Source organism: Acomys russatus, chromosome 26 (genome assembly GCF_903995435.1).
Source record: "Acomys russatus chromosome 26, mAcoRus1.1, whole genome shotgun sequence".
NCBI lineage: Eukaryota > Metazoa > Chordata > Mammalia > Rodentia > Muridae > Acomys > Acomys russatus.
The window spans coordinates 11,956,181-12,100,359 of record NC_067162.1 but is presented as its reverse complement, the minus strand read 5'-3'; the positions used below and the strand labels follow the sequence as shown (position 1 = coordinate 12,100,359).

Here is a 144,179-nt window from a genome sequence, read left to right as displayed (position 1 = left end):
GTTGGACTCATTGGGATATTTTTTTACAAAGTACATAAAAGTGGTGTGGAGCTTTGGAGCTAGGAGAGGAGAGCCAGGGTAGGTACGATCAAAATATAGTGTATAAATGGATGAGCATTGCAAAGAACAAGGAAATATTCTTTGATTTTTTTTTTTTTTTTTTTTTTTACTATATAAAAAAATTTTCCTGAAATTCAAATATTTACTTACTTCCCAAAATCAACTATTTCCTCCCTTCTTCTGCAGCCCTTCGGAGTGAATCAGCCTGGACCTTATATCATGTACACAACAGTAGATGCAAATGGATACCTGAAAAATGGCTCAGGTAAGGCCAGTGGGATGTCCACAGCAATAAGTCATGTCACCTTCTTTCAATATATTGGCAAGGCAGGCTGCTGTCAAAATCATCATGAGTCACAACTATGAATAAAATTTATTTTATTGCACTGTTTCTCTAGACATACACAAATTTCAAGAGCTATCAGGATGAAGATATTAACATTTATTTCTTCATTTATTACAATTGTGATGAACCAAATCCAGTGTCCTTATTTTTCAGCTGAACTAGCAGAAATTGAGAAGAAACTTGAGTTATCTTAAAAATTGAAATGGTGAATTATGTAAATTAAGCTCATTTTAGGAGAAGTAAAAGCAGGAATCCAAGTAATACAACCTAAACAAGTCCTGTATTTTCAAATGTGGCATAAGAGGTCTAAGATTTAGAGAGAGGTTTCTGTATATTTTTATAAAAGTATAATTTACCTGTACATTGCAACAAACATGGAGAAATTCAGCTAAGACAAAAGGAAGCCAACTAAAGGGTATGTGCAGTGTGACTGCTGCCTGAGACGCCTTCCACATTGCAGGGCCTGTAACTCCCTGCATAAAGAACAAACCCTAGCCTACTGTGCCTCCCTGAGAGCCCTAGAGCCTCGCCATGAGGAAGTGTACACAGGCTTGCTATAATGACCATAAAGGACGTGTCAGTATATAATGACATCATAAATTCAACTACTACAATGAGTCTATTTTGTAGCTAATTATAGACATGTAAGAATTCATCATGGTGTGCGTGGTAGTGCATGCCTGTAATGTCAGCATTCAGGAGGCAGAGGCAGACGAGGGGATCTGTGACTTCCTGTATCTGAATGGACACCTCTCTCCCTGGATTTGGGAAATCTGTTATCACTGTACTGAAAAACAGTTTCTCCCGTTAAAGCATAGCAAGGCTTAGAGGGTAGGGTGGCCATGACTTGAAGATGTTTTCCATGCCATTAACATGAAATTCTCTTTTATGCCTGAGTCATGGGTTTGGTCTTTCAGAGTTTCCCATGGATCCTGAATGTTCCACTCATAGTTTCTTATCTTTGCTATTGTGTAAATGTTCATCCCTTCTACCTTGAAGCTCGTGTCTGCTTTGTGGCTTAGGTCCTGACTCTGGGCATTCCTTCTCTGTCTCCATAATACTGGTCACACTCCTGAGCAATCCTTTGTAATGACAGGTCACATATGTTGATCCAGGGAGTGGGCAGTATTCACGGGCCAGTCATAGCACCGGTCTGGCTATGAACACTGCCACCCCTGGGAAGTCCTTTAAGATGTTAGGAATGCCACTTGAAACCTGTCTGTTGCCATACAAACTCTAGCGCCAACTGGGTTTCCGCCTTGCTGAATACTGTGTGCAGTGGTAATTCAGAGTTTCTCCTGCGTGGTCCAGAGGTGTGCTCCCCAGGCACAGGCTCCCTAGGGTAGACACCAGATGTTTTTCCTTGCTCTGCTTTGTAAAGCTTCCTATTTTACTTAGCTATTAGGCTAGAAATTTAGGGGCATTACTCACCTTTCTACTGCTGTTGTCCAGTTTTACCCAGTGTATTCCTTGAAGCAAGCTATGCCTGTTTGTCACCTCCAATTTTCCAAAACAACACTTCAGACTAATTTCTAGTAAAATAATTACAATCAATATAGAGTCTGATGCTGAAAGAACAACTGTCACATGACAGCTTGGGAGTGGGCAGTGAGAAGAGGAATATTACTCATATGTCCAGGAGTCTCTGCTAGCAATATGTTATTATCTACACTCTTGTAATAATTTCTCTACTATGTACGTATGTTTAGTGTGAGAAAATCTGATCACATCTCACACTGCTCAGTAACACTGCTGTATATTCCCTGTTGTTGTAGTAGTTCAGGAAGTGACTGTTGTCAATATACCATGCAAAGCAACGATGTGCTACAGTAAAGGTTGAAACTCATAGACATAATGACATATAGAACTGCCTGAAAATAGGAAGCATTCATACAAGTAAGCATGAGAGTATTCTTGCCTGTGATTAATTATAAGTAATACAATATAAAGAATCGTTTCTCATAAACAGAACTTAAATGAAGTGCAGTGGGGTAATATAGGCACAAAACTAGTCCTTTATCTTAAATTTGTTAGAAACATAGAATTACAGTTACATGAAGTAATCCAATAAATTTAAAAACACTTCAAATAAGGGAAGTTACTAACTGAATTGTATTATTGTGTGACTCACAGGCATCTGAGATTTCACGCTGACTGTACCTGAAGCAGACTGTGTGTTTTACTCTTACTCCTTGTGCATTACAAATGTCACAGTAAACATACAGTTCAATACCAACAACAGAATCAGAGGCAAAGCAAACATCATAGTACAGGCTTGTTCACTGTGCCTATATAGCACGTGCCCATAGCTCCCAGCCTAGCCTATGTCCTGACCAAATCATGGATCTGTGTTTTCTCATGTTCCCACAGCCTCTGGACCAGGTCACTGTAAAAGTTGCCATTTAATCTCCAATATCAGAGATTAACATTCAGGATATTCAAATATCCTAACAACTTAGTTGTGGGAATTAATCTTTCTAATGCAAATCTCTATTCATATCTGAGTGCATTCCTCTTGACTGAGAATTGAACCCCAAATTCCTTCCCCCCTCCCCCCGTCCCTTTCTGTTCCCTTTATGCATCCTACATGTGTCCGTCTTGCTTTCTGGTATATCTAGTCCATCCCCACGCCCCAGGCCCTTTTTCATCTTTCTACTCCCCATCACTTCTCCATCCCTTTGCCTCAACACTCCTAAGTCTGAAAATAGCTAGCCTCACTCCCAAACTGGAAATAAACTCCACCAAATGTTCACAGAACTTTATCTAATACATGGATGGCAGAAATCTCACAAGGCTTCAACTCTAGATGAAGAACGGCAGGTAATTAATGACTGCTGAGACAGGATGGGCCCCTAATTATTCAGTAAATGAACCCAGCAGGGGTGTGTGTGTATATGTGTGTGTGTGTGTGTGTGTGTGTGTGTGTGTTCGTTCTTAGGTTATTGAGAGACTTTTATTGCTACTTCGGTCTCATTGATTGTTCTGGATCTGTTTCAGTTGTTTATAATCTCAAGATTTAATTGTGGAAGTCATTTATATCTGTGTTAGTCAAGGTTCTCCAGAATGGATGTATTTATTCTATCAATTCTGTTCCATATGTATGGGATTTATTAGAATGACTTACAGGCTATGGTCCAGCTAGTCCAACAGTGCTTGTCTACCAACAGAAAGTCCAAAAATCCAGTAGTTGATCCGTCCATGAGGCTGGATGTCCCAGCTGGTCTTCAGTACACACCAGAATCCCAAAGAAGTGTGATGTAATTCCAGTGAAGGAATGGACTTGCCAAAAAGAGCAAGCAGAGTGAACGCTCCCTTCTTCCTTTCCTTTATAAAGGCTGCCAGCAGGTGTGGTCCAGATTAAAAGTGGATCTTCCCACTTCAAGTAACTTATTTTTTAAAAAAATCCTTCACAGGTGTACCCAAGTGCTTCAGTTTTAGTTAATTCTAGATGTGGTCAAGTTGACAACCAAAAAAAAAAAAAAAAAAAAAAAAAAACCATCACAATGTCTAAAATTTTATCCATTTCTTCTAAACACTTTTTGTGCAGTATAAATTTTCAGCATATTTCCTAATGATTCTCTGGAATTATTAGAATCCATAGTCACCTGGCTCTGCCTTGTTTTATCTCTAATTTTAATTTGGGTCTTTGACAAGTTTACCCAAGGTTTTCAAAATCATCATCACTGATACTCATATCAGTTCTATGTTATTCTTTATGTCTCTGTTTCACTAATTCTGTTTATAATTCTGTGCCATGTAGTGCTTCTATGTTGTTTTAATTTCCTAAGCCTTTACAGTGCATCTTTAGGTGGAGATCTAATTTTTTTAAATGTAAACTCATAACTATAAACTTTCTCCTTTGACCTATCTTAGCGCTCTCTCTCTCTCTCTCTCTCTCTCTCTCCTTCTCTCTCTCTCTCTCTCTCTCTCTCTCTCTCTCTCTCTCTCTCTCAGGTTTATTTGATTCGGTGGTGGTGGTATTAATTTATTCCCTAATTTCTTCAACAACCCACTGGTCATCCAGAAGTGTAGGTTTTGTAGTTTTTCTTGATACTGGTTTCTGATTTTATTGCACTATTAACTGATAAAATAAGAGTATTTTGAGCCTTCCATTTTTGGTAAGATTTGGTTTGTAGTCTATAATGTCATTTATTTTAAAGATAGTTGGAGAGATGCTGAGAATGTTTAGTTTATGTCTCATATAAAGTGTGTGTCTCTCTGTCTCTCTCTCTCTCTGTGTGTGTGTGTGTGTGTGTGTGTGTGTGTGTGTGTGTGTGTGTGTGTGTGAACTATATATACACTATAGCTTAATTCGGAGACCTCTTTGCTGAATTTTACTTTGGATGTGGGTGGCAAATGTAATGAGGTAAGAAAGAAATCAGAGTCACCCACTGTCATTGTATCTGACATTAACTGTACATTAGTGTTTATGAAACTGAGAGGCCCCATGTTTGGTGCATATATAGTTATAATTATCTCTTCATGATGAGTTGTTTTTTCTCTTTATAATGATATAGTGTTGTCTTTGTATTTTCTACTTTTGCTTTGATCAGAACAGCAGGGACAGCATGTTTCTGGCCTCCTTTCCCTTAACAGATTGATTCCAAGCCTTTGGCCCTTGGTCTTTTGGCATCTTTTTTTTTTTTTTTAAGATTTATTTACCTATTATTTTGTATATAGTGTTCTACCTGCACATACACCTTCAGGCCAGAAGAGGGTATCAGATCACATTAGCGATGTTGTGAGCCACCTGGGAACTGAACACAGGACCTCTGGAATAGCAGGTAGTGCTCTTAACCTCTGAGCCATCTCTCCAGCCCCTCTTTTGGCATCTTTATCAGTGAGGTGTTGTGCTGGTTCTTTAGTCCAGTCTGTCAATTGTCTTTTTATTGCTGAATTGAGGTGAATAATAATTTAAAGTTATTGATAGTTTGGTTGGCTGTTTGTCTGATTAGATTGTTCTATAATTTTTTCCTATTAGTGTCAGAAGTTGAGCAAGATTCTTCTCTGGTTATTTATATTTGGGGTTTTACATACCTATGTCTAAACAATTTTTTTTTTCGTCTTGATTTGGAAATTTTTCTTCTGTCATTTCATTAAATACATTCTCTGTGTTGTCAGTACTCAGCTCTCTCATATACTCTTAGGTTTGGTTTTTTGATCCAAGGGTTCTTGGGCACTGTAGTCATGCTTGTCACTGTTTTGTTTTTCTTTGTTGCTGCTGCTGCTGCTGCTGCTGCTGCTGCTGCTGCTTCCTCCTCCTTTTCCTCCTCCCCTCTTTGATTGCTGACCTCACATTCAGCAAAGGAAGATAGCCTGGACTTCCAATCGTTCTGCCTCCACTTCCCAAGTGCTGGGATTAGGGGCATGAGTTTTATTGTGGCACTAGGGGTTGAATGTAGGGCTTTGAGCCTGCTGGAAAAGGACTTTGCCATTTGACCTACATCCCCAGCCCCCAGTGTTTTTGTGTTTGTTTCTTTGTATTATCATAGTGGGAAGAAAATGCACCAATCAAAAAGAAACAGGCTAAGATGATTTCATTATGATTGTCTGTCTCCTCTTTCAGGTCATGGATCATTTTTACAGGAAAAAAATTGAAGTCTTCCCCTGGCCTCTTTCCTATTTCAGTATCTTGAGTTCCATAATTGGAGGAGTCATATTCCCTTGCTTCTTTCTAGAATTCTAGTCACTGCAGGTGTTGGGTTGGTTTGGACATCTCAATTGGGAAGTGTTTTGTTGTTTTGTTTTGTTTGTTGTTGTTGTTTTGTTTTCCAAGACAAGGTTTCTCTGTGTAGCCCTGGCTGTCCTGCACTCACTCTGTAGACCAGGCTGGCCTTGAACTCACAGTGATCTGTCTGCCTCTGCCTCCCAAGTGCTAGGATTACAGGTGTGCGCCACCACTGCCTGGCTGGAGGGTTCTCCTTGAGCAACCTACTCACGAATACTAAGTCTGTGGTGTCAGCAGACAAGAAGAAAACAAGCTGCCTTCAGAAGCAGCTTCTGCGTCCCCTCCTGCTGCCAGCGAGCACAGCATTACAGCCATGTATGGCTTGCTGCTCTGCATCACCCAACTCCATCTTTGCTCCATTGGTGAGGCTTCCTTTCTCTTTCCTTGTGTATCCTCAGGTTCTTTTAAAATCAAGTCTTAGTTTTTCTGGCTCCTTCACCAACTCATGAGGAGACATTCTAGTCCACAATGTTACACAGAAGTCTTAATTTCTTATTTTAGAGGTGATTTATATAAATTAGAAACAAATACATATATTTCATAACTTGATTTCAATGATTCTATTTGTGGGTAGAGTCCAGCTTTTTAAAATGATACTTTTTGTTTCGTACAGCTGTACAATGTATCTTGCTATCTAACTCCTAATTTACCACAGGGACTCTCCATCTCCCTCCCAACTGCTGTCCTGTTTTATGTTACTAATGAGCTCCTGAGTCCAGTCACAGCTGCCCATATGGACAGCCTGCAAGTGGCCATGTCCTCAAGGAGGGTGCTTTTCCTTTCCTCAGCAGCCATCAGCTGCTAATAGTTCCTCCCCTAGGAGTGAGACTTGAGAGCCTCATCCATATAGACTCTTGGCTGACTTAATCTTGTGTAGGTAACCACAGCTGCTAAGGGTGGATGTGTGCAACAGCCACGTCATGTTTAGAAGTCAGCATTCCACAGCTCTCCTCCCCATCCACCAATTCTTGCATGCTTTTGTTCCCTCTTCTTTGATGTTCTCTAAGCCTTGAGTTGGGGGATGTTGGTACAGATAACCCTTGCACAACTGGACACTCCCAGTTATTTTTCTCAGCATTCTAACAGTTGTGAATCAGAGCACTCTGTGATTATAAACATTAATATTTAGAAGGCAGCTTAACAGCATGACCAGTTAGCAAAACAATAATAGTAGATTCCACTCTCGGGCCTGTGCCTTTCCTAGTCATGGACTTTTGACCATGTTTAGTACCAGGCATGAATTCCACCTCCTGCCCAATCAGCAGGCAGTTGGTTACTCCTGCAGCTTCGTGCTATTGTTGCACCAGAGGACACATCGTGCCAGGCAGATCAGTATTGATGTGTACAGGGTCCAGCACAGGCTATAGCCACTGATGTCTTTTCTTCCCTGGCAGTCTGTGTAATACTTTTTTGTACTATGTATGTTACCCATTACTGAGAGTATTTAAGTTGGTTTAAAGCTGGTTTCTCTATATCCTGCATCCATAGTGAGTGGAGTCTTAGTAATGAGTTATTACTATCTAGTTATGGTGGGTGGGTAGCCAAGAGCAGTAGCAGGAGCTTCTCTATTCTGGGTGCCACCCTGACCACTAACCTGTAGGCAGGTATCCTGTGCCTAACAGTGGGATTTTCATCTAATAACTCATATCTCCTAGAAGCAGTGTTGTTCACCTATGTAGAATGCATCTGCTATTTATTACTTATTTTTTAGTTAGCTTGCAAACTAGTGGATTTCTTTAAGACGTCTTCATATATCTTGAGTTGTAGGTAATGCACACCCTACTCTCTCTCCTCCCCAATCCACCCATCCCCATTAAAGATATTGATTGGGTTTGGGGACTGGGGGTGGTTTGTTTGTTTTGTTTTGTTTGAGACAGTCTCGCTGTGTAGATCGCGCTAGTCTGTGCCTCCTGAGTGCTGGAGGTGTATGGCTCCACACCCAACCCCATTGAACATTTAGCCCAAGTTCTCTCATGTCACCTGTGCTCTGCTATCCACTCTATGAATTCTTCTTGGGTTGGAGATCTTAAGTTTCCGTACAGCTTTCCATGGACACTTTGCTGTGATTACGCCACCCCATCGTTTCCCTGCTCCCCATCCCAGCCCTACTCTATCTTACCTGCATTTCACTATCCCCCTCCCTTAATGCACCCATCCCCAGTGGCCTATCTGGTTTCCTGGCTTCTACATGTACTCTAGGTTAAGCATATAAAACAAAAAGACCAGAAGATGGGATAAGGGAGAGAACATGTGCGGCTGTCTTCCGGTACCTGGGCGACCACACTCACTGTTTCCAGGTCACTCATTCACCCTCAGATTTCATGTTTTCCTTTTTCTTTATCCATTCATCAGTTGATGAGAGCATCTTGGTTAGTTCTGTTTCCTGTTCTGTTTGGTGTCTTTTGCCTCCTCTGTGTGTTGTCTTGGGGCAGGTTCTAAGTATGCGGCTTCAGCTGGCCTGAACTTCCATGTAGATCAGGCTGGCCTGAAACTCAGAGACTGGCCTGCCCTGCCTTCCTAGCACTGGGAGTAAAGTTGCCACTCTGGGTCTTTGCCTGCTTTTTAACTGATGTCAGCATCACTTAATGTTCAGGATTTTTTATTGGAGATTAGCAAATACTTCTCAGAGTAAAAATTTTCTCTTTCAAAGGAGCAGAAAACATTGGATAGGCATATGTGTCCTTCTTATCTGTTTTAAAAAGAAGTTACAGAGCCGGGCGCACGTCTTTAATCCCAGCACTCAGGAGGCAGAGGCAGGCGGATCGCTGTGAGTTCGAGGCCAGCCTGGTCTACAAAGTGAGTCCAGGATGGCCAAGACTACACAGAGAAACCCTGTCTCGAAAAACCAAAAAAAAAAAAAAAGTTACTTTTTTCAAGCCCAGGCCATACCAGAGGTAAACCAGTTGTGTTAAGTGAAAATTCCTGAGTTTATAAAGTCTTTCAGGGAAAAATAATTCAGTGTTCTTTTGACCTAAATTAAACATATCCACAAAGAGATTAACATACCAAGAAATACAATTTTTTGGAGACTTTCCATCCATCAATATATTTTCCCTTTCTTCTTTTCCTTCCATTTATGTCAACATTGTTTCAATTTTGCATCTTAATATTTCAAAGAATTTACAAGTATGTGTCATATCTAGAACTATATGATTGGTCACATCTAAATGGCAGGCTTTAATGGCTTTCTGTACTCAAAACAGTGTAGAAATTGTTCAAATGTATCTCCTGTACAGCCTTGGTACTTATTTTAACAATATAAACAGCTTAAAAGATAACCAGTTAATATTGCCTTTCAATATGGTGTCCTGGAGAATAAGAACAAATCAAGTCTAAAAACTTAATTTTTGCTTACACAGTATGTACTTGAACTGTTTTATAAATTCAGGCTCTAATTCAGTCTTTGAAAAACATAGTCATTTGAATTCTGGTAGATCAGCAATTCTTAACCGATGGGTCACAAGCCGTTTGGAGGTGAAAGGACCCTTTCACAGGGTTGTATATCAGGTATTGCATATCAGATATTCATTATAGATTGTACAAAATTACGAGTTCTTCCAATTTTCTAATTTATTTTAAGTTAAATTTTAATTGCATCATTTCCTCCCTCCTGTTCTTCCCTCCAACCCCTCCCATGCTCTTCTTTTTTAATTATTATTGTTTAAATAAGAATGACACCCTCCCTCCCCCAGGCTCAAATATTTTAATATTTGGTAGTTCTTGGAACTGTTTGAGAAAGATGAGGAGGTGTGGCCTTGTTGAAGGAGATGTGTCACTAGGGGTGGGCTGTGAGGTTCCAAAAGACTCATATCACTCCCAGTGTGCTCTCAGTCTTCTGCTTATGGATCAGGTGTGAGCTTTCAACTGTTCCTAACACCGTGCTTTTGGTCTGCCATCATGGACTCTACCTCTCTGAAACTATAAGCCCAAATAAACACTTTTTTTCTAAGTTTCCTTGGACATGGTATTTTATCACAATAGAAAAGTAACTAAAATATATTCTTACTTATATGGAGAAATAGAAACCAACATATAATTGCAACATGCTAATTCCATTTAATGTCATTTATATGTGGGGGTTTGTTTTATTTTGTTGTTGTTGTTTTAGGGCTAACCAGTTGATGTTGGATAACCAGTTGGGGGGGGGGGCTCAACTGTGGGGATGACTAATTCTTCCTCTCTCAGGAGCCATTGATTGCCTGTAGCTCGTCATCTGAGGATGGCCTCCTGAGATATTCCCCATCCATGCTGGCATGTCAATTGGTGTTTACTGGTTTAGGAAAGTGGCAGTAGTGAGTTTTCCTCTAAGAACCATGACCTCACTACCCAAAGGTATTTGGCTAGGTCTAGAGTACCAGACATGATTTCCTTCTTGCTGGATGGCCCCTAAGTCCAATTAGACAGTTATTGGTTACTGTGAAGATACAAGTGCCACTATTGCTTCTTAGGGTATCTTCGCATGCTGGTCATTATTTGATTCATAGTTGTCACAGCTAGGAAGGACTATGGGTTTCTTTCCACCCCTGGCAGCTTGCATAGCACCTTCTAGTCATAGGGAGGAGGTTTTGGGGTTACATACAGCTCAATTCCTCCAACACCTGTGTCCAAAGTGCATGATGTCTTCAGCAATAGAGACTTATCTTCAAATTCTGAGAGGAAAACCAAGGACACCTGTATTGCTTTTTAATCTATTGGACACCCTTGACCAACAATTCAAAAGGTTTCTTATGCTCTGAGACTCCTGTAGAGAGCACTAATACCCCAAGTGATACCTATCTCTCTATATCTATCTCTCTATCTCTCCCTCTCTCCCTCCCTCTCTCTCTCTCCCCCTCTCTCCCTCTCTCTCTCCCTCCCTCTCTCTCTCCCTCCCTCTCTCTCTCCCTCCCTCTCTCTCTCCCTCCCCCTTTCTCTCTCTCCCTTTCTCAACCCCCTATGTACTATATGTAATTTTCAGTAAATATAAAATAATGTGATTCTCTGTGACTATTTTAAACATCTCACCCTTCTCCATCCATTTTTCTAATTTCCTCCATGTTTCATCATGAATACTTTATCTTTAGGTAGAGTATATTTACTTCTATTAACGTGCTATAAAATGGTATTGTATTTTTCTGCTGTTCCGCTTACATATTTTATTTGGAATATATTACAAGTCTTAGTCCTGATACATTTATTCACTTAAGAGCTACATGTTCATAAATGACAAGACCAGGCCTATTCTAAGCTGTTAGAATATAGAAGTGAATAGAACAAACTAAAATGCTCTTGTGGAAATCCTGAGAATGGAATGTAAGCAGTAAGGCTAAGAAGCAGTTATCTAATGATGTGCAGGTGTTGGGAAAAGTGAACCAAAAAATGAGGGATAGATACTGCCAAAGTAAGGCAGACATGAGTCATTTATGTGCAATAATCAGATTGGGCCTTCCTGAGACAGTATCATTTAAATAGAGACTCAAAGAAGGTAAAGGAGTTTGACACATAATTATATTTGGAAGAACATTTCAGGCAAAGAAAAAAGCCTCTTAAGTGTAAGGATTCCTTGAATGCCCAAGGAACAGTACAGGCCTTCTGTGTTGGAGCACAGTGAATGGGGGCAGGTATGAAACTGAAATCAAAGGCAAGTGTGGGTGGGAGTGTAAACTAGATGGCATAGCTTATGCTCTGAGTAAAATAATGCAAAACAGTACATTCAAGGGACAGAACTCTTACAGCAGGAAATGGATATTAAAGTTATTTCAGCAAAAGAGTGGTGATTTGAACAACATAGCAGCAGTGGAGGCAGAAACAAGCTCTTGGATTTGAGTGTGATGTAAATGATAGATTCTTATTTTGTTCCTTAGTCAACTGAATATAGACGGTGCACCGTAGAGAGCACTGTAACTGTAGGGTTACTGGCATGACAAAAAGCAAAGAGAAAAGTTGCAGTAATTTGAAATGGAACAAGTATGTAATGTAAACTCAGGGATTCTGGTTTGCAGTAGTCTGTATTCTGATGTCAACGTCAATGACGAATTACACTCTGAGGTGTTAGGAGCTGGCCTATGTCACTGGGGCCACAGGTAAATCTAGGGTCCTTTGTGTGTCACTGCAGTCAAAAGGGATTACCAGATGTTCTTATGACCAATGAAAATTGGGGGGGGGGGGAGCCGGGTGTGGTGGCACACGCCTTTAATCCCAGCACTTGGGAGGCAGAGGCAGGCGGATCATTGTGAGTTCAAGGCCAGCCTGGTCTAGAAAGCAAGTCCAGGACAGCCAAGGCTACACAGAGAAACGCTGTCTCAAAAAAAAAAAAAAAACAACAACAACAACAACAACAAAAACAGAAAGAAAGGAAAATGGAAAAAATCTTCAACTAAATTTTGTGGGGAAAAAATACATTTTTAAAATTCATTATTAAGCCAATACAAAACTTCATATAATATGTTTTACATGTTCTTTCTGAGAATTCAAGGTCTCTAGCCACTACTTTGCATGACTGATTCACAGGAAGAAAATAAAAGAATCACAAGAATAAAAAGTTGTTTATTTGAAAAGTTCAATAAAGCTGACCACTATTTAACTAGACAGGATAAGCAAAAGTCATAGAAGAAAGCCAAGCACAGGACCATCATCTGTAGCCCCTGCTACTCACTTGCGCCCAAGAATTTGAGGCCCGCATGGACAATTCGGGGAGATCTTGACTCAGAACAACAAGAGGAAGAGGGAAGGAGAATAAAGTAGGTGAGGAGAAGAAAGAAGATCAGAATGAGCGTTCCCACTGAGTTCACAGAATTACACATAGGGAATGCTGTGGCAACTGTAACAAGCTAGACTAGACACTTCCTAGAAATTCAGGATGCCCAGAGTGATGGCTACTGTTTACAACTGGCATGTGTTCCAGAGGCTCATGTGTCAAGGACCAATCCCCACCCCGTGGGGCTGTTGGAAAGGAGACTTGGTGGGAGGTTCTAGGACACTGTGGGGCACATCCTCAGAGAGGACCAGGCCTCTTCCCAGCTCTTCCTCTTCCCTAGCATAGAGTGCACAGCTTCCCACAGATACCCCAGTGCGATGCACTGCCTGCAAATAGGTCCACAAGCAGTGATGCTAGACAGCTGTAGATCTGGGCTCTCTGAAACTGTGAGCTGAAATAAATCTTATGTCACTCAAGTTGGTTATCTAATGTGTTTATTATAGTAATGGGAAGATAGTACACTGATCAAAAAGAAACAGGCATATCAGATATGTTGTGGTACATCTGTAATACCAACACTTGGGAAGCTGGCGTAATTCAATAATACATATTGAGACCATCATTCCAAACAACTTGCCTTTAATCCCAGCACTTAGAACATAGGAGATGGGTCTCTGGGTCTGAGTCTGAGTTCTAGGGCAGCCAGGCCTACATAGTAAAACCTTTTCTTTAAAAAGGAGGAGGAAGAGAAAGAATAGATAAGTCTCAATAGTACAAGAGATTGAATGAGTAATTTTAAAAATCTTGTTTGTCCTCCTCCCAATAAATACATATACTAATGAACAATAAAAACATAAGCAAGTACCAAATTACTTCATTAGTGAATTTAACTATTTAAATAAGAATTAGTGCCACTGCTACTCACACATCTTAGCACATTCTATATGGCCAACATTATGGCCATGCCCAGCACAAGACACCACACGGAAAATATTAGAGAACGGATTTTGTCAAATCTTCAGCAAAATACTAGCAAGTCAAATCCAACAGCATAAAAGGACTTTCCAGAATGGGTGAGTAGGATATGGTCAAGAATGCAAACGCTGCTCAGTATAAGAAAATGTGTCAGTGCAATGAGCAGCAGTAATAAGAGAACAAACATTTCCGATAAGAGAATGAGCTTTTCGCCTTCATGCTAGCCCCAGCCTGTGTCACTGAGGGAGGGCTGCTTTTGGCTCACAGTTTGAGGGCAACACTCCATCATGATGAGAACCACATCTCTCAGCTGTGGTGGTGAGAGCGTGAGGAGCTAGCACACCATACCCAGTCAGAGCAGAGAGAGAGGAGGAGGGTGCTGTTTGCTTTTCTCTTTTTTTTTTTTTTTTTTTCCAGCCGATGGCTCCAGCGTTGAATAGTGGTGCTCACAGTCTGGGTGGTCTTCCCTCCTCAGTTAAACCTCTGTCTAGAAACACCCTCCCATTCACACCTCCGGGTTATCTTGGAGGACATTTCCAAAGAGAGCTGACTGCGGCAGCACTGTCCCCATGAACGAATAAAGAGGAAAGAAGGAAGCCAGCCGGGCTGCAGTGACTTGCAAACGAAACTAGCCATTTCATGTGGCACAGCACTGCAGTGGACTGTCCTTCAGCCGCAAGCACAGCTATGCTCTTATTTCCTTAAGTGGTTTTGTCACAGCAAAAGCAATACCAAAAGCAGTCACTAAACAAACAACAGAAACGGTAAAAACAACTAACATTGGGGTGGAGGGCACACACCAAAAAAGAAAATGTGCCTAAGGGGCCAAATAGACACTATAAATCAACTATCTCTGTAGTCAAAGTCTTAAAAGAAACTAGAGTCAAGGAAATCTAGTAAGTTAAAAAGTATAAATAAGTACAACCATTTTTAAATAAAATAGAAATAGGGCTGCAACTCGGTAATAGTGAACTCCCCTAGCATACCTGAGTCCTTCAGTTCAGTCCTCAGACCTACCAAGAAGAAAATCAAGTAGAAATTATGTAGTTGGAAAGTACAGGATTTGAAAACATTAATAGACAGCTCTGTGATGTAATTGAGCTAGCAAAATAATCTGGACACTAGAATATACACCAATTGCAAGTATCCAGTACTTAAATAAGCAAAGTGACCATCTCAGAGACCCATGGCAGCACCAGCAAGCATACCAACATATTGATAATTGGAATTTTGGGATGAAAAAGCAAGGAAAGAAAAGCAGAAATAATGTGTAAGTCATTGCGGAAGCCACCCAAATTTTATGACATGTTAATATGCACATCTAAAAAGATCAGCAGACCTCAAATCAAAGGCCCATGTCAGGCTTATCAACTCTCAAGAAATATGCTTGAAAACAGCAAAAGAGAAGTGAGCCATCACACCATGTTTAGGCAAGAAGGCAGTGGACAGTACATTATACATTCTGAAAGGGAAACTGCCAGTCAATGACTAACAACACTGTCCTTCACACATAAATGCTCAGCTAAATCAACCAGGATTAATCACACTAGCAGAACTCCTGAACACTAAATAGATGCCCATTAATACTGAGCTGTGGTTACTAGACAGCAACTTAAATCCATACAAATCAGATCAACAGTTACACTAAAGCAAATCTCTGTATGAATGTTGAATTAGATTAGTATTAATCCAAACTAATTTTTTCTGTGCTGTTAATTGAAATACCCAGGGCAATCACTAAGATAGTGGCACTCAAAATATATTAAAAACAAACAGTGGCGTGCTGGAGATATGGCTCAGTGATTAAAAGCACTTATTCTTGCAAAGGATCCAAGTTCGATTCCCAGCACCCACATGGTAGCTCACAGTGTCTATAACTACAGTGCCTGGAGATCTGACACTATCTTTTGACCTATGTGGACACAAACATAAATTCTGTTATTAGTAATTATTTTAAAAGTAAGTGAAAGAAGCACTCCACCAAAAGATTGTGTCAGACTGTAACAAAATTATTATGTCTATAGGAGATTCTCTAGACATTAAAAGACAGTAAGTGTTACTAGGAATGATGAAAAGGTAAGACCGAAGAAACCTTAAGAGAGCGATGCCCCATTCCCTCGGGGGTGGAGGGCGGTTGTATAGGTTGCTGTTTGCTTGCCTGATCTACAAATGTTTATTCTCATCAGGAGGCGGTCATAAGTCATTATTGGTCTTATACAGAGAAAAAATTAGGGGAAACACAGGAACATCTCTCTTTGCCTTTATCTTGCAAATGTAGGCAAGGAGATGGGAGCTGAAAGGAAAGAGAGAGAGAGATTTAGGAACATAGAGGGAGGACAGAACAAAAGCTAGATGATTGAACCTTCTCCTTAACTCAAGGCCTTAATTGCTACTTATAGTGAAGGTTACGTCTAAGTCATTGCTATAGAATTTAATATATTGATACAAAACATGGGCATGTCAAATACTTGGCATATTTTAACACAAGAATATATATCCTGTCTAACAGATAGATATGACTCTATCGCTATATGAGGTAAAATAGTTGAATAAGGTCTTCAAAAGCCTCAGAGACACACAGAATATGGCATTTAAAGTTGGTCTTACAATCCTAAATTTCTTCGACAACAAGACAAGTTAACTCCTGACAACACCCAGCCGACCTCAAAGAAGATGATGAGCATCAAAGAGCCTCCTTATGGACATGGCTTCAAAGGTGGCAAAATAACCACTGGGCAAAATGTCCTCGTTCCGCCACTAACCGAATCTGCCTAAAAATGGGCAACTTAGATGCAGGCAGAGTCAATGGCCGCACTCTGCCAAGTCAGGGTAAGCAAGTCCTCAATAGTTCCTGCCCTGCGAACAAGTCTGGCAGAAATATTAGGCCAGAAAGCTGAAGATTAGGCTCCAATGTTATAAAGTGTATTGGGGACTGGTCAGGAGGTAAACTGTCTTAAGTCAATTTGTACATTTTGGAAACTGCTAACCCACTGCTGATTCACTCAGGAATTTAAGTTTTATTCCTTCTCAAGTCTCAGAGGAGCATTGAAGACAATCTAGTTCTATTACCAAGTTTAGCTGGTTAGGGGACAAGATCGTTTTAGATCAAGATAAAGAAGTTAAGCTATTAGAGTTGAGATAGGATAGATATTGAATCTCATTCGGAAATCTAGACCCAACAAGACAGGAAAGACACTTTCTTCAAACGAGATGAATGCAGATGGCCAAGTCACTATGAATGTAACATATATAGAACTCATTATTCTCATGATTGTCACATGGGTCTCCGTGCTGAATGTAGTTTGTCTTATACATGTGTAATAAAATAAAAGTATATATTTAAAAAAAGAAAGGAAAAGGTAAGTCCAGGGTCTGGTGAGATGACTCAGTGCATAAAAGTACTTGCTGCCAAGCCCAACAACCTAACTGAACCCTAGAACGCACATGACTGCTGCAGGTGGTCCTGTGAACCTAATGGCAAGCATTGACACACATAACACCGATGGTGATGGTGATGGTGATGGTGATGATGATAGATAATATTTTTTTCAATGTGAGTCCACACGAAGATACAGCAACTCTACATACGTATGCACTTAACAACAGAGCCACAAAATTAATGCAGAATAGAAGTAGGAGGTGGGTAACTCAACAATAAATGACTGGAGCCAGGCAGAGTCACATGTCACATTTGCCCGTGGTCCCCCTGCTCCAGAAGCTACGGTGGAAGATCATGTGAGCCCTGAAGTTCCAATGTAACAATAGTGACATATTGAGATTCACTGATTGACAAATGATTGATTGATTGATTGATTGATTGATGACTGACTGGCAAGGACTTTAATACTTGTCTTTCAAAATTGGTCACACAACTAACTAAGCAGTTAATCAATTAAAGATGTAAATACCTAACAGAAATGCATAGAACACTGCACCTAGAATATGCAATGTTTCTCCAGTACACATAGAGCATTTTCCCAGATAGGCCATGTACTGTCATGGAACAAAACTCAATAAAGCTAAAAGGACTGAAATCATAACAAATGTGTCCTCTAACCACATTAAAAACCAGTAGGAGGGAGCCTTCAGTGTGGCTTAGTATTCAACAGCACTTGATGCTTCTGCAGAAGGCCAGGGTTTGGTTCCCAGCACCCACATTAGGCAGCTCGCAGCCTCCTGTTACTTCAGTTCCAGGGGATCTGACACCTTATTTTGGCCCCTGAAAGCATCCATATGCATGTGGTATACATATGTACACTCAGCCACAGGCACGGATGCGTAAAATAAGTAAACACTTTTTAAATCATTAAGAACATTTTAGAAATATGTAAATACATGAAAATAAACAACACGCTCCAACTAAATAATTGAAGAAAAAATCAAAGAAATTAGAAAATACACTGAAGTAAATGTGAACAGAAAAAAATACAACTTATCAAAATCCTTAGAATGCAGCTAAAATCTGACAGGAAAATGTACTGCTCCAAATGCCTGCAATTTGATCACTTCTCCTAGGTGGGGTGGCCTTGTGGGCACACTGAGGAAGGGGATGCAGATTATACAGATAAGACCTGATAGGCTGTGGTCAGACAGTGAGGGAAGAGAGCCGCTCCACCCCTGTCAGAGGTCTAGGGGAGGGGACTAGGGCAGAATAGGGAGGGAGGATGGGAACTGGATATAATATGAATAAATTATTATAAGTAAAATAAGAAAAAAATAAAAACAAGGGTAGGAATACAGTTCCGCTGGGAGCTATATGTTCAGCATGGTGTGCCATGCATGGGCCCGGGCTTCATGCCTAGCACCTCTGAAGCCTGTTCAGTGGCTTATACAGCTAGTCCCAGAACTCTGTAGGTGGAAGCAGGAAGTGCGAGATAATCCTGACTGCATAGGGAGTTCTGTACCAGCCTGCTCTAGAGACCCACTGGAAATCACTGTCTGAAATGAGCATTGTAATCTCTCACCTTGAGAAACGTGGGAAACATAAAGGGACTGTGCCTACGCAGAAGACAGGAAACAACCGTGTAGAGAGTGCAGAGAAGCGGCACGCCAAAGGGGGGTTTTCAGACATGTTAAAACTAGCAAGCCTTTAGCTACACTGATCAGGAAAGGACAAAGGTCCAGACTGACACAAGAGACAACTACTACATTTACAGAAATAAGAAGATACACGGATGAGCAGCAGGTACTGGAAAGAAGTTGAGCATCATTTGTTAATAAGGAATGCAGGTTAAACTGATGAAAGGCTGCTCCCAGCCATCAAAACGGTGACTGGAAGTGTTCTAGGACATGGAAGTTTTTGAATTTCATATAATTGCTTTCATGAGTATGAAATGGAACAGATTTTTTACACAACACTTAATTGATATATCGTGATTTAACTGTACATATTGTTGGATACAACATGACGTTTCGGTGCCTTTGTATAATGTATAGTGATAAGACTGAGGTGACGGGCATGTCTAACACTGCGGACAGTTAGGACTTCTTCATGCTGGGGACAGCAAAGAGCGTCTCTGTTGCCTATTTTGGAATAGGCAGTTATCAGCCATATTCTTAGCTATATAATCTAGTAAATACAAAAAAATTTTAGACAAAAGTGAAGTTACCCAAAAGCCCATTAATGAAATTAATTAATAAAACAAAATGTAGTATATATCATGCTCTTTGTCAGTTGATGCAGTACAGAAACACGCTGTAGCATGAGCCATGATAGCGTGTGATGTGAAAGAAGCCAGTTACCCAGGCCACACACTGCATAACTGTATCATATGGGCTCTTGAGAATAGGCAGACTCCTAGAGAAGGCAGGAGGCAAATCAGAGGAACTGCCTGCAACTGCAAGTGCAGCCCTGCTGGCAAGAGCACCAGCTTTGGGTATTGAGTTTTTCAAGTGATTAAAATATTATAAAATTCCACTGAGGTACTCACTGAGGTAAACTCTTAGGATATTCTCAAAACCATTTCACTAAATCTTATAAATGTATATTATTTACAGTACGGGAATTGTATCTCAAAACAGTTTTTGTAAGCCGTTAACTATTAATATTATTTAACTGAATGTTCATTTCACATTTTCTACCTGAATTTAACATTTTATGATTTTAAGATTTGGTGAGTGTTTCCAAAAGTGTTTTTGTTTGTTTGATTGATTGATTGATTGACTGATTGTCTTCATAAATCTAGCTGGACAGCTCAGCCAGTCAGCACACTTAGCTCTTCAGCTACCTTACAATGTACTCGGATTAGGCCGAAGTGCCAATTTCCTGGACCATCTTTTTGTTGGTATTCCCCGTCCATCTGGAGAGAAGGCAAGTAAACATTTTGTTTGTTGACAGTCTGCTTCAATACCACTGAAACATTTAAATCCAACCATTTGAATACAGTTTAATTTCAATGTGAATTCAGATATTTAATAGCCTTTATAATTGAAAAACTGACTCATAGCAACCGGTCTAAGCTTATCTTCAAGTGTACCATGATTTGATAATAGTTTTTCCATTTCTTTCTCATTAAACTTCATGGCTTCTTATCCTTTTATGTGCTATTTCTTAATACTTTTTATTACTCAACAGCATAATATGTGTCAACATAGAATTAGCATTATTGTACTTACACATATATACATAAGATACATAGAATAGTGTCATTTGTTTGTCCATCTTCCGGCTTGAATTTTAGCTCCTCCAATCAGTACTTACATGTAGCATTTTGAATAATGTCTGTAAAAATTACCCATTGTTTGTTGAGTGAATGAATTCACAACACACAAATATAATCCTCCTTACCTTTCAAAATCTCAAAATACTTGAGAGTTTGGGGTTTATTTTTCCTTTCTTCAATATTTAAACTAATTTTTATATGTATTGTCTTTTAAGTGTTCTTAATTTCTTTTTTCAGTCTATAAGAAAACAAGAGTGGACAGCCATCATCCCAAACTCCCAGCTGATCGTCATTCCGTACCCTCACGATGTCCCTCGGAGGTAACAATAAGCCCCTTCCGTGCTTGAACTTAATTTAGTAGATATCCAGGCATGCTTTGATAAACTCTCATAGTTACTGCCTGCCCTGTTCCCCTGAGTGCCCAACACTTAATTTACTTAGTCAATTTCAGATTATTAAACAGACTTACCCTGGTGTTTCATAAGGAATAAATTCATTCTTATTAGGACAAAGAACAGCTTAATTAGTAATTTATACATACTGTATTTGTTTAATTTTCACTAGTTGTAATTACTAGGTTGTGTTTTTGTTTTTGTGTTTTGCAGTGCAGGTAGTTGAGCCCATTGCTGCGTGCACGCCAGGCAAGCCTTCTACCAGGAGCTACTCTCCTTGCTCTAGTCTGTTTTGTTATGACAATTTTACATAGCCTGCATCCCACAGAACACTAGAACAGTGCTTGCCGTCTCATGAGCTGACGGTGTCCACCTTTTTCTGTCTTTAGTCATTAAAGCCTGTTATTGTGAAAGCCTTTACCCCATGAAAGCTAATAAATGTTATAAACTAGGTTTACCCACCCTGCTAGACAACTAAGTGGCCAACACATTACTGCATATATAAGATGACACTAATAAAAATAGTTATTTCCTGAATGAGGGTTGGATTGGATTGAGGTTTCATTTTGTTTTTGTGATAGAGTCTCACCATGTTGCCTAGACTCATCTGAAACTCCAGGGCTCCAGAAATTCCCCCCACTTCAGCCTCCTGAGTACCTGGAACTACCATGCCTGGCCCTGGTTCCTTTTTTTTTTTTCTATTTGTTTGTTGTTATGATCCAGTGTTGTATGTTTTCTCCACCTTGCGTTGAGAACAAACTATAAAACCTGAATGAGGAGCAGAGAAGCTCTAGGGCTACAGTACTGAATAGAGTGTGGTGCAACCACACCCGTGTGGGGCAGGGGAGGAGAAGGAGAATGCAGAGATACATAGCATGGTTTCTTTAAAAGAAAATATGTGTGTGTTCATGTATGCATATCTCTGACAGATTATATGAGAAATCTCATGGGTAGGCACCTGAAGATTGATGTTTTATTTTCTTTTAACCAAAATGGCAAATATCCTCATCTTTGAAAAAAAAATCTATTTTTAAGAAAATATAACTAAAAAACCCTGAAAAGTAGTTTTAGAGGCTGAAGAGATAGGTCCATGGTAAAGAGTGTTTGCTGCTCCTGCAGGGACCTGAGTTTAGTCCCCAGCACTCACCGCAGGTGACTCAACCACCTGCAACCCCAACTACAGGGGATCAGAGTCCCTCTTCTGGACTCTGTAGGCACTCGTATGTACAGTGTGTGTGTGTGTGTGTGTGTAGCATGCGTGCACACATGAACACATACACACCCACAGAATAAACAAGTAAAAAGAGTGTATGGCTTCTTAAAAGCTGGTCTTATTCTGAGCATAGTGGCTCACGTCTGTAACCTCAAGAGGCTGAGGCAGGAGGATGGCAACCTCAATAATACATCGTGCTGTAAAGCAAGACCCTGTCTCAAAAAACAGCAAAGGAGTTTTGTTTTCTATTGTAAGGTACTTAACAATACTCACTTTCTTAAGGTTTATTCATCTGAATTTCTGAAAAGTTCTGCCATAGCTTTCTTTCATAATCAGAACAATTTTTTCATGTTTCTTTTGCTCTTTCCAAAGAAATGTCCTTTTCAAATTTATGTACATAATAAAAACCCTAATTGATTTTTGTTTGAGATGTATTCTGAGATTTACTGACTTAAAGACTAACATATGGATCAATAAATTTTAATTATGTCAAAATAAATCAATACCTACTTGCTGTTCATTAGAATGATCTTGCCCTTGTTAATCTTTTAAAATGAGAACACAGTCCTTTCCTGTTTCCGAGGAGAACAAGAAGCTCTGTGTGCACAACTGCCCACAGTTAGCAATAAAGACCCAGCTTAGGCCTTGCAGTGCTTGTAGGTGCTGCGTTGTGTGTAGTGTTTTAAGAGAGACCTAATTATGCTGATGGTGTTGTCTGTATATTGACATTAACAGAGAGGCAAAGTGACTTTAGAAGCCTCAACATACAAGTTATTGTAGTAATTTAGAACATCCACTATAACACACAAGTGGTACGGGTTCTACACAGCCAACAGTGAACCCCACTCAGACACATGATTTAGTTACACTGCATGTGTGGGCAGCAGTCAAAAGCTAAGACACTGTAGTCTCAGTGAGAGCACATGGCCCGTTAGAGTTGAAGGTTTCAAACTCAACAGATCAAATCTTTGACTGTCTAAAGTACTATTGGTAAGTTAATTCTGAAGATAAAACTCAAAAATAAATGCATATTAACTATCTCATCAACAATTCTACTTCAGGGAGATGTGAGTATACTTCAGTTGTAAAGTGTTGACCCTGCACACATGAGGCCATGGGTTTAATCCCCAAAACCATACATGAAAAAGAAAATTGTAGTTCAGTCTTAAGAAAACCATGAACATTTTAGGATCATCAATATTCTTCAAATTACCTAAATTTAATTGCTTTTTTTTTAGATGAAGGAATGAAGGAATGGCTTAACAAATGAACTTTCATAAGCTGCTTTGCTTTCTGATTCCAATTCAACCTTGCTATTATGCTAAATTTACTATTTTAATGGTTCTGTTTTTATCTGCAGCTGGAGTGCCAAATTGTATCTTACACCAAGTAACATCGTCCTCCTGACTGCGGTAGCACTCATTGGGGTCTGCATTTTCATCTTGGCAATAATTGCCATTTTACATTGGCAGGAAAAGGTTTGTTTTTCAGTGAAAACTTTGGTTAATTTATTATTGTACTGTGTTGCTCTTCAAAACTGAGGAGCTGGGATATAACTCAGTGTTTGAGGGCACAGGTTCAATCCCTAGCTCCACACAAAGAAGAAAAGGAAATAATATCAAATACCGAGCCAGTAGGCTTCAACAGTGCCCTCCAGAAAGGCTTCTGTGTCACAAAGGAGTGCGGTTCCCCCTCCCTTGAGCTGCCATGCCTACCAGAATCATGTTTTGCTAACTAAAATTACTATTTTCTCTATCTTGGCTACTCTTTTAACTTAATGAAAAGAAAAACATGTTGATTAGTCTAATATTAGTAAATTTGTCACTCAGAAGATCACTCAACATAATAACCAAAAATTATATATTCAATTAATTTCAAGATTGTAGAATGGTTCCATACTTTATCTAAAAGCAACATACTCCAAAATACTCTCTATCCCTCGGCCTGTGAAAGGAAGTTAAGTTCCTCATCTTATCAGGGGATGTGACTGTGGCATGAATGTGGGAATACAGCAGCTGTGGGGCAGTGGCTACACCCTGCCTGCTGCGCCATGTGCACACTAGCCCCTGCCACTCTGGTTCCTCTGTCTCTGTAGCCAGCTTTTCCACCTCTGCTGGCTGCTGCTGTTTTTTTGCTTCTCCATTTCCAGTTCCTATCAAGATTACTTAGCTCAAAGCCGATATTCTAAAGCTTCTTCTCTCCCCTTTCTTATTCACCTGCAATATTAGTCAGCCACTTACTGATTCTTACCTTCCTGAGAACCGCTGTGGCTGACTCCTCTGCCTTCCTACCGGCACTTCTGTACTTCAGCCCTTCAGGATCTAAGGTCCTGGCTGGCCTCTGACTTCAGCCTCTCCACCTCCTAGTGCAGTAGACCCACTACACTCACCATGGAATGAGCCTTAATCGCGTCCCCCTCCTACTCCCTCAGGTGACTAGCCACTGTCTTAAGAACATGTAAGTGTTCCTCACCCAGGCCTCATGCTCCTTCCATGTCACTCCACCATATGCCCTGCTGTCTTGCGTCCTCCATTTCCTTGCATATGTCCCACCCCCTTCCACACCCAGCAGGCTTCCTCGTGCTGAAACTCCCAGCATGAAACGAATGCCCCTTCTTCCATTTCCATCACTATTTTCAAAGCCCTTTCCTCACTCAGCCCAAAAGCAAGCTCTCAAAAGTAACATCGTCAGGGCCAGTCCTAATACACAGTACGCTCTGCTTCTTTGTCCTTTCTAGGCTTCAGATTCTTGAAGAACAAAATCTAAAATGCTTTTTAATCCCTCTATCTTACTTGGAGGAGACAGCCAATAGATATCTGCTAAATCAATAGGTTAACTAAAAAATAATCATCTTGTATAATTAGTTTGGTCTGTTGCCATCAGTGTTAAAAGTGTATGTGTGTGTATGATTTTCAAATTCAATTAATATGTCCTTAAGTATAAAATAGCTACTGGATCTATGAAAATATTTTATATTATTACATTATAAAAATCATACCTGTTATGTATATTACAGGAGTCTTAATATTTTCTTGCACTTAAACCACTCTAAAATTCTCTTTCAGAAAGCAGACGACAGAGAAAAACGACAAGAAGCGCACCGGTTTCATTTTGATGCCATGTGACTTCGCTTTAAGTAGTACAGATTGGAACTCACTTGATTAGTGAAACACTAAATTTTGACTTCTGGTAAAAAAAAATAATAATAATAATGGATGTGAGATATTTATAAATTATGCCTTCCTTGTCAGTTATTGGAAAATACTAAAATAAATATTGCCTGAATATCTCATAAGGTCTTTTCTACGCACTTTGTATGTAATAGTTTAGGTTCTTTATTCAGCAGTACTGGACATTTTTGTTCCTTTGTGGAATGTGTTGCATGTACTCTGGTGTATTTGTAGATATAATTTTATTAGAATAATGATGGTGGAAAGATATACAAATAAAAACTATTTAAATAAGCTGGGGCAGGAGCATTGTTCCACCTGAATTGATCTTGCTTTTTATCTTTAAAATGCATACTTTCACAAATATATGGTAGATAAAGTTATTAAACTAACACTTACCACAGCAGACCAGAGCTCTCACGAATGGCACAGAATGAGACTAATTAGCCTGACTTTGCAATGACAGTGGGACAGATTGCCTCAGATCCCTGGCCCACAGCCACTGTTTCTTAGCCTCTCTGCACACCTGCTCTGTTTGTATGATGGCTAACTGCCTGCTCACCTGGGTATCATGAACATTAAGTTGTATGATGGTCATGATGTGCTTAGCTCAGGGCCTAAGCACGCATGCACGTTCACCAAGCAGCAGTTCTCATTCCTGCTACCTTAGGGGACTCTGCTTCTCTACTATAGGTAATTATCAAAATATATAGAATTAACAGTTAACATAGACATAAGGGCATACTCTTTGGAAAACTTAAATTATTGGTAGTATATATCTTATAAAAATAATTTGTTCAACTAATTATAATATTATCCAAGAGTAAATGTGTCCTAAAAACTTGTTTAATAATGGAAAGCATGTGACCTCCTGTAAGAAAGCTGACACAGGCAGACTCTGGAGGTGCAGAAGTGCCATCACAGTTCTGTTCTCAAAAGCCTGGAAAAATCTATCTCGTTTCTAGTCGGACCTCAGATTTTATATTGTGAACTTTACATTGCCGAAATTTACTTTAAAATTATTTAAATCTACAGTTCAGGAGAGAGGTTATAAAAGTATTAGCAAAGCTAACAGTATTCTGATTATTAAGACATGCTGTGGCTGTAAAATAATAAAATGTCTCTGAAACAGTTTTGTTCATGTTATTTCCTTCATTTCAGTTGACTGAAGGGCATGTGTTCATTTTTCTTTCTATCTAAGCATGTTAATATGTCTTCTTAATAAATAGCCCTTACTGAATGAAAGCACTGTGGCGAGCGTTTGAATAATGGTTTTGGAGCTTTAGAGGATAACAAGTATAAATCACAATGGGTGAGGACAGAGATGAGCGCCTGGCTGGCACCTCTGTGAGGCACGGACAGGACTCAAGCTCACTGAGTGGGTCAACCCACACTTTCACAAAGATAATTAAGCTTAGTGTTTGGCACTTGGAACCAGAATCTATAAGGAATAGTGTCATAGATAAAATGTTAGTGACAGTTAAGATATATTCAGTAACAACATTTCTGTATTAACAAAGTCAATATTGTTATCATTTAGTGGATATAGTGGGTTTTTTTTAAAAGTGTCACTACACTGAGATTCAACAGAGATCTTTGTGTTAATTTTACATGCTGTGTTGGAGGGAACAGACGTAACTGCCTTCAGACCCCACCCCAACTTGTGACCTTTAGTCAGTCACTTCATGCCAAGCTTTGATTTTGCCATCAGTCAAAAACAAGGATAATGAGAAACATGTGAATAATGTCTCCTAGAGCCAAGAGCAGCAGCGCGCGCGTGCAGAAAGCGCTGGGAATATGCAGCTGCTTCCCTTCCCCCTGGTCCCCAGCACAGTAGCCAACCATGACTCCCGTGATCCTTGCACTGATGCTATGTCAGTGGTCCTCCAACTTTGAGGAAGGACATGTGATTAAGATTTACAATCAGGCTGGAGGGATGACTTAGTGGTTAGGAGCACTGGCTTCCGTTCCAGAAACCCAGGTTCAGTCCCCAGCACCACATGGTGGCTCACAACCATCTGCAACTCCAGTTCCGGGGGATCCTACCCCTGTCCTGATCTCCACGGGCACCAGGTACAAATGTGGTGCATGGACATACTCGAGAGCAAAACACTCATGTACGTAAGTTAGACTTAACAGTCACTTGGAAAATATTGATAGCACATTGCCAAAGCAGTGTTGATTTGGATTAGCCCTCACGCATCTCATTCTTAAAAATACCTAAAAATTCAATGGAAATTCAAAAGATAAACTATGTCCCAGAGACCTTAGTGGTAAAACAATCCTTGTCATCTGGCTGTTCACTTTTCTCATTATTTTTTAAGCTAGTAAAATAGGTAACAGGCAAGGAGATGTTCTTCATCAACAACTGCCCATAACGGGAAGGCATGAGATTGGAGTGCGCCTCCTCTCCTGCCCTGTCCACAGCAAGGACAGAGGCCAGACTTTATCCCCAAATGCCATCAGTTAGATCCAAAGCCTCTATCAAAAAAAAAAAAAAAAAAAAAAGAGCTAAGAAACAATGTGGAATGTTGTGAATTGAAAAAGCACAACAGAAACTGTACATTTTAAAAATGTCTTTTAAAGGATAGTTTTATATCAATAAATTTAGAAGTTTATACAAAATTGATTCTTAGGAAAATATCACTAAAATGAACTCCAAAAGAAAAATATAGAATATTCCTTGTAGTTGATTCTGAGGTGTCATGGTGAGGCCCTCTACCAGGGAAGTGAGAAGATGTCAAAAGATGAGTGAGTTGTGTGCAACTTGAGACTAGAAGAGGAAGAGCAGCAAGAAGGGAGCGTGAACCGAGGGAGCCGACTAAGGACAAAGCATACACACACACACACACACACACACACACACACACACACACACACACACACACACACACACACACACACAGGAAGCTGCCATAATGCAACCCAATACTGTCCTACCTTGGAAATAAATTCTTAAAAACACAGGACTTACGATTTTGATGTCTGAAAGTACCAACAACATTCTACTCTCCGCCTTATCTAAGGAGCTCACACTCATCCAAGTGTGCTGGTCGCTTCCTGATTGTTTGCAGGGTGGAGCGCAGGCAGCTCGGCCCTCCCTAAGGGACTCCTGGCAGTGGATGCCAGCTGGGGGAGGGACCACATTGTGTCCAGAGTTTAGCCACTACAAACTTGCTGTGCTTCTATACATAATCCTCACCATGCTGAAATACACAACCCAAATTAAAAATGTGTTACCAAGAAAGGAAAAAGATATGAAGAAGAAGAGGCACTAATGGAAAGGAGAGAGAGGTCAAAGGAAGCAGGAGGGGAACAAGAGAGGGCTTTAGGGGTGGAAAATGATCCAATGCATTGCGTTCCTGTAAAAAACTACCAAAATCCTAAGTGTGCATAAGCTAAATATATAAGGCAAAAACTGACAGACCCAGAAGGGAAAACAGATAACTGTACAATTTAAATCCATAGCATTAACATTTCTCTGTAGTTACTGATTTTAAAAAAAAAATAAATAAAGCAGTAAAAATAAATGGGTGGATGGATGGATGGATGGGTGGATGGATGGATGGATGGATGGATGGGTGGATGACTGGCAAATGTGAAAGCTGGGTGGTAGGGATGGCTCCAAAGGTACTTCCCACACAAACCTGGAAACTAGAGTCCAACCCCAGAGCCCACAAAAAGGTGGATGGAGAAGCTGGCTCTACAAAATTATCCTCTGGTTTCCACATGTGCACTATGGCACATGCACAATCATACACACATACCACATGCAGACGATAATAACTGCCTTTGAAAATCAATCTAAACTAACAGATATGTATACAATATTCTATGTAAAAATAGAAAATATTATTAGAACATACATCAATGAAATACAAAGGTGAATCATTCTTTAAAAATCAGTAAACTGGAAAATATGGTCAACCTAGTCAGGAAAAATGACAGAGGAGGTGAATCACCATAATAATGAAAGAAAAAGAAGAAAACACTGCTAGTCCTACAGACTGTAAATGAGAAACAAGAGAGGACTAGGAATAAATCAGTAACTTAGCTGATTTGCTCTTTGAAAGATAAGTTACTAAGTCATCCAAAGAAATCAATACTTCCTAATTGTGATTTTAGGTTTAAAAGAAAACTTTACAAAGGAAACAGAGAATTATCTCCCTGGTACACATGTAAGAAAGAAGTGCTGCTTTATACATCTCTTTGGGAGTAATAGGAAAGAAGACGTGAAACCCTATTAGAGGCCAGTAAATCTCGATATGAAGCTAGTATAGATATTATGAGAAAGTAAAACTTCAGGTTTTTATCCCTCATCACACACACACACACACACACACACACACACACACACACACACACACACACACATTTCAATAAACAATAGAAATAGTATCCAGAAATAGATTAAAAGATAAGGTCAAGCCAAGGTCTCATCCTAGAAATGCTAGACTGGCTCAGCATTAGGAAAATAAACACAGTTGATTCATCATATTGATGAAAACTTTTAAAAAGCCTTTCAATGAATAAAGCCGTTCCTAATTTTTATAACAATCTAAAAAAATTCCTTTTAATAAAGCCATGCATTTAAAGATCTCCAGCTAACACAATGTGAGGAGCAATGGTCTCCACTAAGATTAGGAACAACCTAAGTAGGTTTACTCATTATTTTCAAAACAGCGCTGCAAGTCTTAACCAGTGTTAATAAGCTGAGGGAAAAAACGGCAACACACAAATTGTGATGTAATTACATTCCGTTGTAATGGAAAAAGTAAAATTGTCTTGGTCGGTATGTAGTTCAGTAATAGGGCATTTTCCTAACATGGGTGAGGTCTTCAGTTTGTCTCAGATATGCACAAACATATATACATAAAGTGAGGTACAGAGGCAGAGTTCTTAGAAATCATACTGGCTAGTTTTCTGTGTCAACTAGACACAAGCTGAAGTCTTCAGAGAGAAAGCCTCGGCTGAGGAAATGCCTCCATGAGACTTCTGTAAGACATTCGCTCAGTTAATGATCAACAGGAGAGAGCACAACCCGTGGTGGGTGGTGCCATCCTGAGATGGTGGTCCTGGGTTCTGTAAGAAAGCAAGCTGAGCAGGCCACTAAGCAGCATCCCTTCAAGACCTCTTCATCAGCTCCTGCTTCCAGAATTCTGCCATGTTTGAGTTCCTGTCCTGACTTCCTTCAATGATGAACAATCTGATGGAAATTTAAGCCAAATAAGCCTTTCCTCCCAATTTGATTTTTGGTCATGGTGTTTCATCACAGCAATAGAAACCCTAACTAAGACAGAAATAAGAAAAATTATAAATTTTATTTCATCAAAATTAAAAATGTTTGTTTGCCAAAGATTCTTTCAAAAGAAGGAATAGACAAGATAAATAGGCAAATAAAATATTTGTGAGTCACAATTCTAACAGTGGACTGGTATCCAAAATGTAGAACATTCAGATCTCAAAAATATTGAAATATAAACAATATAAAAATAGCTGAGCTTATTAATGAGTAAGACTGCCTTAGCAAGCCCGTCCTCACCGTTCCTTATGTGCACAGCTGTCTTTGCTGACCCTCTCCATCAAACCCTATATAATCCATATCAGCGCCCCTTCTCGGAGGCTTAAGAGATGGCACAGCAACTATGGGGGCTTGCTTCACAAACAGGACTGGGGTCTGGACCCCAGCATGCATGTAAAACTGAGCTCCAGACACCAAAGCTTTGGGTTCAGAAAGAAATCCTGCCCCAAAGGAACAGGCAGAGTGTCACAGAGGAAGGCATTCCACATTCTCCACTAAACACACACACATAAACACGCGCGTGCGCGCATACACACACACACACACACACACACACACACACACACACAGTCTCTCTCTCTCTCTCTCTCTCTCTCTCTCTCTCTCTCTCTCTCTCTCTCTCTCTCTCTCTCTCTGTGTGTGTGTGTGTGTGTGTCTGTGTGTGTGTGTGTCTCCCTCCCTCCCCCCATACACAGACAAAAAATAAAACATTTTGTAATACAAACTTTGAAAAACTAAGGGACTAGGGACATGGGAATGATTTTAAATTCCAAGCACCCACATAAAAAGACATAGCTAGGAACAGCAGGCTGGTTCAGCAGGCAGAGGTCGGCACCAAGGCCAGAAGCCTGCGTCTGATCTCCAGAACCCACACGATGAAAGGAGGAAACCCATCCCTACAAGTTGTCCTCTGATCTCCGCATGCACATTGTGACATGCACACATAAGTGCACACAGACACACAAATATCATTTGAAAAGTTGGGATAGAGGGCTGGAGAGATAGGCGCAGTTTAGAGTGCCGGCTTCTTTTCCAGAGGATCAGCGTTCAATCCTCGGAACCGGCATGGTAGCTTTTAAGTGTCTATGACTCCAGTTCAAGGGATCCCTGTGCCCTTTACTGGTCTTCATGACCACTGAAAACACATGATGCCCACACATACATACAGCCAAAAACTCATAAACATAAAATACTTCTTAATTTTTGGGGGTTGGGGAAGTGGTTTCGAGACAGGGTCTCTCTGTGTAGCCTTGGCTGTCCTGAACTCACTTCGTAGACCAGTCTGGCCTCGAACTCACAGCAATCCACCTGCCTCTGCCTCCCAAATGCTGGCATTAAAGGCATGCATCACCATTGCCTGGCCTAATATAAATTTTTAAAAGTGTGGCTAGGCATGGCTGCACATACCTGTAACCCCAGAAGTGGAGGCCAGAGACAGATCCTGGAAGCTCTCTGGCCATCCAGTCCAGCCGAAGCCACTTCCAGCTTCTCTGTCAGTAACAGAGGCTGTCTCAAGGCAAAAAGTCAAAATAATGGAGTCCCTGCCCTGGCTTCTACACAGTGTGCATATGCACGCTTGTGCATGAACCTCACACAGAAAACACACGCATGAGAATGCACACATGCACCGAGACTTGGGAGAGTTTGGGTGGGCATGGTTGAAATATTTAGTCGTTTTGATATTTTTTCTCTATTTTTTTAATTTATTCACATTATATCTCAATTGTAATGCCCTCACTCTTATCTTCCTGTTCCCAACTTCCCTCCCTCTTCTGCCCTACTCCCCTCCCCTAGACTGCTCATGGGCAGGGTCCTCCTCCCCAACTGTCTATCATCTACCGCAGCCTCTAAGGTCTCATCTGGGTAGCGTGCTTCCCCTTCCTCTGTGTTTCCACAGAGCCTCTCAGCCAAGTGGCAGCGATCAAATCGCAGACGCCAGAGGTTACGTCAGAGGCAGGGCCTACTTCCCCCTCCCCATGTGGAGGATGAGCTGTCCATCGGCTACATCTGAACAGGGGTCTAGGTTCTCTGCTTGCAATGTCCTTGGTTGGTGCATCAGTTTGTGCAGCCCCCACCCACCCCACCCTGGGTCCAGATCCCAGCATCCTTGGTAGTCTCCTTGTGGAGCTGTTGTTTTGATTTTTGAGACAGCCTCACTAAATAGCATACAGGCATCTGGACTATTCTGTGCAGCAGCACTGGTTAGTTTGTGAGGTTTTCATTCATTGGTTGGTTGGACGGTCGGTTGGTTTTTGTTGTTGTTTGTCAACATGACTCAGGATCATCTGAGAAGCTGAAACATCAACTGAGAAGATACCTCCATCAGTGTGGCCAGGAAAGTCTATGGGCCATTTTCTTAATGATAGATGTAGGAGGGCCCAGCCCACAGTGAGGTTGTGTCACCCCTGGGCAGGTGGTCCAAACTGAGAATCCAGGGGAGCAAGCCAGTAAGCTGCATTCCTCCTTGGCCTCTGCATCCCTCCATGGTCTCTATATCCATTCCTGCCTCCAGGTTCCTGCCTTGAGTCCCTGCCTCCAGGTTCCTGCCTCCAGGTTCCTGCCTCCAGGTTCCTGCCTTGAGTCCCTGCCTCCAGGTTCCTGCCTCCAGGTTCCTGCCTTGAGTTCCTGTGCTGCCTTCCCTATAAGAACAACAAGACTCTTTCCTGCTCAAGTTGCTTTAGGTTGTTGGTGTTTATCACAGCAGTAGAAATCCTAAGACAACAGCCCATCAGCCCGGCTTTTAACTTTCCAGTCATCCTACCTAGGCCTCCCAAACGCTAAGACTTGTTTTTTTAAAAAAAAAAAAAATCAAGTACACACCAAAAAAATAATAATCAAGAATCTAAGGATAGGCCGGGTGTGGTGGCGCACGTCTTTAATCCCAGCACTCAGGAGGCAGACGCAGGCAGATCTCTGTGAGTTTGAGGCCAGGCTGGTCTAAAAAGTGAGTCCAGGACAACCAGGGCTACACAGAGAAACCCTGTCTTGAAAACAAAACAAAATCTAAGGATAAATGTGACATAATATGTACCATATCTCTGTGGAGTAATTTATAAAACTATGAATAAAAATCTTATAATAAAAATCTTAAAGAAATCCATACCCTAGTTATAAAAATCAAAATTATAGTTACCAAATTCTTCCCAACTCTGCTCAGACCCCATGCATATCATAACCACTGTCATTATTGTTGTTACTCCTGGAACTGTTTTTTTTGTTTTGTTTTGTTTTGTTTTGTTTTGTTTTGAAGACAGGGTCTCTCTGTGTAGACCAGGATGGCCTCAAACTCCAGGAATCACCACCTGTCTCTGCCTCCCAAGTGCTGGGATTAAAGGTATACGCCACCATACTGGGACCAGCTATTTCTAAAATGGATTCAGAAATACAAACGGCCAAGATATTTCTGAAAAAGAGCAAGGGCTAGTCCTACCGTATATCCAGTTATAGTGGTTAATAACGTGGATCTGGAGTCACTCAAAGATTCACCATGACCACAAATAGATTTTTATGAAAGAGGCTTTTTATTTAGCTACTGGTGTCCATTGTGGGGCCAAAACTATATCTAAGAGCCCTAGACATGTCATCCAAAGACTTATGAAGGCAAAGACCACATGATTACATGTATTCTGTCTACATGTGGACAGGGTCTAGTTTTAACACAAACTTTTACAGTTGTCTTTGTCATCTTTTTAACAAAGTAAACAAATTTGACTACAAAAGCAAAAATAACAGTCTTATGATCTACTCTCTTGCTTTAAAAAAAAAAAAAGCAAATTTTTACAAGATTGGTCTATTGAATTGATCTAAAAATAGTCTTAAACATCTAAATATGTAGGGGGCTCAGGTACAGCCTATACAAGTTAGGGGCTTACATGTTATAGACATCTTTTGCTTTTTCATCTCTCAAGCATAGCAGGTCTAAAATTTAAATGTAATGTCAACCATCAGGCTGGTAAACAGAATAGGTGGAAAGTTTTACCAGTAAATGAGGTTAAGATAAGTTACATGTAGACTAAAAATAATACCCCTAATCCCAGAAATATCAATTCCAGGAGTACTGGAAGAGTGGTGTGTAAATTTGTAAGCTTTTAGATCTTTGGGGCTTGTAGTGTTTTTGTTTGGTTTGGTTTGGTTCAGTTTGGTTTGGTTTGGTTCTTTTTGTTTTTGTTTTTGTTTGGAATTGGCTTAGTTGTTCTTTTTGTATGTGTATGGATGTTCTGCTTGCACATATGTCTGTGTACCACAGGCATGTGGTGCCTGCTGAGGCCAGAGAAAGGAATCAGATCCCCTGGAACTGGCATTATGGATGACTGTGAGCTGCCATGTGGGTGCTGGGAATTGAACCTGGGTTGTTAGGAAGAGCAACCAGTGGTATTAACCACAGAGGCATTGCTCCAGCCTTTGGGTTACTATTTTAGACAGTTGCCAGCCTGGCTTTGAACTCTTGATCTTCTTGTTGGTGTTACCATACTCAGCTAGCATTTACTGCTTAATACAAATAACTTAATGATCCCGGAGAATCTGGGTTCCGAGTCAAAAAAGGCAGTACTCAGCCAGGTACACTGGGAGGCAGGAGAAACCAAAACTCAAAGCCTGTGAGCTACACAGCAAGGCCGCTGGCTCAAATCAGCAGCAACCAAAACAAGGAGAGCGCTGATCAGTAAGGCATGGTCCCTGTGCTGAACACAGGAGCATTAACAGCCTGGGTTCATCACAGGTTCTTTATAAAAAAGAATGAAGCCACAAAGTGAGGACAAATATTTTCAACGTGTACAACTGGCTAGGACCCAAAATATAGAAAATGGTTTTTAAGGAAAAGTATATAACAATTTAAAAATGAGCAAAAAGATTGACAGTCCTATAGCTGACAAGAAGCAATCGCTGGTGGGGATGCGGGGCAAGGAGTCTTGAGCTCTCTGAGGGCTTCGCCAGTCATACAACCACTTTGTAGGCAACCGCCACTTCCACCTTTGTTAAAAGTTTTCTGAAATTCAAATCTCTGTCCTCCTCTAAAGAGATGAACTCTGGGACACACAGCATGCCTCACTGCCCTACCCCCAGCAGTTTGGGGCATTGAACCCAAGTATTCCAGGCAAATGCTTCTATCACTGGAACTTCAACCACAGCCCTGAATAGATCCGGTGCCCTCTTCTGGTCCCCATGGGTACCAGGCACACATGTGATGCATGTACTTTTTAAGTTATGCTTTAAGGCTCGAATATAATGCAGTGATACAGTGCTTTCCTGGCATGCATGTGCCCCTGGGTTACATCCTCACTATAGACATTGACAAGGGGAGACAAGAGAAGAAAAGGAGGAGGGGGCAGAAGGAGGAGGAAAAAGAAAGGAGGAGGAAAAAGAAAGGAGGAGGAAGAGGAGGAGGAGGAGGAAGAGGAGGAGGAGGAGGAGGAGGAGGAGGAGGAGGAGGAGGAGGAGAAGAAGAAGAAGAAGAAGAAGAAGAAGAAGAAGAAGAAGAAGAAGAAGAAGAAGAAGAAGAAATGCTTAAAGCCAGATATGGTGGTGCATGCCTATCATCCCAGCACTTGGGAAGAAGGCTGAGCCAAAAAAAAAAAAAAAAAAAAAAAAGCTGCAAGTTTGAGGCTAGCCTGGGCTATGCAGTGAGCTCCAGCTACCATCCAAGGCTACATAGGACTGTCTCAATTTTTTTTTCTATTTTTAATGCTATAGTTACAAAACTGAGAGTGTGCTTCAGTGGTAGATAGAACCCTTCTATCTCAGGGCATGCTCAGGGCCCTGAATTCAACTCACAGAGTCGCAAAAGAAAGAAAGGGAAGGAAGGGCAGGGGGATGCAGAAAAAAGAAAGAAAGAACATAATTTCATATTACAAGGATAAATGAGCTGTTTATATCAGTCAACAATCACTTTAAATACGAAGTAAACAAACATTTTTAAATGGGATTTTTAGCTTTCAAGAGATAAATACCATTTGTGTTAGCAATTTTATTCTAATGAATATAACTTGAGTCTTTCTTAGTCTTTCACAAAGAAGTGAAAGTAACTGCTGACCAGAAATCTTCCTTATAATTTGAAACTTTCCTGATAAAGTTACAGGATAAAAATTATTATCACAGGAGGAAACACTTCTTTAAAAGCTTTCTTAATTTGAGATTTTATTAAGCAAAAATTTTAAAACAAGCTTCACTGACAGCTTGACCAAAAGAACTACTCTTGATCCCCTAGCTGTGACTGTTCTTTGGTGTTGTTAACAGAGGAGCAATTTGGATTCATGTATCTTACAGTCTAAATTGTATGCCACCAACCTACAAATTAGTATGTTGAAGCCCTAACATCGTATTTGAAGACAGGGTCTCTAAAGAGGTAATTATTATTAAATAAGATCATACGGTTGGTCCCTTTAACTAATCAACTATAACAAGAGGAAGAGGTGTGAAAAATATAGAGTAAAAACCATATACAGAGGGCAAGTCTTGAGTCAGGAAAGAGACCCAAAACAAAAGTCAAACCTGTTAGCACCTTTCTCTCAGTCTTCCTGCCTCCAAGACACCTATGGCATGGGATCCTAACCTCCCCAAAGCTTTTAAAAAAACATTTGTAATTTCCTCTTTTCTTCCCTAAACCTGTTCTGACCACAGCTGCACAACAGTGGAATCTTCTCTCACTGAGATCCTATATAGCTGCGGTTTTTCTCTACACTTCACCACTACAATGGCCATACTAGCACACAACTGAAGGGAAGGTTGAGATACTATTGATACAGATAGATTTTCTGTATATCGGTTTGGTGAATTATAAATCCCTTTATATTCCTTAGTTGTGTTTCTGTATCAGTCAGCTTGGGCTGCCGTGAAATACTGTAGACTAAGTGGTTAAACAGTGGCCTGTATTTTCCCACAGAGCTGGAGGCAGGAGTCCCAGGTCAAGGCACCTGCCAATCCAGCCTCTTATGAGGACTCTCTTGTTGGCTTGCAAATGACTGTCTTGCCCTCCCATGGCCTCCCCTTTGAGAACAACCTTTCTTTGCTCTTACAGGGATACTAGTTTTGTCACTTCAGAGTCCCGCGTCAATCAATCTTCAGTAGGTCCCCATCTCAAAATGCATGCACACTTGAGGCTAGGGGTTTAACTTAATGAATTTTAGGGACCATATGCATTTTTTCACTAACAGGATCTAACCATCGCAACCTGTCTTTATAGACTATTATTTAATAAACTGTTGGAGCTCCCAAACTACACACAAAGAAACCACAAAATCCACTAGGTACATAAACGTTCAGATAAAAGTCTGCTGCTTCCATCTCAATCCTCCTGCCTCAACCGCCCAAGTGCCGGGGTTACAGGCATGTCCCATTATGCCTGCTAATTTTTTAATGACTCGTTTCATTATTAAATAAATGGCATACGACTTGGTTTTGTTTGTTTTTGAGACAGAGTCTATGTAGCCTAGGCTTTCCTAAAACGCACCATGGAGACCAGGCTGACTTGAACTCACAGAAATCAACCTGCCTCTGCTGGAATTCAAGATGTCTGCCACCAAACCCAGTGCAGACAGCACTATTAAAATGCTACATGTGCCTCGGTGAGAGAAAACGAAATCTAAACTAGAGAAGTGATGCTGCGGGGATCTTCAGAGTCTAGCCATGAAACTACAAACGTAGAATTCTCAGTCACACCCCATCCCGAAACTGGCAGGTAATTGTGGGAACAGAATGGGTGCTACTGGGTGGTCTTCCCAGGAAATAATAACTCAGGTACTGAGAAGGCAACCTGCTTTCCGTTCAACTTACCTTACACATGGCCGTCAGGTAGTCTCAGCCATGATCTATTCCTTACCACATTCCTTGACAACTTTACCACACCACACCTAGAAGGCAGGTGGCTTAGGGCTGGGGTGGGGCGTGGCACCAAGTTAGCATTCTCCACTGAAGTCTATTCCCAAGCCATCAGACAGGAGAAATCTTTCTAAGCTTCTACCAACAAGCTACTATTAGTAGAAGCTACAAAGCAAAGTGAGTGCTTGGCATCTACTTTTTTAACTCCTGTGGTTTCTCTAATCTACCCCCCCCCCTTTTTTTTTTACCCCCTCTCTCTACTCAGCCACCAGATGAATCGTCAACACACAACTCCGTGACTCCATTGATTCCCTTGGCCTAGGAATCTAAATACAAACTTCTACACAAACATCCAAGCGAGTGTCCGCATATAGGGGCATGTCCCATGAAAGTCTTCACTTACCAGGAAAGTGGGGTAGAGGTGAGGACATCCTATTGGGATTCTAGGTGAGAGAAGCATGGGAGAATGGGGAAATAGAAGGATCCAGAGGGTCCTAGAAACCTACAAGAACATTGTGATGGGCAGATCTGAGCCCAGGGGTGCTGCTCAAACTATGGCACCAACAAAGGACAATACGTGCAGTAAACATCAAACCCCTACCCAGATCCAGCCAATGGACAGGACATTCTCCACAGTTGAGTGGAAAGTGGGGACTGACTTTCACACGAACTCTGGTGCCCCATATTTGACCACGTCCCCTGGATGGGGAGGCCTGGTGGCACTCAGAGGAAGGATAGCAGGCTACCAAGAAGAGACTTGATACCCTATGAGCATATACAGGGGGAGGAAATCCCTCTCAGTCACAGTCCTAGGGGATGGGAATAGGGTGAAAGCGGGAGGGAGGGAGGAATGGGAGGATACAACGGATGGGATAACAATTGAGATGTAATATGAATATTATTAAAAAAAAATCCAAGCAAGTCCTGTGAACCCTCCCTCCAAATCCTGAGGATTCAGCATTGGAGGGTTCAGCCAATCATGAAGCAAACAACCTTCCTTCCCTAACTGTCTGTATTGAGGAGGTACAGATTCTCCCCCTAACCAATGCAGTAATTACAACTTACATAGCATTTGCGTTGTGCTCAATATTAGAATTAATCTAGTGAGGATTGAAAGCCTAAGAGAGGATGAGTGTGTAGCTTACACGCTCACAGTTTCCTATGAAGGACTTGACATGTGCTAGCTGGGGATAAGGGACAGGTGTCCTAAAACCAATGGATGCTCTCATACTTAAAGTCCACATTATTTTTCATCTTTAGTTCCAGAAAACAACGCTTGTCCCAAATTCAGTGCTCACACTCGCTCTCCTACCTAACACAATCTCTCCTCTTCACTTGCCATCCAAAGCTTTCCATTCTTTTCTCCCCCTCTCTTTCCTGGAGCATTCTCTGATGACATCACACATGCTGGGTTGTTGTTGTTGTTGTGTTTTTCTTCAGTCAACCGCTATGCATTATCGATCCAGAAACTCAAAGGGTTTCCCAATTCTTTGTCCACTGTTACCCAGAACTTATCCTGAATTATTACTGTCTCCACTTACCATTATCCCATTTGTGGGAAAGGTTCCAAGATGCTTTATTCGTTTGTTCTTGGGTGCAGTTTTAATTTAACTGCGGTAATCACCCTAGAACCCCAAATCACACATCTCTCATAACCACTGAAGCACACAGCAAAGGGCGAGACAACTTTATGCTAATTGGTGTGCATCCTTTTTTATTTATAAACTTGTAAGTTGCTTCTACTTTTGTGCTTTTCTTAGAGAGAGCCAAGAAAAGCAAGAACTTGACACCCTTGGAATATTTTGTTCAGTTGCGGCACTCAGTTCTAACTTAGCTATAATTTGCTAGATGAACGAACATCTATATATCAGGTCGATTGCGGCAGGGCCTTTGTATTGGTTTTCTCCCCAACACCAGTCATTGTTATGTGCACATAGCTCATTCCGATGAATATGCGATGTGTGAAATATGTAGCCTGCTTGCATTCAAGTAGTTTCTATTTCAATACGATGGAGCTTAGGGAGCTCTGCCAGCAAGGCAATTTCAAAGCACAAGTGCTGGAGGAAAACGGGACAGTGCACAAGCCATTCAGTTGTTTAGAGATGTGGAATTCTTTTCCAGTGGCGCCCAGCAGTCCGTCTATCTGTCTGTGCTTTGGGGTGGCCTTGGGGTAACCCACCCTCTGGATTCAGTTCTGCCTCCGGTCTTAAGTGCAGCTAGGACACAAAGTTTCACTTCTCTGGCCGGTGGGCGGAGCCTCCAGCTTTGTGTGGTGGTGGGGACTTAAAAGTAATGATTCCTCAAGCGTCGCTGCGCCTGGCAGCTCTTAGAGAAGTGTCAGTAACTGCAAGGAACCGTTACTGCTGGTCCAGTAAACTCACAGGGGCACATCCAGGGGTCCCCGCGGAGGTCTCCCCTCCACCGAGATCAGCGAGCCTGAGCAGACCGTTTTCAAGCACCTGGGCTTAGAGGTCCTCAGAGAGGGGACTTGGAAAGATGCGACCCCGGGAGGGAGGCCTCGAGGAGCCACCGGCAGGGAGGGGCCGCCGGGCCGCGCGCGAGGCCCCCGGTGGCGGCGGAGTGGGTGGGGCGGGGCTGCGCGTGCGCAGTGGGCGCGCGGCCGGCACGCGGCGCTGCGCTCCCCGCTTAAATGAGCCGGGGCTCCCGGCGCGCGCCACTTCAAGGGAGCCCGCGGCGGGAGCGGCCACCGCCGGCTTGCCTCAGCGCGCCGGGGAGGCGGCGGCGGCCGTCGGGGAGCCGCTGCGCCCGCTGCACGGAGGCGGCGGCGTCCGGCGATGGGGACCGAGCGGAGCCGCCGAGCCGAGCCGTGACCGCCGCGCCGCCGCCGCCGCCTCGGGCGCTCTCGGAGCGCCAACCCTGAGGACCATGGCCCTGGAGCAGCTCTGCGCGGTCCTCAAAGGTAAGCGCGGGAGCCGGCGTGAAGGGCGCCCCCTTGCGGACCACGCCACGCGCCGCTCCGCCGCCGCCGCCTTCGCGCCCTTTGTCTGGCCCAGGCCGCCCACCGCCGCTGCGAGCGAGCTCTAAGGGGAGCGGAGGCCGGGGGATGCCGGCCACTCTGCGCAAAGTGCACGGAGCCAAGGCCGGCGGTCCCCGGTGGCCGCCGCAGAAAGTGATCGCGCGCGCGCGCACACACACACACACACACACACACACACACGCACCACCCCAGCCCCAACTCCGACGCGGTGCAGCTGCTTCCGAGGAGCCCCGCGATGCCCGCGCCTCCGGCCGGTCCCACCTGCTGCGGCCGGGAGGCTGCGGCACCACTGCGGGCTCCGGGCTGCGCGCGGCGGCCGCACGCACCCCACCCGCCCCGCGACGCCTTCCCCGGATCGCGGGATCCTGCTGCCTGGGAGTCCTGGGCGGAGGACGACAGCGGTATTCAGCAGCCGGCCGGCCGGCCGACAGCACAAAGCTCGGAAAGCCACTCGGCGGGGCGGCTGCCCCTCCGCGGAGGTATTATTTCGGATAAATATTCCTAGATCGTTTACACTGAGAGGCAAAGTTTATTCCGGAGCTCGTCCTGGATTGATCCTTTTCTAAATCTCAAGGAAAAAGCACCGCCATTCAGTAAATGACTATCTTTTCCCCTAATTGACTTAGTTGCAAATGGAATGTATCCGAATGCTTCTCTTTAAACCCCTCTTATATTGAGAGAGACGTTAAGACGATGTTAAATACTGGCATGTATAGTTTTAGCACTGAGTCTTAATATTTGCACAGTTACAAATGTTGGTGTTTTCCTGGTCCATGCTGACACTATTTTCAATTTTTGTTTTACTAGAAAGTTCAATAGAACTTTACTTTTCATTGTTCCTTAACTAATGACTTTTTAGACAAACTTCATAATTGGGCAGATATTCACAAATTCTTAATTAACATTACAGCCATAATTTTTAAATATTTACCCACCCAACTATATGTATCAATACTTGTATGTTCAGATTGTGCCAAAATAACCAATAAACTTCCAGCCAGTGAATGTTTCCGTTAACCCATAAATTCTTAGTAAGTCCTTTATTATAAAAAAAAATCAAAATTCTGTAGCTACTTGCAATTACTGGTTTCTGTAGTTATTTCCTTGGAAATTAGCATTTCGTTTCACTCTTTCATCATAAATGCACAGCTGGATTTCTGCTGCCTAGGGGGAATTTTCTTCATTCTAATTGTGAACCCACCATGGTAGGGTTGCCAGCATCATAATGAGAAATCCATCTGAGAGCGGCCCCATCACCCGACCCCGCAAGAAGTCGCTGGCATGGTGCACAGCCTCACCTTTACCTGGAGACCTGGACCAAGCTGAGCTGGATAGGGCAAGCTCCCTGGGTACTCAAGGAATTGCAGCTCGCCTGCCTGCGCCTTTTCAGTGGGTACACACTGCCCTCTCTGGCCAACGCCGATGATTGCACCTATCCGAAAAAGATTCTGTGCCGATGGCAGAGCTCCAGTGAAAACAGTGTAGTATCTGGCTTTTTATTATTTTTTTCAAATATTATTCAACCTGAACTATTTTTGCATGCTGATGTATTTTTGCAGCTTGAGATAAATTGTGTTGTTGTGGGCTTACTAGGAAGAGAACAGTCTATTTTTAATTCTAATATACCGTGCTTTGTAAGCATTAGAATTTGGTCTAGAAAGACTTTTAAAAAAATGTTTAACAGAATTTGAACCTGAGAAGGTGGTCTGGAGGCTGAAAGAAAAGGGAGGTTGGGTTTTACTGCACATATTAAGTCTTTTGCTTTTTAAATCAAATGCATATATTTCCTACCTAAAATAATAATATTTAAAATGTACTTTAAGACAACTACTCTTTTCCAGTGCTGCTATTCATTTGTGTTCCAGGGCATGAAAAAGCGCCCTGTAAGTGTCTTATAAGTGAATGTTCCCACATCAAGAGGTTCTTCTCTTCAGTAGCCTTTTAACATTTGTATAATTTACGGCTGCTACTTACTCAGATCCTTGTTTTCGAATATAATGGTTTTCAGTTAAGTAAAAGCCAGAAATGACTGTGAGGTTTTGAGTGGAAAGTTATTTTTAAAATTGTCATCGTGTGCATGCATGTGCGTGTGTGTGCGCGCGCACGCGTGTGCATATGAGGTGGCATACATGTGGAGGTCAAGACATGTGGGAAATTGGTCTTAGGGACTGAACTCAGACTGTCAGGTTTGGCAGCGAGTGCTTTTACCAACTATGACATCTTGCCAGTCCCGATTTTATTTTTAAATAAATAAATATTCTTTTTCTAGTTTGCGGCAATTAGGACAAAAGAGTAATTCTGTTAGGTAATTGAAGCCTTTCTAATATTAGTGAAAGTGAATACACTTCCCTTCTGTTTGTGGTAGCTAGGCATTATAATCCTACGAAAATCTTACACTGAAATTATGAATCAATTGTTTCTTCTCAAATACTGCACATTTGCTTCAGAGAAATTCTCTTAGACGCGTTGACATCCAAAGCTATATAATCTGAGGTTAAGCTTACGACATATGAAGCTCAACTGTGCCTTAGCCTTATGTATTTAAAAGTCTTGTCTGAACTGAGTATTACCTTACTCTTAGACTTCATCAAGGAAAGATACAGGAAGCTATCCCTTTAACAGGTAAGCTTCTTCTTAATACAGCCTTCCTTAAACTTGGCTGTCAGAAAGAGAGAGAGATTGGGAAAAAATGTTTAATTATCAATTGAAAATTTATATCAAACAATGGTTTTATTATAATAAATCTTGAACTAGAAGCCGATTTACATTTTTAAACCACAGTGTTCCTTAAGGAGGAGAGACTGTGTACATTACAAAGCCAGCTTAAATCAAAGCCACTTTCGTCCTTTGGGAATAAGGTAGGAAAATAATTGACTATAAATTTAACAACTATTTTTCAAACAATATTTCACATTTTATAGGTGTTACCTGTTCGCCATAATCTATCACCTTCCTATTTATTCTTCTTCAGAATAATTATTGATGTTTTTAATGTGTTTCTGAAGTACTTTAAGGTTGAGTTAGGAAGGAGGCTCTTAAGGGGTAATCTAACCTTGAGTCCTAAAGTGTCCTTAATAGCAGAGGCAACAACAAGCCCAGAACAGCAGTCAGGAGCAGGAGGGTTGCTGTAACTGCGGTGGAGGCCACCCACTTTTCAGCATGTTCAGCATACTTCTTACCAAATGACAAAGTACCATACACTAATTTGAAAGTTTAATTCTGTTCTGGTTAAACTAGGTTGGCTCAAGTATGCATTGAGTAATATATTAGAAATCACCCTGGTGATAGCAGTCATTCTTTCAGATGTGGCTTGTTCACATGAACATTTGATGGCAGTTTCTTTAGATGTGGAGGGTTGACTCCTTTAATCAAGATGCATACGTACAAAACTGCCCTCAGAGCACTCACTAGCATCATTGTGTCCATGGAGCAGGAAAGAGGAAACACTCCAGCTGCAGTCACTTTCTTACAAATGTGCCTGGATCCGCATCTACAGGCTGCAGTGATGTAACGCCTACCAACCATCTCAATCCTCCGCTAAGAATATATGAGATTTTAGTTTGGGAATTTGTGTGTGTGTGTGTGCTTTGGAATATAGTTGTTTTTTTTTTTCAAGCCATCATTCTGTCATCTTGTGTTAAATTTAACAAACCTAGTTTGCTGCCTAGATGCTGACAACAGGAATACCTAGAAAGAGACGTGTTTAGTTGCTAGCAAGGATACGTTGAGCTAGGTTGATAAACCAAGAGTAGTATCTGGCGTCTGACCAGAAGGAAGGGGAAAGACTGCTCTCTTCATAGCCTCTGATTTATGCTCAAATAAAAAGCTGGGCTGTGTACGTGCTACTTTTTAAGTGAAGTGTGAATCTATCGACCAGTACAGCTCTTTCAGTGCTGTGGGCAATCAGATTCCTGCTTAGTCACTTCGAGTATTCATCTAATTTGTATGGAGTGCTATTATGGGCCAGGCCAATCTTCCAGGCAGTGAAGATACGCCAGTGAACTAGGCAAACATAGCCTTTCTTTTTAGTAAGAAGAAACTAAATAAGCACACATACACGCGTGGAAAAAAAAACGAGACGCTATATATAATGGGGACAATTGAGCAAGACGATAAAAAGAACAGAGAGAGCTTCTTTAGAAACTGGAGAAGGCTCACAAAATCAGAAGGAGTCAGCCATGCCGCGACTGGTTTGAGACAGACAACATGGGTTAGTCCCTGAGACGGGAGATTTAAGTTTGGGACACTGAAGTAATGAGAAGGCTGATAGGTGGCAATCAGGTGATGGGAGAAGTAATCAGGTGTCAGATTGCACTGGGCCTCAGAAGAGCACGGCTGGTGGCTTTAATTTACGTAAAACGGGAGTCTTTTGGAAGGTTTTATGAAAAGCTATGGTGTGATCTGAATTACACTTTGAAAAGATAATTGGCTGCTTTATGCACAGTAGTCCACAGAGGACTATAGCATAAACTTCAGATTGTCACCAGATAGCTCTTCTTCAGTAATTCACTGAGTTTTAGTTAAAAATACAGTTATAATAAAAATTGTTCTCAGATTCTCTTAGGGTTATGTATGGTCATGTGATTGTCTCTAGCTGGTAGATATAAAATGTGTGCATCTTAAGGAAACTGCTACTTTGTTATTTATAGTAAAGTTTACAATAATTTTAGATTCTGGGCAAGTTTGTTTTGTTTAAGGAAGAGGGATATTCTGTGCCATGTCTTCCTGCATGCTGAGTATGATGCGGGCATGGTAATACAGAAGTTGTAATGGCTAGCAATCTAATATTTACTTACATTGAGTCATGAGTGCCTTTGGAAGTGGCCTTCACTTTGCTTTGACTGTTTATCTCAGTGTTTGTTTCATGTCAGAAATATGATAGGAGCTTGCTTAAAGAGTTTTGGTATTTCTGATTTTTCTACAGGCAGAAAGATTCATAGCAAGCATGGATAGTCAGAAACAATGAGAAATGTTTGTAGGGGGCATAAGGAAAGAGTTAAGCAAGTCACCCAATCAACATTACAGAACCAGTTCAGCCCACCACTGCCTCATCTGTTATTGGCCCAGACTTGTCTCTGTCAGTATCAAAGAAGAAGAAAAGCAACCTCTCTGTTTCTTTCAGGAAACTATACTCACCCTAATGCAGTGGTCCTCACAGTATGGCGTCAGGTCCAGCAGCACCAGCATCAGTAGGTGATTGGTTGATACAGACTCCTGAATCCTACTCTATACCTCTAGATAGCTAAAAGTAAACCCCATTCACCCATCACTGTCTAATCTGATAACCTTAGAGGTGACTGGTGCACACTGAACTTTGAAAAATACTGTCTTACTAGTTCCTTTTCTCAAATCTGCAGGTAGGACCTGCACATTTTTAAAACCATAACATATTACCAGATGTAACATCCAAAAAGTTGTGCCACTCTACAATCCAATGGTGGAATATAATATATCCTTTCTAATAGTTTTAGCAGTCATAGTCATAGGGGAGGGGAGAAAGGGGAAAATGGGAGGGAGGGAGGAATAGGAGGATACAAGGGATGGGATAACCATTGAGATATAATAAGAATAAATTAATAAAATAAAATAGTCTTAGCAACACCTAGGTGTGCTTCCTAAAAAGCTAATTATTGTAGAAGCAGCCCAGTAAGATAACAGAACTTAAATTCAAAGTGGATCTCGTAACCATTTGTTGCAGGTATAGGGTGCTCATCTTTATTCTATGCTTAGAAGAACCACATGCTGGGTTTTTTTGGTCCTTGCCTGAGTATGTTGCTATTACAACTGCCAAGATAGATAGCTGTTGAGATGGCTCAGTGGTTAAGAGCACTTGTTCTTGCAGAGACTTGGGTTCAGTTTCTGGCACCAATATGGTGGCTCACAAACATCTGCATATCCAGGGGATCTGATGAAGACACCAAGCACACACGTAGTACACATACATGCATGAAGGCAAAACACACATAAAGTAAGTAATTTTTAAAAAGATAACCCCTAAAATCATTCTTGGTTTTGCTTGCCAGGACTAACCAATTAACTGTGACTGAAAACAAGTTTAAAACCAGCCAGTCAAGCCTAGCACTGCCTTCATGCTGCCATTCTTCATCTGTGTTTTGTTTTGAAGGCAGGATTTCTCTGAAGCCTTGGCTGTCCTGGACTCACGCTACAGACCAGGCTAGCCGCGAACTCACAGAGATCCACCTGCCTCTGCCTCCCGAGTGCTGAGATTACAGACATGCACCTCCACACCTGGCTGGCAGTCATCATCTATTCAGGACTAGAGCCAAAGCTTTGTCTCTACCACTCAGCTCTGTCTTTGTTCTTTTAAATTGTACCAAAGGCTGCTCTTTCCTCCGTTTGCAAAATATTGAAATGCAACCCCCTTCTAGGTTTAAAATCTTTTTTAGCAAATTTGTATTGACATTCAATAGTAGCAGAATTGCGATCCAAAGGGTTCTCCCAGTTGTCATACAGTATTCTGGACCAACACATGTGCAAAACAAGACCACATACGTTCAGCTGTCTCCTCAGCTGGACCAAGCATGCTGGGCATGTCCCTCTTGTTTTCGTATCTTCTCTGGTTCATGCAGAGGTCTCCATTGTGTGCACACAGGATGGGTAAGCCAGGGTTTAAGCCCTCTGCTGGCCAGTCACCTGTAGCCACTCCAGCTTATGTCATGACTAAAAGTTATATCCAGAAAAGCAGTTGGTTAGGTCTCTGGATCTAGATAACCCACAGGAACTGAAACTTTTCTATTTGTACGCCCAGCAAAAATAAATAAATAAATAAATAAATAAATAGTAAACTTAAGCACTGAGAAGCATTTTAATGCATTTAAGTATAACAAGTCTTACAGACCTAACAAGATTCCACTGCTGCTTGTCTCAGAATAATTTCAAACCAAAGCTCAACAAGTTTAACAAAGAAACCAACACCACCACGGTTAAAACCTTGAATGCTACTAAGGCAGATAAACCCACCATTGATTGCTTCTACTTGACAACAGTCTACATTTTTTTCCAGCCACCTCCTTTCTACTTTCCACTCCCCTCTTCACACATCCCTTTATTCCCCAGGATATTTTTTTTTTTTTCATTTTCCTCCTCTGATATCCCACTCCTTTGCACAGTCATTGAAGACTTTTTCTTTTTGGTACCCTTTAAAAATTTGGATAACTAGAAGCATATTGCAGACATGCTTTGTACTAACTTGTATGTTCAGCAATTGTCCAAAATTCCCTAGCCCCCCGAACTGATATTTCTGAATTCCAAATACACTTTACCACCTCTTATTTGTAGGAAATGGACAAGCTCCGGAGTAGAAGCTAGCTGCCTAAGAAGACTTTAAGCTAGTAAGAACCTGAGATTTGATAATTCACAGGGAAAAGAAGAAGTGGGGAAGCAGCTTTAAGACCTTCCCAGAAAGCCATATAGCACTGAACCCTTAATATTTGGAACACACCTTTTGTCGAAACTTAGAAGTTAAGGAATTGTAAAGAGACTGTAATCTTGTTTAACTTAATCTTTACTTAGATTCAGAAGCCATCAACAAACACCCTGGTCAAACAACAGGATTTCAACAGGGCAGCAAAACACCCCTATGAAACATCCTCTTTTAACCAACCAAAATTCTATTGAAGAGGTTAAGAAGCATAAAACCACTCAAGCCTTTTCTAGGAGAAAACAAATCAAATTAAGGACCCTCCAGTTAAAAACTCCCAATGGCCTCCACATCTCAGTTAAAAGACCTGGTTTTGACATTCTGTTCATTTGGGTTCTGTAAACTGACTATTTTACCATCAATTGCCTCAAAATACAAACAGTTGAACCCTGATAATACTGCTTCACTCATCTTCAAGCAAAACTAGGGATGTTTCATGGTCAATTTCCTTATTTAAAACCAACTGACTAGGGAAAATAAATATTAATATTGGAAAGGAAATAGTATGGTGGTTTGAATATAAACCAGGGCTGATGGGATGGCTCAGTGAGTACTGTGCTTGCCATATATGGTACAGTGAATTATACCTGTAATCCTGGCACTGGAAAGGCTGAGACAGTGGGATCACTGGGGCTTGCTGGCCAGCCAGTCTAATTGAGCGACCTTTCAGAAAGTAAGGTACACAACTCATTTATTGATAAGCTATACCATTGAAGAAAATGCTGTCCCCCTCCCTCAGCATCCTTTAACTGCTCACAGTCTCTCAGGAAGAGGTGTGTCTTTATGAACCCTTTCCCCATGCATGATGAAACAGTGGTGGGCCCAGTCTTGTGCAGATCACCACAGCTGTGGTGAGTTCATGAGTGGCCGTGTCCAGAAGACTGTTTCACAGTACTCCTTCCTAACCTCAGGCTCTCCTGTTCTTCGCACCTCCTTTTCTATGGTGTTCCTGAAGCCTTAGAGGGGGTGCTATCGGTGTCCTGTTTAGACACAGACGTTCCACAGTCACTTATTTCCCACAGTTTGGCCAGTTGTGAGTCTCTGCACTAATGAGTTGCTGCATTCATGACCACCCACTTCACATGAAGCTTCTCTAAAGGCTGCGAGCAGCACTGAGCTATGGGTGTAGACAGGCGCGTTCAGAAGGTTTAACACAACAACCCCTACTCATGCTTTCACAAGCAACAGTAATTAACCTCATTCCCCACCCCCAAAAAATAGAGGACATTTTTTAAAAAGACATCACAGTACGAGGAGGCTTATTAAGAGAACTAGGGTTTCAGCACTGTGGTATATATGAGTGTGCGAGAGTAACAACCTAAAATTCAGTTTATACACATATGAAGTTATCGAAGAGTTATACACACCATATTTTCTGGCATATAAGATGACTTTTTAATCCCGAAAAATCTGTGCCGAAGTCGGGGTCATCTTAGGCCACCGGGTACTTAGTTGCAGCTTGCTTCCCCTTGCTTCATAAGTCCGGTGCATATAGTGAGGAGTGCTGTGACAAATTCCTCGCTCTTTGCAGGGAGGAGCAAGCTGCACACATCTTCCTGTACCTCGGGAAGGAGGAGAGCGTGAGCATGGATTGGCTCTCCACCAGAACCCGCCCACTTGACTCAGAGGGCTGCACATCTTCAAGTTGAGTGTGGAGTGTGCCTTAAAGGGACTGTGTGGGCTGGCACTGGCTGTCTGCTGGCATTTAATTAAAGCGCTTGATTGTCTGTGCCCTGCCTGCAAATAGACACATTGCCTGCTGCCCAGGGTGTGCATTGGAAGAGGGGTAGCCTTATACGGAGGTATATTCCAAACTCTTTATTTTAACTGTAAAAGTTGGGGGTTGTCTTATAAGCCCAGTTGTCGTGTGTGTGTGTGTGTGTGTGTGTGTGTGTGTGCGCGCGCGCATATGAGTGAGAAAGACACCTGGCATCATGCACTTACACAAAAATAAATTGTACTCCTACACACAAACACACATACAAACACAAATTTATGTTATGGCACTCGTGAGAGGTAACTGAATAATAAAGTGTCTTATTTAGGTTTTTATTGCAGTGAAAGTACACCATGACCACAGCAAGGAAATGTTTTCCTTATAAAGCATTTCCTTATAAAGAAAAACATTTAATTGAGGCCGGCTTACAGTTTCAGAGGTTTAGTTTATTATCACCATGGCAGGAAACATGACCACATGTAGGCAGATATGGTGCTAGAAAAAGAGCAGAGGGTTCTACATCTTGATCTGCAGGCAGCGAGAAGAGACTGTGCTACACTGGGCATAGCTTGAATATCTAAGACCTCAAAGCCCGCCTCCACAGTGACGTACTTCCTCCAACAAGGTCACACCTCCTAGTAGTGCCACTCCCTGTGGCCAGGCATTCACACACGAGTCTATGGGGACCATTCCTACTCAAAGCATTAACTTTACCAGTGAGTGATTGTTTACTAGGCTTATTCTGAATGAGCTATGGAGAAAATAGGACGTGAGTAGTGCCTGGTTGAAGGAAGGAGGCCACTGGGGTTGGCCTTTCAGGGGTATATCCTATCTTAGCCCCTTCCTCTGTTTCTTCTGCTGCCTCTCTGCTGTGAGGTGAGCAACTCAACCACACCGTCTGTACTATTCCATGCACCAGTCCAAAAGCAATGGACCAGTCTACCCATGGACTGAAGTCATTGAAACCATGATCCATAAGAAATCTTTCTTTTTTCCTCAGGTATTTGTCAAAAAATCTGACTTCTGAAGCTAATTAGATCTCTGTTTGACATAGTGTCCTAGTTACTATTCTACTTCCTTGAAGAGATAACATGACCAAGGCAACTTATAGAAGGAATCCTTTAATTGGGGACCTCCTTAACAGTGTCAGAGGGTTAGCCCATGATCATTGTGATGGGCACTGTGGGATCAGGCAGGCAGGCATGGTGCTAGAGCAGTAGCTGGGCCTTAATTCTGATCCACAAGCTCCAGGCAAGAGAGGAAGCAAGACTGAGCCTGGTGTATGTTTGGAAACTTCACAGCCCACCTCTTGTGACATCATTCCTCCAGCAAGGTCACACTTCCTAATCCTTCCTAAACAGGCCAGCAACTGGAAACCAAACATTTACGAAATATGAGCCTGTGGGAGCTATTCTCGCTCAAACCACAACACACAGCAGATTCTGGTCCTTATTAACTTTCATGTCTCTTCCCTAGAGTTCCATGTTTCTTCAGATGAGATTCTTCCAAATCTTAACACTTTTCTCTCTAGTAATGCTCCCTCTTGGAACGTCACTATGCAGCTTACTGATTGCTAAAACCCCGTGCACCTTTAGGGAGTGTTTTTATGGACACATAATCAAACTCTTTCTTCCCAGAGAAACAGTACTATAATTAATCCCACCAGGAAGCCATGTTCTTGTACCACCATACCTGCCTACATGGCAGTAATTGACCAAGAATCTCTGGACCCATTCCAACACTAATGTTGGTCATGACCCTTCAGCACCTTCAGTTAAAATTTAGATGGATCCTAACAAATTTATCTCATGTTGAACAGCAGCCATTAAGTCTCTTGGTGGCATACAACTCATAATAGATGACTTCGCACATAAGGAATGTGTTCCCTCTACCTGCTCTTGGAGGATTTTTATCCTCCCTGTACACTAACCTAATAGAAAAAGATGCGAGATTTCTTCAAGATCTGATGGCTGTTAAGAAAATAGTTATTTCTCAACAGCCAGTGATTTCTGGCCTTCATACTTTGTTGTCCAGTGTTTCCTCTGAGAAGCTGTTGGCTTCTGTGCTGCTTTTTTATTTGTGTTAGCATAAGCTTATTGTAATTCAAATGCTGATTTTTGTATCCCCCATATCTGGTTGCAAGCCTTGTTCTGAGAATATCCTGTCTTGATGATGTATAAACTCTGCTCCCCAGTTGTACCCTTATATGCCAATAAGGCAGCTTACAGCTAGTTGAAGAGCAGGGGAGAGAATAGGGCTCAACGTCCTGCCAGGTATGGGAGGAGGAGTGAGAAGAGGAAGTAGGAGATTCAGGCACAGGCAGAGATGCAGGAGAGATGAAGAGTCAGCTGAGCAAAGAAAGAACTAAAAAGCAAGTCACTTAGGGATTTTGGCAGAGATGGAGTCAGTATAACATGGAGGGTAAAAAGAACAACTTAAACTGCTCAAGATTGTGTTGTAAAGCCTCATAAACAAATATAAAGGAGTCTCTCAGTTGGTTGTGTGATAGCTGGTTAAGAGAGAAACTAAGAAAAACAAACCCAGTTTAATAAAAATAACCTTCAACATTTTCGTTTCTGTTTTGCACATCCTCATAGCCAGTATGTCTCCACTTTAACATGAAAGGATCAGCAGTCTACCTAGGAAGGTATACTGAAGCCCCACCAAATTCTTTGAGGTAGTTCAGGCTGGATTAGTTAATATATCCTTCCATTGTAGTTCAATTTTTCTTCAATATTAGCATAATCTGTTTTTCTATGCTTCATCCCAAGAAGCCTGTACTGAAACCTCTATTTCTGCCACAGCCTGTCCTCTAGGAGGTTTAAGGACTTCAATTCTGTCAAACCTCTGTCATATTTGGGAGTTATCTCCTCATTGCATAAGGACTCAGTCTTACCCTTATTACCCTTAAGACATTTAGCTTCTCTTCCTCCCTGCCTTCCCCCCCTCCCTCCCTCCCTTCTGAAACTGGCCACTAAACCTATCTCTGGTCTCCTAATCTCTCTACAATTTGCTGAAAATTTCCATCTCCAGTCATCTAGGTAAGTTGCTCACACAATGGAAAGATGTAGTTGGTAAGAATTCCTGAGATATTTAGTCTGCCACTGCCCAAGGCCCTTCCCTTAGCTCCCCATCCCTCCACTATTCCCCTCCCCCACCGTCTTGTTTTTTGTTTGTTTGTTTTGTTGTTTTGTTTTTGTTTTTTGAGACAAGGTTTCGCTGTGTAACCTTGGCTGTCCTGGACTCACTTTGTAAACTAAGCTGGCCTCGAACTCACCGTGATCTGCTGGAGTGCTTGGATTAAAGGCGAATGCCACCACGCCCAGCTTATCCCTCCACTCTTATAGGAAGACATTTTTATCTCCTTTGGAGATCATCACTCACTGTTCAGTGCACTTAGCATCTAAGTGTTAGACAAAGTACTTCACCAGCCTGCGCTCACTAGAGGATATGAGCATTTACTACAAAGGGTCACTTAACATCCAGCAATGTACAGCCACCTTTGTTAAATATTACAACTGCATGCTTCCAGGAGACAAAGCTCACTTTCATGTCCTAGAGCCTAGAGAGTATATTAGAAAACATATCAATCGCTTCCGTTCCGTCTAGTCCCAAGTACAACTACCTAACCTGTGTCTTTCCCTCTGGGGAAGCCTTTTCCAGCCATGTACATTTAATCTGAAGAGTATAGGCGTAGGGGACGTTTTCTAGGGTTGTACTGCTTAAACAGCCTCCTGACCCTCTACTCTCAGCTGACAGTCACCAACTCCTGCCACTAGAACCAAAATCAAGTTTAAAAGAAAGCCTGCATTCCACAAGAAATGAGATGGAATCTGAGAGAACAGCTTCTCCCGAGAACCAGAACAAGAACAGTTGAACCTCAAAATTTGCATCCAGCTGGAAACTTGTGGGTTTTCCCTTCTTCCCCGTGGTATATGATTTTCTTTCTTCATAGTCCTCTAATAGCAGTGGCTCTGTTTGTCACAGTGACTGGCGTCCCTACCAGTCCTTTAATCCTCTTGCTACCACTCGCCTCTAAACAGCTTTCCTGCCTAGACTAGTTTGACTCACCATGAGAGGAAATCTTAAACAACCTCTAGCATCTACTTGACCCTTACGTCTTCCCCACTCAGCTTCTCCGGCACTGAAATCTACTGGTGACTTTGGTTAGTGCTCTGGCTTTGTCCTAGCCATCCCTACTGCCCTGCACAGATCACCATCTTCCACCTCCCAGGTCTTGTCCACGGACAGAACCTTAATAGGATATTGGCCATGCCATCACACCTCTGCTGAGGCCTTGGGTGTGAGTAGCCTAATAATTCCCTGTTGTCTACAACTTCACCACAGCCCTGTTCTACAGTGTCCTGTCCTGAAGCCTTTCAGGAGTAAATCTGCATAACACGATCTGTGCCTTAGTTCTTCCTTTTTTCCTGCCTCTAGATTTAACTTTGTATCTTGAGCAGATCTTTAAAAAAAAGAAAAGGAAAGGAAAAGAAAATCTATTACAAGGTAAACTTTGCTGTTACCAACATGAACCTTCTCACTTGTACTGGTCAGCTGGAAAACCAACCCCCACCCATTACAAGCCAAATGCGTTACTGCCTGGATTTCTTCCTCGCTAACTTGGTGTTCTTTTCTTCTCACCTCCCTCTCTACCAAAAGTCATCTTAACCTAAAAATCATGCTAGGGCTCATTTGTGCCCTAGTGGGGATTATTTTCATTTGTGCTACTAGAACAGGCCTTGCTTGGCAATTAGAGATTGGCTATTTGGCCACATAAGTCCATCTTAAAAATAGACTACTATCCCCAGCCTGGATAACAGTGTGGAGAGAAGCTTTCAGAAATTATTTTAGAGTAATTATCCTGATGCCAACCCTTCATTGTAAGAATAATAGCTTTGGGCGTTCTTCAGGGTATAATTTACCCGGAGGAATCACTCTGTGGTTGGGCTAGACATGGAAGAATACTAGACTCTTTGCTAGGGATTTTGTTTTTACTTTTTCTTTTTCTTTTTGTGTGTGAGTGAAGGTACACATGTGCCACAACATACACATGGAGATCAGAGGACAACTCTTAAGTCTGTTCTGGAGATTAGCTTTGCATTATTCAGAAAGTGCTTTTACCACAGGCCCTTCCTCTGCTCTTAGCCGTCACTAGTTCCATGCCTAAGACCACAAAGTCCCACCAGAGCTCTTTGCAATCCTGAGTTCATATACTCCTAAAACATAGTCCTTGTCCCCCAGGGCGGTGTCTGTGCTGTGGCAAGTTCCTCAACTTGGACCTGGATGCTTTGGGCCCGGGTGAATTGGAAACTTTCTTAAAGTTGGCTAAATCTCTAAAAGTGCCTTATCCAGCGCACTAGTTTCCTCTTGTGTTCTCCCTAGCACTTTCAATGATTCTCGTGAAGATCGCCTATTTTAACAGACACTACAGGAGACTATCTCGCCGGACTCAGGGTGATGTTAAAAACCTTTAAGACTTGTTGCATTCACTCCAACAAGAGCAGTACCAGGTGCTGGCTACATTAAAAACGAAGTCTGGTAAGAATTGGCTGACGAAGGGGTGGGGTGGTGTCATATATGTACTTTTTTCGTGAACAAACCACAAGCTAAACTTTTGGAGTCCTATGCCTAGTCTATTCCTATTTCAGGTACAAAGATGAACCTAACCAATGAGCTATTTGACCTACAGTAAACTACGTTTGGTTTGGTTTGGTGCTTTGGTTGCTTTTGAGAGTCACTATGTAGTCCTATATTGCCTAGAGCTCACTCCGTAGACCAGGCTGGCATGGAACTCACAGACACCCAGCTGTTTTTACCTCCTAGTACTGGGGTTACAAGTATACAGCACCACACCCAGCCTTAAATTCTAAATATCAGCTGGGTGGTGGTGGCACACGCCTTTGATCCCAGCACTCGGGAGGCAGAGGTAGGTGGATCGCTGTGAGTTCAAGTCCAGGACAGCCAAGGCTACACAGAGAAACCCTATCTCGGAAAAAAAAATTCTAAGTATCAACCAGCCAGTACTGAACACTTGAGCCAACTTGAGAACCTGAGCAGAACTTTATACCGGCCAAGCCTTCTTTGTTCCTTTGTATCACTTCAACAACCTAGTCCAATGGCTGTCTCCCCAGCTTGCCTGCTACTCGATGGAAGTCTTTCTTTTAGCTGTAATTTTTTCCTGGTGAAGCTGTGAGAGATGGCTCAGCAGTTAAGAGCACTGGCTGTTCTTCCAAAGGCCCAGGTTCAGTTCCCAGCATCCGCATGGCCATGTGTAACTCCAGTTTCAGGGGATCCAACACCCTCACATAGACATACATGCAGGCAAAACAACTGCACACAGAATAAAGATAAACACATCTTTTTTAAAATCTTAGTGATTTTTTTTTTGTTTTCATTAAAATCTACAGTTTATTTAGGTATTTATTAGAGTGTGTGTAAGAGGGAGCGAAAAGAGGGAGAGACTGAAATCTATAATTATTTATTAGAGTATGTATGAGAGATAGAGGGGAGAGGGAGGGGGAGAGTGAGAGTATGCCATGTGTGTACAGATGTCCCAGGAAGCTGTAATAAGGTGTGGATCCCTGTGTTTACCGGCAGTTTAGAGTCACCAGCCTTGAATGCTGAAAACTCTGGTCTTCTGAAAGAACAGCAACTGTGCCTAACCTCTCAGCCTTCACTGTAGCCCCAACTCTACATTGTTTCATATTAATAAAGTTGGATTCCTTTTGCTGACGGTATAACCACTTATCCCATTTGTATATTATATATTTTAATAAAATGTGACAAATACTTGTTTCTGTCTTTATTAAAATTATTCACACATATACAAATCTGGGACTTATTTCCGTGATTAATATACTATACCAGAACCATTTGTTTTAAGTTTTATTTTATATGTATGAGTGTTTATTGCCTATTGTGTTTTTAGTTTCCTGACACTGTTTTTTAATTGTTGTTGTACTATTGGTCTTCCAGCTTCTGTTGTTACTGTCCTAAGATTATTCACTTTTATTCCATGTGTATGAATGTTTTAACTACATGTGTGTGTGTGCACTACATATGTGCCTGGTCCCCTTGGAAGCCAGAAGAGGGCATTGCATCCACCGGAACTGGAGTCACAGATGGGTTTGAGCCACCATATAGGTGCTGGGAACTGAACCCAGGTCTTCTGCAAGAGCAGTGTGTGCTGTTACCCCGTTCTCCAGCCCGTTTGTTGGTTTCTTCCCCTGTCTGCTGGCTTTGTGGCACGTTAATGCTATGAGTTATGTATTTGAAAACTGATAAACAGTTATATCTGTGATTCTAGAAGTAAAGGAACAAAAAACTCTGACCATTTGTGTATCTTCTGAATGATTACCATGGGACATCTCGCCCTCTGACAGGATAATCAACATAAATAGATGTTGTATTTGTTGAATTTCAAATTCCTTATGTTTTGGGGTTGAGGTTTGTTTTGTTTTTTAATCATAAATCTTCTGTAATGGAAGTTTTGGGTTCTTTGTAAGTCTAGTTATGTTATGTAAATATGTTTTTGTTTTAATCCCAAGTGTGATGTTTTAGTTTGGGCTTTAGTTTGTCCACAGCTGATAATTTTTTCCTGTGGGGCTTGGTTTTGCCAGCCTGTAATGGCCTACCTGTTGTGGCACAAAGAGGGGCACAGTCTATTACTCTGAGGAAGATAAATAGGGAACCAAGAGAAAGTGTGTTGTGCGGTGGTGGTGTGGCAGCATGTAACAGTTTGGAGAGACCAGAAAGAAACGTTCCAGTGCAGCAGCTTGAAGGAGACTGCTTGCAGCATTTGCTGCTGGCAGAGATTGGTATTGCCCCAAAAGAACCCAGTTGACCCTAAACAGCCAGAAGAAGTAAAGGTGTCTGTGCCCTCTTCCCACTAACCTTTCTGTCTTACCAGGGCTAAGGGATTGGTGGAAGAGACGTAGAGGCTTCAATACCCCAAATAAAATAGAGTTTAAAAACAAGCATCAATAATCTTCTTGTTTCCTTGTGGTGGTCTTTTGTTTTTGTTTTATTAGTTCCAGACTCTGTTCCTCTAATTCGGTTCCAGTATAAAGATGGGAAATGTTTTGTCCTCTTTTGAGATCAGATCTTACCATGTAATTCTGGCTGTCCTAGAACTCACCCAGACTCCCTGCCTCTTGAGCTCTGGGATTAAAGACATGTGCCACCACACCTAAGACAGGATTTTTTTTTTAAAGGATTGTACCTTTTTACATGAGAGTTTTTAAAACTGTCTGTAACCAATAAAAGGGAAAGGCAATTAATATAGTTAAGAAGACAGAGGACTCAGGAAGGTAAGGATTTGAGATGAGGAGGTCAAATATTTATATTTTAAGACAAGAACTAAGTGACAAGAACTGTATCTTTGTACACTGATGGACTTGATAATAGATACAGAAGCATGCTATTAAATAACCCTACGCTGTTAACTCGGTCATTTGGCAAAGTCTCCCGTCATTCTATTTCCCTCTCCCTTAACATCTTGTAAGTTATAAATTGCAGTTCACCTTGTGTCTTAATTATGTCATTAGTCTCTCTCCCTTCCAATTCCACAGTCATGGCTGTGCTTCAGCTCATCCTCATTACTGCTCAGATGGTAAGCTTAGCCTGCACACAACTATCAGAAGTATTGGTCTGAAACTTAGATGCAGTTATGCACTCTCTTGGTTTAAAAAATAGTACTGAGTGGCTGGGTGTGGTGGTGTACATCTTGCTGAATTCTAAGCCAGCCTGGGATACCAAGCAGTTCCAGGCCAGCCAAGGCTACCTTATAAAATCCTGTCTACAAAACAAACAAAAAGTAAATTTAAGAAAATAAAAAACCTATAGTGAGGAGCTAGAAATATAGCTAAATGGCACTGCACTTGGCTACCATGCACAAGGCTGTGGGTTCATTTCCTAGGACCACAAGAAATAAACAAATGCCTATAGTTGTGGTGGTGGTTGTAATTGAAAGTCCAAATCCATCAACATGGTATTTAAGAATTTGTACTCTCATCAAGGCTGGCAGATCTGGACCCAGGGGTGTCCAACCAGGACAATGCATGCAGTAAACCTAGATGCCCCCCAGTCAGATCTAGCCAATAAATAGCTCATTCTCCACGGTTATAGGGAGAATGGGGACTGCCTCTGACATGAACTCTGGTGCCCCCGAATTGACCACTTCCACTTGGTGGGGAGGCCTGGCAGCACACGGAGGAAGGGGAAGCAGGCTATCTGGATGAGACCTGATAGGCTGTGATCGTATGGTGGGGAAAGAGGTCCCCCCTTCTGTCGGAGGTCTAGGGGAGGGGAATAGGGCTGAAGAGAGAGGGTAAGTGGGAATGGCAAGATAGAAGCAAGGGAATAACATTCAGATGTAATCTTTAAAAATTATAATTAGAAACATAATTTTAAGTTTTTACTCTCTAGTCTTGTTCTTCCTTTTTCTAACCTGCTATCTACCATATTGTTGCTCATGAGTTTGAGTACAATGAGGTCTGACAGAATACGCTGCTCCTCTGTGTGCTTTCCTCACTCCATTCTCTGTCTCCAGAAAGAGAATACTGACTGTCAGCTCCCCTCTCCGTGTTTCCGTTTGCAGTCTGTAAGCCTCTTCCACCTGTATTATAGGTAGACTTTGACAGGTGACTCTGGGAAGATGCTGATTGTCCTAACATCTATCATTAACTTAGCAGAACACTTGGTAATATGCTCAGTAGTGAGACTGGTCCCATAATATTAATACTTCTTCCTGATTTTGCGAGTAAGTAAAATAAGCTAAAAAGACTTCACAGGTAGCACGGTGGATGAGACAAAGCTTAAATGCCTGTATTCACCTATTAGCTGAAGTCAGTGCTGTTAGGCATTTTGCTGGCTTCTGTAGCCCTTTGCCCTCACAGAACTTGCTCTTCAGGAGATAAATGCTATTGACTAAATGAATACCTACTCCAGGTCACACAGTAGTTTGGGAGAAGGCTGGTGTATGTTTTCCATGCAGTGGAAGAAGCCAGCATTCATAAAAAATGTCTTCAAAATCTCCAAAACACACAAAAAATACATTGTTTGTTGGATCTCAAATATTGGGGGTGGGGAGTGAAATAGCTTTAGTGTCTAAGTATGGCTTCCTGCCACAGCACAAACCTCAGCACAGTGGTATACAATAGCAGTTTCAAATGTATAAACACTCTTCAGGTAGAGTAAATGCAGTAGTTAGGCTTAGCAAAATTCTGCACAGCATGTGTTTGTGGACTTGCTTTCATATTGAAAAAAATGTTCTAAATGCCACATAGTATTTATTAGTGCTTATATAAACAAGTATAACACTTATATCTTTTCTTTGGTTGTTTTAGGTGTCAAATGGTAAATCAGAATACAGCATTTATGTATTTACTTTATAAATATGTGTGTGGATATATGTTCGATATTCAAGCTTTTAGACACTCTCACCATGGTATTCATGAGAGGTCAGAGGACAATTTTCAGGAGTCTTTCTCCCACACTATGGACTCTAGAGATCAAACTCAGTCCATTAGCTAAGTGACAAGCACCTTTACCCAGTGAGCCAACTATCTCCTCAGCCCAAGGACATAACAATTAACATCTGAAAGACTCCGTAGTGAGTGTTGTCAGAAATGGTGGTGTTAGGCCAATTGTGGTGGCACATGTTTATAATCCTAGCACTTGGAAGATAAGGGAAGGTAGTTCAAAGTCAACTTGGCCTCCATAACACTCCCAGTCTAAACTGATTTTAGTTATTTTATTGTTATCAGATTTTCCTTGTAGACTTAGTAAAATATAGTATAAATTCAACTTCTTAACTATTCTTTCCTGTTTTCTCTCTAGTGTTGCTAATAACGGTACTTGTAGTGGAAGGGATTGCTGTGGCCCAAAAGACCCAAGGTAAAGTATGGACAGTGGTACATTGCATGTTCAGGGTAGACTGAAAGAATAAAACTTTTGAATGATATTTCATAATCTTTTGTCTTAGTTTGCTCTCTATTACTGTGATAAAATACCATGACCAGCTGGGTGTGGTGGCTCATGCCTTTAATCCCAGCACTCATGGTGGCAGAGGCAGGTGAATTGCTGTGAGTTTGAGGCCAGCCAGGCCTACAAAGCTAAGGCTACACAGAGAAACACTGTGTACAAAAACCAATATATGGACCATGACCAAAATCAGCTTGGAAAAGGAAAAAGATGTGTTTGGCCTCCAGTCCCACGTACATCACAGTGCATTATCAAGGGAAGTCAGAGCAGGAGTCAGAGAAGAACTGAGCAGAGGCCATGGAGGTAAGCTGCTTACTGGCTTGTCCCAGCCCCACCACCGCCCCTCAACCCCCATGGCTTGCTCAGCCTACTTTCTTACAGCACCTAGGACCAACTGCCCAGGGTTGCCCTACCCACAGTAGGCTGCACCATCCCACATCAGTCAGTCAAGAAAGTGTCTCACAGACTTGCCTACAGGCCTGTCTTCTGGTGGAGGCTTTTTTTTTTTCAGTTGAGGTGCCTTCTTAGATGACCCTAGTTTAGCACACTGCTCCTGAGTATTGCAATGACCTAAAGCTTCCTGTCAACCTATGGGCCTCAGTTTAACCAGAATCAGCTATCGCTCACTAAATCATCTATGCAAAGCTTGCCCTGTAAACTTTTTTTAAAGCTACCGTTCACTTGTAGCTATCAATACACTGTTAATTATATCCAAAAATTAAGTGAAATTCACAGTTTTGTCACAAAAATAAAAAGTGCCTTTTCTAGTGTGAACAAGTAAAGTCTTTCAGTACAGTCTCCGAAGCCCTTTGGTCCTATTATGATTGTCCAGCTTCGAAGAAGATTATCTCGGATGATTTTAGAAGGAAATTCTCATGTCAGAGTTCAGTGCATTTTCTATACAACTTTATTTTTTATTTTCATCAAAGTTACATGTTTACACAATAAAGAAATTAAAGTATACTAGAGAATTAGAAAAAAAAATCAGTTTTTCATTCTATTCCTGTTTTCTGCTTTATGAGAATAACTATTACTTTAAACTTTGTTTTTATTTTGTATGGAGAAAGATAGCCACACATGTGCCACAGTGCACATCTGTAGGTCAGAGCAGCTTTGGGGAGTGGGTTCTCCTGCCGCCCGCGCTGTGCGGTTCGACGGAGTCTGAAGCCATGTCGTCATCTTGCGAAGCACGAGCTTTTACCCTCTAAGCCAGCAGTTCTCAGCCTGTGGTTTGCAACCCCTTTGTCAAACTTCTGTCCCCAGAACACTTATACTAAAATTCATAACAGTAGCAAAACTACAGTTAGGAAGAAGCAACAAAAATAAATTTATGGTTGGAATCACCAGAACATGAGGAGCTGTATTGAAGGGCCGCAGCATCAGGAAGGTTGAGAGCCCCTGCTCTACGCCATCTTAACCTATAAATAGCTACTTTTTTTTTTTTTTTCAATTTTCAGAATCTTTAAATAACATACTTTAAATAGCTGCTGCTTTTTGGTCATTTCAGTTTTAAACATTAGGTACTGATTCCCCACTATGAAACATGAGAATTTGGTTCATTTACATAGCTACTGTTCACCCCTTTGCACATTAAAGCATTCTCTTTTTTTCCCTGTTGGACCATCCTTGTAGATATATATAAATGTTTTTATATCCTCAGATGAGAGCCATTCCCATGTTTTTCTAGCTTCGCTGGCTGGTTCAACTCAGCTGTTCCAGCCCAAACTTCTCTCCAAGCTGACTGATTCAAACTGGTTGCTGTTGGCTTCTGACTGACTTGTCTGTCTGCCCTCAAACTAATTCTGGCAATATGTATTATGTTGTAGAAAATAAAAAGCTATAAATGTTTACTGTTAATAACATCATTATCGCAGTGGTTGATTATTTAACCCACTATCATATCAATAAAAGACACAGACACTGGTTAAATTTGTAATATGACTATACCCTGGATCTGGGCAGAAGCTAACTCCCTAGCTGCCTTTTCTCTCCCAGCCCCACATCTCATGCCAGCTGCTCTAATAATTCCTAGCTGGGCTACTTCTCATCCGGTAACCAAAAAATACTTGGGCATTTTTCTCATCCTGGCTGTTTCTCTCCATCACTACTTGGGAGGCAGAGGCAGGTGGATTGCTGTGAGTTCGAGGCCAGCCTGGTCTACAAAGTGATTCCCAGACAGCCAAGGCTACACAGAGAAACCCTGTCTCAAAAAACCAAACCAAAACAAAAAACAAACAAGCCTCTCCCCTTCCCCCCACTCCCAACACTGCTCTTAAGTAGCCTCTCTTTCCTGTCCTGTCCTCCTAAGAGTTGGGCATAGCCTATCTTTGACTACTCATTCTGTCAATGTTTTCATTCGTCACTTTGCCCCTCACTTAGAAGTCATTTTTAAACATGGCTGCTCCCTTCTACAAACTAATTAACCTTCATTGTTTGGGATTAAAGGTTTATACTAAGGGGGTATCTGTATTCCAGCCAGATCACATAGACCTAGAAGGCCTTTAGATGTGACCCCTTGCCAGATCAGCCATGTTACTAGATTAAAATTCCTCTATAGATATAATTGCATCATAATTCGAGTTAAATCAACATTCAGAACCAGGCCTTGAAGTGCATTCCTTTAATCCAAGCCACTTGTGAGGTTGAGACAGGGGGATTATAAATTCAAAGCTGGCCTGTTCTAGTCTAGGCAACTTTTCAAGACTTGTCTCACAATGAATGAAAGAACAAAAGGAAGGAAGAAAAGAAAGAAAGAATACATCAGCACTCAGGATTTAAGCTCCTGTGTATAATGTGTAAAGGACTTAAAAGTCATCAATGTTTTTCAATATGATTTTTTTTTTTTTTTTTTTTTTTTTTTTGGTTTGGGAATTTTTGTTGTTGTTGTTTGAATTTTAAATTTTCTTCCTTCATTTTCTCTATTCTGTCTTTTCAGGAATCCCTACTATTTACTTACAGCCTTCTTGAGTTTTTATTACTGTTACCTTTGGGGGGGTTGTTTTGTTTATTTTGTTTGTTTTTGAGACAGAGATCCGCCTGCCTCTGCCTCCCTGAGCGTCAGGTTTACAGGGGTGCACCACCACGCCCGGCAGCTTTTTCTTTTTAAGTTAGCATACAAAGTGGTGGGTTTAGTATGAAGTTGAATATAATTAATTAAATATAAATTTAATTCCTGTATATTTTTGCACATGTTTTTGTTCCAATCTGGAGACACTTCCCCAATTTTTATTCTATAAATTGAGAATTATAAAACTTTTTTTATGGAAAGAGCCAATAAATAAGTCTCTACGAGCCTGTCTCTGAAGCAGTGACTCAGCTCTTGTGTTGTGTGAGAGCAGCCAAATAAGCAGTTCAAGGGCACTGGTGCACTCCTGTAACACTTAACCCATCTCACAGGCATCTGATCTCTACCCTAAACTTCCTAATTTTTTCATTTTCTCTGTTTGGTGAAGCTTGCTTGCTTGCTTGCTTGCTTTACTTTATTTTAAGCTGCTCCTTAGCCGGGTGATGGCAGGGTATGCCTATAATCCCAGCAGAGGCAGCTAGAGCTCTGTGATTTGGAGGCCAGCACGGTCTACAGAGCAAGTTTTAGGACAGCCAAGGCTACACAGAAACTCTGTCTCAAAAAACAAACAACAAAAATAATGTGCTTTTTTTTTTTTTTTTTAATGAATATATTTGCTTTAATGTCTCTGAGGAAATTGCATGAAAACCTATTGTTACGGGTTGTTTGGTTGGTTGATAACTTGGGTTTTGTTTGCTTTAATTTCCTTGCATAAGCTTTCTTTACTTAGGGTTGCTTTATTCCATGTGTCCCAACCCACTTTCATAATAGAAGCTTTCTTCAGATTCCTGGTGTCCTTTATGTGTGCTTATAGTCTCACTGCTATGTGCTTAGACTTGAATAGCAGCGCCACAGCTGATCATGAATTGTCCACAGGCGTTGGTAGGCTGTGTTTACCATGGTTCTCACCGTGGGTTTGAACTGAAGTTTGGGCCCCTCTGAGCTGTATGATTTACCCATTCTTAGACAAAGATTGGAGTCCTCAAAAATAAATCTGTTTCCTGTCATAGTCTCTGACACTTCAGCAAACCAAGTGGGAGGCGCCTGGGACTGCCGTTGAGTTTATTTGCGTTCTCCAGCCCGCCAGTTTTCAAGTTGCTGTTTCCACCCTTAGCTGCACCTGCCTGTTCCCGGTTCACTAGCCCTGTGTTACCTTCACCACGAGATGTGCACGTGTGTGGGGGTCAGGGACAGCTCGCAGGTTCTCTTCTTTCACCGTATGTCTTCTGACGATCTAACTCAGGTTGTCAAACGTGGTGGCAGGTGACTTTTGTGGCAAACGTATCCTGCTAATCAAGCTTTGAAAATAAGTAGAATATACAGAATCTTTCTTGCACTTCTATACTCAGCTGCATATATTTGGCAGTGGTTCTTAGGAAGTTGTATATGCAACAGAGTAGGCAATTGTTTAGAGGGTTGGGTGTGGAGAAAAGAATGCTGTTTATGGTTTGCTGTAATGCTATTTAAATTTCTGTTAAAGATGGACAAAATATTGGAATCAAGCACATTCCTGCAACCCAGTGCGGTATTTGGGTTCGAACCAGCAACGGAGGCCATTTTGCTTCACCAAATTACCCTGATTCATATCCGCCGAACAAGGAGTGTATCTATATTTTGGAAGGTATTTCACAAATCCTTGTCTTTTACTGGATGAACTTTTACCTCTCTGTGAAACTGAGGGCATTTGCTAAGTGTCCTGTTTAAATCAGTTGGAACAAAATTTGAATGCATTTGAATTAAACTAAAATAAAGATAGATATTTGAAAATATTTAATACATTAACAAAATGATAGTTGAATTTTAATGGGAATTTGTATTGTTTAAAATACAGTTCAATTAAGTGTGTCAGTATATGAGAAGCTTCCCTGGTAAGGAATGTGAGTTCACTGGCGCACCTTACAGGGCCTTTCCTGCTGAGTTCTTTTGTTTTTCTCTGTGTCACATCGGATACCCTGCATATGGCACATTGTTTTTTATAAAGTAAGCAAGCACTAGCCTTCACTTTGCCAAATTTTAATCAACCAAGTATATTTAACTAGTTCAATAAATGGCACAATACCACGGGGAAACATTATTGTGTTCTACAACAGAGAGTGATTATTCCTGTGAGAGAGCTTTTACTGTGGCTTTTACATGCATAGTTACCAGCTCACATCACTCACACGTGAAGCACTAGCGTGGTTAATGTGCTTGCCTTGTCTGTATTCATACATGTGTGCCTTGTTCATGCTGCCCTGTTTGCTTTCTCTTCCTTTATAGCTGCTCCTCGCCAACGAATCGAGCTGAGCTTTGACGAACGCTATTATATAGAGCCGTCATTTGAATGTCGGTTTGATCACCTGGAAGTTCGAGATGGGCCATTTGGTTTCTCTCCTCTTATAGATCGTTACTGTGGCATGAAAAGCCCTGCATTAATTAGGTCAACAGGAAGATTCATGTGGATTAAATTTAGTTCTGATGAAGAACTTGAAGGACTAGGATTTCGAGCAAAATACTCATTCATCCCAGGTAAAAAAAAATTAAGTGTCCTTAAAAAAAAAAAGTTACCTTTCAGTATTTGAGTATATTGTAGAATCTTAAGGTTAGAAAAGGGTACTTTAGGCTGGAGAGATGGCTCAGCAGTTAAGAGCACCGGCTGCTCCTTCAGAGGTTCTGAATTCAATTTCTAGCAACCACATGGTGCCTCATAACCATCTATAGTGTGATCTGATATCTTCCTCTGTCATGTAGGCACATAGAGCACTCATATACATTCATACATTCATACATTCATACAGACGTATATAAAAGTTTTTAAAAGAAAAGGATAATTTGATCAAGGTAATGAGAATAAGACCAAATAAATTGTCGTCGTCAAAAGAAAATCAGTCAAGGAGCCGCAAATAAAAATTTTTGAAAACAGGGAACAATTGGCCACATACTATTCTGATTTTGTGATTTAACAGATAACATCACATTTTCTTCTTAATTTTGGGCACACATTTAAGACCAATAACATCAAAATAAATATAATTTAAAAAATAATTTAATCCATTGTCTTTTCACAATTCCCACAATTTATTTTGCATGTTATTTTAATTGTACTTATTAATGAGTCATAAATACTCCAGAAACTGTTTAACAACAGAATTAATGCTGCACCTGCATTGAGAGGGCTAGATCTGGGTTTGAGTCTTTTCCCCTACCCCCAATAGCTATAATATTTAAGCACAAAGTTGTGCCTAAGACTTGGCAATAGTAAAGTAGTAATAATACCTTCTATATTCATTTCCTGGGGCTGAATTAACTAATTAATGAAAATCTAGTAACTTAAGGAAAGAGATAAAATTTGTTGTAGTTCTCGAGGCCAAAAATTCCAAAATCCAGTAAATCATCACTCCCTCTAGGAACTGAATGTGTTACATTTTGTTGGGAGGGAGCAGGGTTGAGACAGAGTCTCTGTATGTAGCCCTAAGCTGTCCTAGAACTCTATGTAGACAGTGCTAGCCATGAACACTGCCTGCCTCTGCTGAGGCATGTGCTATCACAGCCAGCTAGAATCTGTTCCTTAATTCTTCCATTGTCTGGAAGACTATCCCAGCATTTCTGTGTTTGTTGTAGACCATATTGCTCTAAACTTCTGACTTCACAATTTTTCTCTTCTTAAAATTCTTTTTCTCTTCTATTCATTCATTTGTTTAGTGTGTGTGTGTGTGTGTGTGTGTGTGTGTGTGTGTGTGTGTGTGTGTGTGTCTGTCTGTCTATACATATGCACAGAGTGCCCACTGAGGCCTGAAAAGGGCATCTTGTCCCTGAAGCTAGGTATAGGTGGTTGTGAGATGACCTGTGGTTGCTGGGAACAGAACTCCAATTCTCCCTGCAAATAGCAGCAAGTGCTCTTAATTGCTGGTCCATCTTTTTACAGTTCTTATTGACGTATTTGGTATTGTAATAAAATTCATAACCATATAAAGTAAAATGCACAGGGATTTGGGTGTGGCTATGTCTGGGGATTACTACACTGTCAGCCTACAGTGTGGAGGCCTTACCCACACCTGGTAGATGAGCACACTGATCACATGCTGTGAGAATTCTAAAGCCCCATCCAGTGAAAAGCACACATACTCTGATGTGAAAACTCAGAAATCAGTATATTATTGTGCCCAAGGAGCTAACAAACTTAACAGAGTGAAAAAACAACCTTGTGCAGCAAGGGTATAATCTTTTTTGTTTTGTTTTGTTTCCTGGAAGAAATTTGTTAATTTAAAAATACACAAATGAAACTAATTATAATTTTATCACTTCATGTTTAAAATCCTTGCTAACAATTTGGTAGTTACCTCTTAAGATGGATGTCTTTATTCAATCTGCTTTTACAAAACTGGTTATGCTATGCATAAAGCTCTGTTACCAGCTTTTTTTCCCTTAAAACTAAAACCACTTTGTATCTGAGTCAGTAAGCATTATGGAAGTTATTTGCATCACTATCATCCATCTGATACTGAAAGGACAATTGCAAACAGCCAAACTTGCCTAACAGACTTTAATAACAGTTTTAGGGTCACAGCAAACCTTGAGCAGAAAGTAGTTATCAGGTATATCCCTCCACTCCCTGTGTCCACATCTTGCCAAGAGTGGTATATTTGGTATCAGTACACCAACTTAGGTGCATAGTAATTATCCAAAGTCTTTAGCTCACAACATAGTTCACCCTTGGTATTAAGAGTCTGATATATAGGAATTTAATAATAGCATATATCCACTGTTATTATACAGAGCAGTTTCACTGCCTAATGATTTTCTGTGTTCCACTACACATCCCTTCCTCCCCCTAAACTGCTGGCTCTTTTTTGTTTTCCCATTTCTGTGTCATGTACAGTTAGGATCATGAAGTATGTTGACTCTTCAGATTGCTCCTTTCACTTAATTGTATAAACATCAGGTTTTCCCATGCTTTGGTAGGTGATAGAGGGTGTGTGTGTGTGTGTGTGTGTGTGTGTGTGTGTGTGTGTGTGTGATTTACTGTATATATGTGTGGACAGTACATGGGTGGAGGTTGGTAGACAACTGTAGCAATCAGTTCCCTACCGTGTGGGCTCTGAGATGAATTGAGATATGTACTAAGGAAAATTATTTAGACTCACAAGGCAACTGCTGTCAGTCCAGTGTAGAAGTTGTTATCTAAGATTGTTTACTGCTCTACTAGGTGGCATGAACCTGGGAGAGTGGGACCTAAAAATGAGGTGGATTAAAAAAATGAGGTGAGCCAGCTTTATTGAGAGCATCAGGCAGTCTATACTGAGTGCTAGGGAGAGTCACATAAGTGAGGTGTGCAATTACAAGGACAAGCCACACGGGGCACAAACATGTTTTCCATAGAGGTACATGAGTAACAACAGCTGAAGTAAACTCACTGCTATCCGTTACACCTAGGAAGAACACGAAAACACATCCCAAGAACAATTCTGTGTTTGGAAGAAACGGAGGTCACGTTTTCTTGGAGTTTCCTCACAAGCACTCAGAATTCTCACGTGACTCTGTTCTTGGACCGTGTTTCAACATCAAATAAGAAAATTTATGGGAATAGGAAGTAGAAAGTTACAGACTTTTCTTTTTTGATGATGAGAACTGTTGTCAATGTACTAAAACCACTGGCCTGTACACCAAGAAATGGTTACTATAGCTAGGGATGGTGCCACGTGCGTATGGTCCCAGCTACTCAGGACGCTCAGGTAGAAAGATAGCACATTTGAGGACAGCCTGGGCTATAGACAAGACTGTCTCAAAAAGCATAGTTAATATGCTATGTTTTATTTGGAGTCTATTACAACAAATATGTAGTAACTTGTTTTTCTCAAAATGGTGGAGGTAAGGGAGATGGCTGACTGGGAGGCACACAGGGTACCCCGTTCTATAGAGAACCAGTCATTTGTATCACAATAAGTCATCTGTTTAATTGGTCAGGTATTTAATGTTCATTGTCCATATTAACTGAAGTAATTGATTATTTTAATGTTATAAAATGCTATTGCAAAATTTTATGTATGAGTCACATCTTTACAAATTTAGAGGGGTTTTTTATATGTATACAGTGCTCTGCCTGCATGAATGCCTGCAGGCCAGAAGAGGGCATCAGAGCACATTATAGATGGTTGTGAGCCACCATGTGGTTGCTGGGAATTGAACTCAGGACCTCTGGAAGAGCAGTCAGTGCGCTTAACCACTGAGCCATCTCTTCAGCCCCCAAATTTAGAGTTCTTGAAACAAAAAAATAGACAATAAAAACATGTTTTTCAGAAAGCCATTTAAAAATGAAAAACTGTGTGTGCTGGCTATACCTGTGACCCTGTGACCCGGCAGTGAGAAGCAGAGACCAAGTGGATCGTAGAGGCTCTGACCCATTGGCCCAGCCAAAAGAGACTCTTAAAGTTCAATAAGAGATCCTGTTTCTAATTTTTAAAAAAAAGAACGAAAGAAAAAATGGAGCATCGTAGAAGAAGATCCCCAAATAGACCTCTGACCTACATACATACACAAAATTAAGAAAAACATTTAAATATCTTTTAAATGATCAACCAAATTTAGGGCAGGAAAAATGGCTCACAGGGTAGAAGCATTTGCACATAGGCCAGGCAACCTGAATTTAATGCCCAGCTTCCCACCAGGTGGCAGGAGAGAACTGGCTTGTGCAACTTGTCCTCTGACCTCCACACACACACCTAATTAATTAACTTAAAATCAGCCAATTTCATGTGTAAATACACTCACTTTGAGCAACAGTAGCTTAGGAATTAAGTGCTTTTCCTATACAGTAGCTAATCCAGGACTATATTAAGTTTTCTAGACTGTGTCATTTCTTTTTTACTGTTGCACAGGAATTCCATAACAATAACAGTTTAGAATGTTGCTATCTCTAAATTAAGAAAACCAATTCATATCAATAAAGGTGTGGGGGCTAGAGAGATGGCTCAGAGGCTAAGAGCACTGGCTGCTTTTCCCAAGGTCCTGAGTTCAATTCCCAGCAACCACATGGTGGCTCACAGCCATCTATAATGAGATCTGGTGTCCTCTTCTGGTGTGCAGGTGTTACATGTGAACACAACATTGTATACGTAATAAATAAATAAAACTTTAAATAAACGTGTGATACATAATGGGCTAAAACACAACTTTTTCTGCTGTTATTTAAAGGCATTTTCCAGTTACACATTACATTGAGTGTATGTGCACGTCAGTAGCAAAGTGGGTCTCTTAAAAGTTCAAGGCCAGTCTGATCTACATAGTGAGCTCCAAAACAGATAGAGCTATGATTAAAGATCCTATGGGGGGGGGGGGAGAGGAATGGGAGGATACAAGGGATGGGATAAACATTGAGATGTAACAAGAATAAATTAATAAAAAAAACAAAAACAAAAAAAAAAGATCCTATCTAAAAATAACAAATTAATAAAAATAATAATAAAGGTAACTTTTTAAAGAAAAAAGAAATATTAAATTTGATTAATTTTCCAAACAACTCATAGCTTTTCTCTAGTGCAGTTTATAATTCTTTGATTTTTTTTTTTTTTCAAAAGAGCTGGTGTCCACTAGTTGACTCTTTAAACAAACTTAAAAAGAACAGCCACTGAATTGTATTTGAAATTAAACTAATGGCTTACTTCTCCATGGTTAAGTATCTTCAATTAAAGACAGTATTAATAAGAATTGAGTGTCCTCTTACTTGGTATAAGCCATGTATATGAAATAGGTTTACCAGATTATGTATACAGTCTTATATTTGTGGTTTATATTTTAACTGAAAAATGATTGTTGAGGCATCTGAATAATATTTTAAAAATTGGGCTGTGATTAAATATGAACTATTTATAAGTGAGTAGCGCTGGGTATGTTTATATTATTTTGAAAATATCACCACTACCCATTGAAGCAGACATTTTAGAAAACAGTTAATATAGATCAACACAAAGGAAATATGTTCCTTTTAAGGCTAAGTAGTATTCCACTGTAATATATAAATATCCATATCCATGTGTTAGTGGACTAGCTACTATATTCGACAGCTAATGTTTTCAACAGCATAAAACATTCATGTTGAAATAAAAAAATACAAATTCTCATTACATTTTGATCCCATAATTATTCTGTTTAATGACTAATGGTAAGCAGTATCTACCGATGAAGGTGCCTCTTAGGTTGCTATGTAATAAAGCTTTAACTAGAACTTTACATTAGGTCTGGAAAGCTCGGTACCAATGACTTTCTTCTCTTTTCTGTTACAGATCCAGACTTTACTTACCTTGGAGGTATTTTAAATCCCATTCCAGGTTTAGTATATTACCTCTTTCTTCCTGTGACATTTTTTATTAAGTTTTATTTTTCTTTGAATATCTCTCTTTTCCCCCCTAGATTGCCAATTTGAGCTCTCAGGAGCTGATGGAATAGTACGTTCTAGCCAGGTAGAACAAGAAGAAAAAACAAAGCCTGGCCAAGCAGTTGATTGCATATGGACAATTAAAGCTACCCCAAAAGCTAAGGTACTGTTTGTGATATATTGACTTACTTCAGAGAAGCACCTAAGAAGACGTGATTTCTATAGTGTACTGTTTAATTCCTGTAAATGTTTGATACTTTAAGTTTTTCATTTCATTTACTCTATTGGGCACCTACTGAGACCATAATTTTTTTGTAGTTAAATAAACAGAGATAGAAATAATTGAAAATATTTACATGTGTTAAAGTTCTTTTTTAATTTTTAAGTGTGTACACACATGAAGGCAAACATGTGGAAGTCAGAGGACAACTTCATGGAGTTGGTTTTCTCCTCCCACCTTTCATGGGTTTCAGGGGTTAAATTCAGGTCAGTGGGACTGCACAGCAACGTTTTACTTGCTGAGCCATTTTACCAACCCCATATTAAGATTATTAATCTTGAAAGATTATGGTTTTTAAAAATCTATGGAGTCAGCCTGGTGGAGTAGCGTACTCCTATAATCCCAGCACTCGGGGAGGCAGAGGCAGGTGGATCTCTGAGTTCAAAGCCAGCCTTGTCTACAGAGTAAGTTCAGAAAAGCCAAGGCTACAGAGAAAAATCCTGTCTTGGGGAAGGGGGTGAGGGGTGATTCTATAGCTTCCTAACTGGTGAATACAAGTATCGCTCAAACACTTGTTGGGTTTGGTTTTGTGTTGCTGTCGTTTTTATTCTTTGGTCTTCTTTGTTACTGTTTTGGGGTTTTGTTGTTGTTGTTCTGTTTAAGTGCTTTAGGGACCTGGGAAGGTGGCTTGGTGAGTAGACTGCTTGCTGTGCAAGCCTGAGAACCTGCGTTCAGACACCAGCACCCACAGAAAAGCATGGCTGTAGCAACTGCACAAAGGGGGAGGGAAGGTGGGCGGGGCTGAAGGCTCGCTGCTCAGCCAGTCCAGCTGAAATGGGGAGTTGAAGGTTCAGTGAGAAACCCTTTCAGAAACTAACCAGGTAGAGAAGAAGATGCTCCATGTCCGTGTCTGGTCTACACACACACACACACAGAGTGTCTTCAGAAGATGCCCCTTTTTCTGATGAGGAACATTAGGCGAAAAGAAGTTAGTGTGTCTTAAAAGAATTGGTCATATCAATGTGAAATATAAGCATTGAATCTCACTTCTGTATGAGCACTCTGCTGCCCTCTGCTGATCATGTGACACTGTTATGCAAAACAGTATGCAAAAAAGCAGGTGACATTAAATAACTCTTGAGATTGACTGATGACTTTTGCTTTTTAATTTATAATTCTAGGAATATCGACAGTTAAAATCAGACTTAATTTATATTTATGTATACATAGAAAAAGGGAAAGAAGGAAAGAGGAGCTGGAAGAACATATCATGGTTTGAGGACCAACCTGGGCTACATAACTGAGGCCCTGGCCCTCACACCCCCCCAAAAATGAAAATGAGATTTATATTTGTGAAAAACAATAAATAACTTGAAAACACTGTTTTAAAACTTGCAGGTATTCCTCAAAAAGCAAATATAAGTTCAAAATAGATCCAGTGGTTCTGATGAAGACAGACAGCTGTAGTAAAATAAAATAAAATTGATATTATAAATGCCTCTGGAGGTTTCAGTTACCCGTTACTGCTCGAGTGGACATACAGAAGTTTGTTTTTAACTGACTCTGAAAAAACAATAAAGCAAGGGATCATGTGACCGTCATGAGGCCCCTTATACAACCAGAACCCTTACCGGAGGGTGACTAACATGGGAGAGTAAACAAGAAACATGTTATAGGAGTTTGTTCTCTGGTGAGGTGAAGTGAGATCTCTCCTATAATTTCATACCTAGAAAATTACCTTTGGTCAATCCACAAATCAGAACTCAAAAACATTAACAAGAGCTGAGTCCTGAACTCACAACAGCTTTAAGCACTTGTCAAAAATTAATCAAAAATAGCCAAACATACTACAGAACTTGCATCCTTAAAAAAGTCCCCTCTGATCCCACATTAGGTAACCCCTGTGCTCATAGCCCATCTTGAGCTAAGAGCAGACAAAACAAAAAGGAAGTTTAATCTCCTAGATTTTAGATTTCCAAGAACTATATCCTACAAGAATGATCAGAAAGATGAGAAAGAAAGATGACCAGCACTACTTGTATAAAACTTCAATAATAAAAGGAATTGTTATTCAAAGAGCTGAGAAGATTTATTAACAGGTGTGTATAGCAATGTTTTAAGATTTTTTTTTTTTAATGGGTGAGATGCCAAGCGTGGTGGTGTATGCCTTTAATGCCAGCACTTGGAGGCAGCTGGATTACTGTGAGTTTGAGGCCAACCTGGTCTACAAAGTGAGTCCAGAACAGCCTAGGCTAACACAGAGAGACCCTGTCTCAAAAAAAAAAATTAAAAAAAGAAAAAGAAAAAGGAAAGAAATGGGTGAAATTTATAACATAGTGACTCTGAAAAAGAAAAAAATACTGTTTAAATGATATGTAGATTGAGCCCAAAGATAAGGGGGAAAAAATTAAGCAACCTGAGTTTAGAAAGATTGCCTTCAAAGGGATATTTATTCATTTTTTTATTGCATGTGTTTATTATATATGTGAAGACACATACTTTATATATAATACATGTGTGCTATGGCCCACACGAGGAGGACAGAAGACAGCATTCTAGAGTTAAATCTCTCATTTTCCCTCTTGGAACCCAGGAATCAAACTTAGGTTAGCAGGCTTCACAGTAGGCTCCTTTACCCACTGAGCCTCTTGCTGACCTGATGCTATTTACATTGAACTCAAAGACATAGGTGTCTTAAAGTAAGAAAATAATAGCTGGTAGCCTGTATTTCTATATCTGAACTGATTTAAGAATGAAGGCAAAGCGAAGGGGTTTTAGGCTAAAAATAATAAATGTACTAAGTGCTACATTAAAATGCAAATAAGTCCTGTTTATAGGTTAACTATGTTCATACCCACTCGGCTCAGTGGGTAAAAGGCTTTCTGCGTGAGCACTAGGGCGGCTGGTCAGGACTGGGTACTTTTATGAGCAAGCACTGGGACAGGCAGATCCAAGTAGCCAATCACCGTAGGTGAGTGAGCCCCAGATTTAGTGAGAGACACTGATTTGAAAAATAAAAGAAAGACAGGAAGACACACAGCATCAACCTCTGGCCTCTATATCAACACACAGGCGAACATACCTGTACACATAGGAATGTATGCATCACACACACAAATAAGTAAGGACTGCCAGCAAATACTAAAAGTCAATGGATATTGTTTATTAAAAACAAATCCAGGCTCACTAATTCACAAGAGAAACATAATTTAAAATTTTAAAGATTATAGCCTCAAAGTACACAAAACAAAATAAAAATAAAAAAATCCCATTTACAGTAATTTTCACCTCAATAATTAATAGACCAAAGATTTTTTAAAATGTATTAAGGCTCTTAATATTTAAACAACATGTGGGGTCATGATCACAACATGTAGAGAGCAAGTGGCTTTTGTTAGCATAGATTTATGAAAGTTGATATATGCATTAGGCCAGTGGCTCCCAGCCTGTGGGCCACGACTCCTCTGGAGGCTGAAAGACCCTTTCCCAGGGGCCACCTAAGACCATCTGAAAACACAGATATTTATGTCATGATTCATAACAGCAGCAACATCAAGGTTACAGAGGAGCAACAGAAATAATTGTAGAGTTGGGGTCACCACAGCAGGAGTAACTGTATTATCAGTCCCAGCGTCAGAAGGTTGAGATCCACTGCATTAGGCCAGCCTACATACAAGGTGAGATGTTTGGAAGTGGAACACTATGCTACTTAGTAATTCGTGTAGACTAGAAGAAATCAGGATGGAAGTTTGAATGCATGCAAAACTCAGCAATTAAAATACTCATAACCAAACACTGTTAGATGCATTTAAAACAATAATTTGAGACTATTTATGACTATACATACTTCCTTCAGAAAAAAAAGCATCTGATTTAATGAGCTAATAGTCATCTTGTCAAGTAAAAATTTCAAATTTAACTAAAGGATAATGTTAAAAACAAACAAAATAAAACCTGATGTCCTGATTACCCATAATTGCCAACTTGACACAACCTAGAGGGATCTGAGAGACATGTAGAGGACTTGCCTACATCCGGCTGGCCTATAGGCATGTCTGTGAAAGCAGCTCTTGATTTTTAATAGATGCAGAAGGGCCTAGCCCACTGTGCATTACCTAGGAAGGTGGTACTGGACGGTATTAAAGAAGAAAAAAAAAGATACCCAAAAGAGATTGCTCACAAGCTTCATAACAGGATCAGTAAACAACATTCCCACAAGGCCTTAGGACCTAGATCGCACACGAAAAGATCGGTGTGCTGTTGTGAGCTTGTAATCTCAGCACTGGGAAACAGAACATCCCTGAGGCTAGCCAGCCAGCCGATCCTACTCTGCAAATTCCAGAGCCCAGTGAGAAAGGCTCTTGAAAACCAAGACAGATGACAGACACTTAAGTAGTGACACCGAAGGTTGACTTTGCATCCACACTGACTCCCCCCACCATGTGGGGAGGGGTGTCTAGAGAGATGGTTCAGTCACTAACATGCTTGCTACACAAGAGTGAGAACCTGGGTGTAATTATTATTGCCCACAAAAGCTAGGTGCAGCAGTGCACTTCAGATTTCCCAGCACTGGAGAGGCAGAGGCAGATCTCAGGAGCTGACAAAATTCAATAGCAAAAATGGTCTCCGAAATAATGTGGAGAGTAATTCAGAAGACATCCACTTCTGACTTCTGGCAAGGACATGCATACATGCAATTTTTATTACCTTTTCTTATTATGCTGTCTAATAAATGTCACACCATATTCACGTATACATTTGCTTACTTATACATGTATACATTATAGGCTAGTGGCCTCAATGGAGATTTCTCAAAAGAAAATATATAAATTTAATATATAAAAATATATAAAATTAAAGCCAGAAGATAAAAATTACTCACACAGACACATTATATAAAGCAACAAGATTGGAAACTATAATCAAAACTTTCCCCTCAAAAGCCTAGGACTAGACAGCATCACCACTGAATTCTATCAGACTTTCAAGGAAAATCTCATGCCAATTCTTAGCTTGTTCCACAGAATGCAAAGTGAAGGAACACTACCACATTCATTCTAGGAAGCCAGTATTATTTTGATACAAAAACCAGGTAAAGACAACAAGAAAGCTATAAATAAATGTCTCTAAGTACAGATTCAGAACTTCTCAACAAAGTACTTGGAAACCAAATTCAAGAACACGTGACATTTTGACCAGGTGAGTGAGTTTCATCCCCAAAAGGCAAAGTTGGCTCAACAAAAGAAAATCAATAAATGGAATGGGCCATATAAACAAGACTTGATTGATCCCACAGAAGCATTCAACGAAGTTCAACATACCTTCATGATAAAAATCATGGAGATGTTGGAATAGGTGGAGTATACCTCATCAATCTTAGGTTAAATGGAGACAAATTGAGCATTTCCTCTAAAATCAAGAGTGAAACAGGGACACCCATTCTACCCTCGCATTTGGTGCTTGAAGTCTGAGCTACAGCAAGAGAAAGTTATCAAGGCAGTGAAAACAGGAAACGAAGTCAAATGACTCCTGTTGGCAAAGAACACGACTCTAGACTTAACATTTCCTAAAGAACTAGATTTAAATGGAGCGGTGGTGGAGCACACCTGTAATCCCAGCACCCAGGGAGGTAGCAGCAGGTGGATCTCTGCAAGTTCAAGGCCAGCCTGATCTACAAAGCAAGTCCAGGATAGCCAGTGCTGCACAGAGGAAGCCTGTCTGGAAAAAAACAAACAAACTAGATTTATAAGTACCGTAAAGTTGGAGCATATAAAATAAATACTTTTAAACAGTAGCTTTTATATATGCCAACAAAGAACTTAGGAAAATATACAGTTCCAAAAACAAAAATTATGTAACCAGGAATACACCTAACTAAAGAAGAGGAAAACCTACAATGAAAACTTCCAAGATAGTGAGAAGGAAATCAAAAAAGACAAGACAGTGGGATGCCTCTTCATGCTCCAGGGTTGGCAGAATCAATATTGTGAAATGGCTACACTAGCAAAATGAGTCATTAACAGAGTTAGAGCAATACCACCAAAATTCCAATGGCGTATTTCATAGATACAGAAAAAATAATCCAAGAATCTACATGGAACCACAGAAGACCTCAAATAAATGCAGCATGAGGTACTGCAATACCAAGCCTCAAATTATACTGTACAGCTATAGTGATAAAAATAGCCTTGTACTAATAGCGACAGGTCAATCAGTAAAGCAGAATTGAGGACCAGGGACTAAACTAACAAAGCTCTGCCCACCTAATTCTTGACAAAGGAAGCAGAAACACTGAAGGGAAAAAAAATAGTGTATTCGATAAATGATAGTGGCAAAAGTGGACATCCACCTGCCAAAGAATGAAATTAAATTTATTATCATCCACGTAAAAAAAAAAAAAAAAAACAGAAAATGGACCAAAAACCTTAATTTAAAATCTGAAGTACTGAGACAATTAGAAGAAACCGTGGGGAGCCTTCCTTAAGACCTGCATCTGCCGCGGGGCCATCCCAAGAAGCGCTTCACTCACACAGGAAGCAGCCCCTAGTGTCAACAGGTGGGTCTACATGAAAGGAAACCATCAGAGCAGACAGCATGCAGAATGGGAGAGAATTTTTTTTACCTCAGATAGCTAATATGCAAAAAAGAACTGCTGAAATTAAATACTAAGTAAATAAAACTCAGCAAAATGGGTGAAGTGAACAGAATAGGCAGTTTTCAAATAAATACAAATGGATAATAACTATTTTTTTTTTTTAATGTTCAGGCTCCCTAGTCATCAGGTAATTGCAACTTAAAACTGCTTTTAAGATGCCACCTGTCCCCAGTTAGGATAGATACCATCAATAAATTTAACAAATGTTGGAGAGCATGTGGATAAAGGGGAACTCTATCATGGTTCTTAGGAGTCCAAGTTAATACAACCAGTTTGGAGCAGGGGAACTAAAAATAGAACTACCATCTGACCCAGTTATTTTACTCCTGGACCTATACCCAAAGAACTTTGTGCCTACTAAAGAGATATTTGCATCCCCATGTTTACTGCTGCTCTCCTCACTATAGCAAAGAAATAGAACAAACCCAGTTGCCCAGCAACAGATGAAGGATAATGAAAATATGCTACATATAGTGGAGCATTCAGCCTAAAATACAAATAAAATCACAAATTTTGAAGGAAAACGGATAGACTTAGAACATACAACCTTAATCATTATTACCCAGTCTCCAAAAAGTCCTCATGACCTCCCTTATTTGCAGATCCTAGCTTATAATGTACACATGTATATAAGTAAAAACATGTTATAAAAAAAAAGAAAAATGCTTACTGCTGATTTTATTTATATAGTATACTTTATATAAATCCTTTTAATGCTGTCATAGGGTGTAATACAATTTCAGTACAAAATAAGTTCTTAAATGGGCAGTGTCCATGTGTGATTCTATGAGGGGCTATTACTGAGAAGCCTAGAATTTAAATTATGTTTTTCTTTGAATATTCCTTCCTGTAAAGTGTAGTTCTTTATAAGATATTTGAATTATAGCATAAAGGTTGTTGGGCATATGTTTAATAATAATTTTGAAATCACTGAAAATACCTGGAAATACTGATTTATTGTCCCTGAATCTCAAAGAGCAACATTCCAGGGATTTGCTCTTTTCACTATATGTTTTAATTTTAAATTGTGTCATTATTGACGAATACCATACATTTGAGTTTTTAATAGAAAAAGAAGCATACAAATAACCAATAGATTTGAAAAACAGCTAAGCATCACTGTTAGTCACAAAAACACAAATCAAAATTTGACCAATTAGAATGGCTGTTAGCTAAAATTCAGTAGCAAATACTGAGGAGGCTGAAGAAAGGGAAACTCCTATACCTTGTTTATGGAAATTTACCTCAGTTGTAACCACTCTGGTAAACACTGTAGAACAAGCTCAGAACACTAGAAATAGCACTGCCGTGTGATTTAGCTCCTTCCTTACCAGATATCCAAAAGGAAAACAAACCAGTGTTCAAATAGATCCTCACACCTCTTCCTCCTCCTTCCTCCTTCCTCCTCCCTCCTCCTTTTTTTCTTCTTTCCTCTTCCTTCTCCTTTTTTCCCTTCTCCTCCTCCTTTGGGGAGAGAGAAGTCACAGGCTTGGGAGGCCTATACCTGGGAGGACTGGAAAGTAAGTATGATCCAGGCGCATGATGTGAAATTCCCAAATAATTAATAAAATATTACATAATTTAAAAGTTCTTATTGTATCTTGACTTTTCACTTGGAGCAAGTACCATGTGGCTGCCCCTTGCATTTCTGAAGTGCCAGCACCATTGCTCTCACAGTTAGCAAGCACTGTTTTGTATAATAAAGAGCTTGAGCAAGTGCTGGGATACAATGACAGCTGGTAACTGAGAAGAGAACTGAGTGAGTGACAAGGGATCAATATATAAACTGCTGACATGCACGCCACAGAGGGGTGACTCATTCCCAGGCATGCTGTAGGGGCCTGTGTGAAGAGTCACACAATACTCAGAATGGCATATGATTTAAAGCTGATGAATTATTTCTTTTCACCCATTATTTTAAGATTATAAGAAGAAATTGTGGCTATTAAAACTTTGAAATTTTGAATGCACATAATGGACTGTGGTTTGGGCCATTCTTAATCTATTCTTTATGTCTTGGGTAACTTGTAACAATTATAGTCAGGGGCTTTCCTACTATATATACATGAGGGACTGAGTGACTAAACAGACGAAAAAGAAGAAAGATAAGACAAACCAACCAGATTTAACAGTTACACATATAATTATCTATTTCTCCCTCCACTTCTGCCAATTACTACATTTTCCTAATGGTTCAATACTTTAATTATAATAAATGTGCCTATGATGAGTTAAGAACAAAAAAGGGTGGGATACAGCTTTGCTGTCAAGGTACTTGTCTTCTGTGCACGCAGGTGAGTGACAGAAGAAGGATCTGAACTCCAAGGTCAGCTTTGACCAGAGTTCAAAGTCAGCCTAGGCCACATAAAATGCTGCCTTGAACATAGGTAAGTTTAGAATGTACAGAAAACTGAAAGCACCAACTAATAACATTGACTGTTAGACCAATAAAATTGTGAGCTATTATTCTTCTATTTACTTTATCTGTTAATACCATAGAATTATCATCATAATGAGATTATATTATATAAGAATATAAACACCTCAGCTGGGCGGTGGTGGTGCACGCCTTTAATCCCAGCACTGGGGAGGCAGAGTCAGGCAGATCGCTGTGAGTGCAAGGCCAGCCTGGTCTACAAAGCAAGTCCAGGGCAGCCAAGGATGCACAGAGAAACCCTGTCTTAAAAAAAAAAAAAAAAAAAAAAAAAAAAAAAAACCTCTTTGTAAACAAAATATAAGCTCTAAACTTTTTAATGTTCAGTTCCATGATGATTAAAACCGGAAAATGAGAGTATTGCTCTTAGATCTACTATTGAGCCATCCTCCTTCCATCATGCTGTTTTTGAATCAGCAGTTACAATGCAGTGTAACATAGTGACTGTGACTCTTCACATAGAAATATCTCCAGTATCGTTTTTAAAACTCTGTTTTGGTGTTGCAGATCTATTTGAGGTTCTTGGATTACCAAATGGAGCACTCCAACGAATGCAAGAGGAACTTCGTGGCGGTCTACGATGGAAGCAGTGCTATTGAGAACCTGAAGGCCAAGTTCTGCAGCACCGTGGCCAATGATGTAATGCTGAGGACAGGCGTGGGCGTGGTCCGGATGTGGGCGGACGAAGGCAGTCGGCTGAGCAGGTTTAGGATGCTCTTCACTTCCTTTGTGGAACGTAAGTAAACAACATAACTCTGTTACGTAGTTTCCACCCATTCACACCATGCTTACTGAATACCTACTTCCCTGAGAGAAAGAATTTATTTTATATCATCATCTTGTAAACTGTCACAATGCACTTTTTAACCTAATAGGAACGGTTTTTCCCCACCGGCTCACCCCAAACCCTACGCTAAGTCAGTGAGTTATTACAAGAGTGAAGATGGTCAGGGCAGAATCTGGGAGTCGGATCAGAGCGCTTGATAGAAAGACAAATACTGATCTGTAACATAACATAAAATCCTAATTTATGCTTTTAAATATATAGCAAAGCATGTTTATTTAAAAAGCATAAACATTAATTTTATTACAAACCAGTGAATTATCCAGATGAATTGTTTCTAACTTTTTTTTTTTTTTTTGTCTGTGCATGTGAGTGCTTTTAGCATGTTGAATATTTTGGTTTAGTTAACTTTTATTCTTAAATAGTTTTGAATCTGCAGAGATTTACAAAAATAGTAAAAAAAAAAAAAATTACACTTGTATTCAGACTTATTTTTAGTATATTTAAAAATAAGCTGGTGGGGCTGGAAAAATGGCTCAAGAGGTCCTGAGTTCAATTCCCAACCACATGGTGGCTCACAACCATCTGTAATGTGATCTGGTGCCCTCTTCTGGCCTGTGGGCAGAGCAATGTATACATAATAATAAATAAATCTTTTTTTTTTTTTTAAGGCTGAAAACTAGCATTGATATACCATTAGCCAGTCTGTAGACCTTCACATATCACTAATTTTGCCATTAGTGGCTTTTCTATTTTACTTCAGGGTGTTTGTTTGGGTTTTTTGTTTTGTGTGTGTGTGTGTGTGTGTGTGTGTGTGTGTGTGTGTGTGTGTGTATGTGTTGACTTTTCTAGTTTCCCACGTTGGTTTCAGTTACCAAGTACCCTTGCTCTTCTCTGACAGCTACCCAGTCTTAACATGTCATGATCTGGACGCATAGAATGTACTAGTTAGTGTTTAATAAACTGTCCTCCAATTTGAGTTTATGTGATGTTTCCAAATGATTCGCTAAGAGCAAGCATTTCATCTAGAATGCTAATGTGCTTTCTCGGTGCATCATGGCAATGAAGTGTGGACATGAAATGCTGCTTGTCTTATTAATGCTGATTGGCTACTGCATTAACTCTGCCATTTTCCTGATGTTATGCCAGTTTTCCCCAATTACAGAATTACTTTTTTTTTTTTTTTTTCTTTACTGGACTTTTGGAAACTGAGAAAATATCTTTGCATAACTAATTTTAACATCCATTGAAACTGTCTATAACTTGCAGTAGTTATTTGTTCAGTGTTTACCTAACGATAACTTTGAATTTTCATCATTCCTTGTGCATAGTCTAATTAGAATTTTGCTGTGATTGGAAACTGGTGTAGGCTTTCCTTTAATTATATATTCAGTTATTGTGTGCACTGTTCCTAGGAAGACATGGACAAATGTCTATTCATTCCAAACAAAAATCAGTGATAGACAAAGTCAGGACGCTACCGAAGCCCGGCTTTGTGACACGGTGAGCTTACTGTGGTTACAAGAGCAGGCGTGAGTCGAAGACAGCTGGATCAGCAGGGCCACTCCGCCATGGGGGACAGCTCACAGAAGCTGGGAGCCTGGGGCACGCTGCACAACTTGGAAGCAGTTCAATTGGTTGGAAAGTGTCACTTTTAAGCAACTCAGGTGGCCTGAGAGCCTCTCAAGCAGTCCTTACTGTTTACATAACCTTGGGGAGGGAGGGACCTAGTGTCTGTTCAGTTTCAAGGACTTCCTCAAGTCTTTGAGTTGTTTACTTTCTGAGCTTTAAGAGCTTCCCTGCAGGATAGAGGTTTTATCCCAGAAGAAATTGATACACAGCGATTGTATATACATCAGTGAGTTTATGTTTATTCTATTATTATATAGTAAAACACTACTATTATTATTCTAAAATCGTGGGATTTTTGTTGTATAAAGTCCCAGCTTTAACACCATGAGTGTCTGAGCTCCTTCAGTGTCCAGCACTTAGTGACATTACCTGGTGAAACAGGCCCACTGTAATTAACCACATTTCTAGGAACTCACTTCCTTTCCTTACTATGAAAAGCCGATCAAGTTTTCCAAACTATATTGATTTCTTCAACCCCAGTATACACATAATTTCAAAACTGCTTGCCTGTGAGCAATGTCCTAACAAAGTATTTCATTTGTGTATAGCTATTTTTAACAAATAATAATAAAACATACATCAGACTTATCCTCAGCTGTTTTTACATGGTTGTATAAATTAATAGCACTTAATGTTCATCTTATACAGCTGTCACCAGTGTCAGTCACTGTCCTGCTCCTGTACAGAGACATCGTGACCAAGGCAACTCTAAATAAAAGAAGGCATTTAATTGAAGGCTAGCCTACAATTTCAGAGAGTTAGTTCATTACAATCATGGTGGGGGCATGACAGCACACATGGTGCTAGAGCAGTAGCTGAGAGAGCTACATCCTGGTCCACAGGCTGGGAGACCAGGCCTGGCCCAATCCAGAGACACATCCTTCAACACGGCCACACCTCCTAATCCTCCTCAAAGAGTGCCACTCTCTGATAACAAAATATTGAAATATGCAAGCCTAAGGGAGTTATTCTGATTCAAACGACCACACCATTATCCATGTCCAGAGACATCTCCTAATCCTGGTAAGCGCCTTTGCTGTTTCTGTTAATAATAGTTAACTCACATAAGTGTAATCGTGCAGTGCTTGCCCTTATATTTCTGGTCTACTTTACTTAGTTTAATATTTTAAAGTTTTACCATATATCAGAATTTTGTTCTTTTTAAGACTTAATAATAGTCCATAATAATGTGGTTTACCTCCTTGTTGCCTCCTTATGATGAATACCAGGCAGAAACAACCTAAGAAGGAACAACATTTGTTGTTTGTACTTTTGGCTATTATGAACAGTGGTGCTGCCGATACTAGGGTTGCAGTACCACAGTTCCTGCTTTCAATTTTTGCTGGCTCATATGGTAAATACATATTTAAATTTCTGAGGCACCAACACACTTTTCCACAGTAGCTATACCATTCTGTACCACCAACAGTGAGTTCCAGTTTCTCCACAGCCTAGCAATACTTAAGTAATTTTTTAATTTTTATTTTTTACTAATAACTTCTCACTGTCTACAAAGTGGAATCACATCGGAGGTTTGATTTGTGGACATTTTTTCATGGGCGCTTTAGTATAGGCTTTCTCAGAAAAGATGCTTGTTCAAGCCTTATCACTCATTTTTTAATTGGGTGTTACCAAATTGTAAGAATTATATGTTTTGTATCAATCTTTTGTCAGATGAATACTTTTCACATTTTGTGTGTTATCTCAGTATTTTGACATGGTTGTAGGGTTTGTTTTTGTCGTTTTGAGAAGACCTCACTGTTCAGCCCTGGTTTGCCTGAAACTCACCACGTAGACCAGGCTGACGTCTTAACTCAAGAGCTCTGAGAACTGCCCTTCTTCTGCCTTGAGAATGCTGGGACGCGCGCTCTTTATCTAATGCTGGGATTGAGGCAGGCACCACCACACCCAGCAATATAAATTAGTTTTTAATTTAAATGAAGCAGTTTGTCTGTTTTTTTCTTTTGATACCTGTGTTCTCATTGTGATACCTAGGAAAATCATTAACAAAAAGTCAATGTCATCAAGTTTTTTTCATACATTTCTGCTAAGAGTTATTAGCTCTTATACTGAGGTCTTTGATACATCTGAAAATAATTCTTGTATTTATACAAGGTAAAGATCCAGTTTATTCATTTTCAAGTAGATAGCCAGTTTTACCAGAGCTTTTTGCTGAAAAGATCGTGCCAGCACTCTTATCCAGTCAGTTGGCTTTTATGAGAGCACGTGCTTCTGGCATTCTGTTCTGGTCTGCTTTTAGGCACTTTCAGCTGTTTTGATTTGTAGTGTTGTGTAGTGAGATATAAAATCGGAAAGTGTAGGTCTTCCAACTCTTTTTCAAGGTAACTAACTATTCTAACTTCCTTCAAATTTTATGAAGTTTGGAATAGATTTTCTTTTTAAAATTTTAGCAAAATACTGTTGGAATTCTGATAGGGTCACTCAAAATTTGTGAATCAATTCAAGTAATACCTAAATACAATTTCTAATCAACAAACAGAATGTCTTTCATAAATATAGACTGTCGTTTTAATATCTATTTTAATAATATCTTATCATTTTCAGTTTCTAAGTGTTTGGTTACCCTTATGAAGTTTACTTATAATTTATTTTAGTGCATATTTATTATGGTAAAAATAAATTCTATTCATTATACTAGTTACTTTTCTGCTGCTGTGATAAAACACCATAATCAAGACAATTTGTAGAAAAAAGAGTTCATTTGCTCTATGGTTCCAGAGAGTGAGAGTCTATAATGGCGTCCCTGATTTCATGGGACGGTCCAACAGAAAGCCCTTACAGACAGTGGAGAGCAAGCCACAGCCTGACGCAGACAGCTGTTGACGCTTGATTTCTTCCCCTGCTTCCTTCAGATTTGTAAGCATTTGCTACTGAGAAGCAAGAGGTCAGCCTTGCTCAGATCATTTTTTCATTTCCAATGAGAATAATAGTCTGTCATTTCATTAATATCAGTGGCAGGCTGATTCTTCTAAGAAAGTGCTTTTGCTGGCCAGGGGATCCCCTTACAGTGGTGTTTTGTTTTGTTTTGTTTTGTTTTGTTTTGTTTTGTTGGTTTTTCAAGACAGGGTTTCTTTGTGTAGCCTTGGCCATTCTGGACTCACTTTGTAGACCAGGCTGGCCTCGAACTCACAGCAGTCCGCCTGCCTCTGCCTCCTGAGTGCTGGGATTAAAGGCGTGCGCCACCATGCCCGGCCCTTGTTTTGGTTTTTGGCTTTTGGTGTTTTTTTTTTTGTTTTTTTTGTTTTGTTTTGTTTTTTTTTTTTTTTTTTTTTTTTTGGCTAGGTCTTATGTATTCCAGCCTGGCCTGTAGCTGAAAATGACCTTGAACTCCTGATCCTACAGGCTTGAGCCACACCCAGTTTACTCAGTGCTAAGGACAGAAACCAAGTCTTAAATAGCTGTGCTTATGCAGTGAGAAGCCATAAAGCTTAGCAGATTTGCAATTATAAATAACTCGGTAAATATGTTCAAAGGCAGTGATGGCACTTGAGAGGCACATGAAGACAGATGTCTGAGTTTGAGGCCAGCCTGGTCTGCAAAAAGTTCCAGGGCACGAGGGCTACACACACAAAAAAAAAAACCTGTCTCAGGGAAAGTGTGTGTGTGTGTGTGTGTGTGTGTGTGTGATATCAAAGTATATTATATGCACATATGAAAGTATCACAAACATTTATATAATTAATATATACTAATTTAAAAATATGCAACTCACATTTTTATACAAAGCAGTCTGGTTACTTTAAATAGTATACAGAACAGCTGTAAGAACATCTGTAGTAATGGGCTGGCAGGCCGGCTCAGCAGGCGCCTACTTTCAAATCTGATGACCTGAATTTGATGCCCAGGATCCACATAGAAATGAGAGAACCAGCTCCTGCAAGTTGTTCTGTGATGTCACACCTGTGCTGTGACACAAATACCCACATCCATGAATTAAAATGTAATTTAAAAAACTGAAGACTCTACAATAAAAGCTAAAAAAAAAAAAAAAAAAGTGTTCAATAGATAGGAAACAAGACGCACTTTACAATACCTTTGAAGTTAGAAAGAGCCATAAAGTATGGTCACATGATGTTGTGAAGTAAATCAGAATACTCAGGAGCCATAATGATCCTTACAGCTTCATTCAACTTGTCTTTTAAAAGTGACTTATCTCCTCTGGAGCTCTAGTTGTGAACTATATAAAATAGGCTGTAGAATTAGAATCTAATTTCTATCATGTATAATATAGTTTGTGAAAATTGTTGTTTATTTATATTTAAAGTACATTCATTTTCATTGATAATCTTATAATATCCATGACAGAATGAAATTGTGTGCACTAGCAAATTTTACAAAGTAAATAAAATGCTGCTGTGCATCGTCATTGAAAAGCTCTCAACTAATGCTTTGAGGCCATCGAGCATTTTTAAAGTCATGGGATCTAGGGATGGCGTAGAGACTCAGTTCACAAGAGAGCGTGTACGCTTGTCTCAGATGAAGAAGGCTCTGAGTTCAATTCCCAGCACAAAAAAAAATGAACGAATGAGCGAATAATCATGAAATCTTGCTTAAGTAATCTTTTAAGTGATAGTGTTTTTACAAGTTAACAGTGTAATAAGTCACTTACTAGTTATGTACGTTTTTTACACTTGTATTAAAGACAAAAGGATCCACATTATTGTGGCTGCTGATCTCATTGCTCTATCAGCTCTTAGAACCAGGGATTCTGGGATGCTTTGCATACCATCCCATCCTTTGTATTTTCTTGAGGCTGGGTCTCAGTAGCACTCATTACACAGTGCAGACTGACTCAATTTGCTGTACTCACACTGCCTCCCAGGTGATGGGATTACAGGTGTCTCTGCAATTCCCGGCAAGTTTTATGTTTGTTTCTTGAAATTCACTGTAGCTCATGATAATTTATAACCATGAGTTAATTACCCACGGCACAGGAACGTTAGTGAACGATGCCTTATAGAGGAGTCAGCCTTCATAGCAGGAAGCTTTGGATAGCTTCCACTGGACTACATTTCCAGGTTTTGTTTAGGGTTTTGAGATCCTAATAAAAATGTTTCCCCAGCTCAAACTGGGAGTCAGCAGGGGCAAAAACTCAAGGTGTGCCCAGCGAGCAATAAGATGCCAGTGCCAGGTATGCTGCTGTGCAGGAAAAGACCATGGCTAGGCATTCCAAACCACCCACACTACACTCCTTAGAGGAAAACATATTATACCCTGGATATATTCTAATGAGGTTTATTTTATACTTATTAAGAAGACAGTGATTGGGGAGAAAACTCATTCATTTAAACTTAAATTCTAAAGACCCAATTGTAGGCAAGCCAGAAATAGTAGCAGCAAACTTATCAGAATAGGGACAAAAGATTAATTCCTGGGCTGGAGAGATGGCTCAGAGGTTAAGAGCACTGACTGCTTTTCCAAAGGTCATGAGTTCAATTCCCAGCAACCACATGTTGGCTCACAACCATCTATAATGAGATCTGTATACATAATAAATAAATAAATCTTTAAAAAAAAAGATTAATTCCCTTATCCACTCACTGCAGTTTATTAAGGGATTGAGAGATCATTTGTTGCAATCTCATTGTCGGCCAGGCAGTTCATTGCCCTGGGCAACCAGTCCACTGCTAACTACTTACTAACTCATTCATTCATTTAAAAATTTTTTACCTTGAAAAGAAAACTTTTTAGGTTTTGGTTTGGTTTGGGCTTAGGTTTTGGTTATTCAAGACAGGGTTTCTCTAGGTAGCCCTGCTGTCCTGGAACTCCCTGTGTAGGCTGGCCTCAAATTCAGAGATCCACCTGCCTCTGCCTCCCAAGTGCTGAGATTAAGGACATGTACCACCAAAGCATGGTTGATAAGAAACTTGTGTGTGTGTGTGTGTGTGTGTGTGTGTGTGTGTGTGTGTGTGTGAGAGAGAGAGAGAGAGAGAGAGAGAGAGAGAGAGAGAGAGAGAGAGAGAGAGAGAGATCACAGTATTTAATACTTGCTTGAAAAATTTACTTTTTAAAAATAAAATGTCATCTTAGTCGGGAGTGATGGCACATGTCTTTAATCCCAGCACTCGGGATACAGAGGCAGGTGGGTCTCTATGAGTTCAAGGCCAGCCTGGTCTACAGAGTGGGTCCAGGACAGGCAGGGCTACATAGAGAAACCCTGTATGGAAAAAAAAAAGTCATCTTAGGTGGGAGTATATTTTATATAGCTAAATATTTACAACTTTAAAAGTTAGAACAGTTAAATTTGGCAGTCTTTATTATACCTCTGTAGTCTTGGGGATTTTTAGTTTGGTTTGGTTTGGGGTTTTTTGTTTTTGTTGTTTTACAGACAAGGTTTCTCTGTGTAGCCCTGGCTGTCCTGGACTCCCATTGTAGACCAGGCTGGCTTTGAACTCACAGAGATGCACCTGCCCTGCTCCCCGAGTGCTGGGATTACAGGTGTGCACCACCAAGCCTGGCTTTACAGTCTTGTTTAATGGTTGAAAATATTAAGATGCCTCTCTCCTTGGCTTCGTGTGTGTGTGTGTGTGTGTGTGTACACTCTGGATCACATGATACTATTATGCTGTTTGTCTGCAGTGTGGTGTTTTATCTTAGCAGAAGCAAGCACACTGCATCATGATCCAGCATAATAAATGTTCTGTGCATGGGAAATAGAGACATGGAACATTGCAGAGCACACTGGGCAGATGAAACACTTGGAAGAATTATGGGCATTTTTCATAGATGAGAAAACATTAAAGATAAGGGCTCATACCCATCATCCCAACTTGGCAGGTTCACACAGGACGACTGCAAGTTAGAGGTCAGCCTGGTCATTCACACTGGGGTGTGTGTGTGTGTGTGTGTGTGTGTGTGTGTGTGTGTGTGTGTGTGTGTGTGTGTGTGTGTGTACACACTCCTGTGAAAAGCACAGTGGGTGTGGAGGATGAGTGTGTGTGCCACAGCATGTGTTTGGAGGGCAGAGGACACTTGTGAAACTGGTTCTCTTCTTCCACCTTTATGTGGTTCCCAGGGGTTGAAGCCAGAGCCCCCAGGTTTGTACCAAGCCTGAACCATCTCACCCATCCCTCCATAAGCATTTTTATCATTCCAAACTGCTGAAACTCCTCCCTTAAGTACCACTTCCCTGTTTTCTGCCCCCAGTACCTGATAAGCACAGTTCTAATTCTGATTTCTGCATCTGCTCAGGTACCTCATATAAATGAAATCGTATGTATCTGTCATACAATACAATGCAATCTGTCTAATTGTGGGAACTGAAATAGCTGCCTTGTTTTGTTTAGCATTATGTTATCAGTTCTCAGCCATGTGTGCAGCAATTTCTTTTCTTGTCTTAATATTTGTCATTTTTTTAGCCATTGATGGACATAGTGGCAGCTTCCGCCTGTTGACTAATGTGGTTAACGCTGCCCTCCACTAGTATTCAAGCACACTTTGCACACCTACATATCCTTGGGACATGTAGCTGGCAGTAGCATTTCTCGATCATGAGGTAATTCTGTGTCCAGCTTTTTGAGAAGAGACCAGTTCTTCGCAACATCTTACAGCTTATTTTCCCACCTGAAACACATAGAAGGTTCTAGTGTCTGCATGTGCTCTGCATTAGTTACTTTTCTCATCGCTGTGATAGTGCCTGACAAAAGCAACTTAAGGAGACATATATAGGTTTACTTGCCTCATTGTTAAAGGAGACGATCATCACAGAAGGAAATGTCTATGGTCGAGAAGCAGAGCCTGGGCACTAATGCTAGGGCTATACTCACCCTCTTTTCATTCAGTATGAAATATAATTGGCTAGGAATATTCACTATGGGCTCCAGCCAGTGACATCTCAGTTAAACCTTCTAAGAGCACCTCACAACACGCCGAGAGGTCTATCTCCTAGGTAATGCTAAGTCTCATCAGCTCAGAATTGACCCTGATAACATTGTCTGTTAAAGTTTTGAAAACATTGACTCACCTGTGTAGGAACTGTGTAGGAAGTATGAGGGACATACTATGCTCTTATTGTCATAACATTGAAAATAACTTTTTGGTGCCCAGCATCCAGTAAGTTGTGTGAGCCAACATTATAAAATGTTGGCCTTTGTCTAACTGGGTGTATGCAGTATGTTCATGCAAAGGGTTTGGGTTTTGTCTTTTTGGTTGGTTAGTTAGTTTTTTGAGACAGGAGAAAGGTTTTTAAAGTAAGAAATTATTCTTACAAAGTCAAGTTCTTTCTTTATTTATTTAGAGACAGGGTCTCTCTACATATCTCTGGCTGTTCTGTCACTTGCTCTGTAGACCAAGCTGGGCCTCCCAAGTGCCAGGATTAAAGATGTTTACCACCACACCCAGCTAAAGTGAAATTTTTAAGTACAAAATAAATGAACAGCATTGCTCTTAGCAACATTAGTTTTCTTTTTCCCTACAGCTCCCTGTACAAGCAGCACTTTTTTTTGCCATAGCAACATGTGCATCAACAACTCTTTAGTCTGTAATGGTGTTCAAAACTGTGCGTACCCTTGGGATGAGAATCACTGCAAAGGTAAGTCTGAGGCAAAGGCCAGCCTTTCTGCGAGGAGATGGCCTAAAATTTCCTTTTCTACAGGTGTGCTTAGCATAGTTCCTTTAACAGAGCTAGACACATAGTGACATTCTTAAAGGAGTATTGACTTCTGGGGTGTTATAAAAGCAGTATTCAGCAAAAGCATTTGTTTGTAGTGTATGTTTTCAAGTTATTCAGAAGTGTGTCTCTGAATATGCCCTGTTTTATGTTATTGCTGAACCTTGTATTGTAAATATATTTTATGGCATTAGCAGATAGTTTAGAGGATAGCCTTGCAAATAGAAGGACTAATAAGACCAGCTATAGGTGATTGCAGTGATATAAAAGCAATGCATTATAGAATGCTTTTTCTTTCTTTTTTCTCTACATCAAGTTACTTCTACTTCTGACATAGACTTTGAAAGGTAAATATGATAATAATAAGTGTTAGATACCTCTACCTTGGTTGTCACATGAGTTGGAGAAATAAAATTTAGCTGTCTTTGATCTTCCTAAGAGTTGAATAAATAAGTGCCTTATTGTGGGAAGCTGATGTAAGTTGAGGGCCACATTAACTATCTGACATACAAGTATCTATCATTCCAAAACGGTAGGCCATGGTGCTGTACCTGGATTGTTAGTCTGATCCCACAGATAAGAATCAACACAGCAGTTTGTTGAATCTGCCCTACAGCAGAAACCTAAACTTGATAGATCAAGAGTGTCTGTTTTTGACACTTTCTATATTAATGTACTTTGCAAATTATAGGCACTTGTGAACCTTTTGAGTAAAAGAACCAAGTACTTTAGTTTTTCTGTGCCTCGGCTAGCTATATCACATGCAGTTTGTTACTACTACCATGATTTCCGAGTCAAGTATTTCTATTTGTTTAAAGAACAATTTTTCAGTTGCATTATCTCTGATATATTTGACACAAAGTTTATGTTTTACCTAAAAATGCCTAGTTAATCTATGCTGGAACTCCTATTAATGAGTTGTGAAAACCTCATTTCTTTCTTACAGAAAAGAAAAAAGCTGGACTATTTGAACAGATCACTAAAACTCATGGAACAATTATTGGCATTACATCAGGGATTGTCTTGGTTCTTCTCATTATTTCTATTTTAGTACAAGTGAAACAGCCCCGGAAAAAGGTTATGGCTTGCAAAACCACATTTAATAAAACTGGGTTCCAGGAAGTCTTCGATCCTCCTCATTATGAACTATTTTCACTAAGAGAGAAAGAGATTTCTGCAGACCTGGCAGATCTGTCAGAAGAACTTGACAACTACCAGAAGATGCGACGCTCCTCCACGGCCTCCCGCTGCATTCACGACCACCACTGTGGATCTCAAGCGTCCAGTGTCAAACAAAGCAGGACCAACCTCAGTTCCATGGAACTTCCCTTCCGAAATGACTTTGCACAACCACAGCCGATGAAAACATTTAATAGCACCTTCAAAAAGAGCAGCTACACTTTCAAACAAGCGCATGAGTGCCCCGAGCAGGCGCTGGAGGACAGAGTGATGGAGGAGATTCCCTGTGAAATTTACGTCCGAGGGCGAGAAGACTCTGCGCAAGCTTCCATATCCATCGACTTTTAATTGCCAGCTAAAGGCGTTAATTACTAAGTGTGTGTGTCGCCGATGCCAACACCCGTTCTGTCCCAGCACCGCACCTGCTCTGCGGAACTAGAAAGCCCTTCATACTTCATCGTCCTGCTGATGGTTCTATTGTCTCAGGCACCCAAGGAACTTAATGCAGTCAGTGGGGAAAGTCATCATCTGTTGCTCGCTATTTTATCTACAAACCACCACCAGCTCAAGGGCAGTCGAGGAGTGAGTGGCCACGGTGAGCCAGGCTCAGCACCTGGCGCTGTTAACATCAGGGTATTGTTCCTGTTCTCACAGCCCCTCAAGTTGATCTCACAGTAAATTTAAAAGTCAGATTTTTGTTTATATTCCTTTGTCTTTTTCTTTCTTTCTTTTTTCCTGATAGGTTTTATTTAGCCATAGTTTACCATTTCAGTTTCCTGCATAAGGGGATAATGTGTCACTTAATTCAGCATTGGCATATGTTTGCTCTTAAGTGTGTATATGGCGGTACTGTACTGAGTACCAGTGTGCTACGCAGTCATCGCCTTTCTTTTTGACTCATTGCTGCAGTGTTGTCTTAACAACTGCATCATTTGCCCTGTTTTCTGTGGCAGGTGGCAGGTGACATGATTTATCCACTTCAAGGCACGCTCCATCTTGGTTGTACCAGGAAGGTAATAATCCTGGCATATATTATAACCAATTACACATGAGTGGAATTTGAGAAAGATTAAAAACTTGCAGCAACCTCAGAAGTGTCCCTGGTTGGGTCTCATTCAGTGAGAGACGTTCACCCAGCAGTCAGGGTCCTAGGAGTCACTCATGATCAGGCCTTTAATTATGGCTCCATGCAGGGCTTCTCCTCAGATCTTGGTCCCTGTCATCTTTCAAAAAAAAAAAAAAAACTCTTTGTTCTCTTGATATTGGTTTGTCTTTGGCACATGGTAGCCATGGCTGGTGGAAACTTAAAGAACTCTGAAGCACAGTGTGAGCTTTTACATAGCTTCTGCTTGGAACTGCATTTTTCTAGCCACCGTCATCAAAAATAGCAACTTCAACTTTTTTTTAAACTGCACTTTTGACCTTATGTTTTGTAAAGTATATAAAACAATAATTTATAAACATGATATCAAAACTCATTGTGGTTTTTTTAGACTTTTGATATTATTTGATACTGTATAAACTTTATTAGATCAAGACTTAAGACACCCAGGACAGATTTCTTTCAGTTTCACAGTAGTGACTTTGGGTAGAAGTACACTGTGACAGAACTGTGCTGTAATTGATTTTAAGAACCTTGGCCATGGTGATGTAGGCATAAGTTTTTCTTTCTTTTGCTGCTGTGTTTAGTTGGTGGTAAGTTTTTCACTGTGTAGTATTTATTGTTCTAAATTGCAACAGAAATCTTACATTAAAGTATACATTATTACATGATCCTTTGGTTAGGTATTTATAGCAGGAACTCTTTGAATAAGATGTGGCTGGGGAAAAAAATCCATATATTTAATGATAACCCATATAGATAATATATTTTCTGTATTGAACTAAATTCTCAATGAAAAGTTCAGGTTTCAGTACATTTTATTAATTCTTTTTTCTTTTTTCTTTCTCTTTTTGGTTTTTCAAGACAGGGTTTCTCTGTGTGTAGCCCTGGCTGTCCTGGACTCACTTTGTAGACCAGGCTGGCCTTGAACTCACAAGGATCCGCCTGCCTCTGCCTCCAGGATTAAAGGCGCGCGCCACCACACCAGCTTATTAATTCTTCTAAGTACTACATAAATATGATCTCTCAGATTGCTAAAAACTGTGACTTTTAGTGTGATGTATTTTCTGCCCAAAGTGTGCTCTCTGTATGACATTTTTATTTTTAAAAAATTATATCCAGAATATGGGAAAACCTACACTTGGCATAAGCATTATTTAATTTTTTTAAATCAGTAGACTTTCTTGCTTTGTAAAATAGAACTTGGAAAAGGAATTTCAAAACATAGTAGTCACTGAACTATCCAGAGGAAGATTAGAAAACTATGTTCTTTCAGAAACTATTAAATAAGCATTTTATTAGGTGGCTTAGGCCAGGCCACATTCCAAAAGCATAGCAAACACTTAAATTGACAGCTGTGACACCATGACGAAAGAAAAATTAACATACTTTCTGTATAAATTAGATTATTGAGCTTATAGTATGCTTTCATGCATCATTGTCACTGTAGCTGTATTTTTATTTTTAACACTATACCCTATTTTAAAGAAACTTGAAGAGGCTTACAAAACAGGTTTTGTAGAAAACCCTGGACGTTACACACGTGCAGATCTGCATGACGTCTTGCAGCGCAGCAAGGGGGGCTTGGGTGATGATTTTTTTCCTTAAGTCTAACAGCAGATAGGGAAGTTGTTCCTTATCACAGTAGAAAACACTTATATTCAGAGGCTAAAGTGAAGGCCATAAATTTAGTAATGGCAGACATGAAATGTAGCCATCTTAGGTGAGCTATTACACCCTACAGAGTTAAACATGCCTTCTGGCGAAAAATGTGAAGTGGGGGGGGGGGGGGGGGGGGCCGGTTTGTGAAAATCTCCAGCACAAGAAAGGCTGAGCACCCGCGATGACACCACGCATTGCTGGCTTCCATCCCGAGCCCAACACAGGCTGTCAGCTCCCCGGTGGAATTTCAACATGGCCGTCACTGAACTAACTATCCAAAGAAAGATTAGAGCACTGTGTTCTTTCAGTTACTATTAATTAGGTAAGCATTTTATTAGGTGACTTAGGCCAGGCCACGTTCCAGCGGCGTAGTAACTGCACAACAGTAGGTTGCACAGACCACAACCTACACATCCCACCATCTCAAAGACAAAGGGATTAAGTGTTACTCCTTTTGCAGAGGAGGGATATTCAGTGTAAATATTTAATAAAAAACCAAAGCATACTCACATTTCACATCACAATTCTATCAGGCCCCTTGAGCGCTGACTTAGGAGAGCCTTTGTCACTACCCTAGTTGTGATTTGTATAATTGCTAAGCGTTAAGGAACCTCCGACACTACCTAATGAGGCCCGTTTCATGTCAGCTGCTGAGAGAAGACGAGAGAAAAGCCTGGCTGTGGTTCCAGCAGTAATTAGCAGCCAGGGACTACACTTTGTTGCACAGTGGTGTCTGCTCTATGTCCACGGTTCTGTATTACACATACTAAACGAACTACGCCTGAGTTGCAGTGACTGTGGACAGAAGGAACTTCAGCTATTCTTAAAGACCCAAAAGAGCTGATCTAGTCTGGTTTCGTTAGCGAGAGGACTAAGCCCTGAAGGTGTAGGGGCTCCGAGTCTCCAGACTCCCAGCCAGGGTTCTGTCCTGGCTTCTTGTCCTTGCCCTGCTTAGCTTTTAAAAGTCACACGGTTCTAAACACCAGCCTACGTGTCCTCCCTTTTTAATTTATATAGCACTGTCATCTTACCGTTTTTTGTTTTTTGTTTTTTTTTAACCAGGCTTCCTTGGCATCTGCAAAATATGTAATGACTGAATTCGTAGTAAACAGTGCTGGTTCACAGCACATGGAGTGACGGTGGAAAGGAAGCAAGGCTGCTTTCACTTCTGTAATGTTTTTTAAGTTAAAAGAAACAATATACATTATAGAAATTAAATATTGGGCTACTATATCTTGAGTTTTGAGAATGATTTGGATCTAGGCCACTGTGAGGAAACAAGCTGACCTGGGATCTCACTTCAGCTTCCTGCACCATCCGTTGCCTGTCATAGACCTCTCCCAGTAACATGCTCTTCTTTACCAAGCTCTTTAATATACTTTTGTTTGTATTTCTGCAGTTGGTTTACTGGCTCAAAAAGCCACCAGGCTAATGATGAGGGTGCACGTACAGTAAGTACTACCTAAATTTGTGGTTTTTTTTTTTTTAAAGCAGTAGATTTTTATTAGAGATGAACTTTCAGATCATGTAAGAATTTTCATGTGCTTAATCCAGATTTGGCACTTTAAAGTATTTCACCCTTGAAATGCAAATAAAAACTCCTGTTTTGATTTTCTTCCTTGCCTCAGTTTCTGAAGTGTGTAAGAGCAGAGCATTCCGGCCACTTTGGGCATCACCATTTACATGCCCTTCCTAGGACAGAGTTGGCGTTTCCCTGTTTGCTACTTCCTAGATAAAATAGAGTTGAGATTTATTTGTTAAAGCAACTTTGGATTATTATTATTATTATTATTATTATTATTATTATTATTATTATTATATTTAAGAACCATTTTCTTACTTTCAAATTAAGAGAAGATGAACTTTACAAAAAAAAATTACAGGATGGGAGCTGAGGAGATGGCTCAGGTATAAAGAGCACTTACAGCTCTCCCAGAAGAGCAGGGTTCAGATCCCAGCACCCACATGGCAGCTCACAACCACCTTTAACTCCAGTTCCAGGGGATCCAGCTCTGTCTTCTGGTTTGTGTGGGTTCCAGGCATGCGTGTGGTACACAGCAGGACACACACAACATAAAATTTGTAACTCATAATTCTCTAATTGGACTTAAGGCCCACTCAGCAAGAGGGGACCATGCCTGGTTCTAGAAACCTAGCCAACTACCCAGGGCCAGTGAAGTCATGGACCTTGACTAAACCAGCACAAGCCCCAGCGACATTCTAAACATTTGTCCTTATACCCACAGATAAGTGTAGTCCTCACCCCTCATCAAGGAAACTTCTCTTTATAATGGAAGGAGACCATTACAGAAGACCACAAGTGATCGGGTATTGGAGTTGTGGAGGTCAGGCACAACAGATATCTGCAATACAACTCCCGCACCTAAGGCTTAGGGATCTGTGTGGAAGAGAGGAAGACTAGAAGAGCCACTTTGAACAGGGAGTTCTCTGCCACTGCATCTCTTTGAAATGTCAGAAAAGTTATATCCATGAGGTCACAACAGCATGGCTACCTAAACATGACCTGATAAGGATGACATCAGGAGACATGCTTGGACATGTCTCAAGAGACCCAACCCTAGACAAAAAAAAAAATCACATGCAACTAAGGAATACTGAAAGGTGGAGAAGTAGCCGCTGCCTTCAGGGATGAGCACAGCAATGGGTTGGTTATCCAATACTACACAGTCAGCACTGAAAGCAAACATACAAGTAGCATCATCCAAGTGCAGCAGATTCTATTTATGTATTTAGGGAGGTAGGTAAGGTAGGTAATCTGTGGAGACAGACAGCATACACTCACACGCATACACAAACACAGCAAGGAAAAGGGGACCGTGAATTTGAGTGAGAGCAAGACAGGATACATGGGAGGAGTTGGAGGATGGAAAAGGGGAAATGATAGAATTAAAATCTCAAAAGTAAAAATTGTAAAGGTTTAAAGATTCTCTGAATCTGGAGAAATGGTTCAGCAGTGCAGGCAAGAGCTCTTGCTAGCCTTCAAAGGACTTACTCAGAGTTCCCAGCCACCTGTAACTCCTGCGCCAGGAGAGCGAATGCCCTCTCCTGGCTTCTGAGACGTGTGTGCTAGGCCTTCACATACAGACATAAATAAAAAGTGAATCTTTAAAAAAAATATTCAGGGGCTGGAGAGATGGCTCAGAGGTTAAGAGCACTGACTGCTTTTCCAAAGGTCATGAGTTCAATTCCCAGCAACCACATGGTGGCTCACGACCATCTATAACAAGATCTGTATCCATAATAAATAAATAAATCTTTAAAAAATATTTCAGCTTTATTTTTATTTTATATGTACTTGTGTTCTGCTTTCATGTATGTCCACATACCACATGTGTGCAGTGCCTGTAGAGCCCAGAAGGTGGCATTGGATCCCCTAGGGCAGTGGCTTTCAACCTTCCTAATGCTGCAACCCTTTTTGATGCAGTTCCTCATGTTGTGGTGACCCCAACCATAAAGTTATTTCATTGCTACTAAATAACTGCAATTTTGCTACTCTTATGGGTCATAATATAAATATCTGATGTGCAGGATATCTAGAATATGACCCGTTGGGGTGGAGACCTCAGGACTAGAGTCAATTTTGAGCCTCCATGTGGGTGCTGGGAACCAAGCCTGGGTCCTTTGGAAGAGTAACTAGTGCTCTTAACTGCTGAGCTATCTCACCAGTCACTGGGTCACTTCTTAAAGTTACATATTTGTTGTAGATTGCTAGCAAAGTTTAATATTTCCCATGATACCCTCTAAGTCATTAAGTTCCTAAGGCTATGACTTTCTACAGATGGAGCCCAGGGCATGATGCTCTACCCACTGAGGCATCCCCAACCAAAGCTATTCTTTTGGGATGCAGGGTGCATCTTTCACCCCATCACTTAGTGGAGGTGAATGAGTAGATCCCTAGACGGTACATGTACATTGAAGAGAGGGCCAAAGAAAGCAACACCCTTCCTCCAGCTGTTACAGGCATCAGACACACCCAGGAACAGGGGGTTAAAGCTGGGTTTTCTGTGTTAGTAACTACAGAGCAATTGTGTTTCTTGCATTATTTGGAATCAAGAAGCAGGTTTCATTTGTAAGTGCTCTCATCTTCCAATCTTTGTCTTCCTCTGTCTTCGATGCTATCAGTTTTCCCAGCCAGCAAGAACATCACTGAAACTTTTTTTTTTTTTTCATTTTTGAGACTAGATGCTAATTGCTGAAAGGAAGTTTCATCAGAAACATAGGTGTTGAAGCATGTTTTCTTTTCATAGCTTTTACTCTTGAATAACATTGGTGTTGTGTTAAGTGGTATCTCAGGGAATTATGGTGACATTTTGAAAGTGCACACTCGTGTGTGTGTGTGTGTGTGTGAGAGAGAGAGAGAGAGAGAGAGAGAGAGAGAGAGAGAGAGAGAGAGAGAGAGAGAGAGAGAGACGGGGGCGGGGGGAGTTCTTCCTGGCCCCTGGAGTTGTCACTCTGTTATGTGCGCACCTCATAAGATAATTTAACTCTGAAGCAAGATAGGTTAACTGACTCAGCCCTAAACCCAAAGCCTTTTAAATTCAGGTACGGCAGTCCTTAGCCATTAGCCTTTAATGTGCAGAAGCACTTACAGTTGGAAAACTTGTAAGACAATCTTCTGTGATGCTGGTGACCTGTCTGCTTGTAATCAGCTTTTCTATAGTCTTCTGTCCTTTAGTAGGACCTGGCAACAAGTATCCTTTCAGAGATAAAGTGACAGACCAACCTCTAGCTACCTTGAGCAGTTTTACTGTTGGGCTTCTGGCGGAAGAAACCAGTTGCTGTGTTGTAAGAGAGGCCTATGTGATGAGTGGAGATTTCTGTCCGGCTAAACTGGAACTAAGGCCCTCACTGCCATACCCTATAATGAACAGAATCTGTGTCCTGGTGTGGTGGTGCACACCTTTAGTCCCAACACTCAGGGAGGCAGAGACAGACAGATCTCTATGAGTTCAAGGTCAGCCTGTTATGTATATTGAGTTTCAGGCTAGCCAAGGTTACATAGTGAAATGCTGTCTCAAGAGATGATGATGATGATGATGATGATTATTATTATTATTATTATTATTATCGTTATTATATATGGAACCATGGCGTGGCTTAAGCCAATACCTTACTTGCAGGTTTGTAAAGGAATCAACTTCACCCAGGTTACTGACTCCAAAAAACAAAGCTGTTTACTGTCTAAAACAGCTACTAGATTTGGAAATTATTATTTTTTTGTGCAGCCATAGATAACCAATATAAAACTAAAAAGGGCAGGAAAGGTCTAGAGAGATGACCCAGTGGTTAAGAAAACATGCTGTGGACCCAGGTTCAGTTCCTAGCACCCACATGGCAGCTCACAACTGCCTGTAACTCCAGTTCCAGGAGACCTGACCTCTTCTGGCCTCTGCAGGTACATGTGTGGTGCACAGGCACGCACGCACTCATACAAACACGTAAACTAAAGATCTTTAAACAGAGTGTTGGGGTGCAGGAGAGATGGCTCGGTGTTTAAGAGCAACTCTTGCTCTCCCTGAGGACGCAGCACACACAAAGTGGTTCAAAAATATCTGTAACTCTTGGCACCATTGTGTCTCACCCCACACCCCTCTGATGTGCCTAACTGGGGCCCAGGGTGGAACCACAGACTCTCCCACTGATCTACGCCCCCAGGGCCCATCCTGACATGTTCAATTTCTAGATGTCAGTCAACCGCCATGTGTCCTGGTTATGGTTTCCGCTGTGGTGATGAAGCACCATGACCAAAATCAAGTTGGGGAGGAAAGAGTTTACTTGGCTAATATGGCCACGTTGTAGTCCATCACTAAAAGGAGGTCAGGACAAGAACTCAAGCAGCAGCAGAAGCTGGTGCCGAAGCCTTGAGGGGGTGCTGCTTACTGGCTTGCTCCTCATGCTGCTCTCAGCCTGATTTCTTACAGAACCCAGAACTACCAGCCCAGTCAGTGAGGGCACCACCCACAATGAGCTGGCGCCCCCCCCCCCGCCTCCCCCCCACAATCACTAACTAAGAAAATGTCCTATAGGTGGTTTTTTTTAAGTGTATGCAGTGTTCTGCCTGCATGTGTGCCTGCCCACCAGAAGAGGGCACCAGATCACACTAAAGATGACTATGAGCTACCATGTAGTTAGTGCGAATTGAACTCAGGACCTCTGGAAGAGCAGGCTGTGCTCTTAACCTCTGAGCCATCTCTCCAGCCCCTGTAGGTGGATCTTATGGATGCATTTTCTCAATTAGGTTTCCCTCTGTTCAGATGACACTAGCTTGTGTCGAGTTGACAGAAACCTAGCCAGGGCACCATCGTTGTGGCTTTGTTGTTTTTTAAGAGGGCTGGCCTCAGATTCCCAGCAATACCACTTGAGTCTCTGCTGGGCTGGTGTTACCCCCAGCAGTGGCTGCCTTCCTGAAGTACCTCAGTTTGTTTTATACAGAGTTAGAAGGATGCCCTTCTAGTCAGAACCTTCTGTGTGCCCTGTCACTTTTAAATAAGAAATCTCTCACTGTTGAACCCTTCTTGTTATTACTTCCTCTTTTAAAAATCTAGTTTGAGTTCTCTCTCACACACAACTCAGACTCCACACAAGCCAGGTTCTCTGGAGAGACAGGCCTGCCGTGTGAAAAGGAAAGAACTAGCCTGCCCCTTGCCAGCAGTAGGCTTAAACCATACAGAGAAGTCAGCTTTACCAAAAGCCACATCTTAAAAGACTGTGCCAAAGGATGCTTCTCTCTTAAGCTCCACCCTCACCTCCCCATCCTTAGAAAAGGTACAGCTTGCTGCACTTCCCTTACCAATGAGATGGGTGTCTTAACTGGAGGTTTACATAGACTAAAATTTGATAGCACTGATTGGTTGGACAGTAATCGACATTCCAAGTGTATACAGTGGGGACATAATCATGGCCTCACAGTAACAGCTGCAGATTTTGGTCCACTACAGGACGCCAATGTGCTGCAGCAGGAAAGCACAGCCTGCTCTTCTCACCTGCTCTTTCCACCTGTCCCCTGAAGAGAGGGAGACTGGACGCAGCCGGCCGTCCATCCCTCGGGTTTCACCTCACAAGAGAGCCCAAGCAGAAGCTACTCAGCAATTCAGCCTACATATATGATACTTAACAGAGTACTAAGATTTTTGTTGTTTAGTGGTGTGCCAAGGGTCAGCTGTGGGTCCTTACACACGCTGGGCAAGTGCTCAGTGCTAAGATGTGGTTACACACGTGCCCCACTACACTGATGCAAGGGTTGCTTTTGTTTGTTTTTCAAGATAGGGTTTCTCTGTGTAGCCTTGGCTGTCGCTTTGTAGACTAGGCTGGCCTTGAACTCACAGAGATCGGGCTGCCTCTGCCTCCCTTAGTGCTGGGATTAGTGGTGGGCACTACCAAGCCTGGCTGCAAACGTAAATTTTTAAAGCTTTAAAATATGCTTCCAGTTCACTGGGGTGTTTTTCCTGATGGCTTAGGCCAGCACTCTTACTTTCTGAAGAAGCTTATATACTCAAGAAATATTGTGAGCCGGGAGTGGTGGCACACGCCTTTAATCCCAGCACATGGGATACAAAGGCAGATGGATCTCTGTGAGTTCGAGGCCAGCCTGGTCTACAAAGAGAGTTCCAGGACAGCCAGGGCGATTACACAGAGAAACCCTGTCTTGAAATACCAAAAAGAAAAGAAGAGAGAAATATTGTGAAGAGTTGGCAAGTGATAACAGTTTGGTTCCATACCTTTTTAAAGAAGGAAAGAAGGAAACCTAACTTTTGGAAAGCTTTACGTTCTTGCACTGCGGAACGGCTTCTTGACCTCATCACTGTGCGCCTGTTTCCTGCTCGGCAACCTTTGGCAGTGAGGAGACTGGGGTGTGCATCGTAAGCAGGACTAGGCAGCCTCCCTGACTACATGCCTGCAGACCTGCCCCCAGTGGTAACCACTGAAGCAGGCGATGTCCCTACTGGAGGACGAGAGATAAATATAGACCCTAGTTGAGAAACACTATTACTATAGGAAGGTGTGGAGGTATAATACACACACACACACGATGTTGAATTCTTTTTTTTTAACTAGTTCAGACATGATTATTTATAGAGCAGTGAGCAACCCCATACACAGAATCCTGCTTTAAAAAGACGGCACTAGGCTAGTGAGATGGCTCAGCAGATTTCAAAACTTGCTGCCAAGCTGGCTGCTGATCTGAATCTGATGGCCAAAACCAACATATTGGAATCCAATTCCCATAAGTTGCCTACTGATCTCCGCATGCATGTTGTGAGGTGTGTGCACGCGCACACATGTGTGTGCACAACATGGAAAAGATTTCCCCCCCCCTTCCCCCTCCCCCCCCCCCCCTCTCCAGCAGTCAAGCTGCACTGCTAATCCCAGTACGTAGGAGGCTGAGGCAGGTCACAGGTTCAACTCCATTCTGGACTTCATATCAAGATACTGCTTTAAAGGGAGAAGGATAGCCCTCAAAAATGATGTCTGTCTCATTTCCTTCATCCCACTCCACTTCCAAGAGGGTCCCATCTTGGCATTCTTTTTGGTTTTGGTTTTGTGTTTTGGTGGGGGGGGGGTGTTTGTTTGTTTTTGTTTTTTCTTTTTTTTTTTTTTTTCAAGACAGGGTTTCTCTGTGTAGCCCTGGCTGTCCTGGACTCTCTTTGTAGACCAGGCTGGCCTTGAACTCAGTGATCCGCCTGCCTCTGCCTCCCGAGTGCTGGGATTACAGGTGTGCGGCAGCACGCCTGGGTCAATCTTGGCGTTTGTAATTGCCATGCACGTGCTGCTTAGAAGTCATAAATATTTTGCTTGCTTTCTTAGCTGACCTTCTGATTTTCTCACATGTAATTAATATTTCTACTCTCCAATAAAAATTATATAAAGCTTTACCTCTAGTAATGTCATTTTTTCTTTCTTTCTTTCTTTATTTATTTATTTATTTATTTATTTTTATTCTTAATTCTATCTTGTTGAGCTCTTGGCATGCTGGCTGTTTTGTTTTGTTTGTGGTGGTAACTGTTCTAGGTTTATTCGCTTCTCGGTTTATTGTCGTGTGTTTGCCTCGCTCCCTCTGCCGGGAGCACGCACGGGCTCTCTGGGGATCTGGCTGTTCTGAGATTCTCCTCATAGTCACTGCTCATGCACCCTGCTTGTGATTGCCTCCACCAGCAGTTCTGCTTTCTCCAGACTCAACTTGGGGTCATCTGGCTCCTTCTGTGAATCTGAGTCTAGGAGCTCATGGCCTGCTTCTCCCTGCTTCTCCCTCTTTATTGATTTACAATTCTGTTTTGCGATGTCTCTAAATCTAGGGTGTGATTCTTAAATCTGAGAGTACATATCTTTTGTCAGTTCTGGAACATTCTTTCTCGTCTCAGTCTTTCGGCATTCCTATCTGTTCTTATTTTCATTGTGAGTCACATTCTCTTAGCCACAGCTTAGCTTTAACTGTTTAACTGTACAATTACTACATATTTTGGATGATTATATTGCTTATTTCTAGAATTTCTAATTAGAGGACCCCCGGTTCGGCTCTCAGCAACCCTATCAGGTGGCTCTCCATTTCCTGAGACCCCAGGTCCAGTCTGGTGTCCACATAGACTCTGAACACCTTGCACTCACACGTGCACATAATTTAAAATAATTTAGTAAATTCAGCTGTTAGTGACAGAGGCCAAGACGATGTGCTCTGATTATCACAGTGTCACCCATTCGATCCCCAGCAACGTTTTTTCACTCTGAAGTTTGACTTTTCTAATCAGTATATTCAGTCGAGCCTTATGAAATTATTGCTTTATAGAATAAACGTTCATCTTTATAATCTTAACCTTCCATCATGGAGTGTCCACTTTTTACATTTGAATAAATTGTCATTTTTTTGTTTATTGTTTAGTGTGTGTGTTGTGTGAGAGTCAGTCTTTTTTTGTTTATTGGTGTGTGTGTGTGTGTGTGTGTGTGTGTGTGTGTGTGTGTGTGTGTGTGTTATATAACTAAGCCTGGCTTCAAACTCGGGCTCAAATCACCTCTCATTTCACCCTCTCTCACAGCTAGGACTGTAGGCATATGTGGCCATGCCAAGCCAGCTCTAGCCTATCTTCATTTTGTAAATTTTGTTTTGAATAATTTATAGACTCATAAACAGTATTCAGAATAGTTCAGAGCAGTGCCATTTGCCCTTCCTCCAACACACACTGGAAATCTACTCAGGAATTTTCAAGCATATGAGACAGTGCTGTTGTCCGTGCTCACAGTGTAGAGTGAGTATTTATAATTTTATGCCACCTCAGTGCCCAACTTTTTAAAAAAAGAATTATTATTATGTATACAGTGCTCTGCCTGCATATACACCTGCAGGCCAGAAGAGGGCATCAGATCACATTACGGATGGTTGCTGGGAATTGAACTCAGGACCTCTGGAAGAGCAGTCAGTGCTCCTAACCTCTGAGCCATCTCTCCAGCCCAGAAGTTTAACTTTTTATACTGGAAGCTGTCACCCTGGATATATTTACAGTATTGTCTGTACCTCACCCTGACAGCTGCAGCTGCTGACCTAGAGACCTCTGTCCTACCCTGACTAGGCCTCCAGCTCCCGAGCCACTTCCTTTTAATGGATATGCACACATTTGCATGGGAACATCAAATGGCCTCCTAGAACTAGTGTCGCCTCCCTTAAACCAGCCAACTGGAGCTGCCTGTACACAACAAAGCAAACAAGCACGTTGGCACAGGGCCCTGTGTCCCTGCACCCATGAGCCCCGGGGCTGGATGCACCACATGCCTGCCCAGGTCTGTGCATATTGTGGCTGTGCTGTTAAAATCGTGCCTGAAATTTGAAGCCAGAACTCTGAACCCTGAAAATGAGGCCAACTCAGGAGACCATGCAGGGAGATCCTCTATTCATGTCTTTGCTAGGCTTCTGGTGGCTCCTGGAAGGAACTCAAATTTGTTTGATTTCACCAGGGTGTGGTCTACCTGCCCTGCTCGACATAGTAAGCTCCGGAGCAGCCAAGGCTACATAGTGAAACCTTGTATCAAGTGAATGAATAAATAAATGCTGAAATCGGTTTGGGTTTAGTTCTGCTGTTCTGAAACAGATCGTGTCTATTTAGAGTCATAAATGCCTCTAATTTGGCTCTTTCTCTAAATTTGAGGGTTTTTTTGTTTGTTTATTTGTTTGTTTGTTTTGTATTTCAGGACAGGGTTTCTCTGTGTAGCCTTGGCTGTCCTAGACTCACTTTGTAGATCAGGCTGGCCTCAAACTCACAGAGATCCACCTGCCTCTGCCCTCCCAGAGTACTGGGATTAAAGATGTGTGCCACCATGCCTGGCTGTATCATTTGTTTCAACCTAGCATAACTTGTAACTGTAATCATAAGTGTTCTTTGTGTGTGAATTTGGACGTCAAACCTAGGACCTTGCCAGGATTACATTAAAAAACAAGAACAAAAAACAAAAAACAAAAAAAACAACTATCTCAGCTGGGCATGGTGGTGCACACCTGTAATCCCAGCACTCAGGAGGCAGAGGCAGCCATCTCTGAGTTCGAGGCCAGCCTGGTCTACAAAGTGAGTCCACGACAGCAAGGGTAACACAGAGAAACCCTGTCTCAAAAGAATCAAAAAAGGAGGAGGAGGAAGAGGAAGAGGAAGAAGAAGAGGAGGAGGAGGAAGGAAGGAAAAAAAGAAAAACCCTATCTCAAAAAAACAAGGTAGGGAGGAAGGAAGAAGGAAGAAGGAAAGGGGCCGTGTGGGCTGTAATATAGAAAAGAGGAAGCTCTGCTTGTTGTAGGCATAGGAGAGAGAGTCAGTCATGGCCGCCTCTTGTGGCTGTTAAGATGCAGTGGGTTAATAGTATTCAGAATTGCAGGCAGGGTAGAGACTGGGGAAAGGGATGATTGAAAGTGGTTGCCACTCTTACAAAGGACAGGAGTTCGATTCAGCATTCAAAACAACTGCATGTAACTCTAGCTCCCAGCAACTCAAAGTTCCTTTTCTGCGTCAGTGGTCACATCTGTACATGTGTGCACGCGCGTGCTCACACTCTTAAAAAATAATGACATTCACCTATATGTATTCTTTTTTTGTAAGAGAATGAATGAACTACTACTAAAATGTTATGCACAACAACAACAAAAACAAAAAACTACAACTCTACAATAAATTAGAAACAAGCAAATACATATATAATAAAATTATACAAACACACAGATGAACTACCCAGACCATCAGCCAGCAAACAACCAGGCCAACAATGAAGAAAAAAAGAAAAACTGCAACAATACCCCTCTCTTCTGGTCTGCACCCATCTGCTGTGTTTTCATGAAGTTCACGAAGACATTCTCCCCTGTGCAGCTCCGCCCTAGTGATGCCGGACGCTGAGTCTCCATCTGAGGCAGCGCCCTGTCCTGTGGGTGTCGGACCCTCCCTCCCCTGGGACCGGGTGGTAAGGGATGAGGATTGTGATCAGACACTGAGTGAGCAGAGAGAAAGAGACCCTGAACTGACTTGGCAAGGTTGCTGCGGATGAGTGCTATGGGCCCAGCAGGAACAGATGCCCCATGGAGAATCAGTGTTCCCAACAAGCACTGAATACCGATTTCCTTTCAGTGCACAAAGAACATACTTCAGGTTAGACTACATTAGGCTGAGAAACAAATTATAACTCAAAGACTGAAACAGGAAGTGTCTTTTCCAGCAGCAACAGGACGAAAATGTAGACAGGAGCTGGGGTGCAGGAAACAGCACCCCATCATCTGCAAGATGATCTCCCCCCAGATTCCTAGTGGAATCCTGGAGCCAGAGTGCCAAAGCCTACACCTCCCTGTTTCCCTGTGTGCCCTGCACATTGTCACACAGTACCAGTTAACCCATGCCTCGCTGGTTTTGGTCATAGTACCAGGTTTGCATGATTGCCTTTGAACTTTAGGGACGTTGTAAAGTAAAATGGGGCTTACCCAAACACAAATACTATAACATGTAGCCATCAGCTTGGTAACTTATTAGTAAGAGATGTTTGACTTAGGGTGTCTATTACTGTAACGAAACACCAGGACCAAAAACCAAGTTGAGAAGAAAAAATTTACTTGGATTACACTTCCCACATCACTATTCATCACTGAAGAAGTCAGGACAGGAACTCAAGCAGGGCAAGAACCTGGAGGCAGGAGCTGATGCAGAGGCCATGGAGGGGTGCTGCTTACTGGCTTGCTCAGCCTGCTGCTGTCTTACAGAACCCAGGACCACCAGCCCAGGGATGGCTCCACGCACAGTGGGCTGAGCCCTCCCCCACTGATCACTAATTGAGAAAATGCCTTACAGCTGGATCTCCTGAAGGTGTGTCGTCACCTGAGGCTCCTTCCTCTCTCATGACCCTAGCTTGTATCAAGTCGAGCACAACTGACCCCTTGTCACCTTGACACACAAACATCTCACGATTAAGCCACAGCCCTTCCTTGCTTACTCATCTCTAGGATCTCACATTAAAAACATAAGTAACTTTAAAATACCCACAGTCTTTACAAATTCAAACTCATTAAATTTTCAGTCCCTTTAAAATAGCCGATTTCTTTAAAATCCAAAGTCTTAAAGTTCAAAGTCTCTCGATTGTGGGCTCCAGTAAAATAAAATAAAATAAAATAAATGTGGCGCCTGCGCCACCGCAGTACTGAGTCAAAGGCGAGAGACTGCAGATTTAACACACAATAAAACAGTGGGTCTTTCATGCTAAGAGAGCAGCGGCCTTTATTCAGCATCCAAAGAGCCTTTTTATAGGCAGCAAAGCAGGAATGCCACTCGCAGGTGAAATCCCTCAAGAGGTGATTGCGCACACAAGGGAAAGTCCCAAGGACGAGAGGGGTGCGCTCTCAGAGCGGTAACCATGACTAGCTAACCAACATAAGCACAGACACGGAAGCTGCTAAAAAACAGGACAATGCAACAGCAAGACAGGCAGGCAGCCCAGTCAGGCCTGGCTCCCACAATAAACCAAATACTTTCTTATTTCAAAAGGGAAAAATCATGGGCGGGAGTGATGGCTCAGAGATTAAGAGGACTGGCTGCTCTTCCAAAGGTCCTGAGTTCAATTCCCAGCAACCAGATGGTGGTTCACAACCATCTAGAATGAGACCTGGTGCCCTCTTCTGGCCTGCATGTGTACATACAGGCCGAACACTGTATGCATAATAAATAAATACACATTTTTTAAAAGGAAAAAAATCAAGACACAAAGCAAATTAAACACCAACTGACCAGTGCCTGGGATCCACTCACGAATTTCTGGACTCCTCCAAAGGGCTTGTGTCACTTCTCTGGCTCCACCCTCTAGAGCAGACACAGCTTGACTTCCAGGCTTCGGCTGGCTCCACTGCACGTCTGCTGCTCTTGATGGTCTCCCATGGCACTGGCATCTCCAAACGCCGGGGTCTCTGCTGCAACTGGGCTGCACTTTCACCAAGAGCCTCTCATAGGCTCTCTTCATGGTGCCAAACCTCAGCTTCTTTCCATGACACCGTCAGTCCTGGGCCTCAAAACCAGTACCACCCAGTGGCTCCTTACACAGTGCCAAGTCCTGTTGCCAGCGGGAGCAAGGTCCCATAAAACGTCCAGTGAGCTCTCAGCACTCAGTGGCTCTCCTAGCCCGATATTCCCAAGTCCTTCCACGGTACTCCCAAAACACGGTCAGGTCTGTCACAGCAATACCCCACTATGTTCATACCAACTTGTCTTAGTCCGGGTTTCTATTGCTGTGATGGAACACCATGACCAAAAGGCAAGTTGAGGAGGAAGGGGTTAATTCTGCTTACACTTGCAGATCACAGCCCATCATTGGAGGAAGTCAGGAGAAGCTGTCAAACAGGGCTGGAACCTGGAGGCAGGAGCTGCTGCACAGGGCCACAGACGGCTGCTGGTTACTGGCTCCCTTCACGTGGCTTGCTCGGCCTGCTTTCTTATAGAACCCAGCACCACGAGCCCAGGCATGGCTCCACCCACCGTGGGCCTTACAGCTGGATCTCATGGAGGCATTTCCTCAACTGAGGCTCCTTTCTCTCTGATGACTCTGACCTGTGTCAAGTTGACAAAAAAAGCAGCCAGTACAGAAGGGTGCTCATAGGTGTACGTTGCACCTAGAAGGACAAGTTATGCCCTCAGTAGGGCTACTATTCTGACTGCTCCGGGGTGTTCACAAATAAAACTGCAGAAATGGGATACTATTATATGTGGGGGGAAATTTTTTTTTTTTCGGTTTTTGAGACAAGGTTTCTCTGTGTATCTCTGGCTGTCCTGGACTCACTTTGTAGACCAGGCTGGCCTCGAACTCACAGTGATCCACCTGCCTCTGCCTCCTGAGTGCTGGGGATAAAGGCGTGTGCCATCATGCCTGGCTATATGTGGAAATTAAAGACACATTCTAGAAAAGATTTCGTGTGTGTGTGTGTGTGTGTGTTACAGGCAGTTTTGAGCTGTCCAGTATGGGTGCTGAGAGGCCAGCTTTGATCCTTTGGAAGAACGCCAAGTTCTCTGAAGGGCTGCACCGTCTCTCTGGCCCGCTAAGCACAGGCTTGACACACACACACACACACAAAAAAAAAAAAAACAAAAAAAAAAAAAATTACAGAAGAAAGCAAGAGAGAAGCTGAAAAGTTATCTTCAGCCACTGGAAGTGAAAACACAGCAAACCAAAACTGTAATTGGAAGTAAACAACAAAATCCGGCCACGGAGAAGTCTGACATGGGCAACAACTCCATTAAAAGAGAAGAAAGATTTCAAATCAACTACCTAACTTGACTTAAGTCAACTAGAAAGAGAATAAATAGCAAGCTAAGCCCTAAGTCGTCAGGGAAGCACGGACATAGGAGACAACGCCACAGAGTATAGGACGTGTTCCTTAGGAGTCCCATGAAGTGAAAACCCCAAATGCACCACAACCCTCTCAGTCTTTCTAACCCGGAGGTGTGCACCTCAAAGCTCAGTTCCATCCTTACCCACTGAACTTGGCTTGTCCCGGTGTCCATGAAGGTCTGCTTGAGTTTCCCCCTTTTTCTCCTGTGATCTTTTAAAAGAAAACCTAGGGCTACCCTGCTACCTCCTCCAGTACTGCAGGGTAAGGCGGCTCAAACAAATTAAGGACGTGAAAAACGGTGAACAAAGCACCATGGTGCATGCCTATAAGCCCCACCTCAGTGAGGCAAAAACAGCAGGATCTCAGCGAGTGGTCTAGCCTGGTTTAGGTACTGAGTGCAGCCAAGCCAGGGCTACGTAACAAGATCCTTCCAAAAAAAAAAAAAAAAAAAAGCCGGGTGTGGTGGCACACAACTTTAATTCCAGCACTTGGGAGGTGGAGGCAGGTAGATCACTGTAAGTTTTATACCAGCCTGGTCTACAAAGCAAATCCAGGACAGCCAAGGCTACACAGAGAAACTCAGTCTCGAGAAAACAAAACAAACAAACAAAAAAACGGACCCAAGCTAGCCAGATATTTGAAGATAGCCTGGGCTACAAAGTGAGCCCTTGTTTCTGAAATGAAAAATGATGGAAGAAATGAATGATGACTCCCCCAAAGCCAAAAAGGAAGGAAGGAAAGAAAGAAAGAGAAAAAAGAAAGAAAGAATGAGGAGAAAGAACTTCTGGAATGTTCTGAGAACTTTTCCAAGAGGGACAGACTGACAATAAGGTAAACAGACTTCCAAACAATATTATATCAAGGGAGAGATTCCTCAGGGAGCCATGAATCGGGATCTGCATGTCTCTGAATGAAGGTAACCCCCCCCCCTTCTTCCTCACCTCGGCCAGACGCAGATTCTGTGGGACCCGCCCTGTGGCTTAGAAGAGGCAAGGCCACGTGATGGGGTAATGAACCTGGATGCCAGGTACATTCAACTCATGCCTGAGGAAAGGGGAGAGGGCACTCCAGAAGTAAAAGAGACAGAGAGTGGACGGATGCCCGGACTCCACACCTGTAATCCCAGCTACTCAGAGGCTGTGGTACCAAGACTGTGTGCACACGCGCGCGCGCGCACACACACACACACACACACACACACACACACACACACACGCAGCCTCTGTGGGATACCTGTGGAGGTCAGAGGGCACTTGTGGGAGTTGGTTCTCACCTTTCACCATGTGTGTCCTGGGAATCAACATCAGACAGCCAGGCTTGGTGGCCACTGCTTTTACCCACTAAGCCCATCTTGCTGTCCCTCGTCTCCTTTGAAAATCATGTATCTTTCTCATATTTCTACCCACTTGTCCTATACAATCTCCTATAAACAAGTTCTGCTTTCAGGGAATGGACCGAATAAAAGTTACCTCTGGCAGGCATAGCAGCGCACACCTTTAATGCCAGCACTCAGGAGGCAGAGGCAGGCGGATCACTGTGATTTTGAGGTCAGCCCAGTCTATATAGTAAGACTCTGTCTCAAAAGAAAAAAGAAAATGGTTACCCTCTAGGGCTGGAGAGATGGCTCAGCATTAAGAGGACCCAAATGCAGCTCAGCTGACAGCCCAGGAGGAAAAGGCCAAAAAAAAAAAACGGAGACCAAAGGCTTGCTAGTTCAAGGCCTCAAAACCCAAAGGCCAAGGAGCTGAGGAGCTCAAGAGCTAGAGAGCTAAGAGTCAAAGAGCCAAAAGTTAAAAAGCTAAAACTAAGACCCAAGAGCTAAAAAGCGCCAAAGACCTAAAGCCTAAGACCCCTTCTCCTTCTCCACGCTGTCTTAAACATCCTTCAACTCAAACTCCCTCCTACACTTTAATCCCTGTCAGCTGGTTTCTTGCTCTGCCTCTTGACCGAGGGTTAATGTCTTTAGGTCCTGTGTACAGAAAGCTCTTGGATTAAAGGTGTGTGGAAGGGCTCAACCACACCAAACAAAAGACAGGTTTTCACAGTTCACAATCTCAGGGATCACAATGGGATCAAATATCCTGCAACGCATCTTTTTACCTTTGTTTTAATTAGTTAATTTATTTATTTTTAATGTGCAAGCATGCCTGGTATCATTGGAGGCCAGGAGAGGATACCGAATCCCCTACAACTGCAGTTACTGACGGCTGTGAGCTGCCATGTGGATGCTGGGAATTGAAACTTGGCCCTCTGCACGGTTCCTGCCAAATTCCGAAGCAACTTTCCTGTGAGAGCCACTGGGCACAGAATCTGTGTGATGCTGTACCCTTTCCCGGATTCAAACTAGTGAAAAGTAAATAAATAAAAGTGGATTTGTAAAAAAGAAAAAAAAACAAAAACAAAAAAACATGGCCCTCTGGAGGGGCAGCCAGTGCTCCTCACTGCTGGGCCCTCTCCAGCCTGTACTTTTATTTTGAGATGAGTCTTAATAAGTGGCCCAGGTTGTCCTTGAACTCACTGTGTAGCTTTGGCAGGCCTTGAACCCATACTCGTTCGGCCCCCTCCTCCCAAGCAGCTGGCATTAAAGATTAGGCCCAATTTATCCTAAAATATTAATTGAGCACCACATCTGCCAGTCATCAAAGATCCTAATTGCTGTCCGCGTCCGTTTACATGCTGTAGGAGTCTGTTCTCATTACTGTAAAAACTTCCTCAGGTGGGCTGAAAGGAGACAAGTTATGAATCCTGGACTGGACTCGAACCCTCAGACTCGTGTTCCTCCTGCCTCCGTCTCCATTGTCCAGGGGTTCCAAGCGTATGCCACCGCACCTCGTTTGAACCTTTTTATACAAAGAGGTTTCTTCACATCACAGCTCCAGAGATGGGAGGAGTAACCTAGGCTGTCCTGGAGGACTCCATGCCAAATGGCAGAAGCACAAAGGAAGAAGAGAGAGGTCACAGCTCGAAACAAGCCAGAGAGAAATAGGCCAGTATGGTCCTTACAAAGGCACACCCCACTCACTCAGCTCCCACTGCACCCTACCTTGTGAAGATCTGGCTTCCAGGCATCACACTGAGGGCCAGGCTCCCGAGCTGGAATCTTTGGGGGACAAAAAGCACAAACAGCAATCGAGCAATTAGACAGAGCTAGGCATGGTGGTACACATCTTCAATCCCACCACTCAGGAGAGAGAGAAAATCAGCTTCCTGGTCTGCAAAGCCAACTTCAGCCAGGCCAGGACAATAGAGTAAGACCCTGTCTTTAAAAATAATAGTAATAGGGGCTGAGTGTGGTGGCGCAAGCCTTTAATCCCAGCACTCAGGAAAACAGAGGCAGGTGGATCTCTGTGAGTTCAAGGCCAGCCTGATCTACAAAAAAGGAGTCCAGGATAACCAGGGCTGCAGAGAAACCTTGTCTCAAAAAACCAAAATATGAATAATAGTGATAAATAAGAAGCCAAATAAGTGTATGCTTATCGGTCAGCATTCGGGAGGCTGAAGGCAGGAAGTCACGAGACCCAGGCAGACAAACTGGGCCTGGGGAGATGGCTCAGTCAGTGTAGCACTTGCCTTGCAAACACAAGGGCCTGAGTCCAGATCCCCAGAACCCAGTAAAAAGCACACAGCTGTGATAGTAGCAGGGGCTGAGAGAAGGGATTTGTTGGCCAGGTCATCTTGAAACCCGTGTCAACAGGTGGAAGTCTGTCCTCTGACACATGCGTATGCGCACAAGCACACACCTGTACCCTCACATTACCAAGCACGTAAAAAAATGACAATTGATGAAATAATGAGTTTTGTGGCAGAATTAGAACCTCTGAGGCACGTGGTTAGACCCTTCCCTCAGCGTGGTACTAGGAGGGTCTCCTCGAGCAGTTAGTTTTGGGGGACGTGCATTTGATTCCAGTTTGAATGCATGGAGCACACAGGGATACCGTTCCCCGGTAGCTCTCCTAAGGCTTGGGGTTGTATGGGCTTCTGCTCTGGGACCCCCACTTAGCATCAGAGACCCCAGCACAGACTGGACAGATCCCACCCTCACTGGGTTCAACCTGAGTGTGAAGCAGACACGCCCAGGTTTGCCATCCACAGTGTCCCAAGGCAGCTAATGAGATGAGAGGATCACCTGTTCACTAAGAGACATCCCCCCCCCCTCGCAGAAAGCAACACCTCACGTAAGAGCTGCAGAGAAGTCAAACCACGAGAGCGTAAGCAACTGGCCGCAGCAGCGTCACTGTCCAGCACTCCTGCTTTGTTCAGCCTTTGCTCTTCTTAATGACAGTCTGGTTCTCCACTCTCCTGTAGGGACTGGGGACAGTGAAACAGGGCCTTGCTATGTAGGTCTGGCTGGCCTCGAACTCATGTAAACCAGGCTGGCCTCCAACTCAGATGCCCATCTGCCTCTTCCTCCCATGGGCTGCTCCCGGGTTCTTTAACAGTTCTTCCTATGTGATCCAGCCATGGGCCTCCATGAGGCCTTCTTGGTAGTTGAGTGTCATCCTCCAGCCACCTAAGCCTCCTGACTGAAGGCTCCAGCCTCAGGTGGTGGTCTCTCAAAAGGGTTTGTGCCTCCTGCAGTCCTGGACACTCACTAGGGTTGTGTCCAGGCGTGTAGAACCTGTAGCCCACAGACTGAGGGTGCCCCAAGATAGCTGTAAATGTAACCCAGCACATTTGGGAATGACCCAATAACAGCAATGTTAAAAAGCCTGGAGACCCTTGAGAAAACTTCCCCAGGCTGAGCAGTATAATAAAAGGGAAAGGGGGTTGGTTTTTTTGTTTGTTTGTTTGTTTGTTTTTGTTTTAAGCTTACAAAAGTGAAAGGTGTTGGGCTGGAGAGATGGCTCAGCAGTTAAGAGCACTGGCTGCTCTTCCAGAAAACCTGGGTTCAACTCCCAGCACCCACATGGCAATTCATAATTATCTGTAACTCTAGTTCCAGAGGATCCAACGCTGTCACACAGACATATATGCAGGCAATACGCCAGTGCACACAAAATAAAAGTAAAGCCAGGCATGCTAGTGCACGGCTGTAATCCCAGCACTCGGGGAGATAGAGGCAGACGGATTTCTGTTAGATTGAGGCCAGCCTGGTCTACAAGGCAAGGCCAGGACAGCCAAGGCTACACAGAGAAACCCTGTCTTGAAAAAGAAAAAGGTTAAGTTTGTCAGACAGCAGCATGGCAGGGGCTCTGAGAAGAGTTTGAGGCCATGAGGCCAAAAGGGGGCGGGCGCATGTTACTAAAAAACTAAATGCCAATTGTGTGGTTTTACCAATAAAGACTCAGGAGTCAGATGCTGGGGTGAAAACCTGCTAGCTCAGAGAGGCAGAGAAAGCACCCAACTGACCTTCCTACTCAATAGACATCCCAGAAGGAAAAAGTCCTACTCAGCTCACATCCCAGAAGGAAACACAAGCCCTTCTTCTCCACGTGTCTTAACTCCTCTCTCTCACTGTCCCTCCTTTTGTTTAATCCCTGTCAGCTGGCTGCCTTCTATGCTTCTTGACCGAGGGTTAACTTTACACAGAAAGCTCTTGAATTAAAAGTGTGTACCAGGGCTGAGCCACACCAAACCAGAAATAGGTTTCTACAGTTCTCAATCTCAGGGATCACAATGGGATCAAATATCTAACAGGTTGGGCTCTTAACACCTCTCAAGGGAAGTTGTCACAGGATAAGCCTGAGCCAGGCTCTCTCTGACTCCCAGGGAGCAGGCCAGGGGACAGAGTTCCCACCGAGGAGGGAAACTTCCGATTGAGGTGTGGAGGTGGGTGTATTTGCAACTGTAGCCTTTGCTTTTTCTTTTTTTCTTTCTTTCTTTCTCTTTCTTTCTTTCTTCTTTCTTTCTCTCTCGCTTTCTCTCTTTCTTTCTTTTCTTTTTGGTTCTTGGTTTTTCAAGACAGGCATTCTTTGTGTAGCCTTGGCTGTCCTGGAATGAGATCACAGTGGCCTTAAAATCACAGAGATTGGCCCGCCTTTGTCTCCTGAGTGCTAGGACTTTTTGTTGTTTCTGGGGTCGGTTTATGGATTTACAGACCAGCGACGTGTGTGTGTGTGTGTGTGTGTGTGTGTGTGTGTGTGTGTGTGTCCATCCTCATAGCAGCAAGAATACCAAAAATCAGCTATGAGGATGGAGATGAGAGAGAGCTGCACAGCTTAACTTGAATGGTGTCTGGTTCGGGATCCCAAAAGAAAAGTATCAGAACTGACAACACAGTGGCAAGAAGAGTGGGAGGAAACCAATCTTAAAAACAACCTGATGAGGGGCTGGAGAGATGGCTCAGTGGTTAAGAGCACTGGCTGCTCTTCCAGAGGTCCTGAGTTCAATTCCCAGCAACCACATGGTGACTCATGACCATATGTAATAGAATTTCATGCCCTCTTCGGTCATACATGCAAATAGAACATTCATATAAATAAATAAATATTTTTTAAAAATAACATGATGAGCCTGGTGTGGTGATGCGTGCCTGTAATCCCACCACACAGGAGGCAGAAGCAAGTGGATTTCTGTGAGTTCGAGGCCAGCCTGGTCTACAAAGCAAGTCCAGGACAGCCAAGGCTACACAGAGGAACCCCGTCTTCAAAAACAAAAACAAAAACAAACCTGATGAGATGGCTCAGCAGCTAAAGGTGCTGGACACAAGGCTTGATCTGAATTTGATTCCTCATGAAAAGAGAAAAGTGACTCCTGAAAGTTGCCCTCTGACCTCTACAGGGCACCATGGTATATGTGCACACACGTACACATGCACTAAATAAATAAATGTGATAACATTTTAATATATATTTAATATACATTTTAATATACATTTAATCTACACAGGTAGAAACTGAAAGGCAGTACGTGGCTGAGGCTATGGTTATAGTTAGGTGCCCAGGCACAGACTGTACCTGGCCTCATCTCCTGCCCACTGCACAATCAGGATGGTTCCCAGGCCAGTGCACTTCAGTCTGAGGCTGGGGCAGCAGATGGAGGAAGTGATCTTACTGAGAATAGTTGGCCTTGAGGCCTACACCACGACTCTCCTGGAACTGAGGGAACCTTCCCTCTCCTGTGCGGTAGGCATTTATTGTTTTATTAATAGTCTCCCAAAAGTCCTGGATGCCACTCAGAGAGAAGTGAGGGCTTCTCCCACAGGAAGGTCCAAGCAACGTTAGCTTCCAGGTGGAACAAGATGAAGCTGGAGCAAGGGTTCCACCTCTCCCAGGAACGCTGGGGTCTGAGCTGAGAAGGGTGGAACACAGAACCGAGATCTGGGCCAGGAGATCTCCAGTTCAGCTGGAGGTGCGGGAGAGAAGATTTCTCCACAGTAAGCGTTATAAGAAAGGGAATGAAAAGCCGGGCGTGGTGGCGCACGCCTTTAATCCCAGCACTCAGGAGGCAGAGGCAGGTGGATTGCTGTGAGTTCGAGGCCAGCCTGGTCTATAAAGCCAGTCCAGGACAGCCAAGGATACACAGAGAAGCCCTGTCTCGAAAAACAACAACAACAAAAAAAGTGGGAGGGAATGCAGTAGTTAATTTTCCTATGTGGGGACAGGGAAACTCCAGTATGGAAAAAGATCATCATTGGCTCGAAGCTGAAGTACCAAGACATCATACCATTAGCAATGGGGAAGGTGTTTCCAGGAATCCTCGGGTGCACACTGAACGGGTTTTTGGTTTTGTTTGTTTTGGTTTTTGGTTTTTTGAGACAGGATTTCTCTGTGTAGCCTTGGTTGTCGTGGACTCACTTTGTCAACCAGGCTACCCTGAACTCACAGCGATCCACCTGCCTCTGCCTCCCGAGTGCTGGGATTAAAGGCTCTGAACTGGATTCTTATCTGGAAAGGGTTGGGCTTGAAATCTCCCTGAGGGCTATGGGACACTCCTTAGAGGATCTGGGGTTCCCCCCAAACCAGGCAGGGAGGAGGGACCCCGGCTGAGGAAGGGAGTCCATCACGTAGCAAGGAGCTCAAGGGCTTTCCGGCGATGTTAGACTGACTTCAACAGCAGGGTCCAACACACATGTGAAGTTTATTTTATTTTTATTTAATTTTTAATTTATGTGCATTGGTGTAAGGTTGTCAGATCTTGGAATTACAGATAGTTGTGAGCTGCCATGTGGGTGCTGGGAATTGAACTTGGGTCCTTTGGAAGAGCAGCCAGTGCTCTTAAGCACTGAGCCATCTCTCCAGCCCCACATGTGAATTTTAAAAAGAGAAAAATACAAGAAAAAACATATTTCTAATCACTCAGAGATTATCACGGTGGTTCTTCCAGATGCAGCCTTCCAGAGTGCCCTGCGTGTTGGGTATATGTGTTGTTTTTACCACAGCGAGCCCGCACCACACACACTGATTTTTCCCTCTCAACTATTGTTGTGAAGCTTTCCAAATCTGCAATAATTTGAACAAATAACAAAATAAAAATTAGAGGAAAATTAAAGTTAAAAAGTATAAACGGGGGGGGGGGGGGCGCTGGAGAGATGGCTCAGTGGTTAAGAGCACCACCTGCTCTTCCAAAGGTTCTGAGTTCAATTCCCAGCAACCACATGGTGGCTCACAACCATCTGTAATGTGATCTGATGCCCTCTTCTGGCCTGCGGGTGTGCATGCAGGCAGAGCACTGTATACATAATAAATAAATAAATAGATCTTTATAGATCTTTAAAAAAAAAAAAAGGTATAAATGGTCAGTGATGTAAGTGCCTGTGACAAGCATGAGGGGCTGACTAGTGCCAGCAAGAAGGCTGAGCATGGAGCATGTGTAACGCCATCACTCGGGGACACAGATCCTTGGTACTCCTCGGGCAGCCATCTTACCCCAATCAGTGGGTTCAAGGAAAAGACAGGCAGATCTCTGAGTCGGATGCCAGGCTGGTCTACACAGAGAGTTCTAGGCCCACCAGAGCTACGTAGTGAGACTGTCAAACAACAAAACAAAGAAAAATATAAGGCATATAATATGGCCTGTTTAATAAAGGTGCCTGTGACCATGTCCCCTGGGTGGGGAGGCCTGGTGGCACTCAGAGGAAGGACAGCAGACTACCAAGAAGAGACTTGATACCCTATGAGCATATACAGGGGGAGGAGGTCCCCCTCAGTCACAGGCATAGGGGAGGGGTACACACACAGGAGTAAGGGGAAAATGGGAGGGAGGGAGGAATGGGAGGATACAAGGGATGGGCTAACAATTGAGATGTAATATGAATAAATTAATAAAATATATTAAAAAAATAAAAAATAAAGGTGCCTGCCACCAAGGCTGAGGACCTTAGTTCAATTTCCAGAACCTACATGGTAGAAGAAAATCCATTTCTGTAACACACACACACACACACACACACACACACACACACACACACACACTACTGTCTTCCTCCAGTAAATTCTACTTCTTTGCAGACTGTTCTACCTGCCCACACACAGGGGGACTGAGACTTTGACAGCAAAGACAGGCAGTTTCCATTTCAAGTGCGTTTCAGGGCAGCAGAAGGCAAGGTCCCTGGCAGGAGGACCAAAGCTGTAGTACCCAGCAGAGCGCGCTACCTGCTCAGTTTTCGCACCCACCAGCTGCTTTAATCCAAGGAGAGAATTGCATCCCTGAGGCTCAGTGCAAGCTTCTCTTGTTGCATAGCCAACTCCTCTGAGTTTAACATCTTCCATCTTGGAGAGAAACTTGCTAAGATGCAGAATGTTGTAGGGAGAAGTAAAAAAAAAAAAAAAAAAAATTAATCCTATAAGGAAGCTCTTTAGCTCAGGAAGTAAACAACTCAACAGTTTCAGGAAGTCTCTGAAACTGACCATTTCTCTATGTTTCTTCCTGCCCAAGCAGGAACATAAGCGATAATTAGTGCTGAGGGATGCTCTCAGCCCAGCCAAGCTGCCTGGAAGAGACTCAGATCAACTGAACTACCTAGAAAAGGCACTCTTCAACTGTCAATATGCCTGCTGTCACATTTCAGTAACTGTCAGCCATGCCGGGCTGGGCTTTTGGTACTAAGCTGTCTCTCAATTGTTCCTACTCTTGGCAGTATCCATACTCCAGTCTGTCATCAGGTCCCTATCTGGGGTAAGTAGACTTTGTTCACACATCTCCACGCCTCTGTACCAGGAAGAAGCAGATCACCTCACTAAGCATGGAGGTCCTGCTTGTTACCCCAGTATCAGAAGGAAGAGGTGGGAAACTCCATCTATTAAGACTTTGCTAAACTGGGCATGGTGGTTGGCAGAGGCAGGCTGATCTTTGTGAGTTCAAGGCCAGCCTGATCCACAAAATGAGTCCAGTACAGCTAAGGCTACACAAAGAAACCCTATCTTGGGAAAAAAAAAACTTGCTAAGCCAGGTAGTGGCAGCACACACCTTTAATCCAGGCACTTGGGAGACAGAGGCAGGTGGATCTCTGAGTTCAAGGCCAGCTTGGTCTACAGAGCGAGTTCCTGGACAGACAGGGTTACACAGAGAAACCCTGTCTCAAAAAAACAAAAATTAATAGACCAAACCCATCAGAGGATCCAAAGAAATGATGGTTCTATTTTAATTAAAAACAGAACAAACAAGGAAGGAAAGAAGGGAGGGAGGGAGGGGGAGAGAGAGAGAGGGAAGGAGGGAGGGAGAGACAAGACAAGGACAGAGAGATGCTTGACCTAAGACATAGGCATGCTGGAAAGAGGCAAACCCACAGCTGAGATAAGGGTGCTGCCACAGACTTTCCATCCTCTGTCACATGTACAACCCTTTTTGGAAGCAGGCATGTCACAGCAGTGGGGGAGGGACACACTAGTCATGTAATAAAAAGCACCTGTCACTGTCACTAGTCAAATAATCCAGGGTATCTTTCTCATCTGGACCTGTAAGGCGAAATCAAGAACCTCTGTGGTGTGGAAGTTTTGGGTTATATGTAAACACGTTTTTGTTTTAATCCCAGGTGTGGGATATGGGGGGGGCTCCAGTTTGTCCACCGCTAATAACTGCCTCCTGAGAGGGCACATGATGTTTGTCAGCTGTGAACTACCTCATGTGGTGACATGATCTTTGTCAGTGGGGATAAAAGCCAGACCCAGAAAGAGACTGGGGGCTGCAAGAGAGAAGCAGGCTCCTGTTGCTCCCCCTGCTGCCCCTGGTTGCTGCTGATGCAGTTTGACAAGTTGGAGAGATCCTGAAATGATGATTGGACTTGCTCCCCAGGAACCCAACGATTCCAAACAGCAGGAAATAGCTAAGGAAAACTACACCTCCCATGAACCTTTCTCTCCTACCTGGTGTTGGGCGTTGGAAGGGATTGGGGTGGAGAAGAAGAGACATAAGGGACCCAAAATAAAAACAGATTTTAAAAGTTATGCCTACACAACTGAATGGTAGCAGATTCGGGTCTAGGCAGCAGATTGTTTCTGCTGGTGTAAACAGTTTCTCACCACGGTAGGATTAATCCACTTCCTTATGCTTTGCCAAGGCCATTGCAATGAGGGAAGCGTGAGAGCTTAATTTGCTAATGCCAATGAGTAAATTATACAAAACCAGATCTGTTAATGAATCTCTTCCCCCTGGGGGTTGGAGCTGATTAGTTCTGCAGGGTTCTATTTGGGAAAGAAATGGGGGACCTGGGCATTTGCTCTCCCCCTTATACACCCAGGGTATACACACAACACCCAAACAACACACACACATACACACACACCGCCCAGACAACACACATGCACACATACACACTATCCAAACACACACGAGCACACACACCCAAACAACATACACACACACCACCCAGACAACACACACATGCACACACACAACCCAGACAACACACATGTTCATACACACACCACGCAAACAACACACATGCACACCTTGGACAAGGGCCACCTAATATTATGAATCACTAGCTCTGAGCGGATCAAGATGACAGAGCGGCCTTTAATCCTAGCACTTGGGAGGCAGAGGCAGCTAGATCTCTGTGAGTTCGAGGCCAGCCCGGTCTACAAAGTGAGTCCAGGTCAGCCAAGGCTACAGAGAAACTTTGTATTGAAAAAAAACAAAACAAAACAAACAAACAAAAAAGATAAGCGTTTACTAAGTCAAGGTAGATTTTTTGATTGTTTGATTTTTGTTTTCTCAGACTGAACAAAACCAAACCTTTTATTTCTTTTCTTTTCTTTTTTTTTCTTTTTCTTTTTTCTTTTTTTTTTTTTTTTTTTTTTGAGACAGGGTCTCTCTGTGTAACTTTGACTGTCCTGGACTCACTTTGTAGACCAGGCTGGCCTCGAACTCACAGCGATCTGCCTGCCTCTGCCTCCCGAGTGCTGGGATTAAAGGCGTGTGCCACCACACCCGGCTCCCAAACCTTATATTTCAAAAGGACCAACCACTATTGGATTCAATGGAAGCCTGCAAATACCTTCTCTTTCCCTGTCACTCTCCTTGCTCTGTTTCTAGTGACTATGTACAGATTCAAGTTGTTCCTTACAAGTGAGGACTACTTCCCTCCTCACCCAACTTTTTTGAGAATGATGGCTATTGCAGAAGCTCACGATGCACGCTGAGTTCCAGCAGCCTGCATGCCTCCTTCATCTCCACACGTTCTCACCGGCTTCCCTCTGAGGGCCTCCTTCCCCTCTGGACTTAGCTCTTCCAGCAGATGGACCAGGCCTGGAGGCACACACCACCTAAACGGAGTAGTTAGAAATTCCTTCTGAATTAACTGAAGCCAAAGAAAGGGACCAGATGAGTCACAGCTGAAGAGAAAGAGTGAGGGACAGACCTTCCCCCACCTTTTAGGAGGGCAGAGCCACGGCAGCAGGGGGACACGAGAGACGGGAACTGTATTTCTAGGCTTTTAGGACATAAACTTTCTCCAGGTGGTTCTAGGCTCCATCACATAATCCCACTATGCCTCTTGCACAGCCTTGGACAGCCTGTTAGCTTCTCTGAGGTAATTTATCTATATTATGGAGACCACAAAGTGGTCCCTGCCTGTCCAGTTATGATGTAAGCTAGCCTCCCTATGCCACTGACAAGAATCCCTGATGGTCACACTCAGGACCTGTCTGCTGCTCTGCAGGGGTTGCCAGCAAATTTGGACTCCATAGCCACTCTGCTCGGCTCTAACCCGAACATGCAACACAGTCTCTCGCTCATCTCTGTCTCTCCCCGTCTTCTTCTTCGCCCCTCTCTGAGGTGGGGTTTTGTCTTGCTGTATAGCACAGGCTGGCCTCAGACTCACAGTATTCCTGCCTTGGCCCGCCAAGCGCTGGGGTTACAGTTACGAGCCACCATGTCCAGCTTCAGCTTTGTCCCCTGACCTGCCAATGAGTCCTGACTCAGACAGAGCCTGTCTGCCTTCTCCCGCTGCGTGACCTCGGCCTCCCCGAGGACCTGCTGCATGCTCTGAGGATTACGTGATAATCTGTACAGAAGGCTTGACAGAGCGCCCTGCTCCACAGAGGACCCAAGATGATTAAAGCCATGATTATTATTTTAAAAGATGGATGAACCGAGCTAGAGTTGAGGGCAGTGGTAGAGCGCTGGCCCTAGGATTAATCACCAGACCACAGAGCAATTACAAAACACCCTCTCTGGCCTTGGGGTGAGAGGGTACAGAGCCTCGCCATCCCACTGCCAGGGCACAGTTGCCGGTCCTGGGTCTCTAGTTCCTTCATTCAGTAAATGGGACTGTTTGGGAAGAGGCAGTGCTAACTGCTCACTGCTAAACCACCACGGCAGCCTTGGTACCGCTGACCCCTGCTTCCTATGTCTGAGATGGGGGGGGGGGGGCAACAACCTTACTTCTGTCCATTTAGAAAATTAGAGGTCAGATTAGAAAACTGCCATTAAACACGCTCTCTGTCTCTGGTGCCATGCCGAAGCAAGTAGGATGAAGAAATACAAAAATGAAAAAATTTAAAAGCCCAGGTTTTTAAGGATGTTTAACGAGAGGAGGGAGGGAGAACAGGTCAAAGCGCTCCAGAGAAAGCGCTCCTGTCTTCCCTGCTCCCTTCCATTCATTGACTGAACCCCTAATTTTTTAAGAGCACAGAGAGTCTGTCGCGCTGATTACAGCCCCTCATTGACTGACGTCATCCCCGGCTTTCCCATTTAACCACTGACGCAGATGCAGTGGACTTCACAGGTGTGGGAATGGAGCCTCCGACAAGGTTATGGACCCTTTCCAAGGTCAAATGGTACAACCTGAAAGCCATAAGGCCGTTTCTCCATCACCTTCATTGGTCCGCTCTCTGTTTGTTTTTTCGAGACAGGGTATCTCTGTTAGCCTTGGCGATCCTGGACTCGCTTTGTATACCAGGCTGGCTTCGAACTCACAGCGCTCCACCTGCCTCTGCTTCCCGAGTGTTCTTGCTATCTCCCAGGACTCTGGCCCCTCTCACTCCAACCCCCTTCGCAATTAGAAATCAGTATCCCAAACGTTTGGGAAGAAACTTTTGTGAACTGTGACCCAGACAGACACCCCGTCCTTCCTCGCTTTCTTACAAGCCCTCTGAGCTGGAGGCCTAGCAGTAAACACTGGGAAGGCCTTTGGCCCCTGAAGGCGCAATGTTTTGTTAAGATTCACCCAGTGCGTTTTTCTTCCTCTCGGTTCTAATGGACCAGCTGTCTAAAGCAAAGCTCTAGTGATGGGGGTGGTATCAATCCACAAGCCAGGCTGCCCTCTGCTGGCCAGAGTTGGAAATGATGGTTAATTCATCTGGGAAACCGGTCCACCATCTATAGCCGAGGGACAACAGCTCACCTGAGTCTTTTCTGATCGCATCTCTCTACCCTTGCTCTCCTTAGCTGCAGGAGCGCCCTTCCGTAAGGTCCTTGCCAAGAGCGCTGCTTCCGGGAACCGTTCCTCTCAGCTCCCATCCATCAGGGTGGCTGGCAGGACTCAGCGTCTCTATTGCAGCAGTGTTGCTGTGGGGCGTGGCCACTGACCTCTCAAGCCACCTGGGAAGAATGCTCAGAGAAGCTGTGTGGTGGCAGGGACACCCCCTTCCCATGGACTCAACATCCATCTTTTAACTGATTTTAGGGTCTCAGCTCTTGAGGGGAGAGTGTTAGGCAGCTATACCAGTATCAGCAAGCAGGGAGACCCCTGAGAAAGGCTCTCCCACTCACAGCATCCTCTTTGAACATTAACAGAGAGCCCAAACTGTGCCTCCTGATCAGCTCTTAGCAGTCCAAGTCCGGACTGCCCCGCAGAACTGCAATCCCCACCCACGGAGGTGACTGTGCACTTCTGGAAGACAGTGACGCATCTTCACCAAGAAGTCAGCTCTGGAGATAGAAGAGGCACAGACATGAAAAGATAGCGCCATTGTCCTCAGCAGGCCCCCAACTCATGCGCGGTCCTCTAGTCTCCCCATAGTCTCCTTCCATCACTGTCCCATGTACGGCCAGCCCTGCTGCTTCCGCGTTCTCTCACTCCATCTCTGTCATACTGGGGCTCCTCTTCCTCCCTTAAACTTTCTTTTTTTGGTAAATTTATTTATATTTTATTTGTATGTAGAAGTGTTTCGCGGTCGTGTCTGCTTGTGTGCCTGGTGCCCACTGAGGTCAGAGGAGGACATCGGATCCTCTGGGACTAGAATAGCGGATGGCTGGGAGCCACCACGTGGATGCTGGGAATCGAACCATGGTCAACTGCAGTGCAACAGGTTGTTCTTAACTGCTGATCCCTCTCTCTGGCTCCTCCGTCTTCCGGCTCCGTCTTCCCGCTCCGTCTTCCTGCTCCGTCTTCATTCCACAAAGCAGGGTAGTGTAAGAGACAGCGTTGCCGCCTCTTCTAACTACAGAAGAAACGAGCACCACACAGAGCCAGCCCCACTCAGCCTGACTATCTCCTGCTCCCTTCTTCCTATGATTGTACCCCTTACCCCCTTGTCACCTCTGCCCAGCAGTGCTGGAACTCACTCATAATCGTGAGCTGCAGTGGAGTTTGGCGGCTACCAAGACTGGTCAGCTGGAAAATGTTTGAACATGAAACTGTGTGAAACAGTCAATGCCATCACGACTCTGAAATCTGCTTACACTTAGAACCAGTTTGGGCTGTCATTTTTGATTACACGAATTATCTATCATGGAATTTAAGACCCTGATATGTGGCCTCCAGCTCATGAATTCAGAGGATGACCAGTGGCATCCGGCCTGCTCTGAAATAGGAATTAGCCCCATGAACCAAATTCACAGTGGGGTGCCCATCAACCCTCGGCCTTTTCAGAGGATCGGCTCACAAATGGGCATGCCATTTGAAAGTGTCCCTGTTCTCCTATGCCTGAAGAGAACAGGGCAGTTGGGGCTGTCATCTGGCTACTACTACATATTGCCTGCTTTATCTGGCATTTGTGCCGTGTCCAATGTTTAATATAAAATTATCACTCATGACTAAAAAAGCCATGAAACCCCCTGGTATGGTGGTGCACAACTTAAAACGTAGCACTTGGGAGGGAGGCAGAGGTAGGCCGATCTCTCTGAGTTCAAGGCCAGCCTGGTATATATAGTGACTTCCGGCTTCCCTCTGAGGGCTTCCTTCTGAAATAAAAGGTTTGGTTTTGTTCAGTCTGAGAAACAAAAATCAAACAATCAAAAAATCTACCTCGACTTAGTAAACACTTATCTTTTTTGTTTGTTTGTTTGTTTGTTTTCAGTACAAAGTTTCTCTGTAGCCTTGGCTGACCTGGACTCACTTTGTAGACCAGACTGGCCTCGAACTCACAGAGATCTAGCTGCCTCTGCCTCCCAAGTGCTGGGATTAAAGGCTGCTCTGTCATCTTGATCCGCTCAGAGCTAGTGATTCATAATATTAGGTGGCCCTTGTCCAAGGTGTGCATGTGTGTTGTTTGCGTGGTGTGTGTATGAACACGTGTGTTGTCTGGGTTGTGTGTGTGCATGTGTGTGTTGTCTGGGTGGTGTGTGTGTATGTTGTTTGGGTGTGTGGATGCACACAGTTGACCAAGGACCCACGGCTGGCCCGGCACTCTGTGGATGCACACAGTTAACCAAGGACCCACGGCTGGCCCGGCACTCTGTGGATGCACACAGTTGACCAAGGACCCACGGCTGGCCCGGCACTCTGTGGATGCACACAGTTAACCAAGGACCCACGGCTGGCCCGGCACTCTGTGGATGCACACAGTTGACCAAGGACCCACGGCTGGCCCGGCACTCTGTGAATGCACACAGTTGACCAAGGACCCACAGCTGGCCCGGCACTCTGTGGATGCACACAGTTGACCAAGCCCCACGGCTGGCCCAGCACTCTATGGATGCACATGGCTGACCTAAGGCTGACCCGGCACTCTGTAGCTGGCTCATGGGCTCTCTGTAGTTTCAGAGCCTCCAGGGAGATTGCTGTCTCTAAAATCAAGGTGTCATCTGATTCTCTTGGCCTTCATTCAATGGCAGAAAAAAAAAATTAGGGAGGCAATCACTGGGTTAAGTAAGGAAGCCAGGGCTGCTTGGGCCTGGCGGGTCCAATCCATTTATCCTTTTCTTTGGAAATTTAGTTTAACTTTAATGAAGAAAAAAAATTGTAGTGGCTTTCAAATGCATCTTGCAATGCTAACAGAACCAGACACTCTTTCTTTAAATTGACATTGACATTTGCAGGAACTCACTCTTTCTGGCTAATTTTCCTTGCTCCTGGTAATTTGACTCTGAGAAACTCCAGCACATTCCCTGCCTTCGTGAGGGAAGCACTGTTTTTATAGCCAAATAAAAATGGGAGGTCTTATCTGCATTGAGAAAACTCGTGAACTAGAAACTCAGATAGGAACTGAAAATCTAGGCCACCCCCACAAAGGCCTGGCGAGGATGGAGACGTTATCAATGCTCTGACTCTCCCTTTTCCATCAGACTGCGAGGGACCCCCAGGGAGTTAGGAAAAGACGAAGCCTGGCAGCCTGGTGCGAGCCAGAGAAGGGATTTGTCTCTTGGACAGAGTTAATGCAGTATCCACAACTTGTCGGACTACCCCGCAGGAGAGTCGGAAGCTGAGCCAACAATGGGGGGAAACTACACCTTGGCCAGACTGCTTAGCTGTGTATAACTCTGACCTTCTACTTAAACTTTGTGTCAGAACCCCAAAGATGGACTCAGGGGAGGGGGTGGGGCATAGAGGGGGTGGGGCATGGAGGGGCGAAGCATGGAGGGGCGGGGCATGGAGGGGCGGGGCATGGAGGGGAGGGGCATGGAAGGGGGGCATGGAGGGGTGGGGCATGGATCTTTGTCCCTCTTCCTAATGTGACTTTCTTGAATAAATCTCCTTTTTCTGCTTTTCATCATTATGTTGGCTCTTTGATTGGTTTACTCGGGATGTGTAGTGGAACTTGTCTTGTTGGGACACAGGCTTTGACCCTAAGTCTGGTCATACTTCCACTCTGGCCCCATGGACTGGGATGATGGAGGAGCCAGGGGGCTATGCTACTGTGGCCCCTTCAACTGCTGCCACTAGTGGCAAAGGACTTGCGGCTGTCTCCCCAGAAGCAGCCAGCCCAGAGGCCCCATCTCATGCTGCTGTCTGGTCAACAAGAGAGAAATCTGCTGTTTGATTTTCTCTTCTCCACCGCATGTCATGGGACACGTGGCCTCGTGAGCGAGATCTGAGATGCCCCCCCCGCCCCCATGCTGGGTTTCCATCAAGAAATACGGTCCTGCCTAAAGTTTGGCTCATAATGACTAACATCTATTAATAATCTAACACTCCCAGGATGGGAAACCTGAGCCACTAGTGCGCCAAGCGTACCACAGACAAACCTCCCTGGTTCTCAGAAGCTCAGCAGGTCCAGGCCAGGCTGAGGGAGGGGTCCAGACAGGACCACTCTCTGGTAAGCTTTTTTTTTTTTTTTTTTTTTTCTCCCCTGAGACAAGGATTCTCTGTGTTGCCTTGGCTGGCAATTTGGAAGTTTTGATGTTTAATATGTAAACTGACTTAGATAATTCTATGGAATGGAAGTGTGGTCCAAGGCCCCATTCTCCATAAAACAGTTCACTTTAATCTTTCTCAAGGCTCCAGCTTACAATGACACCCAAAGCCAGAGGGTCCATTCCGTTTCTACTGGGCCTCCAAATCTGTGTCTCTCCCAGCTGAGATAGCGTAGAGCTTTTTTGCTTTATATTTTTGACTTACTTGTCCTTCTGCCTCTCAAGGCCTGGAAAATCCTGCTTGTGTCTTTAACAGCTAAGGTGTAAAAGCATTTCAGGCTCTTTGCTCCCATCTGCATGTGTACTCTCTCTCTCTCTCTCTCTCTCTCTCTCTCTCTCTCTCTCTCTCTCACACACACACACACACACACACACACACACACACACACACACACAGAGTTTATGGATATGTAGATCACTAAATCATTCTTTCGGAGATTCAAATGTATTTTATGTATAATATTGAAATATTACTGCAAGATGTTGAAATTTGGCCCACCTGCCCCAGACCCAAGCATGTTTGTTTCAAGTCAGCTACCTAACTCTGTGACACGGAGAAGAAGAAAAAAATAGAACATCCAGAAAAAGACACTTTGTTATTAACAACAGCTAATAAGTAAACTATTGGAGGTGTTCACAAGGTATTCAACTCTGAATTCTCCCCTTTTTTCTTGGTTCTATTATTGACACTTTAATTTTCTGTACTTCTCATTGTATCCCTTTTTTTTTTTTTTTTTTTTTTTTTAGATTAAGGAGGCAACACGGGGATTCTAAGATGGCTTGTTTTAAAACTGGGTCATAAGGGCTGGAGAGATGGCTCACAGGTAAAGCACACCATCTGCTCTTCCAAAGGTCCTGAGTTCAATTCCCAGCAACCACTTGGTAGCTCACAACCATCTATAATGAGGTCTGGTGTGCAGGCACACATGCAGCCAGAATACTGTATAAACAATAAATAAATCTTTTTTTTTTAAAACTGAGTCATAAAAGAGTGGTGATAATTTTGCTTTCTTTGATGTGCTTCAGCTATTTGCTGAAACTGAGCCATATAAAGAACTGGAGTTTTGTAAAAGCTATAAAGACCCAGTTTCTCTGTGGACTGAATTTATGGTTAAAAGTTTATTTTGATACTAAAGGATCTTCAATTCGAAAACTATCATCTTTAAACCTCAAACGTAACAAGAGTAAAATTACAACATCCTAATCTCATACAAGAATTACTAGCTTTGGGGCTGGAGAGATGGCTCAGCAGTGAAGAGCACTGGCTGTTCTTCAAAGGTCCTGAGTTCAATTCCCAGCAACCACAGGGTGGCTCACAACCATCTGTAATGTGATCTGGTGCCCTCTTCTGGCCAGCAGGTGTACATGCAGGCAGAGCATTCATACATTAAATAAATCAATCACTCTTTTAAAAAACAATTACTAGCTTATTAATTACTAATTATTAGTTAATTACTAACTGATTGATTAAAGCAGAGTGAGCTAATGACGATGAAGCTATATTATACAAATGCAGGTTTATTGGAGCAGCGCGAGAGGGAAAAGAAAAGGGAAAACTCGCGCTGTGGGGGAGGGAAGGAGAGAAAGAAGAAAGGGAGAAAAGAGACAAGGGGCAGAGGGACCAAAATGTCTGGATTATATAACGAAGGGTCTCTGAAAGCCCCACCCCTCAATAGATGGCAAGGCATGCCAGCCACGCCCTGCAGCAGGATCTCACATCTCATCCTTTTGTTAATAATAAATGGATAACGGGCAAAGAAATATTGTCTTTGGCTACTTTTGGCTAACATAGGGTCGTTGATTGGGGGTGGGGGTGGGGGTGGCAGAAGGCTGGAATTCTGGCCAAGTCTGGGAAGAGTAGGCTGTTGTGTTTGCTGTCCAGGATCTATGAGACCATCTGCAGCTAGGAAACTACAGGTGCAGCTGATATCATTTGCGAGGTTTAGGCCGGAGAACCTGAATTCCGGGTGCAGCACCTACAGGACGCTGGAACATGTATATGTTAGGGAAGGTGTGCATTTGAAACTCTTAGGCCCATGGACTTCGTAGTTGGTAGAAGGGAGTCCCCAAACCAGGGAATGTGGGAGGAATCCCATCCTCTGAAATAGAAAGGAAATTTGGGCTGTTCTGTGGCAGATATCTGGAATATGACATGCAGATTTGAGTGGATCTCTTGAAGCTTACAAGAATCTTTTTAAGGGCTAGAGAGATGGCTCAGTGGTTAAGAGCACCTGTCTGCTCTTCCAGAGGTCCTGAGTTCAATTCCCAGCAACCACATGGTGGCTCATGACCATCTATAATGAGATCTGGTGCCCTCTTGTGGTATACAGGCATACATGGAGGCAGAATGCTGTATACGCTATAAATAAATAAATCTTTAAATTGAAAAAAAAAAAAAGAATCTTTTTAAGTTTACAGAAAGAGATGAATTGGCTTGGGAGACAATTTAAAATCTGATTGATGTTTAAGCTCCGAATAGTGTTAATACAACAGTAGCATGGTGGGGAGAAGATTTTTTTATATACTTTAAATCACTTTCTTGTTACCAACCTTAAAACACCTTCTCAGACTCTCAAGCACTTTCTTAGATTCTGAGACCCTACATAAACTTTGCACTTTTCTGAGCAGGCAGCTGAAGCCTTGGTTTTTGTTGTTAAACTGATCTTCAAACCCATCAGAGTCCTGAGAAGGATAATTTACCACAGGAAACATAATCCAACTGGCCTATGTTTTGATTAATATGACAGAAGCTTACCCACTATCCAGACAGCCTTCCCCGTAGGCTCTTGACATCAGTCTTCAGCTGCCAGGCCCCGCAAATCTGAGAGGCGTTTTTGTGGAGGAGGAACTTGGGAGACTGACCGACCTTATTTTGTCTAAGCAAAACAGGGCAGTCAACTCTCTGTGTGTCCTGTTTGTCCACGGCTCAGTCAGGGTCTTAGCAGTGGGTGAGGCATTGTGGCAGTCTTGCCCAGTATCACAATCCAGCTGGAGTCATATATTGCTGTGCCCAAATCTTCCTAGAGAACTTGGGGTCACTGCTAGAAGTTGGGGTCTCTGTCATAGTAAGCATTTTTATTATACATTTAAATGTATTTATTCTACATATTTTCTGAAAGGTTTGAGGACCATCATCTATAAAGTACAGCTGAGCTGGGGCTGGAGAGATGGCTCAGAGATTAAGAGCACCAGCTGTTCTTCCAAAGGTCCTGAGTTCAATTCCCAGTAACCATATGGTGGCTCATAACCATCTATAGTGAAATCTGGTGCCCTTTTCTGGCCTGCTGGTCCACATGCAGGCTGAATACTGTATAAATAATAAATAAATCTTTTTTTTTTTTTTAAGTATAACTGAGCTAAACAGATTGTTTGCTTTTTAGTTACCCGTCCTAAAGCCTAACCTTGAAAACGTAAAACCTGCACCATTACAGACAGAATTTTAAAAGACAGAAGTTGTATTTGGAGTTCAGCAAGGACTTGAACAGGGCTGAGAGCCCTCAGTAAAGATGGTGGCATAGCCACAACTGTCCCACAACAAAGATGGAGGCTAGTCATGTGATTGCCCTCAGTCAAGATGGCGACAAAGCTATGGCTCCACCCTCTTTATCCCAAAAACAATTAGGCAACCAGCCATGTGACCTAAGCAGCTTGCAGTAGGCGATTTTAAAAGTGCCGCCACAGGGCTACCAGGGACACAGCAGCCCTACCAGAACCTCGGCTAGAGCTGCTGCGGCCGACATCATCAGCATCCAAGGAGACCATGCCTGGGTGTGGGGTAGAGTAGGGAAGAGGTGCGGAGAGCAGCTGCAGGAAGTGGAGGAGGGGAGGAGTAAGACCAGGCTTCCCAAAAACCTGGACAGATGTCATGTGAAAAGATTTAGGCAGACACCCAGTGACAACTATGTCTCCCAGCCTTAGTCGGAATCTCAAGATTATTGAAGTGGTGTCCCAAATCACTAACCTTGGACCGGACAGTTGGGAGGCAGGGAATAACCTACGGCCAGATGTCTCCGAACTGCAAGCACCCCCAGGCGAACAAGCTCTTGCGGCCACGAATTCACAGAGCGAGGAGTCCGAGGGATCCTGGACCCTAAAGAGGCACCTGGTATCTCTTGACTTTAGCTGGCAGACAGGTGACTCACGAAGTGCAAAGTTGCATCAGGCGGAGAGAACCTCTACTCTTGTAGCAACCCAGAATGTCAAGCAAACAGGGTTGTTCTTTCGAGAGAAAGATTGAAAAACCTGTTCTCTACCCAGAAGGCTGGAGAGGGCATGCTTTCTAGCCTGGTGACTTTTGCCCCAACTGTGTGGCCGGAGACTTTCTGGCAGCAGACCATTCTAGTAAACTTGTCTTTCTCAGTCAACCTGTATATTTTCTCCGTCAGCCTATCTCTATGGAAGGTGTGTCACGTGTACTTCACAAAGAATTTCCGTGTGGCCTCCTCTGACCTATATTTAGTTTTCTTTGTTCCTCATGGAGATTTAAGTGTGTTTTGTAGTGCCTGAGGAGTTTTCGCCAGGTAGTGCTGTGCTTAAATATGCTAAAAATAATCCACTGGGGGTCAGACTCCTGACGTTTGAACCAGCACTGACTACTGAGTGGTAGTGTCCCGCCTACCTACCTGCCTCCTTGCCTCCCATGACTCAAGCACTCTGCTTCCAGCTGCAGAGACCACCCCCACCCCCAACCTGTGCTGCTTTGAGACAATAAACTAGTCTCCTCCAAGATAGAGAGCACCAGGGCCAACGCCCATGCTCTTACCTTGGAGCCTACAAGGAGGACACAGACTTTAGAAATTATGCCTCTGAGAAAACCAAACGATTTTTATTTTGTTTTGTTTTGTTTGTTTGTTTGTTTGTTTGTTTTTCAAGACAGGGTTTCTCTGTGTAGCCTTGGCTATCCTGGACTCACTTTGTAGATCAGGCTGGCCTCAAACTCAGAGTGATTCACCTGCCTCTGCCTCCCAAGAGCTGGGATTAAAGTTTTGTTTGTTTGTTTGTTTGTTTTGTTTTTGAGACAGGATCTATCTGTGTAGCATTAGCTGTCCTGGACTTGCTTTGTAGACCAGGCTGCCCTCGAACTCACAGCAATCCACCTGCCTCTGCCTCTCAAGTGCTGGGATTAAAGGCGTGGGCCACCACGCTCGGCGTTGTTTGCTTGCTTTTTCAAGACAGGGCTTCTCTGTGTAGCCTTGGCTGTCCTGGTTTCGCTTGAGGCTGGCCTCAAACTCACAGCGATCCACCTGCCTCTGCCTCCCAAGTGCTGGCATTAAAAGCATGCGCCAATACACCAGGCAAACCAAATGGTTTTTAAATAGTATGATGTTAAGAAATATGCTTGCTGCTGTCAGCATATGCTGACCTAGAGATCTGCCGACTGACAAAAGGCATAAAGAGTTGGCCTTAGTGTCTTTTGCTAATTTAGTCCATGTTACATGTAAATTATTTATCACAGATTTGACATGTCTGCTTTCATCTTTCATCTGTTGGTTGAATGCATGGTATGAAGATGTTGCAGGGAATTTTTTAAAGGTCCTGTTAGTAGGGTTAGTCTTTAAAACTTGGTAAAATGAAGCACTTATCTGACATGACAATCACTGTCTCGGGGAGTTCTAGAGTGTTCTAGAGAAGTACCTGTTGAGGAAAAGCAAGGCAGTCATTGTCTCTGGGAGTATTTTTAAATTGAAAGAAACCACCTCTTCTTGGGGAATACAACTTAGAATTAAATTGTCTTTTTACATAGCCTGACAATATTAAATATATTTACTGTATAATCTGGGAATGTACCTACAACAGTTTGATGTTAACAAAGATATGTATTAAAAAATAAAAATTAAAAAAAACAAACAAACAAACAAAGATATGTATTGTCACATTGTCAAACACTAGATATGGTCGCTTAAAGTAACAGTCCCAATTTATTTTATTTATTTATTTATTTTTTTACTTTATCAAATTGTTTCTAACCAAAATTTGTTTTTTTAAATTCTGGGTTTGGTTATTATCTTAATATCTGGCGTTGTTAATATATACACAGTTCATCATATTTGAAGGCAAGGACTGTCACTTGGATGCTTTCTGTTCAGATTCGTCCCTTGGATGCTGACTTTAACTGACTCTCTGACAGAGCTTCCAGGTGCTCGTTCCTTGTGCAGGAGTCCGATGTAACCAACAGCTGATTAGTCACCTTGCCCTTCTATGGAACTCTGGGGCATTGGCCAACTAATTAGATAATTACATTTAACCTTATGTTATATTGACTCGTGTTAATCTGGACATTGTTTGGGGGCTCAGAACTAAGACAGTTGGATGGAAGACTCCTTTGCCTCGGTGAAGTTCTCTGTCTCGCCAGCTCAGAGCAGCTTAGCATCCATCAGGACCAGCGGGACTCCGTGACTGCTGCAGTGCTGCACAGTGAAAAAGGACCAGCTCCCACTGCTGCTGAGGATGGGACCTGCAGCCTCCTCAAACACTGCTGCTTCCTGTTGGGGTTTGGTTGCGTTGCTGCCCAAGTGAGCAGACTCATGTACCTCAAAATGTTTGTAACCTTGTCTAAAACCTTGCTCCTGTTTGACCAATAAAAAGCCAACACACCTGGGCAGGTGAATGGGATAGGTGTGGCTAAGGTTCTCGGGCTTTGGGGAGGGATGGAGATGGAGGAGGAAAAGAGAAGGGGCAGGTGCCATGGGGTTAGGTGGAGGAAGAAGCACATGGCGGGTGTGGATGGAGGGTTGGACCCAGGTGGAGAGCATTAGCAAGTATTTGGGACTATGGAGGAGAGGTAGCTTGATAGACATTATTAGAAGCAGGTGGCACGGGATTGGGACAGGGTGTGGGATACCTGCCCCAATAAGGGATGTAGTTTAGGGGATTAATATCTGCCCTGCTCCAAGTTAACTAAAGCTGTTTTAAAATATAGCAGGTGTCTTGTTTTATTGATTGCTAGTGGGTTAAAAAAAATACCACTGTAATAATAATTATAGTGCTAATAATAAACATTATTAGACCGTACTCATAAATGAACAGCAAGTTTCCACAGCAAAACCTAACTGGTTTGAGATGTGGCCTTCAGATACAGGGGCCAGACACAAATTCCTTCTGGTTCCCTCCCACTCTGGCTCCTCCCCTTGGTCACTGTTCCTCGTTGTTATCCCCATACTTTCGTTTTTAGCCTGCCTTTTACATGTTTTACTTACTGAACTACACCCAAACAAAATGTTCCACACACGCTTTCCCAACACTTTCCGTCCTACAGCATCTCCATTTGTTCCATTTGTTCCTGACACATCTGCAGAAAGACCTTTAGGATGCTGTGGAGAAACCGGCTAGAGGGGCCTTCATCCCTTTCACCCCAGGCCAGATACAATTCTTGCATCAGTCCTCTTATTTTCTTTTGCTCCCTTCCCTTGATGCTCTGCAGCTCCATGCCACTCGGGCCGGCTCGCAGCGGTCCTTGCAATGGGACCAGTCACTGTCACCCTGGATCAACTCCACGCCCACTCTCTCCAGCCTCTGTTCCTCCCTGCCCCTCAGCCTTCTCAGGAAACCTCTCAGTTCTACTCTGTAACGAGATTGTCAGCCCCCTAGTAACTATTGTCCAGGTCTCTTCAGGGGTGCAGTATGGGAATCGCGTGGTCCACGGCAGTGGATAAGGTTGAGGCCCTTCCTTTGCTACATGACCAGAGGACCCCTCCCCAAAGCATCCAGAACTCTGACAAGGGCCTCCTCAGCCAAAAAAAATGGCTAGACCGGCCCTGCCCTGCATTTATATCCCCTTCTAGTCAGGAATGGGGGGTTTCCTGCTAAAAGGCCACACTCCCTAGCTTCCCTTAAGGCCAGGCCAAGGCGGCTGGAAGGCAGGGGCCAGAGTGGGGTTCTGCCCCCCCCCTTATAAAGAGCTGAATCCCATCTTCTGCAGGCATTTAGCCTAAGACCCTATCAAGGGTTTGTCAGGGGCACATAAGGCAAGGGAGAATGAAGAGCCAGGCTGCCTCCATCTTAGGCTTAAACGACATCTTAACAATAAAGACAAACTAGGTCCAGCCCTGCTTACACTTACACCTCTGATACTCAAGGTCTTAGCTCTGCCCCACCCATCACCTTAACTACAAATGGTCCTGCACTGCCTGTTCCAGGATGGAGACCATATCTGTGTTTCTTTATAAGCATCTCGCACCCCTGCCTTTGTTTGAAAAGGTTAGATGGCCACCTCCAACTACCTTATGTCCACCTTGCAATCATGCCTTTGTTTCAAGAAGTCAGTAGGACTAACCTGTCATGCTTAAGTAACTCTCCGGTAGTCCAGCCTGTTTTGCTCACCAAATGCCCCCATTTGGAAACCTCCTCCTCCTGAGCTATAACAGCTTTGTCTCCCTCAAATCCAATACAGACCTCTGGCATTAGGGGCAAGTGGTCTGTGTACAGGAGTGGGAAAGCTTGCTTTAATTAGTTGGCTGCCTTAATTATCTAGCCAAAATAATTTGGGCTGGTGGTCTCTGTCCTCCCATCTTTGGGATTAACAGTACCTCCTACAGAGACTAGCCAGCCCCCCACCCCATGCTGTACATAATAAACACACTGAGGTTCCAGACTGTTGCACAGTTGGTACCACTACACCAGAACCGCGCACAGCCCACCCTACCCCAGCCTTCCTGTGTGTGCGTCCTGTGCATGTGGCTGGGCTGCTGTCCTTTTTCACACTCTCACTCCCCCAGTCAGGTTTCCAAGACCTAGTAATGCACTGTGTGGCACTTTCCCAGAATACCCCCCTTTCTCTCTGCTGCCCAAGAACCAAGGCCAGCCTGGCTGCAGGCTCGAGATCTTGTTCTGAAACCCAAAGAAGGTGTAAGGTCATCTAGGGTCACAGGAATAGATTCCTTTTATTGTCTGAGTTCAAGAAGAAAAAGCAAGGTCTCGGCACTCAGCAGATTTTTATTTTTTATTTTTTGAAAGCAGAAACACGCTCGTTCATTGGGGGGTGGGGGATGGGGGTGGGGGCAACAATACACACACATACCGCAAAGCACACAAAAACAGACTCCCCCAGAGTTGACAGAGCAGCCAAAAATGGTATTGGCATTGGGGTTTGTGTGTCTCTCAGAATGACAGATTTAAAGTACTGCAGCAAAGAGAAGCTGATTATGTCTCCCCAGCCCCAAGTTTGGAAGTCCTACATGTTAGGTTTCGAACCTGGGAAGACTGGCTAAGAAGCCTATTTAACAGCACAGCAGCCCTGGCCCTGGCCCCAGGTTCTCCCTGCAATCCCTCAGCCCCTACCTGTCACAGGGCCCTCCTGGCTGTCATATCCAGCCCTCTACCCTAATCCAACCATTTGTCTTACCTGTTTTTTGTTTGTCTCATTGTGTTTTGTTTTTTTTGAGTGAGGGTTTCTCTGTGTAGCCTTGGCTGTCCTGGACTTGCTTTGGAGACCAGGCTGGCCTCGAACTCACAGTGATCCTCCCGCCTCTGCTGGAATTAAAGGTGTGCTCTACCATGTCCAGCACCTGGGGTTTTTTGTTTGTTTGTTTGTTTGTTTGTTTTGGTTTTTTGCACCTTTGGGCCTCCTGGCTGCTGCATCTACCATATTCTCCCCCTCTCCCCACGTGGCCCAGATCAGGGTCATGTACACACGGGACTCTCCAGATATCCCTGCCTCTTAACTATGCGTTCCCTTTTATATACAATAAACTTTCTCCTCCATACATAGGAACAGCCATACTACCTTTCCTTTTCTTTTCTTTCACCACTCAACAGCTCCCTCCGGAGGAAGAGCACGAAATTTTTGTCTTGGTGAGGGAGAAGTCAGCCATCTTAAGTGTTTAAGTGAAAGGTACGTTAATTACCTAGAGCCGTGGTTCTCGCCCTTCCTAATGCTGTGACCCTTTAATACGGTTCCTCGTGTTGTGATGACCCCCAACCACAAAATGGTTTTGTTGCTACTTCATAACTGTAACTTTCTACTGTTATGAATCATAACGCAAATATCTGATATGTGACCCCAAAGCCGTCTCAACCCTCAGGTAGAGAACCACTGATCTAGAGTCTCCTTCCTGTCTGTCTCCTGCTGGGGATCTGACTGACTCTTCATCCCCCAAAGGAATGCTGCTGGCCTGCTCTGCCTCGAGAGTCTGAACTATTCCTGCCCTTTACTGTGACTAACCTAATGCCTAGGACTCCTTTGCTCTGCCTGGACAGAAATCACGGCTGAGCAAGAGGCCCTTTACACACTGGTGTATAACTCCCTTCCTTTTCAGCAGAGGCTGACAGAATGCAGCATCTACTCCAAGACTCGGCACTGTCTCTGGGCCCAGCGTGGGTAACGGGACCCTGGAGCCATCGTAGTCAGGGTCTGGGACTTTCGGGGCGGCAGAGAGACAGGGACACCAAGAAGGTAAGGAGAGGAAAAGGAGCCCCTCGTCCTGGAGTCTAGTTGAAGCTGCTCTCCAGCTGAAAGCCAGGAATTCCAGCACAAGGCCTGGAGAGATGGATCAAGAGGCAAAAGCCTTTGTTGGGTGAGACAACCCAAACTCAAGCCCTGTGGCGCACACGTGTAGGTAGAAGGTAAAAGCCAGCAACTCTGCAAGTTGTCTTCTGACTTCTACACACGTGGGCCCAAACCTACACCTACGCACACACAAACACACAGGCACACACACACGCACGCACACACACAGTAATAATAAAGTTTTAAGATTTCAAAGAGAAACCGGGTAGTGGTGGCGCATCCCTTTAGTCCCAGCACTTGGGAGGCAGAGGCAGGTGGATCGCTGTGAGTTCGAGGCCAGCCTGGTCTACAAAGTGAGTCCAGGACAGCCATGGCTACACAGAGAAACCCTGTCTCAAAAAACAAACAACAACAACAACAACAACAACAACAACAAAAATCAAAGAGTATTCTAACACAATTATTGTTTGTTGTGAAAGTTGCCTACATAAAGACAATGTTCTTATTATATAGTATTTGAGGAATAATATTTAAGGAGCTGGAGAGATGGCTCAGCGGTTATGAGCTCTTGCTGTTCTTGCAGAGGGCCTGGGTTTGGTTCCTAGCACCTACATGGAGGCTAACAACACTTTGTAATTTCAGTTATGGGGCATCTGGTGCCCTCTTCTGGCTATCACAGGCGCCAGGCAAAAATGCAGTTCAAAACACATATGCAGGCAAAACACCCATATGTGTAAATAAGAGTAAGAATAAACTCTTTTAAAAGTGCCAGGCACAGTCGTGCATGCTTGTAATCCTAGCACTGGGGAGGCAAAGGCCTCAAAAATTAATTAATTAATTGATTAACTAATTAAACCCTTTAAAAGGATGTTGACACAGCTGTAAGTCATACTTATCTACCAGTATTTGGCCTTCTTTTTTCCCAGCTGTAAACCTCTTAAGAAACCTCACAGGAAAAGGCCTGTCTTAGCGCTCTTTCGTAACCTTGGTGCTACATTGTTTTACCTCATCAGAGTATAAATCTACCCAAAGCATTTGCAGAACCAGCCTATAATCTAATTTATTGAAGGAAAAAAAAAAAAAAAAAAAAACAGTGAGGGGGCAATAGGAGGACAAGAGTTGCTAGCAACCCTTTCGTGTGTAGCTTGAGAGTTGCTGATAGCGTACAGAGCCATCCCTGCGCGCTCACTCTGGAGAAGCCCACATCGCGCCCAGGCCTGTGCTAACCTTGAGTCTCTCTGGATTAGCCCCCATGCTAAGAGTTAAAATCTCTCCCTAACATACTGACTCATCCTGGCTTGCCTTGAAATACCCTGTGGCAGCTGAGCCAACAGTCCTGGTTTTCCTGAGGAGAAATCTCTTTAAGAACACCTCAGTCTGCTAGAGGTGACAGTGTGCAACTATGTGTCCCTTTCCCTGCCCCGCTGCTCACAGCTTGGCCCTGTTACCTGGGAAACTGAGGTCTCCTTTTGGGTTCTTAGTCTCAATTTAAAAAAAAAAAAAAAAAAAAAATTTTTTTTTTTTTAATGGACTTGGAAGGAGGCTCCAGGGCAATTTTACTGATGCTAGAGGCAAAACAGCAGGACAGACCAGCTGAGAAGCTTGGCAGCAACCAGGAGGGAGATGGAGAAAAAGATCTGCCTTTTAGGTTAGGCAAAAAGCAGTGAGGAAGCCCAGACTGTCAGGGAAAGCGTGCTTAGGCTTTTTGCTGCTACAAAAAACAAACCAAAGACAAACCAAAACAAATAACCTCTGCTTAGTGTCAGGCTGCAGATCTGACTTAAGGGGATCAATCTGTTCCCAGGACA

General features: G+C 42.5%; 2 protein-coding genes across 3 annotated transcripts in view; both read left to right on the top strand.

Moving 5' to 3' along the window:
* Positions 1–25,504, top strand: part of Itfg1 (integrin alpha FG-GAP repeat containing 1) — a 129,925-nt gene extending 104,421 nt beyond the window's left edge. Inside the window, exons 14-18 of the mRNA XM_051169049.1 lie at positions 247–325; positions 19,971–20,095; positions 20,685–20,767; positions 23,413–23,530; positions 25,118–25,504. Coding sequence (XP_051025006.1) covers positions 247–325; positions 19,971–20,095; positions 20,685–20,767; positions 23,413–23,530; positions 25,118–25,177 — 465 coding nt within the window. The 3' untranslated portion in view covers positions 25,178–25,504. The remainder of the gene's footprint in view (positions 1–246; positions 326–19,970; positions 20,096–20,684; positions 20,768–23,412; positions 23,531–25,117) is intronic.
* A 15,640-nt stretch (positions 25,505–41,144) lies between these two features.
* Neto2 (neuropilin and tolloid like 2) lies at positions 41,145–94,809 on the top strand. 2 transcript variants are annotated; one of them, XM_051168904.1, is made up of 9 exons: positions 41,145–41,256; positions 61,335–61,391; positions 66,023–66,163; positions 66,802–67,050; positions 72,801–72,824; positions 72,928–73,055; positions 82,709–82,937; positions 93,055–93,168; positions 94,193–94,809. In XM_051168904.1, the coding sequence occupies exons 1-9, from the start codon at positions 41,223–41,225 to the stop codon at positions 94,771–94,773; spliced, it is 1,557 nt and encodes a 518-aa protein (XP_051024861.1). In that variant the 5' UTR covers positions 41,145–41,222; the 3' UTR covers positions 94,774–94,809. The 2 variants fall into 2 exon arrangements, with proteins under 2 accessions (XP_051024861.1, XP_051024860.1); XM_051168903.1 differs by having other exon boundaries at positions 72,801–72,845.
* The last annotated feature ends 49,370 nt before the right edge of the window (positions 94,810–144,179 follow it).

Excerpts from the sequence above, each read along its gene's own strand:
- Neto2 (XM_051168903.1), top strand. The coding sequence starts at position 41,223 with ATGGCCCTGGAGCAGCTCTGCGCGGTCCTCAAAG. Across the intron at positions 41,257-61,334 it reads GCTCTGCGCGGTCCTCAAAG|TGTTGCTAATAACGGTACTT; the intron begins GTAAGCGCGGGA and ends TTTTCTCTCTAG. Across the intron at positions 66,164-66,801 it reads GTGTATCTATATTTTGGAAG|CTGCTCCTCGCCAACGAATC; the intron begins GTATTTCACAAA and ends CTTCCTTTATAG.